The following is a 144,179-nucleotide window of genomic DNA, read 5'->3' on the forward strand; positions in this document are numbered from 1 at the left end:
CAATTTAGGCAAGAACTAGTTTATATGAAGAGCTCCAGCTCTGGTGCCTGTATGAGGAGGGGATAAAGTTGGGGCAGAAGGCAGTGACTATGAGGAAGGGGAGTCAGAGGATGAGGAGGGTGGGGTGGAGGTGATGTCCAAAGTATATATGGAGGAGTTGAAGGGGAGCCTGACCAGCTGGATCAAAGTTGAGGTTTTTGGGGGATTTGAGGGGCAGAAAGGAGAAAGAAGAAAGCTTTTGAGGAGGTTTTTGGTGTGAAAGAACAGGACTGATAGAGGGAGTGTTGGATACAAAGATGAGAGAAGGCCTGAGTGTAAGGAATCTCACAGGCCTGCCACTATGCTGGGTAAAGTTCTTTAAGTCTCAGAGAACCTGAGAACTAAAGTGCATTTTCTCGTCATTGACTTACATTGTCCAATTGGTATTGCAGCCACAGAGGTCAAACAGAAAATGAGATTTTTGGGTCTGATGTCTCCTTTTGGGTACAACATTTTAAGGTTTTGAAGGATAAAGCCCAGAGGCATGGCACTGGGGGTGCAAAATTGATTTCCCCATTTTAGGTGGCCTGGGTGAGAGTAAGGATCTCTAGGACAGAGGAGCTTGTGAGAAAGGCATCCTTGAATCAGTCAGATATCTCCAAGGAAACAGGAGACTGCACTTGGAATGTCTCCAGAGCCATGGGCCTCTTCCCATGATGATGCAGGCCTTTCATTTGCTATGGCCCTCAGGGAACACTCAGGATCCTGACCTAGCACGAGGTTTTTTCTCAGTGGGTTTTTCTGGACAATGGATAAAGGAGAGAGAGAGAGACAGCAGGATCCTCCAGTGGAGAAATTCTTAACTCACCCAGCTGAGATTCGATGTCTGGTGTTGGACAGGCATTCAACAGTGGCAGGTGGAAACCCAGGGCTCAGTTTTCAGCAACCAATGTTAAAGAAAAACAGTGCTCACTGGGAGACAGAGACTGAGGATTGCAGGAAGGCAGTAAGTTTATTGGGAAATTCTTCTAGTAGAGGGGATCTGAAGATCAGAGTTCAGACAGCTCATGAAATGATGGATATGACTTTATACAGTACAGCAATAGGCAGGGAAACACTAGTCCATGAGGAGGGGGTTAATAGGGGTTGTAAAAGTGAATTCTTCTCATGCATGATTCGGGGGTAGTGGGCCAGGAGGTGGGGTATTCTTGGAATGTGGGGGTCTGGTGACCTGGAAGGGATGAGGGTCCTTATCTGCTCCATTCCCACTGTGATATGGCTCATCCTTGGGGGGAAATATACTGTACTCTGCACATTGGCTTCTTGCTCCATCAATCTTAATGGAGTTACAGCCTTATGACCTGTTAATCATTGCAAACCTTTTTAGGGGGAAGGGCAAACTCTAACAATTACACTATTCGATTTTCTTGTGTTGAGCTATCCTTGCATACCTGGAATACAAAACATTTGATCATTTGTATAATTCTTGTAATGTGCTTTTGGATTCTGTTTGCAAGTATTTTGTTGAGGATTTTTGCCTATATTCATTGATATTGGTCTGTAATTTTGTGGGTTTTTTGGTACTATCTTTACCTGGTTTTGGCATTGTGGTGATGTTGGCATCCTAGAACGAGTTTGGTAGCATTCTTTCCTGTTCAATATTTGGAAGAGCTAGAGCAAGATTAGCATTAGATGTTCTTTAAATATTGATTGAATTCACCTGTGAAACCATCTAGTCTTGGGCTTTTAATCTTTGGGAGGTTTTTGATGACTGTTTCAATTTCTTCGCCTATGATTAGTTTGTTGAGGTCTTCTGTTTCATCTAGGGTCAATATAGGTGGTTCATATATTTATGAGTTTGTCCATTTCATCTACAATGTCTACCTTTTTGACATACAGTTGTTAACTGTATCCTTTTATGATCTCTCTTATTTCTGTGTTCAGTTGAAACATCCCCTCTTTCATTTCTTATTTTATTTATTTGTGGTTTTTCTTTCTTTGTCAGTCTAGCTAAGTGTTTGTCGATTTTATTTATCTTCTCAAAGAAAACAATTTTTGGTTTTGTTGAGTATCTATGGTTTTCTGTTCTCAATTGTATTTATTTCTGCTCTGATCTTTACTATTTCTTTACTTCAGTTTGCTTTGGGATTAGTTTACTGTTCTTTTTCTAGGTCTGCCAGGTGTGCAGTTAGATCTTCATGTTTATCTCTTTCTTCTTTTTTAAGGTAAGCATTGAGGGCTATAAATTTCCATCTCAGTACTGTCTTTGTGGAGTCCCATAGGTTTTGATATGTTGTGTTCTCATTTCATTTGTCTCAAGATATTATCTGGATTCTCATGCAATTTTTCTTTGGCCCACTGATTATTTAAGTGTGTGTTGTTTAATCACCATATATTTAAGACTTTCCCCTTTTCCATCCATGCTTGTGTTCCAGCTTCATTTTCTTATGATCAGATAAAGTATTTTGTGTAATTTCAAACTATTAAAATTTATGTGGACCTGTGTTTTGACCCAACATATAGTCTATATTGGAGAAGGATCCATGAGTGCTTGAAAAGAACGTATATCTTGTTCTTGTGGGATACAGTGCTTTATAGATATCTGTTAGGTCTAGTTGTTATTCATCTTCTCTATTTCTAGATGTTATTCATCTTCTCTATTTCTTTATATATCCTCTGTCCAGATATTCTATCCAATACTGAGTGTGGTATATTGAACTCTCCAAATATTATCATAAAGATAAATATTTCTTCCTTCAGTTTTCTCAGTGTTTGCATCATGTCTCTTAGGGAATTCAAGTTAGGTGCATAAATATTTAGTATAGTTATTTCTTCTTGGTGAATTGTCCCTTTTATAATATATAATAACCTTCATCCCTTATAACCATTTTACATTTGAAATCTATTTTGTCCATTAGTAGTGTAACTACTTTAGCACTTTTTGGTTGCTATTTGCATGGGATATCATTTTCCAAACTTTAACCTTTTTTTTTTTAGGTACCAGGGCCAATGATTGAACCCAAGACTTCTTATGTGGGAGAGTGGAAAGTTAGTGCTCAACCATTGACCACATAATCTCTCCAAACTTTTCACTTTTAACCTGTTTGTGACCTTATGAGATGGGTCTCTTGTAGACAACATACAGATGGCTCATAATTTTTTATCCATTATATCAGTCTATGTCTTTTGATGAGGGAGTTCAATCCATTAGTATTCAATGTTATTACAGTAAAAGTGCTTGTTCATCCATTTTGTCCTTTAGCCCTCTCTTGTAATACTATTCTATTGTCTGTTTTTTACCCTTTAATATACCTTTCCTAATAATACCCTTCTATACTCTTCTCCAAATCTCTCACCCTTTTTTTTCCTTCCTGTCTTTGGCAATCCCTTTAGAACCTCTTTAAATTCTTGTCTTTTGGTAATATATTGTGTCAGTATTTTTGTTTGTGAAGACTAAACTCACCCTCATATTTGAAGGCCAGTTTTGCCAGATACAAAATTCTTGACTACAGTTTTTCTCTTTCAGTACTTTAAATACATCATGCCACTTTCTTCCTGCCTCCATGGTTTCTGATGAGAGGTCAGCATTTAATCTTATTGAGTTTCCCTTGTATGTGATGTTTTACTTTACTCTTGTTGCTTTCAGAATCCCCTCTTTATCACTGATATTTGTCTTTCTGAATAGTGGTTGTATCAGGGTAGATATATTCAGATTTATTCTGTTTGTTGTGCATTGTCCTGCTTGGATATTGATGTTTATGTCTTTCATAAGGGTTGGGAAATTCTCAGTAATTATTTCTTAAAATATTCTTTCTGCCTCTTTTCCATTCTTTTATCTTTCTAGGGCACTGATCATGTACATGTTCATCTCATTCCCTGAGATTCTGCTCCATTTTGCCCATTCTCTTATTCTCTTTCAGTTCTTCTGTCTTTCCCAGTTCAGATGTTCCATCTTTAAAATCACTAATTCTGTCTTTGAGCAATTCATATCTGCTCTTATGTGCCTCTAATGTATTTTTAATCTCATCCATCATTTCTTTCATTCCCATAAGTTCTGTTACTTTTCTTTGCAGGCTTTCAAATTGTTCTTTAAGCTCATGCAGTATCTTCTTTTTTGAGGGGGATAAGAAAAAAATTATTTATTTTATCTTTAATTAACTTCTTAAAAAGTTAATAGATCACACAAAACATTACATTAAAAAACATAAGAGGTTCCCCATATAACCCAATCCCACCCCCCACCCCATCATTTTGAATTATATTTTTTGAAGATGCGTAGATCACAAAATTAAAAATATAAGAGGTTCCCATATACCTCCCAGCCCCTACCCCACTCCCCCCACATCAACAATCTCTTTCATCATTGTGGCACATTCATTTCATTTGGTGAATACATTTTGGAGCACTGCTGCACCACATAGATAACAGTTTACATGGTAGTTTACACTCTCCGCCAGTCCATTCAGTGGGTTATGGCAGGAAATATAATGTCCAGCATCTGTCCCTGCAATATCATTCAGGACAATGCCAAGTCCTGAAAATGCCCCCACATCACATCTCTTCTTCCCTCTTCCTGCCCTTAGTAACTACCATGGCCATTTTCTCCACATCAGTGCTACAGTTTCTTTCATTACTAGTCTTTACTCATATTTTCTTTAAATTATTTTAATTGACAGGAGAGTTGTGAGATTATCTCTGATTAATTGTCCTAAATCATGTATCTCTTCAGAATATTTAGTTTGATCCTTTCATGGGGCCATCTCTTTCTGTTTCCTACTATGACTTGTAAATTTTTGCTAATATCTAGGCATCTGAATATATTTGTTAATTTCTTTGTTGGTCAATTTCTCTCTCTTGCCTATTTTGTTTCACAGCAATTTTAAATATTTCATTCAACTTATTCTAAATCTTTATTGCCCAGTTTAAATGATCAAAATCAGTCCAGGCGCCCACTAATGGGGTTCAGGTTTTCCCTCAGGTGTTAGGATAGAGAGAGAACCAAAATTGGTTTTGTCCATGCATTTTCCAGACTAGTGAGCAAGTGTTGTTCATCAGTACATCTTTCCACAGAGCTGTTTCAGTCTGAGCTTTCCTGTGTTCCTTCGTTGAATCTCCAGAGCAGAGATTTAAAGCAGGCTCTGCTGGCCAAATTCACCAAAAGAAATCTTTCCAACTCCTCCTCCAGTTTCTCTTGAAACAGCCGACATGGAGGAAGATTTCTGTTCCCTCTCTGTCAGCTTCAGTGAGCCAGGGGTTTTACCCCAACTTAATATCTTGGGGGTGGGCAGGCAAACCCTCCCCAGCCTCTGCAGGGAGTTGGTAACCCATGTTTGGTGTTTTGAGTTTTTTTTCTCTGCCCCTCACCCTCCTGGGAGTTCTGTAGCACTGTTCTTTTCTGCTGACCCCCAAAGCTGTTCCCACAGGCATCTTTTGGATATTTCTCCATTGTTTTTGTGAGAGAATTTAGCCCTGCCTGCTAGTGCAGTACCATCTTCCCACAATCCCTAAAACTGCTTTTAAAAACATATGTGCTACAGCATGGATGAGCTTGAAGACATCATGCTGAGTGAAATAGCCAGATACAAAAAGAAAAATATTGCATGATTTTTTATATGAAATACATAGAATAAGCAAATTTGTAAAGGCTGCAAACAGATGAGTGGTAACAAGTTGGTGGTGGGTGAGGAGGATTTTGCTTAATGTGTGTTTCTGTTTGGGATAGTGAGTTTCTGGAAAAGAACAGTGATAAATATTATACAAAATTGTCAGTGTACTTAATGTCACATAATTATGAACTTATAAATGGTTAAAATAATTTTATATTATGTTTATTTTACCACAATTAAAACATTTCTAGAGAGAGAAATGTGAGGGCATGAGAACCCAGAAATTAGGGGTCACTGGAAGAGAAAAAAGTCATAGTCATGTGAAGGGAAAGCTTTGCTGCCTCCAGTGATACCACATGGCAGATTGACAGTGGGTGGGAAAGGAGGAGAGTGACACATGAGAACCAGAAGTCAAATCAGAGTGCCAGGAAGAACCTGTGCCCTGGTCTCTCTGAAGGGGTGGCATCCCTGCCACCATGTATCAGCAACTAGGGTGTGTTTTGACCATGTCATGGCCTCTCGGGTCTGGGGACACTGTGGCATACTTCAAACAGCAGGACCCAGGAAAAGTGACAGGATAAGGACCTCAAATACAAATCTGAGTCAATGTGGACCAAGATAGAACCTAAAAACAGTCATTCTTCACCATGATTTACAGTTCACCAGGTGGCAGGTGAGTGCTAAGAATTTGTGGCTATAAAAAAAGCACAATTTATAATAAATTACTTATTTCTTTCTTAAATAAGAGGAATTTATGCCAGACATCCAAGCTGCTGTGGTAGACTTCCAGTCTTGCTAGTGCTGACAATCCAAGTGCAAGTGCAGTGGCCACAAGGCACAAGGTGAGAAAGCCCAGCAGTGTCCATCTCCCTCTCAGGTAGACCAGAGGCTTAGGTCTCTACCCCCTGTCCCATGCAATCACCACAAGAGTTCCAAGGAAGCATGGCTCTCCTTGGCTTCCAACACACCAAGTCAGGAATTCAGGGTTTTGTGCCATCAGTCCTGCAGCACTACCCAACCCTGCCCAGCCCTGTTCAGTTTCTGGAAAGTGCCCCAATCCCATCGAAATACCATGCCCAGCCACATCAGCAGCCTATGCTGGTCCCTGCCTGGACCCAGGTTTCTTCAACTTCTCAACTGGAACTGCCTTCACCCCTGCCATCTCACCCAGCAGTGAGCTGCCCTGCCCTTTTGGGCCTTCCTTTGGGTGCTCTTTACCACCAAGCCTGGCCAGGGCCCCATCTACTCAACATGCTTGAACCAGCAGACAAGGGAGGAAGCCAGAGGCTTTATTTTCCATCCATACCTAGGAACTTCTATCCTCTAGTGAGCCTGATCTGGGCATCTAGAGAGCCCCAACTGGGTTTTACCCTAACCTACCCTCCCATCATGTTCACCCGTTCCACCCATCATCCTCCCACCAGTGTGGCTGTAGAATTCCTGCTATTGGTCACCCTTGATTGAGCACAACACCTGTGACTTGCCAGGCTCCATCCTAGGCCCTCAGAGACCAACTGGGAACCATCCAAGGCAAAAGCTGATATCTGCCCTGAGGACTGGGCCTGCAGGAGCTGTGGGCACCAAGGACCCACCTGGCCCAACTTTCTGCCTTCATGCAGGACACACTCACTGTCATTGAGAATCCCTCTCAACTCAGCAGTCAGAAACAAGTAGGGGCTCAGATTAGATATGCTATCATAGGAAACCCCAGCCAGAAGCCCGAATGGAGATTGGGAGACCATGGACTTGGAGACAAGCCATGTAAAGGCATCTTCACCTGGGAGGAGATTCCCTCTGAGATGGGAACTGTGAATATTCTTGTTCTTACAGATCACAGGGACTCTGGGATAAGGGGTGGGGCTCTGGAGACTCCCTGCAATTTCCCAAGTGGCTGAGGCCACCTGGGGCAAAGGAAAAATCTTCCAATTCCCTCCTCCTGATTCTTTGCCATTTGAAGGCAGTCTTCTTCTGTGGGCCATTGGGGCTTAGATGTAAGACCTTAATCACCCAAGTCCTACTTGTTAACCATGGCAATATCTTTAAATAAGGGAGGGAAGCATTGCCACAAAAAGCACTCCTGTCACAAATTACTGCAATACAATAGCACCTTTTACACCCCTGTTAATTGGAGATGCTCAAACCCAAAATCAACCTTGTCAAAAAGCAAACTTTTCACTGACCTTGTCTATCTGACTCTTTGAGAGTCAGACAGGAAAATACCACACATGGATAACAAGACACATGAGTATTCCAAGTCTTTCCTTTGGGGAAACCAGCATGGCTATGTGAGTTTTGGTGGTCTGAGTAACCAATCTCAGAACCCCCAACCTGTCTGTGATGTTGTGCATATGGGCCCTACTGTTTCAAATTCCTTGCAATCTTTGAGATGCACGCTAAACACAGGACATTTGGGTTTCTAGGAAGAGGCACCCTTCATGGTAAGTACAAATATCCCCACTTATACTGTAACTTCTGAGAATTGTGTGTATGACATGTAATGGGGCACCAGGCCAAAAGAATTTTTAGTTGGGAATACTAATCAAACATCATACCTTGCAGGTAGTGATCATGAGATCATGACAGAAACTTCATCAAGAATATTCAACTTCCTTTGCTCCAAATGCATGCTTACAGTGGGTTTAGAGCTGTCTTTTGGGCCTTTAAGTGGACTTGACACCAGGTAGTAATGACCTGAACATAAGAGAGACCTCCCTTCTTCACAGATGGAATTATCTGCACTTTGGTTTACAGGTCTATCTCTTAGGAGGTTGATTGAGCTGGGAACACTCCTCTAAATTTGATCTATTTGCGATAGTAAAGACAGATATATACAAACTTTTATTTTTTTAAAGTTTTATTTATTTATTTATTTAATTGCCCCCCTCCCCCAGTTGTCTGTTCTCTGTGTCTATTTGCTGCATCTTGTTTCTTTGTCTGCTTCTGTTGTCGTCAGCAGCATGGGAAGTGTGGGCAGCACCATTCCTGGGCAGGCTGCACTTTCTTTCACACTGGGCGGCTCTCCTTACGGGCACACTCCTTGTGCGTGGGGCTCCCCTATGCGGGGGACACCCCTGTGTGGCACAGCACTCCTTGCGCGCATCAGCACTGCGCATGGGCCAGCTCCACACGGGTCAAGGAGGCCTGGGGTTTGAACCACAGACCTCCCATGTGGTAGACAGATGCCCTAACTACTGGGCCAAGTCCATTTCCCTATACAAACTTTTAAACAAGTGATTGGCTTTTTTTTTCTGTTAAGGTCAGACAGAAAATAGTCTAGACTTTTTTGGTGTGAAAGTCTCTGTGTCATGCTTTCTTTCTTTTCATAGCAAGTCTTTAAAAATACATAAATAATTCTTAACTTGTGGTTTGTTAAAAAGAAAATAAAAAAGGATGATGGTAGGGAACTGTGATGCAGGGTGACACTTGGTGAGGCCCTGAAAGAGAAAATAAAAGGACCATTGTCTTCCTTTCTGTACTTCTCCCTAAAAGCTAAAGTGCACTCGTTCAAATCTCATGTTAAAAAGACAAGCTATGATGATCTAGAAAAGTCTGCATGAAAACCTGAAGCTGACCTGGTTGAGGTTGGCTCCCTCTGATAGCCTCTGCCTTCTCAGGATCAAAGACCACAGTGTCTCTATCTGAGTTAAGGCTCCTTTTCTTATCTTCTTATGAGGCAGCATCAAGGGAATGAGGGCCATGCAGCTGCTGGGTTCTCACCCCAGACTGGAAACAGCTAGGGATTTAAATACACCTGCCTCAGTTTCTAAGTGATAAAATGAAGTTGAGACAAAAATCCTCTTCCAGAGAATTTTCTTACTCCAGGTTTCTAATCTTACAAGTTATCTCATAAGGAGCTGGCCTAGAAAAGAAAATTAATAAACTCAGACTTGGAACAATTAACATTCTTGTTAACTTTTTGCTACATTCCAGGTTTTCCTATGGAAAAAGCAGGCCCATACTTGGGGTTCTCCTCAGTGGTGGCAGGGCCAACACACCAGGCCCCTGCTCTTTACTTTCACTTCTTCCTTTGTCTTCTCTGAATTTTTCTTCTTTTTCTTTTCTTTAGGCCTCTCTTACCCATGGTCTGACCTGCCATTGTAGTACCAGGAGTCATGGCCAGAGCCAGAGAGTTTAGTCACTTCACTCCCTCCAACACTGAGGACTTAATTCTAGGGCTTCTCCAAGGGCAGCTCTGCATAATCTGTATCAAATTCCAAGACACTGAATGTCACAGTTCTATTCCCAGGATGGAGCCTGGGAAGGTGGAGCTGACACCCAAGGCCTTGGTGACCCTGTCCTGGACTGCCAAGGACCTGCCAAGTGCTGCAGGACCCCAGGCTTCCTTGTCCCTAGTACTTCCCATTCCCATACCACCATCTCCCCAGGCCCAGACACCTACCTGCAAGGCCTGAGTCACCCTCAGGCATTCTGGAACCTCACCAAGGGAGGGGTTACTTGTATTCACCCAAGCCTCAACACCCAGATAACCTCAAGTAGCCTGATGAGAGCACATGAAGAATCTGACCCTGTGCACGGACCTAGGTACCATTTACACTGGGTCATGTGAGTTTGAATCCATGTAGCACCTAGTGTGAACTTCTGATTTAGGCCAAAAAGGGCATGGCCTCATTGGAGAAGAGGACCAGAAGTGCTAGTTCCATGATTGGGGCTCAACCCAAAGTGGGGGCAAAAGGAAGGGGCTGGAGACTTGGGTAGGGACATCAGGGTGTGCCCAACTTTGGCCAAGTCATCAGTCATCACAGGTCCAGGCCTGAGATCTGAGTCTCTGTTCACAAAAGCCACAAAGGGAGCAGGACAAGGAGAGGCAGGGGTTTGGCTCTGGCAAAGGGGTTCAGGTCAAGCTGAAGGATGGAGCCACCTGAACAGTCCACAAATGTTCCAGTGTCTGCCAATGGCAGCAAGAGCATGTGGTAAGTGTCAGGAGATGGGGACATCATGCATGGGCCCAGACAGAAGACAGGTCTGACTTGTGCAATTTGCCTAGTGCTCCCACAGCTTGACCAGACCCAGGGAGGCTGTGCCTTGCCCACCACACCACAGAAGCTCAAAGATTCCTGCCTCACTTCTGGCAAATAGTGACCACCCCCTCCAGTACCAGCAGGACCCTTTCCTGACTCCCATTCTGGCTTGGGTCCTTTATTCTTCCAGCCCATTGCACAGCCCATTGCACCCCTTCCTGACTCCCACTCTGGCTCAGGTCCTTTATTCTTCCAGCCCATTGCACAGTCTGACCTGTGCAATTTGCCTAGTGTTCTCACAGCTTGAACAGACCCAAGGAGGCTGTGCCTTGTCCACCACACCACAGAAGCTCAAAGATTCCTGCCCCACTTCTGACAAATAATGACAGCCCCCCCAGTACCAGCAGGACTCCTTTCTGACTCCCACTCTGGCTCAGGTCCTTTATTCTTCCAGCCCATTGTCACTTGCATGAAAAGCCACAGTCCTGAATGTTTCTTCAGATTGTCACTTTCCTTCTTTCTCAGGACACCTGCTCACCTCCAGACTCTCCTGCTCTAGGATGGGCATGGGGTCAGGTCATGTTCAGAGGGAGTGGGTGTATCTCCACTTTCAGCCTCAGCTAAAGTTGGAGAGGTGGCTGGAGATAGTAGTGTGCCTGCCCACTGGGCTGTGCTGGGGTTGGGACTGCAATGTTCTCCCGAGGGAAAATAAATCAAACAAATCCAGCTCCTTCATTCAGACCCCCTTCTCCTAAGAGGTTTCCTGGGACTTCTGAGAGGCACAGCTTCTAGGAGGAAGGGTGGGCCTTTAGGATGCTTCCAGGCCCCCGCTGTGGTTCAGTGGAGCTCATCCATGACCCCTCCACACACACACCTCCAACCCACACACAGAACTCCAGGCTTTACTCTTAACCTGGGACTCCATCTCTTCTCAGAAGTGTAGGCAGTACTTCTAGCCTGTGAGGGTGACCTCAGCTGAAAATGGCACACCAGCTATGAACAGGAGCCCTTCAAGACTGCCAGGAAGATGGAGGCTGAGCCTGAAGAGCAATGAGTGCTGGATGGGAAAAACCACCAGCTGATGTGGGCCACTGGGCCCCTTGGGGTATCTTAAATCCTACCTCATATCCATGCAAGTCTGTGCCTGCCCACCTTCAGTGCCCACCAAATATCCATGTTTTTCTAGATCTGCCCTCCTTCTTCTCAGCACTTTGCTTTCTACTTCCTCTCAAATTCAGGGAATATTTTACTTCTGTTAAGTTTCCTTTCACTAAAAAGTCTCCCACCCCAAACACTGGCAACTGTGAAGATTTTGAGTCAAGGAGATGAATGGGGGAAATAAACAAGGATTTTGATCCCTGAGGTCAAATTCCTCCATGGCTCACATTTATGTTTTATTTAGTTTGAAGCTTGGGCTGTGCTTGCTTTATGTTACATCTAGTAATAAGAACTGCTGTCATTTGGGAATTATTAATGATAAAATAATAAAATAATGAAAAACATTACTCATTATTGGGCCCTTATTGTATTATTAGCTAAATGTAGACTGTTTAGGCCATTTTTGAAAACACAAAAACTATTGGCATAAATGCAATGAGTTAAGCAATTGAAAAATTGCAGTGGGGGAATGAGCATCATCTCCCAATGCATAAATATGTCAGAAATATAGAGTCACTGGGATTCAAAGGCTGAGGAGTTGAATGGGGAGACTGGAATAACACTCACGAGACCATGAGAAAATCCTGTGCACATATTCCCTGAAGACCCAAGAACTAGAGTGGAATGGTCAGGTCATCCCATGTGAGTGGAAAGAGTCATGGGGTAAAGGGAGACCATGCCTATACTCAGGGCAGCTGGGTGCTCTGCTGGACACACCAGTTAAGGAATCCCCTGTCCTAGCATCAGGACTTACTCCATTCATAGAGAATAGTACTAGGTGTCTATGAACAAATTTTGGTTTTTACTTCTCAGTTGTGTTATTGCATAACAGGAGTCAGTTCAGGAACCACTTAATTACAAAACTCCCTGAAATTCAGGCATGAGGTTGTACTTAAGCTGACAAAGTTTATACATCATGGTGGAATTACATGTTAGCTTCTGGTGTAGGAATCAGTGGGTCCTTCATTCATGGACACCTGATCAATGAGCCCTGTGTCAGGGTGACCTTGATCCTCAGCTCTTGGTGCATTTAAGAGACCTGGAAGTCTAGAATTCAACATCTGGCTATTGACAACCTACTTCATATAGGGTCTACCCAAAGCTTTGCCCTGTGAAATGTACCCATTTACTTTCTGAAGGATGACTTTCCCAACAGACCTATCAGTGTTTCCAACTGCCCCAGATGCCTTCCTGCTCCTTCTGCTTCTGCTTCTCAGAGGGTCCTCTGCCTGGCTTTATTTTTTTTTTAGCAATTTTTTTATTTTCTTATTTTTTAAAGATACATTTATCACACAAAATGTTACATTAAAAAATATAAGACGTTCCTATATACTCCACTCCCCACCCAACCCCATTCTTCCCACATCAACAACTTCTTTCATCAGTGTGGTACATTCATTGCATTTGGTGAATACATTTTGGAGTACTGCTACACTACATAGATTATAGTTTAAATTTTAGTTTACACTCTCCCACATTCCATTCAGTGGCTTATGGTAGGATATATAATGTTCTGTATCTGTCCCTGTGATATCATTCAGGACAACTCCAAGTCCTGAAAATGCCCCCATATCACACATCTTCTTCCCTCTCCCTGACCTCAGCGACTCCTGTGGCTCTTTGAACACACTTTGTGCATTGGAAGGATGAAGCACATAGCAGACATCACACAGAGGAAGGTGCAGTTTGCTCAGAGGTTGAGTCCACAGACTACTGAGGGCCCCTCTGCTGACACTCTTCCCTGTACATGGCTGGCATCATTGTTTCCCTCCCACCTTGACACTGCCTGGTTATTTGAGACTGCTAAATCTTAGAGTCCAGCCTTGCCTTTCTGATTTTGACCCAATTCTCCACTTTTTCACTCCAAGGACAACCTGACCAAGAGGCAGAGGTAAGCTGTGGGTAGGAAGGATGGAGTTGCATTACAGACCAGAGGCTAGAGAAACAGAGAAAGGATTCACTGGGAGACATGGGAAAGGTATTCATGCCACAGGCACCCCTGAAAAAGCAGAGATATCCTTGAACAACTTCCAGAGTCTTGGGAAGAGAAGGAGGGTTGGAGAGCCTGGTTTGGAGTTAAGGTTCTGTGAGGAGAGGCTGCTGTTCAAATAGAAGCCTTAGCAGCCACTTCCCCAGAGTGGACCTTAGACCCAACCCTCTCAACCCCTTGGAACCTGCCTTGCAGCTGTACTTCTGCTTCTGTGTTTCCTGATATTCTTTTTTTTTTAAGTTTTATTTTTTATTCCTCTCTCCTTCCTCACCCCCCCCATTGTCTGCTTTCTGTGTCCCTTCACTGTGTGTTCTTCTTTGTCCATTTGCATTCTTGCCAGCAGCACTGAAAATGTGTCTTTTTTTGTTGTGTTGTCTTGCTGTGTCAGTTCTCTGTGTGCGTGTGGCACTGCTCCTGGGCAGGCTGTGCTTTTCTCATGTGGGGGTGGCTCTCCTGGAGGGGTGCACTCCTTGTGCATGGAGCTCCCCTATGTGGGGGACAACCCTGCATGGCAGAGCACTCCTTGTGCACATCAGCACTGCATGAGAACCAGCTCACCACATGGGTCAGGATGCCCTAGGTTTGAACCCTGGACCTCCTATGTGGTAGGTGGACACTCTATTGGTTGAGCCAAATCCACTTCCCTTCTGATATTCTTATTTCCAGGCATTTGTCCTTCCTGTAACTATTCTTGGGGTCCTTAGCAAACCCATCAAATTCTTACTCTGGTGCTTAAGGTCCATGGGAGCCATGAAAAGTATAGCCATGGTTCCAGGGAGTGGGTGGGGACTGGAACCTAAAGATGTTAGCTAACCAGGACACTCACATGTGGTGGGTGCACTGTGGGCCTCTTTGATATCTTTTGAAGGGTGCACTGCTGATTCATGGCTCACCTTGCCCTTGAAGTTTCACACTTTGACCACACCAGAGCTTCCTTTTTGAGTTTCCAACCCTGTTCCTGGGAGCAGGAAACTCTGCTTACTGAAAATTTCTTCACTTAAGCAACCCAAAAATTCTAATATACCAAATAAGTTAGTTTTCTATTCATCTATTTTTAGAAATTTTCTCTTTGTTCTTCATTCTCTGAAGGATATAAACCAAACCTTCTCAGTTTTGTTTACAGGACTAAGAAAATGTCTCAAAGGAAAGTCAGGCAGACTGATGTCAGGAGCATCTTATGACCCAGTAGATCTCTAACTTTTCTCAGAGACAAAAAGCTTGATATCCTTGAGAGGTTTTGCACAATATCTAAAGTGTATTTATTAGCTACTGAAACCAAGGAAAAGTTGAGCATGCTAGACACAATGTAGGACTGACAAATTGCATATACTCTCCTCACAAGATCCCTGGTATCAATTTTTTTTTTACTTGTAGAAGTACAAGGGGGTCTCCCCTACCCCTTTTCTCTTTTTTGCTTATAAATATGCTAGCTTCCATTTTCACTTTGAGCAGTTTAGGGAAGATTCTTCCAATTCCTTACTTGTGCAATCACAATAGGTCACTTTTTCACTGAGAGACATATTTCTTCTTCGTGGTGCTGGATCAGGTGGGCCCTTCTATTGTAAATGAGTGATGCTTATGAGAACAATTTGGTGAGTCAGCCAGGAGCCACACTAGTCTGTGGTGCAGGCCCTGGAGTAGCCTGATTCATGTGTTATCAATCATGGGGCTTCCCTAAATCCTCCATCTCTGTGCCTAAGAGCTGCTCAGGACTTCCTGGGAGGACTGAGGCTGGAGATTCTGAGTGAGGTTTCTGCCTGGACACTTGATGGGTGCTTTGTGTGAAGGTGATTCTAAAACTGATTTTTGCCCTGTGCTAGGTAAGTGTGTAAAATTCTCTCATCCTGATCTGCATTTACTTTCACTTTTTTCAGTCTGCTCATACCTAGGACCTCGTAAATCAGATTTAGGGTTTGCCTGTGGATTTCGTACTTTGAAGTTGGGAAAATTGTTGACTTTGAAGAGCTCCTGTTCTTCCTGTTCTATCATGTTCATTTCTGTCGGTATTGCCTAACCATGGGAAATTACAGAATGTGCCAGCTACATCTCCTGTGGGTTGTAAATTGGAAAATTGGTCTAAATCTAGAGGTGACCACCTTTTGAAAAGGAAAATGGTTTTTTTCAATGTTGCCTGGACACAGTATAAATTAGATGACAGTGAAAAGTAACCTAAAAATGAGTCTTGGCAATACGATCTTGAAATTAGTTTTGTTTTGTAAAGAAACCACAAATGGAATTTGTTTACCTACCAGAGAAGTGGAAAAACTTAGTAACATTAATGTTCTCTGTCTTGTTTCCATGTTAATCCTAATGGGATCTGAAGGTCACATTAAGGAAACTGGTGCAGGAGAATGTGTGTAGCTCAGTGGTTGAGTGCCTCCTTCATATATATGAGGTACTTTTAAACATAAAATAAAATATATAAAATAAAATAAAATAAAATAGGTGATGTTAAAGTTGTATAACTTTTGAACTGGGTGGCACTTTAAAAGAAAAAGAGAAAAAAATAGAAAAATGCTACCTGCTTTTTAAGCCTGCAGTTCAATCATGGTTTAACCATGAAAGCCTCCAGAGAACTGTTTCAGAAATGTGTTCTTGTAAATGTTTCATAATATAGTTCTCTGAAATACTGATAAAATAATAAACAAAAGAAAGTGTATATACCTGAAAACCATCCCTTATGAACTATCAATGTTACTATCAATAGTAAGTATTGCTTACTATTGTGTATTTGAAATGAAGAGAAATTATGTTGCATAAAACCAAATTAAATCATTATTCTCACAAATTTGTTTAATTTTGATGGTAATTGAATGTTGTAGGAAATTTGTTTGGAGACAATTTCCAAAATCATTTTGGTAACTTAAGCATGTTAGGTATATAGAACGTGTGTGTGTGTGTTTTCGCTATGGAAAAACAAAGTAATTTTGACCTATGAAAACGACTGGTTACTAAGAAGGAGGAAAATGTGGGACAAAATCTGAATGAATACAGAAAGTTCAGGAGGTTTACAGAAAAGGAATTTTTGTGGTAAAATTTGGATAAGATTTGATGGGTCTAGCTATAAAGTTTTAAAAGACTCAGTATCAGGAGGCAGGGCAAGATGGCATCTGAGTGAGTGCACCTCATAATCTCTCCTGCAAAGAAGTGGCAGAGTAGGGTTGGAGTCCTGCTGGACCATGCTGTTTCAGGTGCTTGCAAGACGGGAGGTGTCTGGACGTCGATTTGGTGAGACAGTGACAGAAGAGATTCTTGCAAGGTGTGGAATTTGTAGTTTCTGACATGGAGGTCAGAAGTTGTGGGTGAAACCCCTCCCCCTAGGGCTGCTGGCCTGGCCATGGTGATCCCTGAAATCTTTGTTGTGCTGCGGTGCTCACAAACCCCGTGTTTACCTGATGTGTGGTTCCCAGGTCTGTATCCCCTAAACCCTGGTAGACCACACTCCAGAGACTCACACACCTTGAGTCTGCAATATCATGGACTTCCCAATCCTGAATCCACCATGTCCTGAAGGCTGTCTGAGGTCCTTGATTACATAGCTCTCCGCATTTTGTGTTGTTTTTTTTTTTTCTTTCTTTCTCCCCAGCTGACTTGGGGAGAGTCTGGGAAGAAAGGAGAGGTGAATCTGCTGAAGAAGCCCAATTTACCTAAACATCCTGGGATAGGAAACTTGGTCTGGGAGATGGTGAAGTCAGAAAATCAAGTAGACCTCTCCTAGCACACCTAAGGGGGAGGAACTGTAGGAGGTGCTATTCAAGCTTCCAATAGCATATTTGGGGTTTCTGGTGAGGTGTAGGTGCTCTCATGCTGGGAATAAAGTCATAGTCTTTTGTGTTGAGTTGGTTCAACAAGGACCCACTTGAAACTCCTACCGGACCTCTCAGGCAGCTTTCCTGCTGCCCTGGGAGAGAGAGAAGTGAGGAAGGGAGAAAGGGGGAAGGTCAGATCCCTAAGCCTTTTATTTAACTGCAAAGAGCATTCCTAGGTTGAAACGATTATTCCTTTTTTTTTTTTTTTTTCCTTCTTTCATCATGGTTGCTAATATTGCATTGTCTCCTGGTCTTTTCTCCCTTTTTATCCCCCAAGGTCCTTTTTCATTTATTTAGTTTTTTTCTCTTTTTCTTTCTTTTGTTTGTTTCCCCCTCCCTTTTATTTGCCCCTTTTACTCTTCTCTCTCTTTCTCTTCTTTTTTTTATGTTATTTTCTTTATATAATAGGTGCTGCAGGGAGGACTTCACATTTGCTGTGCTTCCTCATCCTCCATTTCCCTTTTTCCTGTGTGCATTGATTTTAGCCACCTACACTATCACCTTTCCCCTACATCTTTCTATCCTCCATCATCTGCTGTTTCTTTTACATTCCACCTCCCTTTCTTTGGCCCCCAAATTGTCTGGCTTTTATTTCTAATACCTTTGTTCTGCTATTTGTCTTTTTTCCACTCTCAATATTATTGTCTTTCTTTTTTCTTCCCCTCTTTCATGAAAACCCTGGCTTTTTAATTCATACTATATTCCTCCTCATATTCAGTTGACTGTCTCATTATAGGTACTCTACTTCATGATATAACTCTACACAACTTACATGAGTCTAATATCCATTCTCCCAGATCTCACACTGTTGCTCTGTTAACATTTATTACCAATACTACTTTATACATTTTCTTTTCTTACTCATTTTGCTTTCCCTGGCCCTAATATTTTCCTTCAAAATGAACTTAGCCAGCAACAAGGAAATAGAGTAAGAAGAATAAAGTGACAAAAAGAAAACATAACACTTACACATGAACAACAACTAATTAATCCCCAAGACTAGACAAAGAAACTAAGGAACTGATCAAACCCATCAAGATAAAATGATCACCAGACAGCAATGAAAAACCATAAACCAAACCAATAATCAGGAAAACATAGCCAAATCCAATAAAAGCTGAAAACCAGGAAGAGGAGCAGAACATCAGAGATGTAATTTAAGATCTCAAAACATATATTAGACACCAACCCAATAAAGTAAAGGAAGAGGTTAAATATAAGAAGAAAACGCTTGGAGAGGAAATTGCAGACATACACAAAAAGATAACAGATATCATGGGAATGAACATCACAGTTCAAGATATCAAAAATACGCTCTCAGCAAATAGCAACAGATTAGAAGAGGCAGAGGAGAGAATTAGTGATGTGGAAGACAGTACATCTGAAATCAAACAGATAGTAGAACTGATTGACAAAAAGATAGAAAAAATCCAGCTGGGACTTAGGGATCTGAATGACAATGCAAAATGCACAAACATATGTATTATAGGCATCCCAGAAGGAGAAGAGAAGGGAAGGGGGCAGAGGGGAGTTGGAGGAAATAATGGCTGAAAACTTAAAAATCTACTGAAAGAGATGGGTGTACATGTCCTGGAAGCACAACACACCCCAAACACCATAAATCCCAACAGGCCTACCGAAAGAGAGATGCTTGACAAATTATCCAATGTTCAAGACAAAGAGAAAATTCTAAAAGCAGCAAGAGAAAAGAGAACCATCACATACAAGGGAGGCTCCATAAGATTAAGTGCTGATTTCTCATCTGAAACCATGGAAGCAAGAAGGCAGTGGTATGATATAGTCAAGGTACTAAAAGAAAAAAATTTCCAACCAAGAATACTCTATCCAGCTAAGCTAACATTCAAAAATGATGGAGAGTTCAAAATATTCACAAATAAACAGAAATTTTAAAAGTATGCCAACAAGAACCCTTCTCTTCAAGAAATACTAAAGGGAGTTCTGCAGGAAGAAAGAAAGAAACAGGAGTGGCAGAGTTGGAGGAGAGTGAAAGAGCAACAAAAAAGACAAAAAGAGAAGAAAATAGACAAACAAAATATGACAAACACAAGTCCAAACAAAACAGAGCTAACATGAATAATTCCTTGAAAGTTATAACACTGAATGTCAAAGGATTAAACTCACCTATCAAAAGATTCAGACTGGAAGATTGGATAAGGAATATGACCCATCTATATGCTGTCTATAAGAAACACATCTTAGACCCAGGGATTCAAGGAGAATGAAAGTGAAACAGTCTTACAGACAATCTTACAAACAGTCTTACAAACAACAGTCTTACAGTCTTACAAACAATCAAGAACCAAAAAAGGGCAGGAGTACCTATATTAATATTGGACAAAAGAGACTTTATATGCGAAAAGATTGTGAGAGACAAAGATGGATACTACATATTAGTGAAAGGGATGATCTTTCAAGAAGGATTAACAATCATAAATATTTATGCTCCTAACAAGGGTGCCTCCAAATATGTAAGGCAAATACTGGAATAACTAAGTGAAAGAATGGATGCCTCTACAATTATAGTGGGAGACTTTAATACACCACTATCAACTTTGGACAGAGCATCTCAAAAGTGAATCAATAAAGAATCAAAAACTTTGAAGAGCATATTAGAGGAGTTGGACTTAATAGACATATACAGATCATTACACCCAAATGCATCAGGATATACATTTTTCTCAAGTGCACATGGATTATTCTCCAAAACAGACCATATGCTAGGCCACAAAGAAAGGCTCAATGAATTCAGAAAGATTGAAATCATACAAAATACTATCTCTTACCACAGTGGAGTGAAATTGGAAATCTGCAAAGGCCAGAGGCCCAGATTTCACACCAAGATATGAAAATTAAACAGCACACTCTTAGATAAACAGTGGGTCAAAGAGGAAATCTCAAAAGAAATTAGTAACTACCTTGAAACTAATGAAAATGGTAACACAACATACCAAAACTTATGGGATGCAGCAAAAGCAGTATGGAGAGGGAAATTTATAGCCATAAATTCATACATCAAAAAAGAAGAAAGAGCAAAAATTGAAGAACTAACTGCAAATTTGGAGGAATTAGTAAAAAAACAACCAAGTAACAGGAAGAAGAAGGTAAGAAAGAACCAAGATAAGAGCAGAACTAAATGACAAAAAAAATAAAAAAGCACTTGAAAAGATAAGACCAAGAGCTGGTTCAGTGTGAAGATCAATAAAATTGACAAACCCTTAGCGAGACTAACAAAGAAAAAAAGAGAGAAGATGCAAATACACAAAATAAGAAATGAGAAAGGAGATATCACCACTGACCCCACAGAAATAAAGACTATCATAAGAGGATACTTTGAAAAACTATATTCCAACAAAAATGACAATTCAGAGGAAATGGACAAATTCCTAGAAATGCATAAGCAGACTATATTGATGAAAGAAGAAACTGATGATCTCAACAAACCAATCACAAGTAAAGAGATAGAATCGGTCATTAAAAACCTCCAAACTAAGAAGAGCCAAGGGCCAGATGACTTCACAGGTGAATTCTACAAAACATTCCAGAAAAACTAACGCCAATCTCCTGAAACTCTTCCAAAAAATCAAAACAGAAGGAACATTACCTAACTCAATCTATGATGCCAACATTACCCTAGTGCCAAAGTCAAACAAAGACACCACATAAAGGAAAATTAAAGCCCAATTTCTCTAATGAACCTAGATGCAAAAATCCTCAACAAAATACTTGCTAACCATATTCAACAACACATTAAATGAATTACACACCATGACCAAGTGAGATTCATTCTGGTTATGCAAGGATGGTTGAACATAAGAAATTCAATCAATGTAATACACCATATAAACAGATTGAGGGGGGAAAAATCATATAATTATATCTAGAGATTCAGAAAAAGTATTAGACAAAATACAGCACCCTTTCTTGATAAAAACACTGCAAAAGATTGGAATACAAGGAAATTTTCTGAACATGATAAAGAGTATATATGAAAAACCCACAGCCAACATAGTTTACAATGGGGAAATCCTAAAATCTTTCCCTCTAAGATCAGGAACAAGACAAGGATGTCCACTATCACCTCTTCTATTTAATATTGTCTTAGAAGTACTTGCTCGAGTACTGAGGCAAGAACCTGATATAAAAGGCATTCAAATTGGAAAGGAAGAAGTCAAAATTTCATTATTTGCAGATGACATGATTCTATACATAGAAAACCCTGAGAGGTCTACAACAAAGTTTCTAGAACTCATAAATGAGTTTAGTAAAGTCACAGTTATAAGATCAATGCAGGGAAGCACACTTGGCCCAGTGGTTAGGACATTCACCTCCCACATGGGAGGTCCATGGTTCAAACTCTGGGCTCCTTGAAATATGTGGAGCTGGCCCATGTGCAGTGCTGATGCAGGCAAGGAATGCCATGCCATGCAGGGGTGTAACTGCATAGAGGAGCCCCATGTGCAAGGAGTGTACCCCATAAGGAGAGCTGCCCAGCATGAAAGATAGTTCAGCCTGCCCAGGAATGGTGTCACACACATGGAGAGCTAACACAAGATGATGCAACAAAAAGAAACACAGATTATTGTGCAGCTCACAACAACAGAAGCAGACAAGTAAGATTACACAGCAAATAGACCAGAAAACAGACAACTGGGGTGGGGGGAGGGATGGGAAGAGAAATAATAAATAAATAAATAAATAAATAAATAAATAAATAAATAAATAAATCTTTTAAAAAAGATCAATGCGCAAAAATCAGTAGCATTTCTGTACACCAATAATGAGCAAGCTCAGGAGGAAATCAAGAAACAAATATCATTTACAATAGTAAATAAAAAAATCAAATACCTAGGAAGAAATTTAAAGATGTAAATAACATACACAGAAAATTGCACAACACTTCAAGGAAATCAAAGAAGACCTAAATATTCCTGTTCATGATAGGAAGACTAAATATTATTAAGATGTCTATCCTACCAAAACTGATCTACACATTCAATGGAATCCCCAAAAAAATCAACACAGCATTCTTTACAGAACTGGAAAAACAAGCTATAAAATTTATTTGGAAAGGAAAGAGGCCTTGAATAGCCAAAGACATATTGAGAAAGAAAAATGAAATTGGAAGAATCACATTACCTGACTTCAAAATATACTACAAAGCTACAGTAGTGAAAACAGCATGGTATTAGCACAAGGAGAGACACACACCAATAGAACCGAATTGAGAGTTCTGATATAGATCCTCATGTACATAGTCATATAATATTCAATAAAGCCACCAAACCCTCTCAACTGGGAGAGAAAGACCTATTCAACAAATGGTGCCTGGAGAACTGGATATCCATATGTAAAAGAATGAGAAAGGATTACCAACTCACACGTTATACAAAAATCAACACAAGATGGATCAAAGACCTAAATATAAGACTCAAGACCATAAAGACTTTGGAAAGCAGTGTAGGGAAGCATCTACAGGACCTTGTAATAGGAAACGTCTTCCTGAACTTCATACCAAAAGCACAAGCAGCAAAAGAAAAAAATAGATAAATGGGACTTCCTCAAAATTAAAGCCTTCTGCACCTCAAAGGAATTTGTCAGGAAAGTGAAAAGAGAATTTACACAACGGGAAAAAATATTTGGTAACCATATATCTGATAGGAGACTTATAACCTGCATATATAAAGAACACCTATACCTCGAAAATAAAAAGATGAACAACCCATTTAAAAAATGGGAAAAAGATTTAAACAGACACATCTCTAAAGAAGAAATATAAATGGCTAAAAAACACACGAAAAAGTGCTCCAAATCTCTAGCTATTAGGGAAATGAAAATCAAAACTACAATGAGATACCCTCTTACTCCCATAATACTGGTGGCTCTTAAAAATAAAGAAGACTAAAAGTGCTGGAGAGTATGTGGAGGAATGAGAACACTCATCCACTACTGGTGGGAATGCAGAAGGATCCAGCCATTCTGGAAGACAGCTTGGCATTTTCTCAAAAAACTAGCTATAGGTTTGCCATATGACCTTGCAATTCCACTGCTGGGTATATAATCAGTAGAACTGAAAACAAGGATACAAACAGATATATGTACATCAATGTTCATAGCAGCATTGTTCACTATTGCCAAAAGCTGGAATCAACCCAAATGCCCATCAACAGATGAATGGATAAACAAAATGTTGTAGATATATACAATGGAATACTACTCAGCTTTAAGAATGAATATGCTACAAACACACGTGATAACATGGATGAATCTTGAGAACTTTATGTTGAGTGAAGTCACCCAGGCATTGAAGGACAAATAATACATGACCTCAATTATATGAAATAAATAAACCAAGCTGCCTCAGAGAGCTAGAGACTGGATGATAGGCTTACAGGAAATTGGGGGGTAGAGGAAGGATGTAAGCTGACACCTACATGGGTGAAATCTATGATAAGCAGGATATAAGTATTTGTACAAGGAAGGGATAGAATGTGGGCATAGGGTTGGTTACCTTTGGTTGGGGTTTTGTGGGCTTGAGGGCACCTAGGGATGGGAGGATGGGTAATATTGCCCAAGAAATTGGGGGGAGGGTGGGGCAACACATCAACATAGGAAATTGTCAGGTATTTGGTTGAGATTATAATGCTGAGAAAACTTATTCAAAAATATAAGGAAGGTTACCTGTTTAAGATGCTTAAAGGGGATAATCTGATGCAGGACAGGCTCCTAGGGAAGGTGTGAGTGCTCATTTTGCCATAGTGGGTTATATCATTGGATAGAGACCCATATAATGAGAATGAAGGTATACTCACATCCTGCGGAAAACTGATGTTCTCAAATATAGGGAATTGTATATCTCAAGAGAAATGGCGGCTCCTAATGCATTAGGGCAGTTGAGCATGTCAAGCCCTAAACACTGTTGCAAGTTTCTCTGAAAATGGCCCTTCAAGCAATGAAGATTGACTATCAATGTGGGCCCTAAGGGGAGGGGGAGAGAGGTATTGAATAGATGGAATCAATGTAACTGTGTGTTCCACAGGATTATGCAAGGATGGACATAAGACATGTTAAATTACACCAAAAATATATATTGGGGCTGATAGGCGAAAATATAAATCATACTTTATAACATACGATAACTAAAAATTTAGAAAATTATAAAATATAAACCACATTGTAAACCCAAATGTTACCTTGCTTGAAAGCTATTGTCTCAATATCTGTACACCAGTTTCAGTAAATATAGTATGAATATGTAAAAAGATTAATGCTGTGGAAGGGAAAAGGGTTTATGTTGGATATGTGGGAGTACTGTATATTGGATATATGAATTACTGTGATCTAAAACTTTTGTGAAGATAAGCTTAATAACTAGGAAAAGAAAAAGAAAGGACGTAGACACTGAGAAAAAGATGAAAGGAGTTGCCTTGTCAATTTGCATACAGGGCAACACTTATTGCAGTGATGGAAGGCAAAACATCAAAAACAAAGCTTTTGCATTTTTTAAATTTTTTGATACCCCAATTTATTTTTACCTTAATTTATCTAAATTAATATATATTCTATATCTAACCTTTAATCTCATCACTATATTCCATTTTACTATTAATGGAGCCTGGCAATATATTGGGCTTTACTTATGAAGAAGTTTTGGATCACAGAGAGGTTCAACAATGGCAGGGGAGGAATACTGGTGTGGGATGTTATTGACAGGGGACACTTGGTTGGCAAGGATTTCTCCAGGGCATATATCCAGGGTACTTTAAAATGTTTGGATATTTTCATAGTGGTTACACTTAAAAACAACTGAGGGAGTGCTGACTTCCTAGCCAGGGGAGCTCTAACACAGTCTCTAAGGGAACAGCAACAATCCCGTAAGTGCAATAGCAAAGACCATAAAAGAAGGAATGTCCCACAATGAGCCCTTGATTCTAATGACTATACATGTAAGCCTGTGCACTTGAATTAAGAACAAGGCCTAGAGCTGCAGGGTGCCTAAGAGTTACCTCCTGAGAGCTTCCGTGTAGCTCAAATGTGGCCAGTCTTGAAGCCAAACTCAGCACGTAAATATGTTTCCTTCCCCCCAGCATGAGACATGACTCCTGGGGATGAGCCTCCCTGGTGCTGAGGGATTACTACCAAGTACCAGCTGATGATGTAACTAGAAAATGACCTTGAATTAAAGGGTCAACTCGGACCAGCAAAATATCTTAATCTACATATAATACCAGGAGTTAAAAATGCTTTTTGACCTGATGAAAAGGGGGAAATGGAAAGGACTGCGGCGGCTTGCTCGGTCGGTAGAGGTGGGGTCTGGCTGCGGACGAGGGGTCGGTCCAGCTCTGGACAAGGGGTCGGTCCCGCTTGGGACGAGGGGTAGTTCCGGCAGCAGACGAGGGATCGGTCTCACAAGGGGTTGCGCGGTTCGGCTGACGGGGTCGCCCGGCGAAGCCAGCGACGAAGGGGTCGCCCGGAGAAGCTGGCGACGAAGGGGTCGCCCGGAGAAGCAGGTGACGAACTGGGGACAAGGGAGGCCAGGCCCTTGTCGGGGGCTCTCAGGACTGGAGGGCGCACAGCAGAAGAACTACCGTGGAGACAAGGTAAACACGCAAGTCCACTTTATTGAGGGAGAGGCAACAGTTTTATAGGGGCTGGGTAAGGCTGATTGGTCGAAGTCATGCCCTGTTCTGATTGGTTGCCAGTGAAAGGTCAGTGGGCGGTACTGGATGGGGGAGGGGTGGTGGTTAGGGATTGGCTGTCGCTGTTGCTGGGGGAAGGGGCAGGGTTTAGGGATTGGTGGCTGCTGTTGCTGGGGTGGAGGGCAGACTGGAGTTTCCCGCCCATGCCTGGCTGTTGCTGCTGTCGGGGGAGGGGAAAAGGGCAGACTGGATTTCTCCGCCCACGCCTGGCTGTTGCTGCTGTCGGGGGAGGGGAAAAGGGCAGACTGGAATTTTCCGCCCTGCGCCTGCGCAGGGAGAAAGAAGGCATCGTGTGGCGCTATCTGGGAGGAGGGGCGGCCGCGGAAGCATGGCTGCCGAGAAGGGGAGACCCGAGGGCACTCTGCACCCATGCCGAGCTCCCTTCAGGGGTGGCGGTGAGTCCAACCAGCCACCCTATTATGGGGGCAGCGGCTTGGCCTGCCGCGGCTGCTCCCCCGCCAGGCCAGCAAACCACACTTCAGCCCGAGGGGTGACCGCAAAGGACAAATGAGTTTATATGGCTATGAGTCTCCAAGAAGTGCCTGGAGGTTATCAGAGGGGTTGCCCTTATGCACAACTGAGCAGAGTCCCAGAGACAGATAAAGTAGGTACAACCATAGGTATTGGTTCTTCTGAGGGCTATAGGTACCCACAGGTTCTATGGTCATGGCAGATGGAGTTCAGTGCCATGTCCATTGGCCCTAGTTTGGAGTTTGTGTTTCTGCATGATGGAGCTGGATTCAGATGTGATCTTTGTTCACAAGCCTCTCCTGTTACTTTTACCAGAACTGTAGTTGGTGCTGGGGTTTATTATATACCCAGGGTACCTGAATCTCTGGACTGACCATGTGATAGCCAGGCCCTGAGCCTCAAGAGACTTCAGCTCCTACACACTGGTTTATTTGACTTACCCCACTCAGCTAACATGGAGGTGAAGAAAGTCAACCACCACACCAGGGAGCCAAGAGTGCCTACAACTGAAAGCAGGAGAATTGCATCCATCATCCATGTGGAATCTAAGCCCCCTCTTGATACAAATATGGACTGGACACAACCATTCTAAGGTCCACAGGATGGAGGAATAGAGTATGGATTAGAGTGGACTTACTGATATTCTATTCATGAACTATTATGATTAGTAATCGAAGAAAATGTGGCATTGGTGTGGAGAAAATGGCCATGGTGGCTGCTGGTGGTTGGGACTGGGAGGAAGAGATGTGATGTGGGGGCATTTTTGCAGGTTGGAGTTGTCCTGGGTGGTGCTCCATGGACAGTTACTGGACATTGTATGTCCTCCCATGGCCCATTGTTTGTACTGTGGGAGAGTGTGTGCTATGGTGTGGACCATTGACCATGAGGTGCAGCAGTGCTCAGAGATGTATTCACCAAATGCATTGAATGTGTCATGATGATGGAGGAGAACATTGCTATGGGGGGAGTAGTGGGGTGAGGGTGTGGGGGATACATGGGGACCTCATATTTTTTGAATGTAATATTAAAAAATGAATTAAAAATAAATAAAAAATAATTAGTTTGTTTAATAAAAGGTTATAAAGAGTTTTCTCCTCAATAATCCATATACAAAGCAGAAAGTCTATTTTATCAAAATAGCTTCTTGTACTTTAACCTTATGTCATTTGTTGTTTTAGAGAAACAAGTCTTCTAACTTTCAAAATAACATAATGTTCAAACATAACATTTAAAATTTTGCTTTCTCAAATTAAAACCCTGAAAAGTATCTTTTAATTTCACATTATTGAAAAAAGATTGTACTAAAATAGTTAAGTTCATTTGATGTGTTATACATTGAAAGAGATGGTTTCAGTGTTGCCAAACTATCTTGTGCATTTAAACAAGGTCCCTATCGCTGTGCATGGTGCCTCTCTATTTGATAAATTGTCTATATTGGTCACTATGACTCTGAAAACAATAAAAGTATCTGCTACATCACCTACTCCTACTCCTGAAGTAGCTACAACTACGTTGTTGCTTCAGACACCTGCAGCTCTGTCAGCCAGAGATGGCTTGCTCTCTAGGACCAATAGTGGTGCATTATGCTGGCTGTGTGAGGAACATACTAAGTGGAGGAGTAGTTACCATAGTAATGTGAGTAAAACCTAAACAGGCACAATTTGCTTGATGGCCTGCTTCCATGGACAGACATGTATGAGATTGTAAACCAGGAGCATAGATAGATTAACTGCCTCAAAGAGAAACTTATGTGTTGCTTAGTGTTAAGTACTGTACCTGATGAATATAGTATCTTCTCTATCCTGGATCACAGTATTGAACATGTTAAAAGTTTTGGCAAACTTGACTCATTTTTTAAGTAGTAATGACCTTGTTTATGAGCTAAAAGAATGGCTTTCTTAAATGGTGGCTTTATTGTGCTTGTCATATGCATTTCTTTTTGTTGCCTATATTCTCGTTGTGAGTTTATGTGCAGAGCATCCTCCAAAGTGATATGAAATTTTCTTTACCCCTAAACAGCAGAAAATAACAACAGAAGATAAGACCATCACCCATTTTCCTTATATGAGGAATATTTACAAAATACATCTTAAGAATAAGAAAAGTGTAAAAAAGGGGGGATTTGATAGCTGGGAAAATGTGCTCACTAAAAATGTCTTCACTTATGAAACTGAAAATTCTAATACACTAAGCAAGTTTTCTATTAATCTAATTTTAGAAGTTTAACCTTTGTACTTAGTTTCTGAAGGATATTAGCAAGATTTTCTCATTTTTGTTTACAGAAATAAGATCATGTCTCAAAGTAAAACCAGACAGAATGGTGTCAGGTGCACCCAGGAAACTATAGCTTCTCTCAGGAACAAAAGGCTTGATATCCTTCAGCAATTGGCATAACAATATCTAAACTGTGTTTATTGGCCACTGAAATCAAGGATAATTGAACATGCATGAGACAATGCAGTACTGACAAATTGCATGTACCCTCCTCACAACACCACTGGCATCACAGCATCACTTTTTTTCCTTGTTGTTCTTTTCACCTACACCTTTTCTCTTTTTTTGCCTATAAAAATGCTAGCTACCATTTTCATTTTAACTGCTTTTGGGAAGATTCCCCCAATACTTTCTTGTGTACTTGCAATAAATCAATTTCTCATTGCAAGGCATATTTCTCCCTTGTAGCACCAGATCAGGCAGATCCTTCTTTTGGAAATGAGCTGTGCTTGTAGGAATACTCCTGCACAGCCTTTGCAGACAGATACCCTTTAAATGTAGTTAATTGTCTAGGATGTACCATCTTTGCTTTTCTGGGTGGATCACTGAGCCTGTTCACCTCCAGAGGCCTTGGCCCTCCAAGTTGGCTCTCTTTCCTGATAAACATTAATTCAAAGAGGACTAATGTCTAGGCAGTTCTTGCAGAGATCGTGTCCATTTCTCAAGTGACAGAAACAGAAACAGCATCTGGAACTTTAGCCTGGGCTCTGGCAGATTAGCAGTTTCCCTTTACCATGGGGTCTCATTAGGGACAATCCATGTCAAAAAATATAAGAGCAAGGCAGCAGAGAAAGTGAGAAAACAATGATGTCAGTAGATGTATGTACCACAAGATCCAAAGTGTGTGTTGGGGGCTCCTTGCAGGGGAAGTAAGCTCATGAGGCACCTCTCCTGGTGGTCTGGACTACCAGGCTGGCAAGGCAGGTGGGCAGTGTCTTACAGAGGACAGGAATGAGTATTAGCACACTATGTCCCAAAGTTCCAAAGAGTGTGAATATTTTTAATTCCATCCTGGTACTCCATATCTAGCTTCCTAAAAGTGTAAGTGCCAAGAAGGAGGAAGGGGGTGCTTTGCTGAACAGGTTAGCTTAGCATATAATCATCATGTTTCTGTATGTACCATGTGTGGGCTCAAATTGCCCTCTCTGTCTGGATCCCATGGATGTTAGGGAATGGTAACACAGGTACAGCATGTGTAATAGATGGGATCTTAGTCCATTGTTCCTGTGGAGGAAAGAAAAAGAACATTTCTTGCAAAAACTATAATGGTTTCAAATTTTTTTAGCTTACATGTAATCTTTATAAGGTTATAGAATACTAATAAAATAAATTAAAGGACTCGTCATTGGAGCATCCTTCTTCACTGATCTTTGCCCTTGTACATATAGATTGTTGCTGTTCCATTGGGGAATGTGACAGAGCTCCTCCGGCTAGGAATTCAGCACTCCCTCAGTTGGCATTTGTAACTGTAACTACTATGAAAATACTTAACATATATCTGAACATTTTTAGGTACCCAATATACATGCCCTGGAGATCTCCCTCCCAACCCATCAATAACATCCCACACTGGTGTTCCTCCCCTGCCATAGTTGAACCCCTTTGTGGTCCAACACTTCTTCAAAGATGAAGCCTAATATATTGCCAAGTTCAATTAATAGGAAAATGAAGTAGTTTATATGGTGAAGTGTCTTCAAAAAAGAGTCAGGTCATCAAAGAAGTCGTGCTTATGCACACCTCAGCAGGATCCCAGAGACAGCCAAAGTAGATACAACCCCAGGTAGTGGTGCTCCTGAGGGCTATAGAGACACACAGGTTCTACAGTCATGACCGTTGGCTCTGGATTTCAATGCTTTGCCAGTGGGCCCTACTTTGGAATTTGTATTCCTGAGTGTGATGGTGTTGGACTCAAACATGACCTTTCTACATGTGCCTCTTCTGTCACTTTTTCTGAACCCGTGGTTGGTGCTGGGGTTGGTGTATACCCAGGAGCCTTCAATCCCTGAGTCCCAAGGCTCAGAAGAGTTCACCCTAATCCATATTTTATTCCTCCATCGTGTGGACCCTGGGTAGGTGATGTCCACTCCACCTCTATATCAAGAGGGGGCTTAGATCCATATGGTTGATGGATGCAATTCTCCTGCTTGCAGTTCTAGGCACTCCAGGTTCCCTAGTGTGGTGGTTGATGACCTTCACTTCCCTATTAGCTGACATCGGTAAGTCCAACGAACTGGAGAGTGGGAGTTGCAACTCTGCTGAGGCTCAGGGTCCAGCTGGCACATGGACAGTCCAGAGATTCAAGTCTCCTGGATATACACCAACCCCAGCAGGTGCCTATATTGTCTTTATGAGCTTATGTCTAAGGCAGTGCCTCTCTTCACACCTCTCCTAGCACAGGTGGTTATCCAAGGCATAACTACCACCACAGGAACTGGGGTTGGGAATTTATACCAAACCCAGCAGGTCTACCACAATCTCTCTCTCGAGTTAAAAAAAAAAACTGCATAAAAGAACTCAAGGGCAAATGCTGTTTCTCATCCACCTCTGGAGGATGCAGCCTCTGAAGGCACCTGGCATTTCTCACACTTCTGGTCCAGTATGTGATGGCTGGTCCCTTTTTGGACCCACTTACCACCATCTTCTTTATCCTTTTAGTAGGACAGTGTAACTTAAAATCTAACTAAGTTTATTTCTTTCAGGATCAACACCCTCCAGGAAAAAATATTAGTTACGTGGGGATTTTATCGAGTTCCCACCTTGGTGCCAGACCTGTCTTCCCTCAACCTCAATAGAATAGTCAAAGGATTTTATACCCAGTCAGGCAGGGGCTACTCCCCCTAACAAGCAGGAGACAGCTACAGAAGAATGACCATTGTCCTTCTGCTCCTCCTTAACAACAAGGGTGTAAGTTCTCTGAGGGGGAGCTTGAGGCATGTTAGTATAGAAAAAGAGGGAAAGCAGCTGGGACCTGGCAGAGAACATGTCCATAGACACTGCCAAGAAACCCTCTTCTTCTGTAAAAAAAGCTGGAAAGATCCCAGCTAAACCCTTGCCATAAGGTTTAGGGTCAAGGAGAATCCCCAGGTAACTCAAATAACAGGTTTCTCCATTGGTCCCCTGAGAGCTAATGGGTGTGGCATCCAATCAGAACAGCAAACAGCTGGGACAACCCCCCAACATTAGGAAAAGGGAGGAGGAAAGTTTTTAAAAAAGCCTAACTTCACATCTCACCATGTAGCATGCCCACACCCATATCTCGGATTGTGTACTTATCTCATTTCTAGTTTTATTTCCCAATAAACTTTTTTTAAAAAAGATTTTAAAATTTATTTATCCCCCCTCCCTCCCCCCGCAGTTGTCTGCTCTCTGTGTCCATTTGCTGTGTGTTCTTCTGCCACCGCTTCTCTCCTTATCAGCAGCACCGGGAATCTGTGTTTCTTTTTGTTGCGTCATCTTGCTGTGTCAGCTCTCCGTGTGTGTGGTGCCATTCCTGGGCAGAGTGAACTTTCTTTTGTGCTGGGCAGCTCTCCTTACAGGGCTCACTCCTTGCACACAGGGCTTCCCTACGCGTGGGACACTCCTGCATGGCACAGCACTCCTTGCATGCATCAGCACGGCACATGGGCCAGCTCCACACAGGTCAAGGAGGCCCAGGGTTTGAACTGCAGATCTCCCATGTGGTAGGCAGACACCCTATCCCTTGGGCCAAGTCTGCTTCCCTTCTCAATAAACTCTTTACTCTCTTGCCTACCCTATGTCATGTCCTTAAGTTCTTTTAGATAACATAGCCAAGAACCTAGACACCCAGAGCCAGAGCATTCTACGAACATGGGGAGAGTGTGGGATGGGGTTCAGGGGCAAAGGGAAGTTGTGTGCCCTTGGCTTATCCCTATTGTTCCAGGGAAGACAGAGAAGGCCAAGGAGGGCACCTGGTGCCAAGAGGTAAGGGGCCTGTTGGCTGAAAAGGAATTTAGCAGGTGAGGGGTCTTGGGCTCAGAAGTCTGGGTCTCCACTCTCCTTGCCAGGCCTCAGCTTGTGCAGACTGGGAGATCTATGGAAGGGCTAGGATGCAACCACCTGTCTGTGCTGCAGGGTTAAGGTGGAGATGACCATGCAGGTGGGGGAAGGAACATGAAGTGCTGGCTAGAGAAGTCAATTCTCTGGGTGGTGGTGACCTAAAGAAGAGGGATAGAGTGAAATGCAGCTAACAAAAACACCTGACATTCCCAGATGGACTCCCATCTGAGTACTAATCAGGCCCAACCCAGCTTTGCATCAGAGATTAGAGACATCAGTCACGTTCAGGGTGGTAGTGCAGAAAACTGTGGTTTCCATGGCCTGGACCTTCAAGAGTCTGCACTGGACAGTGCTGTGAAGACTCACCCAGCATCAGGGACTGTGATCACCCAGTGCCTGTCCCCTGCTGGTTGCCAACAGCCACAGGGGCATCCTGGAGCAGCATTATACCTCCTACTCAGCTTGCACCCACATCCTCAGGTGACATGTTTGGGAAAGGGGCAAGCCAGGGTGTGAGACCACACTGGTAGTGTCTGACTACCCATTCAGAGTCCAAGGACAACCCAGGGTGATGGGCACTTCGCCAGGCTGGTTACAAAGAGGAGGTCCTCTGTTTTGCTTCTAAAATCCCACCAAGTCATACATCCTCAGGGGGTGTGCCCTTCCCTGCCCTGCCAGCCATCTTGGCTCAGTCCCTAGAAGGGCCTCCCAACCCCACCCAACATCCATACACACACTCTTTCCCAGGCCATGCATGCCCCATGTCCACCCTGTATTCCTCAACCATTCAACCAGAACTGCCAGCACTCCTGCTGACTCCCACAGCTGGCAGCCATCTAGCACTTGTGGCCTTTACTGCCAGGTCTAGCCAAGGGATTTGACTGAGTATACCAGGCCAGGGTGAACTGGAAGCCAAATGTCTTGTTTTCAGCCCAGCTCCCTGGAACATTTCTTCTCTAGCCAGGCCAGTCTGGGCTGTCCCCTTGCCTAAAATCTCACTGGGTGTATTCTTCCCACCTAGGATACAGTGGATGGGTCCACAACATTCCTGCTATTGGCTGGCTTTGGGTGAGCACAGCACCTGTCCCATACCTGGCTCAGTCTTTGGCCCTCGGATCTAAACTGGGAACTGCCTAACATTGAAAGTCAATGTTCCCTCAGCATATTGGGGATGTGAGAGTTACAAGCACCAAGGTCCTGCCTGATCCATCCATGCAACAGTCCGTAAACCCAGCAGTTGGAGACAAATCAGGTATCCAATCAGTTCTGGTGTAACTGGAAACCACAGCCAAGGGTCCAGATGGAGACTGACAGGTCCTGGGCTTGGAGGCAGGCTGTCTGGATGTATCACCACTTGTGAAGGAATGCCCTTGGACCTGGGAACTGGGATCAGCTCTTTGGACAAGCAGATTGAACTGGATGTGGGTAGAGGTGGGATTCCATAAGCTGGTGCTCAGGCAGAAGCACTTGGTACAATAGGCAGAGCCTCCACTCACACCTCCCAGGTCTTTGTTGTATGTGGATGGACTTCCTCCAAAAGGCCCTTGCAGCACTGAGCTAAGGTACCAGGGTTGGCAGTGGGGTTAGGGGCAGATGCTGACCCACCACACCACCCCCTGACAGGGTTCTCTTCTGACTTCCTTTTGTAAGAGTCCTGCAGGCCTATACTTGTTCCATTTTTCTTACAATCCTGCCTCAACATCCCCAGAGGTATTTACACAAATACAATAGGTAGTTTTGGCAATGTTGTTACCACAAGCAGAGCTATTTCCAATAGAAGAAATTTCCAATGCCAGATATGGTGGACAGAGGAGAAAGACATCTCTCAGAGAGAAGGTGATTTATTGCAAGTGCGCAAGCAAGGACCTGCAGAACTCTTCTCCAAACCAGTTCAGTGAGAATGGAAGCTAGAGTTTTAATAGGCAAAGTAAAAAGAAAATGGGGTAGGTGAGAAAAACACAAGTTAAAAAATTAAAAAATAAAGTGATGCTTCCAGGAGCTTTATAAGTATATGTATAGACTCACTACTGCATTGTCTCAAGCATATTAAACATGCCCTTCACCAGCTAAAAATCCACAGTTTAGATATTGATGTGCAGGTGCCTAGTCCAAGGTTTCTATGACTCCTTTCTCAGCCAACCATTAAAGAATATCAAGTAATTTTGGCCTCTGAGGATAGTTACCGATTTACTGGGTTCTTCTGACACCATTCTCCCTGGTTTTGCTTTGAGACATTATCTTTTTTTTTTTTATTGACTTTGTAATAATATTACATTAAAAATATATATGTGAGGTCCCATTCAACCCCACCCTCCCACCCCACCTCTCCCCCCCCCCCCCAGCAACACTCATTCCCATCATCATGACACATCCACTGGATTTGGGAAGTACATCTTTGGGCACCTCTGCACCTCATAGTCAATGGTCCACATCATGGCCCATACTCTCCTCCATTCCATCCAGTGGGCCCTGTGAGGATTTACAATGTCCGGTGATTGCCTCTGAAGCACCATCCAGGGCAGCTCCATGTCCCAAAGACGCCTCCACCTCTCATCTCTTCCTGCCTTTCCTCTTACCCATCAGCCACCATGTCCACTTTTCCCAATCCAATGCCACCTCTTCTATGTGGACATTGGATTGGTTGTGTCCATTGCACCTCTATGTCAAGGGGAGGCTCAGATTCCACATGGATGTTGGATGCAATCCTCCCACTTTCAGTTGTAATCACTCTAGGCTCCATGGTGTGGTGGTTGTCCTTCTTCAACTCCATCTTAGCTGAGTGTGGTAAGTCCAATAAATCAGATTGTAGGTGCTGGAGTCTGTTGAGGCTCAGGACCTGGCTATCACATTGTCAGTCCAGAGATTCAAATCCCCTAAATATATCTTAAACCCCAACATTAACTGCACCTCCAGCACATTAGCATGAAAGTCTTATGAAGGAAGAGCCCATCTGAGTCCAGATTCATCACACATAAACACCATTTCCAAAGAGGGGCCATCTGACCTGGTAGTTAACCCCATCGGCCATGACCATAACTCCCATGGGTCTCTTTAGCCCTCAAAGGAACCAATATCTGGGGGTTGCATCTGCTTTATCTGTCTCTCTGACTCTGCTCAGTTGTGCATGAGGGCAATCCTTCTGCCAGCCTCCAGACTCTTTTTTAGAAACTCGTAGCCATATAAACTCATTTCTCCTTTCCATTTCCCCCTTACTTTAGGTCAAACAGCATTTTAAAGTCATGTTATTTTATGTAGACAGGGATATTCTGCTGATCCGCATTGAACCTTCCGTTTAAGGTCATTTTCCAGTTGCACCATCAGTTGGTAGTTGATAGTGGTCCCTCGGTGCCAGGGAGGCTCATCCCCGGGTGTCATGTCCCACGCTGGGGGGAAGGCATTGCATTTACATGCTGAGTTTGGCTTCGAGACTGGCCACATTTGAGTAACATGAAGGCTGACAGGAGGAAATTCCCAGGCACAATGTTGCTCTAGGCCTTGTTCTTATTTTAGGCTTATCAGCTCACAAGCATAGTCATTAGCATCAGGGGCTCACTGTTGAACCCTCACTCCCTCCCGGTCCCTCTGCTGCACCTGGGAGACTGTCGCTGCTCCCCTAGGGACCACGACAGAGCACCACTGGCCAGGAACCCAGTACCCCCCCTGCTGTGGTTTTTAATTGTTGCCACTATGAGTATATCCAAACATTACCATGCACCCTGGACATATGTTCTGTACAGCTCCCTGTGAGACATTATCTTATTCCTGTAAACAAAATTGAGAATTTCTGTTTAATATCCTTTGGGGAACTAAGTGCAAAGAGTAAACTTCTAAAATTAGATTAATAGAAAACCAGATGAATTAGTGTATTAGAATTTTCTGAGCTGCTTAAGGGAAGAAATTTTTAGTAAGCATATTTTCCAGCTATCAATGTCAAAAACGAGTCCTTGTTCAGCTAATATATAATCAAGTTTGGCAATGCTATTTTCTAAAAGAAGTTTAGAGAATGAATCTGAAGACTGCTGTGGTACAGTTCTGGCCCTGGCAGTAGATTCAGTAAATTTTCCTAATATGATTGATAGATTTCTAATTATGTTTTCCCTATCTTAACTCAAGCCAAGATCACAACAATCTGTCAAAAGAGGCAAACCCAGGTCATGAATTCCCTGGATAAAATACTTTTTGCCTCGTAATATAGATTGTGGCAACTTGTCCAGTGAGAAATTTCAAAATCATTGTAAACTCCTAAAGGTGCAGTGAGGATAGCAAGTGCACATTACCCAGACATTCACTGGCTATTAAGAGCCCAGGCCAAAAAAAAAAAAAAAAAAAAGAGCCCAGGCAAATGCATTGTCAAGGCCCCTACAATTTTTACCAAAAGGTGAAATGGCTTTAAGAAACAAGAAATGATGCTAATGCAACCTTTTGGCGGGAAAGACACTTCTAACATCATGTCATCAGTAAGCATCAATGGAGAGCACTCTAGTTTTCCAAACAGTTTCCTAGGGATGGAATGAATTAGGAATTCAGTACAATCAACAAACTGTAATTTATTTAGGGATTAGAGTGAACTTACTGGTATTCTACTATAGAACTATTGTGACTAGTAATGGAAGAAACTGTAGCACTGATCTGGAGAAAGTGGCCATGGTATTGCTGAGGGGAGGGAGAGGGAAGAGGAGATGAGATGTGGGGCATTTTTGGAACTTGGAGTTGTCCTAAATGATATTGCAGGGACAGATGCTGGACATTATATAACCTGCCATAACCCCACTGAATGGACTGGGGGAGAGTGTAATCTACAATGTAACTATAATCTATGTGGTGCAGCAGTGCTTCAAAATATAGTCACTAAATGCAATGACTGTGCCACAATGATGAAAGAGGTTGTTAATGTGGGAGGAGTGGGGGTGTGTGGGGTGGGGTATGTGGCAACCTCTTATATTTTTTAATGTAACTTTTTTGTGATCTATGTATCTTTTAAGAGAGAGAATTGAATAAAAAATAAAATATTTAGGGATTAATGTTAATCCATCAAAAATCTCTAATAGTTTGAAATTAGGGAAAAATTAAACCAAATGAGAAACTCTAATGATTTCTTATAAAAAGACAATTGCGTAAACATCATTCACATACATAAACTTGAAAACACCTTGAATCACAAACTTGATTAGATGGCTCTGCAATTGAGGTGCTATAATAAAGCAAATCTCCATGTATGCAGAATAGTGTATATGAAACTAACATGGGCAAGATTTTTGTTGGATACTATCACTAGAGAATAGTCTAGGATTCATATGTAGGGACATGAAGACTTTCGTGTATGTGGATGAATATTTTGTAGTCTTTCATTTAATTCCCCAAAGTAGAGATCTTGCACCCATAATAATTCCTTTAAATGTCATTTGCATGATGATTCCACTTACAGATCCAGTGACTCGACATGCATTAATTAACATGAGAAACAAACCATATTTCAGCATACCACTTGGAAAATACTCAGTGACATAAGCAGAATCATATTAGAAGTAAATCGTATCAATGCCATTTAAGTGCTGTAGCCTTTATTGAAATCTCTGTTCACAAACAATACAATGAAACTCACTTTGGAGAGATACCATATGGTTGCCTTCTATGTGGGAAAGTTTTCATTAGATTTTTTCCCCTGAGACAACCAACGAGAAAACATGAAATAAGATAGAAAAATCTTTACTAGAAGGATGGAACTCCTTGGGGGTGACCCAGAAAATTCATAATGGAGAATGTTTTCAAAGGAAAATCATTTATTCAGTGATTAGGGATCTTATGTCTTGTTTCTATGAGGGCTATTGTTTGAGGAATTTGGGCAAGTGATCAGGTATCTCAGCACCGAGTTATGAAGGTCAGTGGTGGAAATGCTGTAAGTTTGGAAATAGAAGAATGTGTGAAATTTTTGATTTGGGGGTCTTCTAAAGTAAATGGATAAGGTGCCTTGAATGGGTCTACCTTGAATGGGTCAGAGATGGATATTTGGGTCAGTCACTAAATATCTGAAAAATAAGAATAGACATAGTTGTTTTGTTTCTGATCTTAGAGGAACAAGTACTTCATTTCAGTGACTAGATTCTGTATCAGTGTGTAAGGTGCTTCAGGGACAATCACCAGACATTGTAAATCCTCCCAGGGCCCACTGGATGGAATGTGAGAGAGTATGGGCTATGATGTGGACCATTGACCATGAGGTGCAGAGATGCCCAGAGATGTACTTACCAAATGCAATGGATGTGTCATGATGATGGGAGTGAGTGTTGCTGGTGGGGGAGTGGTGGGGTGGTGGTGGTGGGGTTGAATGGGACCTCATATTTTTTTAATGTAATATTTTTACAAAATGAATAAAATTAAAAATATATAAAAAAAGGGGAGAGGAATTTCCTTATTAATTTTTATTTATTATTCAAATAATGAAAATGTTCTAATGATGGTTGAGGTAATGAATACACAACTATGTGATTATACCAAATACCACTGGTTGTGCACTTTTTTTGGTTGTACACTTTAAATGAATTGTTGTTTTATTAATGTATACCAATAAAGTTGATTTGTTAAAAAAAAATTAAAAAAAAAGAGGGCCCGGGAGATAGCAATTCACTGAGCCAAGCAGAAGTCAGGAATGTTCCCCTTGCCCATTTCTAATGACCCAATAGGGAATATCAGTCTGAGCCCACTGCAGAAGCTCATCTTGTTCATAATAAAATAAGGAATAGATTCCCACAACTACAAGGCCCATAGGCAATGCCATTATGAGGGTCCAGATGTGGAAATCCATTCCCTGATCTTAATTTTGAAAAAGTATAATCTGGAGTTTCTCTCTAGGTACTTCACAGCTAGATACATAATTTTAAAAGACTGCCAAATGCTTCCCTCTTGAAATTGGGACTACTAGAGATATTTCTGTTTTCACCCCTGCACCTCATATTTTATTAAATATTGAGAGACAAGAATACTTTACCCTAAATAGAGACCAAGAAAAGGATGTCTTCTCTCATCACTTCAGTTATGTATCAATATAATGGTGGATTTAGTGTAATAGATCAAAGAGTGGAAAGAAAAATCAGAAAACTTGGAAAAGAAAACTTTTTTATTGCAGATGACATGATTGGGTATACAGAAACCACTAGCAAACATATTTAGAGGTAATTAGTAACTTTACTAAGGTCACAGTGTCCAGAGTTAAAATAAACTTCAATTTCTATATACTAGAAATTTAATGAGAGGGTACTCCATGTTCCTGGGGCTGTAATATCATGTTGTCAGCATTTTCATGTCTAGTTCATTGATGGATCCACCCAGCATCAGAAAGAGTCATGAGAAATTCAGTTATTTCATGGATGTCACTGAGGAAAAGTTCATTATTCTGATCCTACAGGGAGGAATTATCCTCAGACTCTCTCCTACCAGGATCTCCAGCCTCATTAGACGTGCAATGCATCTTGATGATCCTGCATTGGTTATGACATTCCATAGATGTCTATCATTATATATTCCATGTCCTTGACATCAACATGAGTAACATAGATTGTGCCTTTCCACAATGCCCGTTGTTTCCATAAGCCCCTTTGCCACACATGAGAACTTTTGATTCTCCAATCATGTTCTGCCCATGCTCCTGACATGATATTGTTTGATTACCACCATGAGGCAGTAAACAGATACATCGTGGGCTTGGGTTCTTGGGTCCAAGTGTTCTAGGATTATGCATCACTCATAGTTCAGCCCATGGGGTACTTTCTCCCATGCTATAAGTGGCTTATTGTCTTTCTGAGGCTATGTACACAGCAGCTGCTGCCAACGGGATGCCAAGGGCTTCAGCTTGGCTTATTCATCAGTGAAACAGCACCTGGTGGGCTTCCTTGAACTGGGGCCCTCTCTATTCCAGTGCGGGCAGTGGAGGGCCTTCATCTCATATTACAACAGGATCGCTGTTGAGGAATGCTTCTACCACCATTTCATGAAAGCATGTCATTCTTTGGAGGCCCAGGCAAGAACAGTCTTTAATTTACTACTTCCACTAATTGATTCCCTGTCATTGGGCACATCCTGGATAGTGTACTGATTACCCAGGACCCAGTATCTGATGAGGATTTCTAGACTCAGGAGGATCTGAGAGCTCTCTGTAATCCTTACCTTTTCCATTTCCATCAAGGCCCAATAGCATATCAGAAGTTTCCTTTTGAAGGACAAATTCTGGGTTTTGTCTGGGAACTTGATGGCATAAAAGCACTGTAGCTCTGCTTTCCCTATGACCCAATATAGAGGTGCCAGGAGGATGTGAAGATATGGAATATGCCAGCACCTATATACAAATAGCCTAATGAAACACTGGCTTCCTTTCTGGAAGTGGGTGACTTTAAGAACACTAATTACTCTTGAACTGCCTCAGGAACCCAGTGCTGCCTTGGGCTGATATAACACCAAAGAAATTCACCTGTTGAGCTGGAACTTGCATCTTGTTAGAATTTATGGCCAAACTAAATTGTCAATTCCCACTTAGCAATGCATACTGTGCCTGGGTAGTTTGTTCCTCACACTGGCCCACCAACATGAGATCATCAATATAACGGAGCACTTGGAGTTCTTCGGGCAGGTGTAGCTTACTCAAATCCTGTCCCACGCATTGATGGCAGATAGTGGTTGCGTTTAAATACCCATGTGGCTGTTCAATGAAGATCCACTGTAGGCCTTGCCATTGGAAAGAAAATTCATCTTATCTTCCTCTCAGAGTGGGAAGGCAAAATGTGTATTCACCAGATCAAAATTGCATATCAAACATCAGGGGAAGCCATGATGGTTTCCAAGAGTGTCACAATGTCTGGTACTGCAGGTGCCAAAGGCAATATTTCTGCAGTCAAATGCCAAAAGTCTTCCATTAGTTACCATGCTCCACTTGCTTTTTCCAATGGCCACAACAGGCTATTATAGGTGGAGATAGTGGAACAGAGGACAGCTGCAGAAGCAAGGTCTTTTATGAGTTCCCTTTCTCCACCAGGAAGGAGTAGTGCCACTGTTGGACAATGCAAAGATGTGGGAGCAATGGGAGATGTTGTGTCCAGCTCTCCCCCAACCATGATAACCAGAATTTGCTGGGATTGGGAAGCTTATACTTGTTGTCATGCCTGGGGTGTGCAGTGGAGCAGGATATCAATAGCTACAATGTATTCTGTGGCAGGAAGCATGACCACAGAGGTGGCCAGAAACCAAATGGACCAATGAACAGGGTGGCACTAACCTCACATTCACATATACTTGTGGAATGCCCAAGGTCTCCCCTCTTCATCTACTGGAATGATAGTGACTTGGATGTCTGTATCCAACAATGCTATAAAGCTTTGTTCACTGCCCCCAAATTGTATAAGCACTGGGGCATAAGACCTACAATCCTGGCGTATTATTGGGTTTCTTGGCCATAATTCTCAGCTATTTTCAATTCAGTCATGTCTTGGTTAAGAGAAACCTTCCAGGGGCCAGACTCTTCCCTCACATTTGAAGGTGGAGGCAAGATCTTTCCAACTTGCTCCTCCCCCATTACTCCCCATATTTGGCAATTGAGGGGAGGGGAACTGGAAGAGGAAGATTGTCCCTACTGAGCCTGTGGATCTTATTCTAGCTTATGTTTTTCCCAAAGTTCTCCACTGGAGTTCTCATCTACGTGTTCCAGGTAGTTGAAATCCCAATCTCATTGACCTCAGCGTGTCACTATCCAGCTAACTCCCTAGAATTCCTGGGTACATTTCTCAAAGTCCCATTTATTGCCACCCTTCCTCCATTGGATGGAAACAACATGTCTAGGTCCTCCACCTGTGGGCCATTATCTCTACCCATTCTGGTAGGGCAGGGGTGAAACTTCAGCTTAGCCCACAAGGACATCAGTTCTGTTTTGTCCAAAATGCTCTTTTAAAAAAGGAATGCAAGAGCAATGAAAAGAATGGCCAAAACAAACAAACAAAAAACACCCACTCCATTCTGTACTACCCCATGCACTCTGCTTGCAAGACTAAAACCTGTGGCGTAATTTGCTCTATGGTGCATAATGGGAAACAGGCTCAGGCCCAACTTTTAGTAAATGAACACTTTATTCCTTTCACAGAACAAAGTGTCCAAATTGTCCAAAACAGTAGGGCAAAAGATTCCAACATGACCAGTTTTCCAGGAAGGCCAACTTCTTATGCCAGTATTAGAAGTTGGCAATTCTGCATGCTTCTCCTTAGAGATGAGAGATTTATGCTGTTTGAATGTTCAATATTTATACACCACAGCACATGAGGATCTGGCAATGAAAGTTCTCTCCCTGATAAGCATCTGGGGCTAAGTATTTCCAGTTTCTGCATTTAAGGATGAGCAGACATTTCCATTAGACCTAACATATGCACCAGGCTGTGGAATGGAAACATACTGAGGCATGCATACACAATAGAATTGGGAGTAGACAAGCCTGGGAGATGGTCTCTAGGTGTGCTTGTGACTTCCCCAGCATATTAGATTCTCCAGTGTGCCCCCCTGTAAGTACCAGTTATTATATATTAGGCTATTCTGTCATGTCCTGAAATAATGTTTTTGCCCATTGTAACATTATGTTCAGGTGAGCTCAAAGGAAACAATCCTTAGAATCAAATCCCACCTTTTGTAACAGTAGTTATGTGGAACTTCTTCTGGGGATGGCCTGGTGACATTTAGGCTTTCAATACAAAGGAAGCATTTCTTCCCCAAGGTTGAGGCACTCTGTTTGGGAAGTCCTTGGGCTTCAAAAGATGTCTCCCATGGCCAGAGGACTCTATCCCTCTTATCTATAATGTAGTTTCCTTGAGACACTAGGCAAAATATCCAGTAAGCCAGTGTGGTCCACCATATTGACACTTCCACTGGAATGATGTGGAGTGATGGTTAAATGCTGACAGAGCTGACAAATTTTTCTTAGCTTGGTGATACCAGCAAAATTCCTTCCATTTGTACAAAGAACAAATTGCCCAGAAAACATTCAGGCAGGTGGGTAGGCAGACTGGCAAGCAGAGAGGGAGATAGACATATCCAAGGGCCCCAACCTACACAAGACAGCAGGATTCCAACATGAAGATGCCAAGATAGACTGCCAGCAGCAAAGGCAAATCCCCCAACCTCTGCTAATTCCTGGCCCAGAGACCACACCCCTGGGCCTCCTTCCCTCAGGTCAGAGGGCTCAAGCTGGCTGCAGGTTGACCTTGTGCTGGGATTTGTTCTCCAGGATGAGGTAAGAGAGGGCTGAGTGGCCTGACCTAATGGAGTGTAGAGTCAAGTGGGTGGAGACCACTGAGAAACAGAGCATGGATTCATTCTGGCCACCTGGAAGGTTTGCAGAGGGAGGGCTCCCTTGCTGGGGAGAATTCTAAAGTGTACCCCAAGAGAAAGCCCATTAGGAAAAGGAACCCCAAAGAGGCAGGAAGTACCTGATGCAATCCCGAGGTCTTGGAAACGGCATCAAATGTATTCCAGTCACCCTCAGAAGGATGGCCAAGAGCTCTGTGACCACCCAGGGCAGAATCCACTGTGGCAAGGAAGCATAGTTGGGTGGTGCCCATGGGGGTGTGGATGTTGTGGGTGAAGACTTTTGGGTGGGGTGGAGTGTTAGGGCAGCACCATGCCTAACTCAACTGCACCGCCAGGATCATAGCCATAAGCCTCAAGGGTCTAACAGTGCCTTTGGAGACTTCAGAGCCCCACCTCTATTTGCAGACCCTTTGAGATATGCCTATCCAAGACCATCCAGTTCCCAGCTCCAGGGGCATCTCCTCTCAGTCACTCATAGCTTCAGATGACCTGCCTCCAAGCCCAAGTCCACCAGTCTCTACCACCGTCGTAGTTGGGGTTTCCCACTGTAGTGGACTGCAACAGAGCCACAATTTGGCTCCAGCTGCTGAGTTGAACAGATGCCCCACTGCATAGTGAGTGCATGTGTTGCTTGAATTTGCACAGGAGGACCAGGTGGGATCTTGGTGCCAGTGGCTCCCCCAGCCCCAGCTCTCTGAATAGATGTCAGCTTTCCACTTTGAGCAATTCCAATTGGGTTCTGAAGACTGAGGACAGATCCTGGACCATAACAGGTGCAGTCATTTTATGGAGAACACTAGCAAGAGTGCTGTGGCCACAAGGGTGGGAGGACACCTTGTGGGATGGGTGCACCCTATGGAAAGATAGGCATGGGGACAGCTTAGCCTGGCCTCTCTAGAGGAGTGATGTCCCTGAGTTTTGGGTGGAAAATGAGGCCTTGGGAATCCTTCTGACACTAGCCTGGTGCATTCAGTCAAGTCTGCTGGGTTGGTGGAGCCTTCACCAGGTGGGCTGCCCAAGGACATTCTAGGAAGGGTCTGCAGTGCTGGGGAACTACCCGCTGGTCAGGTTGTCAGGGTACATTAGTGGTTCTAGTTGGACCCAGCAGGGATGTGTGTGGGGCACTTGAGGGCTGGGAATGGGGGTGTGTGGCTTTTGGATGGGCATGGGGGCTTTCCAGGAACTAAGCCAGGCTGGGCACACTGGAGCAGAAGAGGGTCCAAGGTCACACATCCTTAGGATCTCTGACTTGGTGAGATGTCAGAATCCAAGTGGAGACAAGCCTCTTTGGAAACTGCCTAGCAAAGGACCTGGAATCCCAGGGAGCTCTTGGCTTCTGGTTTGCTATATGGGTAGCTGGGCACTGTCAGAGCCATCTCAATGCCTGGCCTGCCTTCTAGCTGCCACCCAGGTCCTCAGGGTGTGAGTAAAACCCAAGATTGAGGTGTACCACAGTGGCCAGGGCACCCAGTTGCCTAGTGGCAGTTAGCAGATGCAGTGGCCCAGATCTGGGCTTCAGGGGTCCAAAGACCCTATAGCTGGACAAGTTTCAGCAGGACTGCACAGCACAGTTTCTTGAGGCTCCAGGCTGTGACAACCAGCATCTATGGCTATTATCACCCTGAACATGTCTGATATAGACTGATGTCTGATTTCTAAAGCTAATCTGAGTGAGGTCTGGTTAGTACTTGGAGACTGCTTGGGAATACCAGGTGTTGTAGGCTTTTGACAGCAGCATTTTCCCCATGCATGCATGCTTTCTCTCTCCCTCTTCTTTTGGTGGCACCTGCCCAGAGCATAGCTCCCTTAAGTAATGCTTCCTGTCCCTCTGCAATAGACCTGAACTAGTACCATCATCTCTACCACACTCCATGTCCATTGGGACACAGGTAGGTAACTGTCTCAACCACTCATTGGATCTCCCCAGTCAGCACAAGCCCAGGCGTGGTAGGGGCAGCAGAGATCCCAATTGTGGAAGCAAAGAACCCTCACATGCTAGACCTCTTCTTGGTCACTGGAGCCCTAAATCCCCTTGGCATCTACATGTAAATAGTGCCCAAAGGGAGCCCCCCTTGTCCTTTGTTGCCTTCACTGCTACAACAGTGATGAGATGAGGGAACTATCCCTTCCCTTTGCAACTGGGCCCCATTCTACACACTCCCATTGTTCTTCAGTCTCCAGAGTACAAGACCCATCACCCATGCCTCAGGCCACCTTAGACATGTTCATGGCCACTGATCTCTAGCAAACACGCATGGCATTCAACAACTCCAGAGGACCTCTGTGTAGATGGAGAAACAACACTCTTGGAAACAGGAATGCAAGCACACAGATAGACCAGTGGCCTATTGGTTCTCCTGCACAGACCGGCAGGATTCAGAAGGGAAGAAGCCATGAGAGATTACTGGTGGCAGCAGTGGCACATCCGGGGAATCAGCCTCACTGATTCCCAGCCCCAGGCCAGTGCCTTCCTCTATTGGTCCAGCCCAAGCATGAGCTCCTTGCTCAGCAGTCCCTCCCCATCCTGAGTTCTTCTCCTTGTCCACCACCCACTGGATCAGAGCTGAGGTCCAGGGCCTGCAGATCTGAGCTTCATTTCCTCCAGATCAGAGGGCCCAGGCTGGCTGCAGATCTGCCCTGTGCTGAGATCCATTCTCAAGAATGAGAGGAGAGCTGGCTGAGTGGCTTGCTTTCATGGAACTTAGAGTTGAGTGGGTGAAGACCAATGGGAGACAGAGTAGGGAGTCACTCTAGGGTAGGGTACGTTTACAGAAATTGAGCTCTTTTGCAGGGAAGAATGAAGTGCTTCTATGCCCAAGTAATAGCCCACTGAAAGAAAGATGACCTAAATGCCTGGAAGCACCTCAATCTAAGCTTTCCCAAAGTCTTCGAAATAGATACATTTCCTCTTCTCCCTTGGGCAGAACTTCAGGATCTCTGTCCCCACCTTAATCAGAATCCACTGTTGCACTAAGTCCTATCTGAAGTGGTGCTAGGTGGGGGTAGTGATGGGATTGGCATGAGCTTGCTGGGTGTGGGGTGTTGGGGCAGTATCAGCCCAAACCCTACTGCAAACCCCAGGGCCATAGATCTGAGCTGCAAAGCATTGTTTGTTTTTGGTTTTTATAAAGGGTATTTATTTGGGGTAGGAGGTTACAGATACCAGGCCATAAAGCATAAGTTACTTCCCTCACCAAAGTCTTTTCATGTGTTAGAGCAAGATGGCTGCCAGTGTCTGTGAGGGTTCAAGCTTCCTGGGTTCCTCTGGGCTCAGCTCCTCTGTTTTCTCCACAAGGTCAGCTGTAGACTATGAGGCACTCTAGGCTTCTGCAAAGCATTTTGAAAGCCAACTCACAGATAGCAAAGGTGCAAGAGGTGTAAAAGTCAGAGTCCAGGAAAGAGTGCTTATAGGATGCATGGAGGCTCAAGATGGCTGCTGAGCAAATGACTGTGGATTTAAAAAAGGATGAATATGGTTAGGCAGAAATGATCATTTTCCAAGTTTGGCAGTTCAAGGTGTCTCAGCTTTCTTCTTTTTTTAAAGATATATTTTATTTATTTATTTCCCTGCATCCCCTCATTGTTTGCACTTGCTGTGTCTCTTTCTCTTCACTGCTTCTTTAGGAAGCACTGGGAAACAAACCCTGGAACTCCGATGTGGGAGTGCCTAATCACTTGAGGCGCCTCCATTCCCTGCTTTGTTGTCTCTCATTGTTTTCCTTCTTTTGTCTCTTGTTGCATCATCTTCTTGTGTCAGCTTGCCACACCTACCCATCATACTAGATCACTGTCTTCTTTAGGAGGTACCAGGAGCCAAACCAGCAACCTCCTATGTGGTAGGTGGGAACTCAACTGCTTGAGTTTCATCATTTCCCTCTGCTTTTTCCTTTAACCTAGAGTTTGTAATTTTTTACATCATTCCTTCAGTTTTTGTGTTAGGTTTCTAAAGCTATCATTGTATTTTAACATTTTATTACTCCTTTTTAATATATTTGTATTGTTTGTAATAGTTTTCCAGTTTTTCCAAACATTTACTTATTCACTAACTCTAAGTACCTTAAATCCTTAGTATACTTTTCATACAAAGAGAAATGTCAGAATAAGACACAGGAGTTTATTCCATCTTGTGTGTAAACTGGTAACTAGGTAAATAGTATGGGTTGCTAGCTCTACAACCCAAAAGATATTTGTTATGTGTCAGAGCAATAATCTTGCATTTTCAAAGAAGAGTGGGTATCTATCAAATAGAGATGAAGACCTAAGGTTTGTTTCTTCCCACCATGTTACAAATATGAGACTAATTCAAAAATAGTCCACCTATCTCACAAACTATCAGTAAGTACAGTAATCTCCACTTTTGGCAAGATTATGTGGGGATATTGGTTTAAGTACCAGGCTTATGCACAAGGGCACAGGCGACTCTCACATAAGGTTATATACCATAAATTATACAAACTGTGGCCTCAAAAAGGATATCAATATTGCCCTGAGACATAGATTTTGAAATAGAAAATTAATTTTCCTACACTCAATCTCATCTATTTGGTTGCAACTTATCCTTATGATAAAGCCATTCTTTGCTCTTTATGAATCCCAGCCATTTAAGTGAAAAGTCCTAGATAGTGTCTTACCCTCAGCTTTTCCTCCTTATTATTTCTGGTTCTTCTGAATTCAGTAAGGGCTTCAATGATATTCAATTTTGTCCAAACCACGCCTACTAATGATTTGGGAATCTAATTTAAACCCATGGCACAAGTAACCAAAAGTGGTTGATAACCCAGGGCGGGCTGTGAGTAACATTTCTCCAATCCCTCAACTTCTGACCTTGTGCTACTATTTAGTCTTTTACCCCTTATCTTGTGCCAACTCAACTAACCTTCCCCAAAAGACCTACTCATTTTTAACTAAAAAGCTTACCTCCAGGACTTCTCTCTCCAAAACATGATCTTGAGCTGTAAAATTTAACCAATCATTTCAGCTCTCTAAGAAGACATCAAAGGCATACAATAATCTTAGTACTGTTTTTGCTTGTAAAAAGTCTGGAAGTCTGTGGCATCTGATCTGAGTTTGCTCCCATTCACTCACTCCAGCTTGGTCACTGTAGAAGTGCTATGAAGGCAGGATAGGCAATCAGACCAGGAGCACCTCTCACACAGTCAAAAAGGGCTCACTGGGTGCAGATGAAGTTCAGTGGCTGAGTAACTCCCTCCCATGTTTGAGGTCCCAGTTTTAACCCCTGGTAACTCCTAAAAAAGGGAGGAGTCTCATTAAATATGGAGTAGTAAGCATTCCTAGCAGCATAATCAGTTGACATGACAATCTCAGAAAGAGGAAATTGGGGAGGGTCTAGGGATGTGTTGTAGGGAAGCACAGGTTCAGATAGGGATTCATGCAGGAGAAGTAGAGGGCAGATAGGGCCCTGTAGCAGTTTGATCTAGTTATTAATTTCAAAAATAGATATTGGGCTATATTTGTAAACTGGTTTGTACTTGATTAAATTATGATTAGGACTTTGGGTTACATAAGTAGGATGTTGGTTCCCCACCTCTTGGTAGGTGGGGACTCACAGGTAAAAGACATAGTGCTCTAAAATATCTTCAACAAATGCAATGAATGTCCCATGATGATAATAGAGGTTGTTGATGTGGGAGGAGTGGGGTGAGGGGGTGGGGGTATATGGGGACCTCATATTTTTTTTAATGTAACATTTAAAAAAACTAAAGCGGGAAAAATCAAACACTGAAAAATATTTCTCTAATTTTCTTTTTTAAAAATACATAGATCACAAAAAATGTTACATTAAAAAATATGAGGTTCCTATATACCCCCCACACCACTCACTACTCCCACATCATCAACCTCTTTCATCATTGTGGCACATTCATTGCATTTGGTGAATACACTGAAGCACTGCTGTACTGCATGGATTATACTTTACATTGTAGTTTACACTCTCTCCCAGTATATTCAGTGGATTATGGCAGGATATATAATGTCTGGTATCTGTCCCTGCAGTATCATGTAGGACAATGCCAAGTCCCAAAAAAGCCCCCACATCACATCTCTTCTTCCCTCTTCATGCCCTCAGCAACTACTGTGGCCACTGTCTCCACATCAATGATACAATTTCTTCCACTGCTAGAGGCACAATAGATCTATAGCAGAATACCAACAAGTCCATTCTAATCCATATTTTATTCATCCTGGGCACCCTGTGATGGTGATGTCCACTCTACTTCTAAATCGAGATGGGACTTAGATCCCACATGGCTGATGGATGTGATTCTCTTGCTTGCAAGTGTAGGCACTCTAGGTTTCCTGGTGTGGTGGTTGACCATCTCCCCCTCCCTGTTAGCCAATCTGGGCAAGTCCAACGAACCCAAGAGTAGGTGTTGGAACTCTGCTGAGGCTCAGGGCCCAGGTGGCACATGGCCAGTACAGAGATTCAAGTCTTCTGATACACCAATCCCAGGGCCAACCACAGGTTCAATAAAAGTGACAGAAGAGGCATGTGTAGAAAGTTCATATCTGAGTCCAACACCATCACATGTAGAAGCATAAATTCCAAAGTAGGCCCACTGGCAAGACACCAAACTCCAGAGCCATCTACCATGACCATAGAACTTGTGTGTCCCTGTAGGCCTTAGAAGCACCAGTACCTGGGGTTGTATCTACTTTGGCTGTATCTGGGATCCTGCTGAGATGTGTGTAAGTATGACCCCTCTGATGACCTCCCAACTCATTTTGAAGTCTCTTAGACATATAAATTCATTTGTCTTCACCGTTTCTACCTTTTATTCAAGGTCTTTTTCTAGTTGCATCACCAGCTGGTGACTGGCAGTAATCCCTCAGTGCCAGGGAGGCTCATCCCCAGGAGTAATGTCCCATGCTAGAGGGAAGGTAATGCATTTACATGCTGAGTTTGGCTTAGAGACTGGCCACATTTGAGCAACATGGAGGCTCTCAGGAAGTAACTCTTAGGTACCCTGCAGCTCTAGGCCTAGTTGAAATTTTAGGCACATGGGCTCATAAGCATAGGTTTCCACAAGATCATGAAATGATGGCTTTAGGACATGTTAAATTTCACCAAAAATTTAGAGAAGTATATAGTCTAAAATGTAAACCATAATGTGACTAAAAATTTAGAAAGGTGTACAGTCTAAAATATAAACCATAATGTAAACCAAAATGGAACCATGTTTGGTAGCTATTTTCTTTTATATAGATATATATATTTTTTCATTTTGTTTTATTTTATTTTTTGGTAGCTATTTTCAATATTGGTACATCAGCTGTAGCAAATATAACATGACCGTGTAAAAAGATCATTGCTACAGAGGTAGTAAAAGGGTTTGATGTTGGATATATGGGAGTCCCCTATAGTGCATATGTGACGTTACTGTGATCTAAAACTTTTTTGAAGACAAAATTTAAAAATTTAAAAAGAGTTAGGGGTTTTGATGTTGGAGTTTTGATGTTGGAGTTTGATGCTGAAGTCTTAAGCTGGAGCTCCAGCAAGTAAGCACACACTGGAAAGAGAAGCATTCCCCAAGAAGAGAGGAATCCTGAGTACAGAGAGAAGTAGGCTCTAGGAAGAGAGGAACCCTGATGCTGGACAGAAGCAAGACCTGGGAAGAGAGGAACCCAGGAAGCCTGAACCCTGCAGATGTCAGCAGCCATCATGCTCAAACACATGAAAACAGACTGGTGAGGGACGTAAATTATGCTCTAAGGCCTAGTGCCTGTAAATTCCTACTCCAAATAAATACTCTTTTAAAAACCAACAGACTTCTGATATTTTGCATCAGCACCCCTTTGGATGACTAATACAGACCCTATTATCTATATAATCCTAGCTGATCCTGAGGCTATACACAAGCACTTAGGAGAACTGAAAGTGCACAGCAAAGGAAACATCACAGCAGATAGAAAATGTCAGGGAACTTTCCTTTTATTTTTTTTTTAACTAGGACATCTTTAAATAAGATTTAATCCACATTCAAATACTTCTTGCAAAGTAGTGTTAATGGGTGAACAAAATATTTTCAAATGTAAATATATTGCTTTAACATTACATTTTAATTTGAGATAACATTTGTCAGGACATAAAATGGGAATCGAAGTTCAAGAAGAAATGGGAACACACATTTCTGTTTGATTATGAAAAGTCAATTTGTATATTTTTAAACAAAGAGTGATATGAACTCAGTATATATTTAGATGATAGTGGATTCAGTTAAAAGAATGATATAGAAGTCTTATTTTAAAAACTGCAGTAAATGCAGTGTGTTAGATATATCATTTGGAGCTATGTAAATTTATGAGAAAAATGTTAAGAAGTCAAGTTAAAAATGTGCCAGGGTTATATAACTTTTAAAATGTCTTTTTTAAGCACAGAAGCAAAATTTTTGGAAATCATTTATATAGCTTATGAAGGATAATTGCCTCCAATTGTCTCCAAGATATAGTTTCTGGAACTATTCTAAACTTTTTATTCTGTTTCATAAAATTTCATGTCCTTGTACTTGCCTGAGTCAATGGGGGATGTAGAGTGACAGATATCATTCTAGACTCATCAGTACTATATTAGTTTTCCAGGGATGCCTTAAGACCATCATATCCTGGCTGGCTTAAGCAACAGGAATTTGCTATCTTAGTTTTGGAGGCTAGAGTACTAAACAAGGCCACCTTTCTTCCAAAATCTGCAGTGTTCTGGTGGTGGTTTGTTGGTAATAAATCTTTGCCTCAGTTACATGGTTTAATTACTTATGTCTCCTATTCTTTTTTTTTAAGATTTATTTTTTATTTATTTCTCTCCCCTTCCCCCCTCCCAGTTCTCTGTTCTCTGTGTCTATTTGCTGCATGTTCTTCTTTGTCTGCTTCTGTTGTCAGCGGCACAGGAATCTGTGTTTCTCTCTGTTGTGTCATCTTGTGTCAGCTCTCCATGCAGCACCATTCTTGGGCAGGCTGCACTTTCTTTTGTGCTGGGCGGCTCACCCTACAGGGCACACTCCTTGTGTGCATCAGCACTGCACATGGGCAAGCTCCACACGGGTCAAGGAGGCCCAGGGTTTGAACCGCAGAACTCCCATGTGGTAGATGGATGGCTTAACCACTGGGCCAAGTCCGCTTCCCTCTCCTATTCTTTCTAGTACTACTGTGTGGTACTATTAAGATCAAGAAGATAAAGACGATCGCTTTCAGTATCTGTTATAACTAACTCTAATAACAAAGAACTCTCTTTCCTGTATAACCTTTTCGTTCTTGGATTTCTTAGACTTCTTTTTTTTTCTTGGTTTTATTTTATTTTTTACACTTTTTTATTAAAGTTAATAGATCACAAAGAATTTACATTAAACAACATTAAAAAAACCTAAAAAACATGAGCTTCCCATATACCCCACTCTCCACCCTCCACCCCATCATTTATGTAAATTGTAATTTTTGAAGATATACACATCACAAAAACGTTACATTAAAAAATGAGGTTCCTGTATACAGCCCCCCCACCCCATTCCTCCCACACCAATAAACTCCTCATTCATTGTGGCACACTCTGCAATCAGTGAACACATTTTTGAGCACTGCTGCACAGCATGGATAATAGTATACCCTGTGGTTCACACTCTACCCCAGTACATTCAGTGGGTTATGGCAGAATATATAAAGTCCAGCATCTGACCCTGCAATATCACTTAGGACAACTCAGGGTCCCCAAAATGCCCCCACATCACATCTTTTCTTCCCTCTTCCTGCCCTCAGCAACTACTGTGGCCACTTTCTCCACCTCAATGCTACAATTTCTTCTATTACCAGTCACAATAGTTTTATAGTAGAATATCAGTGTGTCCACTCTAATCCATATTTTATTCCTCCATTCTGTGGATCCTGGGATGGTGATGTCCACTCCTTTAGATCAAGAGGGGGTTTAGATTCCGCATGGATGATGGATGCAATTCCTCTGCTTGCAGTAGTTGGCACTCTTGATTCCCTGGTGTTGTGGTTGACCGTCTTCACCTCCCTATTAGCAGACCTGGGTAAATCCAATGAACCAGAGAGTAGGAGCCACAACTCTGCTGAGGTTCAGGGCCCAGCTGGCACATGGGCAGTCCAGAGATTCAAGTTCCCTGAGTATGCACCACCCCTAGTGCCAACAACAGATTCAGTAGAAGTGACAGAAGAGGCATGTGTAGGAAGGTCACATCTGAGTCCAGCTCCATCACACTCAGGAGCACAAATTCCAAAGGAGGGCCCTCTGACATGCCTCAAAACTCCAAATCCATCTGCCATGACCATATACCCTGTGGCTCTCCAGAGCCTTCAGGAGAACCAGCACCTAGGGTTCTATCTACTTTGGTTCTCTCTGGGATCCTGCTGAGGTGTGCATAAGCGTGACCCCTCTGATGACTTCCTGACTCTTTCTGGAAGACTCTTAGCCATATAAACTAATTTGTCTTTGCTATTTCCCCCTTTTATTCAAGTCAAGAAGCAGCTTTTAATACTTGATTCAAGACGTAGGCTGAGATACTCTGCTGGTCTGAGTTGACCCTTTTATTCAAGTTCTCTTTCTAGTTGCATCACCAGTTAGAGATTGGTAGTAATTGCAGGGAACTTTCAATAATCTTCGCACGTAGACTGATGAGCAAAGGATTGAACCCTTACTGGTTCACAGTGGTTAAAAACACCCTCTGCACACTTATTAGTTGACAGTTAATTCACATAGAAAGAGGTGCAACCCACAGGGAGACAGCAAGAATTATGTAATACATGCTATATAAAATATATTACATATTTGTGTGTTTATGCATATATATGCACACACATATATCAAGAACAGGCATATATTGCTGTATAGTACAGGGGAGAGAGAAACTACAGATTTCGTCCAAGCAAGACCAAAATAAAAATATGAATAAAAATATTAGCAACATCAGCAGTGAGCACCATAACAATTAAAAATAAGAATCCAAACATGGTAAAATATTTTAAGTCACCCAGAATGATCAGTTTTCAGAAAAAAAGTGTTTCATACACAGGGGGAAATGCAGTGAAGAGGATTGTTCCATAACTATCTCCAGAAGTCTTTCAAATGAAGATATCAAACAATTATTATATGTGTTCCAAGAACTAAAAAAGATCATATTTAATGAATGAAAAGACAGTATGGCTACAATAAAGCAAGAAAAGGAATTTCTAAGAGGAGATAAAAATTATTTTTAAAAAATTTTAGTGTTGGTGAAACAGTAACTCATGAGAAATTCTGTAGAGCAATGCAACAGGTAATTCAAGATGGCAAAAGAATGAATCTTGAACTAATAAAACCCATTCTTCAGAACCCAACTAAAAATTACTGAGGGAAAATTAAGAGAATGTCAGTCATCTGTGAGAAACATCAAATACACCAACTTCCATGTAACTGGACTCCTAGAAGGAGAGAATGGGAAGAAAAATATTTGAAGAAATAAAGACCAATAATGACCTAGATTTAATGATAAACAATATTCATATCTAGGAAGTTAAAAACAAACCCTGCTAGAATGTATACGAAGAGATCCACACATCACAGAGAAACTATGAAAAATACAAGGACCCATACAAGGAACAAATGTCTAGAAGAGAGGTGTGAACTCTAAGTTTCAGTGTCCTCAGCTCAGCCTATATCAAGCCAACAATGGCTCATTTGAAAAGCAGGAATTAAAAATATTCTGTAAGGCATTTCACTTGTGGCTGCAGCCAGATAATCACAGCAAGGAAGAAATTATTTCTCAATTGCTCCTGGAACAGTTAATGATGAATGGATACTGCAAAAATGGGTCCACTTTGAGAGGGAATTGCAATTCAAGCAGAAGAATCCTGGAGAAACTCATGGAAGATCTGACCAATGATTACATGAGGTCACCTGATTTTGTTCATGTCCACATGCAGGGACAGGAAGCCCACTTCTCAGAGAATATGACCTTAAGTACTCATCTCATGGGAAAAAATGTCAGCAGGAATCCAAGAGGAGTATGAGGACACCCTTCCATGGCCCCCAAAAGATTCTCCTTCAAACAGAACAAGCAGAGGAATATCAACAGTTCTGTGATATTCCAATCAAGTAAATGACAGTATTACTAATTGAGTCAATCAATTACCTACCCTGGTTATTATTCAGGAAGATAATAGCCCTAAGCCTGAAGAGGGGTGTGGAACTTGGGAGAACCTGCATAACTCCAGAAGAGCAGAGCTTGGATCCTTTGTATCCCGGAAAGGATCCCTAAGAGGACCTTCTCAAGATGTCCTGATGGAGGTAGAACCACAGTTTCTTCCCAGGATAGATCTAGCCAGCTCTAAGCCTGTCCCTACCAACCAAAGCAATTATAAACATCCATACATTGAATAAATCAGGAAAGTGTCCATAGTTCCCCCAAATCATACAAGTGTGAGAACTGTCCCAGGATCTTTAGGTACCAGTTCAGCTAGACACCTACCAGAGAAGACACAGGAATGGGAGACCATTTGTTTGTGCTATGTATCAGAAAGGTTTCTTCCAGACATCAGACTTCAATGTGCACCAGAAGATTCACAAAGTGGAAAGCTCTTTGAGTGTGCACATGTGAAAAGCCCTTCAGCCAACAAACTTGTGAGCTCATGAGAGTATCAGAGAAGCTACTGCCAGTCTTCTACATATCACTGCCAAGTGAGGACCCACAAGAAAATTAATTTCAAAACAGATTCTGCCACATCAAAAGGCTCTCCTGCTACTATCTCCACACAAGATATATTTTTAAATTATACAGTTTGCCTAATCATTCCTGCAAAATGTTATTTAGTAGGTAGATCATTTAAATATTGGTTACTTGAGTAGAATTGTTCTGTCTTCTCCCTTCCTTTATTATGTGACACACTTACTCATAGTTTAATTCAGAAGAAAAAGAAAACTAAAATCAAGTATAATGAGAAAATTGTGAAAGCAACAAGAGAAAAATGATGCATTACATAAAGTGGAGTATCAATAAAATTAAAGGACAGTGGCCACAAAGCAGTGGAATGACATTGTCAAAGCACTGCAAGAAAAACACTGTCAAGTATGAATTCTATATCTAGCAAAATGAAAGTCAAATAAAGATAATCCAAGATAGACAAATACCAAATATTTAAGCTGTTTGGCCTAAATAACAAGAATTATTGACTCACAATTTCAGAAACTAGCCATCGAAAATGAAGGTGTCAGCAAGGCTGTGCTTTCTCAAGTCAATCATTCTGGTGATAGCAGAGCTTTATCACATTATGGTGCCTTATATCTATGCCTCTGACTTTCCCCTACTGGTGTTTGCCAAATTAACTCTGCTTATAAAAGATCCAGTAATAGGATTCTATTTACAATAGGTTCATACCCAAATTAATTGAGATTAAGAATAAGAACTTAGCATTTCTGGGGACAAATCATTTTAACTACCATACATGCCTTACAAGAAAACTGAAAGGAAGTACTCCAGACTGAAAAGAACTTATTCCATTGGGAAACAATGAAGAGCACAAGAAATGATAATATGTGGGTTAATATAAAAGCTTCTATAGGTATACATTTTGTTTTTTATTTTAATTTATGAAAAGGAAAATTGTATAAATCAGTAATTATTACATGGAGCATTTGTAACATATAAAAAATATATATCATAACAACCTAAAGAAAAGGGAAAAGAAATAGAGGTACATTGGAGAAAAGTGTCTGTATTTCTGGATTGATCTGAAGTAGAATGTATAAAATAAGCTGTATTCCAATCTTTCAATTAGAATCTAAAAGGAATAACTAAAGGAAATGTTAAAAGTAAACAAATCAATTTAAAGGGTACACTAATAAGTTATACAAAACAGAAGAACAAACAAGAGAGAAGACACAGAAAATAAGTAACTACTAATATAGATTTATAATTCCAGAAATGCCAACAACCCATTGAATGTGAATTGCCTAAACAGCCCAATATCACAGATCAGCTGGATGAATTTACAAGATCTAACTATGTACTGTCTACAAGAGACCCATCTTAGATTAAAGACACAAATAGAGTGAAAATAAAATGATGGGAAAAGACATATCATTCAAGCAGAAACCAATAGAGAACTGGAGTAATTATATTAGTATCAGATAAAATAGACTTTACAAGAAACATTACTAGAGACAATGATGGATATTTCATAACAAATGAACACATGAAGAAAATATAATTTTAGATATATGCATACTTAATATCTATGCCTCGAAATACCTAAAATAAAACCCTGACACCTACCTCAGAGATAGTAGAAGAAGGATGGGGCAAGGTTACTGTCTCATGATCTTCCCCAATTCAGTTCCTCATACTTTTTACTGCCAGTTCATAACATTCAGCCTGATTTTTAAAAGCATGTGTTCTAATTTGGCTTATGTGGATCATTTTCTCTCTCTGAATGTCCAACCTATACTAGTTTTAGTATATACAGTTGATGTACAATGAATGTTTTTGCACTAAAAAAGTAAATGAATGGATGGTATCCCACACAGAGATGGGGAAGCAAGGGAGCACAGCATATTCTAGGACCTGTTATAAGTTGTTCCAAATGCCCTCAGTAGCATTTTCTAAACTGAACTACTAAGGATGTTAATGCATTTTCAATGAAAAACAGGAGTTCAGTACTCAAAATTTACATTCTGTTCTTTTCCTGGCTATTCTTAATGCCCATTACTGTGTTTAAACCAATTTCCCCACTTTCACAAATTAAAATTATTTGTTCAGAATTTTATTAATAACTTGTGAATTTCTACTCAGAACCTTTTTAGAATATCCTGACCTCTAGTGTAGCATAACTCTGATGAGATGGTAGGGGTGAGCCTGGAGAGATGAACTGTGGCCAGACCATGAGATTTTTGATATGAAATGTTCAGGAATTTGGACTTTACTATGGAAACTACATAAACAAGTGAAAGATTTTTAATCGGGTTGTTATATTTTTAATAGCATCAATATAGAGGATGAATTGGAGAACGTTCCATCAAGAGGCAGAGGAACTAGCAGAAATCTTGTGATAGAGAGCCAGGATACAAGTAATGAACACTTGGGATAAGTCTATAGCAGGAAAAACAGGGAAGAGGAGGGAAATTAAGAAACTGTATTTAGGGAGTAGAGTTGGCACATCATCACTAAGTGCATTAATGAATGAGAGAGCAGGACATGTCAAGGAAATCTTCTATCTTCTGGCTTAGAGCATTGGTGGTGACTGCACCCTGACAGGGAAGAGGGGGAAGAACATTGTATGAAGAGCTTTAGTTTGAGGTGCCTATGAGAGTTCAACTGGAAATTCAGATGTGTGGCTGAGGAGACAGTTCTCACTGGATGTGAAGAGTTGGGTTCACTGTATTTTGATTCAGTTGAATCCATAATTTGGAAGTGGTCACTCCAAATTGTATTAGAGTGAGGGGTATATGGGCAGGAGTTTGAAATTTTGGGCATCAACAGGAAAGGGATAAATGGTGGGAGACTACACTGAGAAGGAAGAAACCCAAGGATAGGAAGGAAGTTGAAAAGGATGATACGGGTAAGCCAAGGTGGGAGTAGGGAAAAATATAATCAAACCTATAAATAATAAGAGAAATCAGGAAGAAATGACCAAGAAGATAAAGAGGAATGTACCCATTACAATTAAGGACTTGAATGTAAATGGCCCTTAGAAGAGCAGTTTCAGTGGAGTAGTTGGCTGAAGTGTGACAAGATCACAGCTAGTTGAATTGGAAATGAGTAGTGTCAAGTAGTGACATCTAAGAACCTTAGCTCTGAGAGGAGATTGAGGGAGCAGTACTTACAGTGGTGAAGGCCTTCAGCAGAGAAGATATTTCAGTTTTGGATGAGACATAAAGAGAGGGGAGAGCATGCTTATGTGCCAAGAGAAAGCCAGAGAGAGGGAGGGGAGACATCTGAAGGGACTGAGCAAGGTTGTTGGGGCAAGAGGAGAAGCAACATAGTTGAGGTCAACTGAAATAGGCCTATTAATATTTGCTTATCCAAGTATATTGTTCATCAATTGGCATATTTTGGATAGATTCACTAAGTTAAGCAGAAACATTTTCTTACCCATTTGACTATTCTTTACCTTAGTACGTTAGAAGAATTAAGGGTTAACTTGCCCAAAAACATGCCATGTTCCTCCTGTTGCTTCTACCCTGCTCCCACCACTCTCCATACAGATCCCAAAATCCCATGTGATCTGCTTTCTTCTCAGCTCTCCAATTGCATTCCCAACCAATTTTCCCCACTCTCTCTTCTGTTCCTTGAACTGTGGAACTTCTTTCCCCATTTAAAGCATTTGCTCTTCCAGTGACTGCTGCCATGAAAGCTCTTGCCTTAGCACTTTGAATGGCTGCCTCCTTCAAATTCTTCATAACTGAGCCTGACACTCACTTCATCTCCTCACATGAAAGGATATCTCTGTAACCACCTATACGTTATTAGTGATCATAGTAGTCATTTTTCTTTAGTGTGATAAGGTTTTAACTTTATATTTAGAGATGTGTAGATTCATATTTACAGAAAAATTACAATAACAATTTAGGGAATTCCCATACAACATCCTGGCACCCACACATGGTTACCACTACTACTGACATTGCAGATCAGTGTGGTCTATTTGTTAAAACTGATCAACCAATACTGAAGCATTGCTATTAATGAAAGTCTATAGACGATAATTCTTTTTAATTCCTTCAAATCATTGCATGAAACAATCGCTATCTTTTCTGGCATTTAATTAGGCCTGCTGTAAATAAAGCACCATCAAGGGACAGTGATTTACCATAATGTCAGTTTTTCAGTGTACATAAGTGCACGACATTCCAAATTGTGAAATGAGTAAGACCAAATGTATTAAGATTTATGGTCATCTTCCCTCTGAGTGTATAAATACTCAATACTGAAACAGTACAGAGTCACTCTCTCCTAGTGGAGCATGCAGAGCAGGCATCTACCAACTCTGGCCTGAGTAGCAGGCCTGCCTGGGAGACTGGCCATGATTGTATCTTTTGGCCATTTGTGCTAATAAGCTGTTCACTTACAAGATTTTTTGTGCCTGAGCCTGTGTTCCCAAGATGCACTACAAAGCAACTTGTTCCACTGATTTAGGGGGCTGCAAGCAGAGTAGCTTGCAAATTATGGGATGGAATTGGTTGACTTTTTGGCCATTATTTAAACTTTCTTTCATATCTTTTGTATGTATGGTGGTGTCTTGAGCAATACAGGACCAAAGCATTTGTGTAGTAAACAGTCTACAGCTGATCACTGATCAGTTTTTGATTACTGAGTTCAGATCACTGAGTAATGGCTCTGGGGGAAGTTATTACTTCAACCTTCTCTGCACAAAGTCGGTGGCAGCGAATGTTTCAACCTTGTCTACTATCCTGGGTAGAGGTAATGCCCCACATTTCAGGTACCTATGGCATGATGTCTACATCCTCTTGAGGAAGGGGATCAATAAATGGGACTTTAAGAATCCGCCATGAACACCAGGGAGCTGTCAAACTGGATTAATCCTGAGATAAATGCGGTTGGGGCTACCAGTGCCTGGCTCATGGTTTCTTATATCTCTTTTCATTCTGGAACCAGGATTAGTATCAGGCCTCCAAGAATAATATTGTTGTGAGTGTGAGGCCATTCACTGTTTAGGAGATTATGAGAATTGAAGATGGAGACCTGCAGGTGAAATCAAAATTATGAGACATTAGAAAGATAAGAGTAGGGAGTTCCAGTACTCAATCCTTTCACAACAACTATAAGACAGGCAGGGAACATCTGAAACACCTATTTCAAATGTCCAAGTCCAGTATAACACTGTACAACATCCATGGAAGAGTAGGAGGAAAAGGCCAATAAACTATCATAAAAAACTGTAATTACAATCTCTGAGTGGCAGCTGGTTCCCATCATATAATCTCACAAAAGGCCACCCCCATGGGGTACAGACACTGGCTAGCTGCCACTGGCAGAAAGGTATTTAAAAATCCTTTTCCCCAAGAACAGGACAGGCACACCTGATCATTGACCGCAGCTTTTTATTATTGAGTTAAGATCACTGGGTAATGGTAATGGAGGAAGTTATTGTTTCAAACTTCTCTGCACAAACATGGTGGCATTTACCAACCTTTACTGGACAGAGGCAGAGGCAGTGGTGATTTAAAGAAGCAGTACGTCCCAGGGTTGTGGGGGAGAGTAAACTGAAGTGCTGCATTTGTTGCCAGGCTAGAAAAGCTCAGCTTTAGGAAGGCATTCAAGTTTTGCTGTCCTTACTCTCCATCTCCACAGGACACATTGGAGCAAGCCTGCAACCCTTCATTAGTCCCTGGCTCTTTTTTGCCTAGGAAAGAACAACTTGGGAAATTCATCTCTGGGGTGACCTTCCTTCCAGAATTTACACTATACAAAAGCAGCATGAGGCAATGAAATAAGTATAAAAAACTATAGAAGTGGAACAGTTTGAGACAAAGGCCTGCAGCTTCAAATACTCAGGAGAGGGCTGTCTATATACTAGGAAAAGAGCAGAAAACCAAATTCCTGTAAATAGTGAAACTCCAAAACAACTAACAAACAAAGACACAGGACAAGATGGAGGCCCAGAAAGACAAGGAAAACCCTGCACAGTATATTTGCCTTGACAAGCCTTCCTGATAAGAGGGCTGAAGCCCAAGAAAATGTTTGTCTTCTCACCAGCTGTTTACAAAATGAAAACAACCCATCCCAGGCATAAATACAAGAATTGATATTTAAAATATTAACACATAGAATGTGCAAGAAAAACAACAAAATACAAAATGAGAAACAGGAAATGATCATCCATCCAAAGGGAAGCAGATAAAAATACAGAAAATGCCAATGAAGATAAGAATGTGGACATAATGAACAAAGTATTTTAAAGAGAGGTCTTAAAAACTCTAAAGAGGGTGAATGAAAGTCCAAGTAAAGAGCTAAAGTATATCAGAAAAACAATAAATGAGTAGTATAAAAGTTTAGGTAAAGAGAAAAATGTAAACAATTAAGTAGAAGTAACAAAATAATAGTACTGGATTTGAAGCCCACAATGCCTGGTATGAGAAATTTTCAGGAGGGTTTCAAGAGTACATTGGAGCTGGCAGTGATCTTGAATAAAAACATTTGAAGTGAGTGAGGCTGAGGAGGACAAAGAGAAAAGAAATATTGAAAGTGAAAATAGCCTAAAACACCTGCTTCATACCAATATATCCTGCTCTGCCAGATGGAGAAGATAAAAAGGGGCAGAAGGATATTAAAAAAAAAAGAGAGACATTCACAAACTTTTAAGAAGGTGTGATTATGCAAATACAAGAAGCTTGGTGATCACGAAATGGGATAACCATGAAAAAATATAGTCCACCATGTATTGATTACACTACCAAATGCAAAGGACAATGAGAGTTCTGAAAGCTCCAAAAGGAACATTTTACATACAATTAGATTGAGAAGTGATTGATTTCTCACCAGAACTCAATGAAGGCAAGAGGGCAGAAGGTTGAAATATTAAAAGTTCCAAAGGAAAACAAATGCCAGACAAGAATTTATATAGTTAGCTGCTCTTTCAAAAATGACCCATGTTTGATCCTTGGGGCTCCTGGTATAGGCATGCCCACATGGTGAGCCAGCCCCATGCGGCAAGCCAGTGACCATGCAGTGACCCAAGTGGTGTGTCAGTGCCTGCGTGGCAACTTATGCATTGAGCCAGTGCACAGTAAACCAGTGCCTGCATGGTGAGCCAGTGCCCATGTGGTGAGCAAGTGCCCACACAGTGAGCCATGCAGCAATATAATGATGCAACAAAAAAAGAGAGATGAAGGGGAGTCAAGGCAAGACAACAACAGAAACAAGGAACTGAGGAGGCACAAGTGACAGGGAAACTTTCTCCACATCAGAGTCTCCATGATCAAATCCCAGTGCATCCTAGGGGAGAAAATGAGAAGAAAAAAAAAAAAAAACAAAAAAAAACAAAAAAAAAAACAGACACAAAAGATCACACAGCAAATGGACACAGGCAGCAAAAAGAGCAGGGTGGAGGGGAGACAGGGGAGAAAAATATGAGGGAGAAATTAAGACATTCTCTCTTAAACAAAAGCTGAGTGAATTCATCACTACTAGACCTGCCACACAAGCAATGGTAATGGGAGTTTTTCAGACTGAAATGAAAAGACACTAGGTACTGAAATGAAAAGTACTACCTAGTGAGTACTTCAAAACACCCTAAAGAAACAATGATCTGTAGTACAGGAAACCATTTGGATAACTGTAAATGCCAGCATTATTGTATTGTACTGTTTGGTATGTAACTCCACATCTTGCTTCCTACAAGCACCTAAATGCAAATGTAAAAAAGGTAGTGATAAATAAAGTCTTTGGTACATTCAATGCACAAAAATATAAGTGATAAGTAAAAAATGGTGGTGGTTCACAGGCTCATAGTATACATGCAAGCTACTGAAGTAGTATGGATGACTACAGGAACTACTGAAGAAATTAAAAACAGTTTATTCACTATATGAGTTCTTTGGTATGTTTAAAGGTTAAATCTATGGCTGAAGTCTCTTTCATAACTAAAACTATTATACTGTGAGTTTTTACATTTAAAATAAGAATACTGACTGATGGCTTTCTCAAATTTTTGGCATTTACACGGATTCTCTCCAGTTTGAGTAATCTCCTGTTGTCCAAGTTTAGAATAATTAATGTTTCCTCATACATATATTATGGTTTCTGTCCAGCATGAATTCTCTCATGTCTCCTGAGAGCAGAATGAAAAGTGAAAGTTTTCCCACACAGACAACATTCATAGGGTTTCTCTCCAGTGTGAATTCTCATATGTTGAAGACTAGCATATTGACTGATGGCTTTCCCAGAAAGATGACATTCATAGGGGTTCTCTCCAGTGTGAGTTCTCTCATGTTGTTTAAGAGAGATATGTTGACTGAAAGCTTTCCCACATAGAAGACATTCATGGGGTTTCTCTCCAGTATGAGTTATTTCATGTTGTTTAAGGATAGATGATTTAGTGAAGGTTTTCCCACAGTGATGGCATTCATGGGGTTTCTCTCCAGTGTGAGTTCTTTCATGATATTTAAGGGAAGTATAATGACTATAGGTTTTCCCACACAGATGACATTCATACGGTTTTGCTCCAGTGTGACAGATCTCATGTTGTTTAAGGGAAGATAATGTAGTGAAGGCTTTCCCACAGAGATGGCATTCATGTGTTTTCCCTCCACTGTGAGTTCTCTCATGTTCTCGAAGATGGGAATGTTGACTGAAAGCTTTCTTGCATATATGACATTCATGGGGTTTCTCTCCAGTGTGAGTTCTTTTATGTCTTTTGAGGGCAGATGATTGAATGAAGGCTTTCCCACAGTGATGACATTCATGGGGTTTCTCTCCGGTGTGAGTTATCTCATGATATTTAAGGGAAGTATAATGACTATAGGTTTTCCCACACAGATGACATTTATATGGTTTTGCTCCAGTGTGACATCTCTCATGTTGTTTAAGGGAAGATAATATAGTGAAGGCTTCCCCACAGAGATGGCATTCATGGGTTTTCCCTCCAGTGTGAGTTCTTTCATGTTGTCGAAGATGGGAATGTTGACTGAAAGCTTTCTTGCATATATGGCATTCATGGGGTTTCTCTCCAGTGTGAGTTCTTTCATGTGTTTTGAGGGAAGATGACTGAATGAAGGTTTTCCCACAAAGATGACATTTATGGGGTTTCTCTCCAGTGTGAAATCTCTCGTGATATTTAAGGGAAGTATAATGACTATAGGTTTTCCCACACAGATGACATTCATATGGTTTTCCTCCAGTATGACAGATCTCATGTTGTTTAAGGAAAGATAATGTAGTGAAGGCTTCCCCACAGAGATGGCATTCATGGGTTTTCCCTCCTGTGTGAGTTCTCTCATGTTGTCGAAGATTGGAATGTTGACTGAAAGCTTTCTTGCATAGATGACATTCATGGGGTTTCTCTCCAGTGTGAGTTCTTTCATGTTTTTTGAGGGAAGATGACTGAATGAAGGCCTTCCCACAAAGATGACATTTATGGGGTTTCTCTCCAGTGTGAGTTCTCTCATGATATTTAAGAGAAGTATAATAACCATAGGTTTTCCCACATAGATGACATTCATATAGTTTTCCTCCAGTGTGACATCTCTCATGCTGTTTAAGGGAAGAAGATGTAGTGAAGGCTTTCCCACCTAGATGACATTCATGGGTTTTCTCTCCAATGGGAGTTACATTGTATTGCCTGAGGTCAGAGCATTGGATATAATTTTTATCACTTTGGTAGCATTCATATGATTTACTTGTATGGTGAAGATGCTTATGTTGTTTAACATATGAATAGTCACTGAGGACTGCTGGAGGTGGTTTCCTGAAATAGGATTTCTTTGTTAAGTGAATCAATGCGTATTGGTTCACTATGGATGTGTGAGAGGAATTTTCTTGCAAAGAATTACATTTAAAGGAATTCTTTTGGGTGTGAGATCTGTGCTGTGGGGAATTAGATGAGAGACTGTAAAACTTTTGTCCATTTAAATGAATTCCTACATTTCCATATACATGAAACCTAGACTAATCCACTAGTGGTAGTCTCCAATTAAAATATCTGCCATGTTGGTTTCATATAAAAGTATTCTAATCCATACACACAGATTTTCTCTATTATAACACTCTAATTGCAGAGGTATCTGATCAATTTTGAGTTTCATGATGTTTCAAAGATTACATTCATAAAACTTGCTTATACAATTTGATTTTTATGTGAACTCAGGTTAGAGTTTGTGTTTAGGTTTTTACTGAAAATTCAAACTATCACAAATTTTTGCTGGATTAGCACTTAATTCTAACATTAATTTTAACTTCATGATTTACTGAATTCCTAATTTATCCTATCCTTTGGTATCTATTTGGAACACTAGAGTATATAAAATTGAACTTACCAATGACATGGTTTTAGAAGTGTCTTTCTTACAGGTAGGTTGACTGAATATCATTTCTATCATTTCCCATGTTTTAAAGGCACACTGCCTCCCTGTAGTAATTGAAAAAAGGCAGAATAAATTGTTAGAATAGTTTCAGGGGAAGAAAAATTTAGAAAGTTCCAAATATCCCTTTCAGTATGTTTCCCACATTCACAATCAGCTGGGTAAGAATATCAAAGTCATAAATAAGAAAATTCTAAGACATAATAGTCAGAAAGGATTTTGAGACATGCAATGTGAGAATAAAATTGGGATGTTGGTGAGGTAAAAAAGAGGAAAAAAATCTTTCAAGAATAGGAACAGGACAAGGATTATTATGTGACAGTTTAATTATAATAACAAATGAATATTCCTTTCCCAATGCCAAAGACACTCAATAAAGCTTAAAAAATGTATGGAACAAACACATGACTAAAATTTCCCCAATATCTTCGTTACATTTTAGAAATCATAACTCATATGAAGAAAACTGAAGAAATCGTTACAGGCGGCAGACTTGGCCCAGTGGATAGGGCGTACGTCTGCCACATGGGAGGTCCATAGTTCACACCCCGGGCCTCCTTGACCCGTGTGCAGCAGGCCCATGTGAAGTGATGTGTGCAAGGATTGTCATGCCACGCAGGGGTGTCCCTTGAGAAGGGGAGCCCCACGTGCAAGGTCTGCACCCCATAAGGAGAGCTGCCCAGCATGAAAGAAAGTGCAGCCTGCCCAGGAATGGCGCTGCACACACAGAGAGCTGACACACGATGACTCAAGAAAAAGAAACACAGATTTCTGTGCCGCTGACAACAACAGAAGTGGACAAAGAAGATGAAGCAGCAAATAGATACAGATAATAGAGAACTGGGGTGGGGGTGGGAGAGAAATAAATAAATAAATCTTTATAAAAAAATACCTAATTAAAAAAGAAAAGAAACCATTACACACTTAAGGAATCCTGAAGTTAAAATATTCAAGCACATACTTCATCATGAGACCCCTCTTCTAATGCAGAGGTCTTTACAGTTCACCTGGATTCTGGTATTGAGGACAAACTACTCCTTCTCTCGACACTTCTTCCTGTTCCAATTGGGAAAGCACATCTCTTTTGCAGATTTGATATACTGTTTGTATGAAAAAAAGGTACCTGGATTTTGAGTTATGATAGTAACAAGTCATGATCATGATGTATATCATAAGGTACCAAAGAATAGGGTAAGCATTGAAAGTCAGCAACGCAACAATAACTTGAACTTAGATCACTGACAATATTTCAACAGAATCTGTAACTCTTGAACTTTTGCCCATTTCAGTGAGGATCACTGTTTGTTGTTACCCATGTACTAGTAAAAAGAGAAACTGCAGAACTGCCTACATTCTAAATGGTTTGAAATCTGTTTTCAAAGTGATTGAATATTATGTTTAAAAATAATCCAATTAACATAAATTCTAAAAAATGACCTAAATTCTAATAGGAAAAGGATACAAGCAATGTTTCTACTACTGTGTTCTGAAGCCTCAGCATAGCACTTGGAGGAGAATACTTATTTCAGCACAGCCCTGAGAGTTGGAAATTGAAATTCAAGAAAGACATTAAATTGTGGTCAAGGAGGCGGGGCAAGATGGCATCTGAGTGAGTGCACCTCATACTCTCTCCAGCAAAGAAGGGGCTGAGTAGGCTTCGAGTCCTGCTGGACTGGGCTATTTCGGGTGCTTACAGGACAGGAGGTGTCTGGACGTCGATTTAGTGGGATGGTGACAGAGGAGATTCTTGCAAGAGTGAACTTAGCCAGCAACAAGAAAATAGAGTTTGAAGAACAAAGTGACAAAGACAAGACATAACACTTACACACAAACAACAACTAATTAATCCCCAAGATTAAACAAAGAAGCTAAGGAACAGATTAAACCCAACAAGATAGAATGATGATGAGACAGGAACAAAAAACTACAAACGAAACCAATAATCGGGAAAAAAAGGCCAAATCCAATGAACAAACTAAAAACCAGGAATGGGAGCAGAACATCAGACAAGTAATTAAAGATCTCAAAACATATATTACAGACCAACTTAATGAAGTAAAGTAAGAGATTAACAATATGAAGAAAACACTTGGAGAGGAAATTGCAGACATATGCAAAACGAAAACATATATGACGGTGATGAACATCACAGTTCAAGAAATCAAAAATACACTCTCAGCAAATAGCAGGAGATTAGAAGAGACAGAGAAGAGAATTAACGACACAGAAGACATTACATCTGAAATCGAACAGATAGTAGAACTGATCGATAAAAAGAAAAAATCCAGCTAGGACACAGGGACCAGAACGACAATTCTAAATGCACAATCATACGTATTCGAGGCATCCCAGAAGGAGAAGAGAAGGGAAAGGGGACAGAAGGAGTGTTGGAGGAAATAATGGCTGAAAACTTCACAAAACTACTGAGAGAGATGGATATACATGTCCAGGAAGCACAACACACCCCAAACACCATATCCCAACAGGCCCACCCCAAAACATATACTTGTCAAATTATCCAATGCTCAAAACAAAGAGAAAATTCTAAAAGCAGTAAGAGAAAAGAAAACCATCACATACAAGGGAAGCTCCATAAGGTTAAGTGCTGATTTCTCATCTGAAACTACGGAGGCAAGAAGGCAATGGTTTGATATACTCAAGGTACTAAAAGAAAAATATTTCCAACCAAGAATACCCTACCCAGCTAAATTAGCATTACAAAATGATGGAGAGTTCAAAATATTCACAGATAAACAGAAATTAAAAGAGTATGCCAGGGAAACGGACTTTGGCCCAGTGGTTAGGGCGTCCGTCTACCACATGGGAGGTCCGTGGTTCAAGCCCCGGGCCTCCCTGACCCGTGTGGAGCTGGCCCATGCGCAGTGCTGATGCGCGCAAGGAGTGCCATGCCACACAGGGGTGTCCCCCGCGTAGGGGAGCCCCATGCGCAAGGAGTGCACCCTGTAAGGAGAGCCGCCCAGCGCGAAGGAGGGAGCGCCTGCCCAGGAATGGCGCCGCCCACACTTCCTGTGCCGCTGACGACAACAGAAGCGGACAAAGAAACAAGACACAGCAAAAAGACACAGAAAACAGACAACCGGGGGAGGGGAGGGGAATTAAATAAATAAAAATAAAATCTTTAAAAAAAAAAAAAAGAGTATGCCAACAAGAATCCTGCCGTTCAAAAAATACTAAAGTGAGTTCTGCAGTAAGAAAGAAAAAAACAAAAGTGGCAGAGTTGGAGGAGAGTGTAAGAGCAACAAAAAAGACAAAAAGAGAAGGAAAAAAAAATATGACAAACACAAGTCCAAACAAAATATGGCTAACATAAATAATTCCTTGAAAGTAATAACACTGAATGTCAATGGATTAAACTCACCTGTCAAAAGATTCAGACTGGAAGATTGGATAAGGAAATATGACCCATCTATATGCTGTCTACAAGAAACACATCTTAAACCCAGGGATTCGTGGATGTGGAAAGTGAATACCTGGAAAACAATCTTACAAGCAAACAATAACCAAAAAAAGGCAGGAATAGCTATATTAATATCAGACAAAATAGACTTTAAATGCAAAACAATTGTGAGAAAGAAGGATACTACATATTAGTGAAAGGGATAATCTTTCAAGAAGAACAAACAATCATAAATATTTATGCTCCTAACAAGGGTGCCTCCAAATACATGAGGCAAACATTGGAAAAACTAAGTGAAAGAACAGATGCCTCTACAATTATAGTGGGAGAATTTAATACAACACTATCAACTTTGGATAGAATATCTCAAAAGAGAATCAATAAAGAAGAAAAACTTTGAACAGTTTATTAGAGGAGCTGGATCTAATAGACATTTACAGATCATTACATACAAACAGAGCAGGATATACATTTTTCTCAACTGCACATGGACCATTCTCCAAGAGAGACCATATGCTAGGCCACAAAGAAAGGCTCAATGAATTCAGAAAGACTGCAATCATAAAAAATAGTATCTCTGACCACAGTGCAGTGAAACTGGAAATCTTCAAGGGCCAGATTTCACACGAAGATATGGAAATTAAACAGCACACTCTTAGAAAAACAGTAGGCCAAGGGGGAAATCTCAAAAGAAATTAATAACTACCTTGAAACTACTGAAAATGATAACACAACATACCAAAACTTATGGGATGCAGCAAAAGCAGTACTGAGAGGGAAATTTATAGCCATAAATTCATACATCAAAAAAGAAGAGCAAAAATTGAAGAACTAACTGCACATTTGGAGGAATTAGTAAAAAAAACAACAACAAAGTAACCCCACAGGAAGAAGAAAGAAAGAAATAACAAAGATAAGAGCAGAAGTAAATGAAATAGAAAATAAGAAAGCACTTGAAAAGATAAACAAGACCAAGCGCTGGTTCTTTGAGAAGATCAATAACATTGACAAACCCTTAGCTGGACTAACAAAGAAAAAAAGAGAGAAGATGCAAATACACAAAATAAGAAATGAGAAAGGAGATATCACCACTAACCCCACAGAAATAAAGACTATCATAAGAGGATACTTTGAAAAACTATATTCCAACAAAAATGACAATTCAGAGGAAATGGATAAATTCCTAGAAACACATAAGCAGCCTATATTGATGAAAGAAGAAATTGATGATCTCAACAAACCAATCACAAGAGATAGAATCAGTCATTAAAAACCTTCCAAATAAAAAGAGCCCAGGGCCAGATGGCTTCACAGGTGAATTCTAAAAAACATTCCAGAAAGAACTAACATCAATCCTGCTGAAACTCTTCCAAAAAGTCGAAACAGAAGGAACATTACCTAACTCATTCTATGATGCCAACATTATCCTGGTACCAAAGCCAAAGACACCACAAGAAAGGAAAATTACAGACCAATTTCTCTAATGAACCTAGACGCAAAAATCCTCAAAAAATGCTTGCAAACAGTATTCAACAACACATTAAACAAGTTATACACCATGACCAAGTGGGATTCATGCTGGGTAAACAAGGATGGTTCAACATAAGAAAATTAATCAATGTAATATACCATATAAACAGATTGAAGGGGAAAAAATCACATGATTACATCTATAGATGCAGAAAAAGCATTTGACAGAATACAGCACCCTTTCTTGATCAAAACACTGAAAAGATCAGAATACAAGGAAATTTTCTGAACATGATAAAGAGTACATATGAAAAACCCACTGCCAACATCATTTATAATGGTGAAATCCAAAAATCCTTCTCTCTAAGATCAGGAACAGGACAAGGATACCCACTATGACCTCTTCTATTTAATATTGTCTTAGAAGTACTTGCTCAGAAAAAAAAAAAAAGTACTTGCTAGAGCACTGAGGCAAGAACCAGATATAAAAGACATTCAAATTGGAAAGGAAGAAGTCAAAATTTCATTGTTTGCAGATGACATGATCCTATACATAGAAAACCCTGAGAGGTCTACAGCAAAGACTCTAGAATGCATAAAATGAGTTGAGTAAAGTCTCAGGTTATAAGATCAGTGCGCAAAAATCAGTAGCATTTCTGTACACGTATAATGAGCAAGCTCACCGAGGAAATCCAGAAACAAATACCATTTACAATAAATTAAAAAATGAAATACCTAGGAATAAATTTAACTAAAGATGTAAAAGACTTATACACTGAGAACTACACAGCACTGTTCAAGGAAATCAAAGAATACCTAAATAAATGGAAGAATATTCCTTGTTCATAGATAGGAAGACTAAATATTATTAAGACATCTATCCTACCAAAACTCATCTACACATTCAATGCAATCCCAATAAAAACACAGCATTCTTTAAGGAACTAGAAAAACTAGCAATGAAATTTATTTGGAAAGGAAAGAGGCCCTGAAATGCCAAAGACATATTGAAAAAGAAAAACGAAATTAGAGGAATCACACTACCTGACTTCAAAACATACTACAAAGCTACAGTAGTGAAAACAGCATGGTATTGGCACTAGGAGAGACACACATACCCATGGAACCTAACTGAGGATTCTGATATAGATCCTCATATATACAGTCATATAATATTTGATAAAGCCACCAGATCCTCTCAACTGGGAGAGAATGGCCTATTCAACAAATGGTGCCTGGAGAACTGGATATCCATATGTAAAAGGATGAAAGAGGATCACCATCTCATACCTTATACAAAAAACAACTCAAGATGGATTAAAGACCTAAATATAAGAGCCAAAGCCATAAAGACTATGGAAAGCACCATAGGGAAGCACATACAAGACCTTGTAATAGGAACAGGCTTCATGAACTTCACACCCAAAGCACGAGCAGAAAAAGAACAAATAGATAAATGGGACTTCCTCAAAATTAAAGGCTTCTGCATCTCAAAGGAGTTTCTCAAGAAAATAAAAAGAGAGCCCACACAATGGGAGAAGATATTTGGTAACCATATATCTGATAGGAGTCTTATAACCTGCATATATAAAGAACTTCTATATCTTGAAAATAAAAAGACAAACAACCCATTTTAAAAATGGGAAAAAGATTTAAACAGACACTTCTCCAAAGAAGAAATACAAATGGCTAAGAAGCACATGAAAAAAATGCTCCAAATCTCTAGCTATCAGGGAAATGCAAATCAAAACTATGCCAATTTGCATACAGGGCAACACTTATTGCAGTGATGGAAAGCAAAATATAAAAAACAAAGCTTTTGCATTTCTTAATTTTTTGATACCCCAATTTATTTTTACCTTAATTTTTCTAAATTACTATGTATTCTATATCTAACCTTTAAACTCATCACTATACTCCATTTTACTATTAATGGAACCTGGCAATATATTGGGCTTCACTTTTGAAGAAGTTTTGGACTATAGAGAGGTTCAACAATGGCAGGGAAGGAATACTGGTGTGGGATCTTATTGACAGGGGACACATGGGTGGCAGAGAGTTCTAAAGGGCATATATCTGGGGTACAAAAAAATGTTTGAATATTTCATAGTGGATACAATTAAAAACAACAACTGTGGGAGTGTTGCGTTCCTAGCCAGGGGAGATCTATCACAGTCCCTAAAGGAACAGCAACAATCCCCCAAGTGCAATGGCAAAGACCAAAACTGAATGAAGGTCCAACAATGAGCCCTTGATTCTAATGACTATGCATGTGAGTCTGTGCACTTGAAATAAGAACAAGGCTTAGAGCTGCAGGGTGCCTAGGAGTTACCTCCTGAGAGCCTCCATGTTGCTCAAATGTGGCCAGTCTCAAAGCCAATCTCAGCATGTATATGCATTGCCTTCCCCTCAGCATGGGACATGACTCCCCAGGATGAGCCTCCCTGGCGCCAAGGGAGTACTACCAAGTAACAGCTGATGATGTAACTAGAAAATGATCCTGAATAAAGGGTCAACTCGGACCAGCAGAATATCTCAATCTACATATAATACCAGAAGTTAAAAAATGCTTTTTCACCTGAATAAAAGGGGGAAATGGAAAGGACAAATGAGTTTATATGGCTATGACTCTCCAAAAAGAGCTGGGAGGTTATCAGAGGGGATGCCCTTATGCACACCCCAGCAGAGTTCCAGAGACAGATAAAGTAGATACTACCCCAGGTATTGGTTCTTCTGAGGGATACAGAGACCCACACGTTCTATGTTCATGGCAGATGCAGTTCAGTGCCATGTCAGTTGGCCCTACTTTGGAGTTTGTGTTACTGTGTAATGGAGCTGGACTCAGATGTGATCTTTGTTCACAAGCCTCTCCAGTTATATTTACCGGAACTGTAGTTGGTGCTGGGGTTTAATATATACCCAGGGGACCTGAATCTCTGGACTGACCATGTGATAGCCAGGCCCTGGGCCTCAACAAACATGCAGCTTCTGTACTCTGGTTTATTGGACTTACCCCACTCAGCTAAATGGAGGTAAAGAAGGTCAACCACCACACCAGGGAGCCAAGAGTGCCTACAACTGACAGCAGGAGGATTGCATCCAGCATCCATGTGGAATCTAAGGCCCCTCTTGATATAGATGTGAGTGGACACAACCATTCCAACATCCACAGGATGGACAGAGTATGGATTAGAGTGGACTTACTGATATTCTATTCATGAACTATTGTGATTAGTAATTGAAGAAAATGTGACATTGGTGGGGAGAAAGTGACCATGGTGGCTGCTGGGCGTAAGAAGTGGGAGGAAGCGATGAGATGTGGGGGCACTTTTGGGACCTGGAGTTGTCCTGAGTGGTGCTGCAGGGACAGTTATCGGACTTTGTATGTCCTCCCATGGCCCACTGGGTGGAATGTGGGCAAGTGTGAGCTATGATGTGGACCAATGACCATGAGGTGCAATGGTGCTCAGAGATGTATTCACCAAATGCAATGAATGTCTCATGATGATAGAGGAGATTGTTGTTATGGGGGGAGGAGTAGGAAGGGGGTAATATGGGGACCTCATATTTTTTTAATGTAATATTAAAAAAATAAAGAAACACAAAAAAAATTGTGGTCAAGAAGATTAAATTATATTGGGGTGAACTCGATGTAAATAAAAAATGAAGAAACAAATTCATTTAGGGATTGTTAGCACAATATAAATATATTAAAATTATAAAATATAAAAATATAACGTAAGAAAGATTATACAATGTGGAGAAGCTGATTTAGATATCTGAATTAAAAAATGGAAGATGATTTATGATGAATATATAGGTAGATTAGATTGATGTTAGATAGAAAAAAGATAGATATAGGTGGTAGATAAAGTCTGAGGGTCTCACCTACTGAGACCAGGTTACTGATATTCTCCAGCATCACATCTCTGAACAGATTTCTCTGGGTTGGGTCTAACAGGTTCCACTCTTCCTGGGTGAAGTCTACAGCCACATCCTTGAAGGTCACTAATGTCTAAAAAAACCACAGAAATCTGTGTTCACACAGGACTATCCTTACCAATGTCTTGAGTGAGATGTAGAAAATAACAGCACTAAAGAAGCAGAAACTGTGTATATAAAACTCAAAAGGTGTTGGGGTTCCAGTAACATCATCATCAATGCTGAACTTCCATCTGCCTTTCAGATGCACTCACAGGCACATACACAGTCTGAACCCACAATACCCCATTGTAAAAGAAAATCACATGACATAGGGTATGATATACATCTGGAAATAACCCACTAAATTTGTAATTATGCCTCTTTCTGCTAATTATTGTTTTCCTTTGAGCATTAATAATAAATCAGCATTTGTTTTAGTAAATTTTAAGCAAATATACAGATATAAAGTAAGCAATATCCATTATATACATATCATTTTGAAAAATGGGTATGTTTAGGTTACTCCCCTATATAAATGAGCTCACTTTCCTCTCATTTATAAAATCATTTAAGAATATGTTGTGCATTTTGGCAAATGTAAGTTCGTGTGTCAATTGCTTCCTATCTAAATTCAATTCACATGTCTATTATTCATTAAAATATCAGGGAACCTTGAAAACATAACCAGAATTCTGCAAAACTGAATAGGATTCAAATCAGTAAGTCCTGCTTTCCTCAGTGCTACATAGCTCAGGTATTTATTGTAATGCATAAATACAGATGGTTCAGTGTCACGAGCCAGGGACTCCTGAGAGAGTTGTACTGATACATGGCCTTAGACTGACCATTCCTGTGGTAGGACACCACCCAATCTCAACTTTTTCTGGAGTGTACAAAGACCAGTTTCATTGTCTCACTTTTATCTTCATCTCATTTGTCTGTGAAACATTAAAACAATCCTGTTCATTGCCTCTGGCCTTTACTAATCTTTAAAAATTTTCACTGAGACATAAATTTTATTCTACCTATTATACAGCTTCTGAAACCACAGACAAAATGAAGGAAAAAATAATTCCTCTACATAGCATCCACTTATAAAATTTGAATAAATTTGATTTAGAAAATTGAAGTGGGGAAAACTGATTTAAAAAATTATTTCAAGGAAAGTGTATGCGGCTCAAATAGTTGGATTCCTGCCTACCACATGGAAGGCCTTGTGTTTGGTTCCTGGTGTATCCCTAAAGAAAATGAATAAGACAGCAAGCTGTCATTATGGGCTGGCATTGTGTGCTGACACAAGATGATGCAATGAAGAGACAATGATGTAATGGCCTGGCATGGCAACCTGATGCAACAAGATGATGCAATGAAGAGACACAAATAGGAAACACAGTTAGAGACAGAACCAGCAGAAGGGGTGGCTCAAGTCATTGATTGTCTCCCTCCAACATGGGAGGTCCTGGGTTCAGTTCCTGGTTTCTTTTAAATAGAAGATGAGCACACAATGAAAAGACACAGAGAGTAGACAGTGAGTGCAAACAATGAGGAGGAGTTAATATATTTCTAAAATCTTTTTAAAAAGTATTTCAAAATGTAAAATATATTCCATCAAAACTTTATGAAAATTAAAATTGGAGGAAACAAATACATTATTCCTAATTTCACTTAATGTACAAAACTTCTCATGCACTTCTGACAAATATATCTACCCCTACACTCCAGTACCTGTAATGTTGGGCTGACTGCACGCACAGCTGAAAACTCAGCATCCCTTCTGACTGTAAACATCTCTTCTTACTCACCTCTGTCACCACTATTCATCATATGGCCAGGCCAATCTCAGGCACTAACATGATCCGTGATTTCATTATTCATTCAATGAGGCCATGGGATGGGTGAGAAAAAGAAAACTTCTAAAATCTTCTCAGAGAATATACACAGGTTTAATGGTAGCTTTAGCCAACTCTTGTAATTACCTTGGAAGATTACTCATTGATCTGTACCTAACGTAACATAATTAATAAAGAGTCCTACGTAAACTTAAGCTAAGATCCTTGAATAACTCCTGAATACACTTGGGATAGTCACACCAATAAGAGAAATCTTCCCATCTGCTGGCAACAGAGGTGCAAAGAAGAATTACCTACTCACATGGGATTGCATTGCCAAAACCTGAGCTGGCATCTATCTTCCTCTGGATTTTCACTCACAACCAGATAAGCAGAAGGACAGCAAAGCTGAGAATGGAGAAAGAAATCTTAAGGTTCAAATCTTGACCACAATTTTCTAGGCCCCCCCATCTTGAATGCCAAAACTTTCACCTAGGAGTATCCCCTTCCCAGGCAAAACAGAACACAAAGTATGCTCAAGAGAAATAAGAAGAACTCTCCTTTCCCAGGGTCAAGATGTTGGAGATCTTATCTTCTCTGGCTATTATAGATAAGATGATGAAAATCCATGAATTGCATTTATTAATTAGCCCATGATGTTCAGAGACTTTTTAAAAAATATGCCAGTTTTACTTTTTGTTTGTAATAGCTTTTTCTAAAGATACTTAGATCACATAAAATGTTACAGAAAAAATATAAGAGGTTCCCAAATACTCCCACTCCCCACCACCCCCACTCCTCCAACATCAACAAACTCTTTCATCAGTGTGAAACATCCATTGCATTTGATGAATATATTTTGGAACACGGCTACACAGCATGGGTTATAGTTTAATTGTGGTTTACACTCTCTGCCAGTCCATTCAGTGAGTTATGGCAGGATATATAATGTCCTGCATCTGTCCTTGCAATATCATTCAGGACAACTCCAAGTCTGGAAAATACCCCCTTATCACACCTCTTCTTCCTTCTCCCATGGCAACTCCCACAGTCACTGTCTCCCAATCAATGATACAATTTCTTCCATTGCTAGAGTCACAATTCTATAGTAGAATACCAGTAAGTGCACTTTAATCCATATTTTATTCATTCATTCTAAGGACCCTGGGATGGAGAAGTCTACTCCACCTCTAAATCAAGAGGGTGCTTAGTTCCTACATGGCTGTTGTATGGGATTCCTACTTGCAGTTGTAGACACTCTCAGTTCCCTGGTGTGCTGGTTGATAATCCTCACCTCCCTGTTAGCTGACCTGGATCCAATGAACCTGACAGCAGGTGTTACAACTCTGCTGAGGTCAAATTCAGCATGTAAATGCATTTCCTTCCCCCCAGCAAAGGGATTACTACCAAGTACCAGCTGGTGATGCAACTGGAAAAAGACCTGGATTAAAACAGGGAAATGGTAAAGACAAATGAGTTTATATGGTTAAGGGACTTTGGAATGAGTCAGAAGGTCATCAGAGGGATCACATTTATGCACATCTCAGCAGGATCTCAGAGAAAGCCAAAGTAGATACAACCCCAAATAGTGGTGCTCCTGAGACCTACAGAGACACCTAGGTCCTATGGTCATGACAGATGGTGCTCATTGTCTTGTCAGTGGGCTCTGCTTTGGAACTTGTGCTCCTGAATGTGATGGAGTTGGGCTCAGATGTGACCTCCCTACACATGCCTCTTCTGTCATTAATGAACCTGTGGTAGGTGCTGGGGTTGGTGTATGCTCAGGAGACTTGAATCTCTGGACTGTCCATGTGCCAGCTGGGCCCTGAGCCTCAGCAGTTGTAACACCTGCTCTCTGGTTCACTGGAGACTTTTAATTCATTGCTGATTCCAAAACATAGGTATCCCTAACCAAAATCACACCTGTAATTGGGTCCTCACCACAAGAGGAAGCATACTGGAATCTCTGTTATAAATATTACTGATTTTTCGCAATAGCACTGGCTCTCTGTTGGATTTGGACCCAAAGGTTATCGGGAATGAAAGAAAGAGAAAAAGAGAGTGAAAGAAAGAAAAAGAAAGAAAAATGAAGAGAGAGAGAGCTGGGATCAGGGGGTCTGCGAGTAGAGACTCATCAGACAAATTTATTGTTTACAAGGGGCTCTCTATATACCCCAGTCTACGTGACAAGCAGGAACACGTAGCCTGCGTAACAACAAGCAGCAACATGCATTAACTATCAGCATTACCCATAGTCTAAGGAATTTTAAAAAATTCTTTTCTCAAGGAACAAAGTCTAAGTGTTCTATTCACTACAAAAAGTATGTACTCATCTTTTCTTTCAGCCTTTAACAGCTTCATCCCATTTGCTGGGAACTCTTAATTACCACATTCCTTAGGTTGCAAGCATAGCCATGGAGACAGCACATCTCTCCTTGTGAGGCCACTGTGCCTCAGTTTCCAATCTCTCTCACATGCATTTCTGATTTCTGGATTCCCCCTTCCTGCTCTACCATGAACCTGACCTTCTGGATACATTTGTCCTAAAACATCTTTATTCTTCCATATGTACAATGCAGCCCACTCAACACTGAGTTATACATCCCACACAAATATATTTGGAAATCAACTAAGAAGCTTAAGAATATATATTATTAAAAGAAAAAAGAAAAAAAGAATATATATATTATTATGAGGCTGATCAGACCAAAGATTAGCTTAATCATTTGTACCTCAATTCCAGGAAGAAAATGATTATATTCAACATGTTTGCAGAATTATATATATATATTTAAAATTTAATCTTCTCAGTAACCCAACTGATAAAGTCTAATTTACTCATTTAACAAATGTCCTACATTAAGGCTCAGAGAGGTGAAGTTAAATGACAAATTTATATGGGCACTGAAAAACACAGATTGAGTTTGAATTGTTTCTTCCTGTATCCCAATTTCAAATATCTTAAGGGTTACATATCACACCTAGTTATTACATGGAAAGTCACCTCTCATTTCAATATTCAGATCCTCATCCTGTTGTCAAAAATTCCTCCTCATAGTTTGCCACTTATACCCATGAACAGCAAACCTGTTCAAGGAAATCTCCTTTTCATTGAACCTGTTGTCAGATTTTCTCTATGTACTTGGCTAAACTGTAAGAAATTAATTTTAAGAGCAAGTTGGTTTAGTTAGGCCAGTAACTTATTAGGGAATGATCAGAAGAGAAATGGGAGAAAATAACAGATCATGGGGCCCAAGAAAAGAGGAAGGGGCTGAAGAGTGGTAAAAAGCGTTGACAGACTACAATTCCAGATTACAGATCATAAATCCCCAGGTTTACTTGTGTATTGATCGAGCTGAGGGGTGAAAAAGGCCAGAAAGGGGGCAGAAGGCAAGAACAGGGGTCAAAAGGCAAGAGAGGGTCAGTTGGCCTTTGCATTTGCTTTTAGAACCATTAATTATAACACCCTTTGCTAATGACAGGAGGTAGTCCCAGCTTTTTGCTGTTTGGACTCCCCCACCAATCAATCCCCCAGGAGGGACCTATGATAAGGCCACTGGAGAACATCCAGGGCTTCTCCTAGCTTCCAGAGGAAATCTCATTCAGAATGGGATTCTTGCCAAGTTTCTCCAGCAGCTATCTTGGGAGTACCAATTTTCACATGTGCAAGGGTGGTGGTTTTTCTGCCAGGTTCCAGATCCAGCTATTGATTCCCTAACTTGCCTGCTTCAAATCTACTTCCCAAACATTACCTCCCAATTTATGTAGTATTTACTGCCAGATGTATTCCAAGTATGTATATTTCAGCATATGTTTCATGAGAATATTTTTTTTTACTTTTTAATTTTTTACTTTTTAATTTTTAAAAAGAAACTTGGATCATATAAATGTTACATAAAAAATGTAGGAGGGAAGCAGATTTGGCTCAACTGATAGAGCGTCCACCTACCACATGGGAAGTCCAGGGTTCAAATCTAGGGTCTCGTGACCCATGTGGTGAGCTGGCCCATGCACAGTGCTGCTATGCGCAAGGAGTGCCATGCCATGCAGGGGCGTCCCCTGTGAAGGGGAGCCCCATGCTCAAGGAGTGCACCCTGTAAGGAGAGCCATGCCACGTGAAAAAAAGTGCAGCTGCCCAGGAGTGGCACCGCACACATGGAGAGCTGACACAGCAAGATGATGCAACAAAAAGAGACAAAGATTCCAATTGCTGCTGACAATACAAGCAAACACAGAAGAACACACAGTGAAGAAACACAGAAAGCATACAATTGGGGGTGAGGGAATGGGAGAGAAATAAAATAAAAAATAAATCTTTTTAAAAAATGCAGAAGATTCCCATATGCTCCACTCCCTCCCCTCCCACACTTTCCCACATTAACAACATCCTTCATTAGTGTGGGACATTTGTTGCAATTGATGAACACATATTGGAGCATTGCCACTAAGTGTGGATTACAGTTTACATTATAGTTTAACCTCTTTCCCACACATTTTTGTAAGTTATCACAAGATATGTAATGGCCTGTAACATCACTTAGCACAATTCCAAAGTCCCCAAAATGCCACCATATTGCACTTTTTAAAAAAATGATATTTAGATTACATAAATGTTACATAAAAAATACAGGTGATTCCCATATGCCCTAATCCCCACACATCCCACATTTTTCCACATTAACAAAATCCTTCATTAATGTGGTACATTCATTGCAATTGAGGAACACATTTTGTAGCATTGCCAATAAACATGGATTAAAGTTGACATTGTAGTTTATTTACACTCTCTCCCACACAATTTTGTAGGTTATGGCAAGATAAGTAATAGCTTGTTCTGTCATTACAATGTCATTCAGGACAATTCCCAATTCCCAAAAATGCTCCTATATTACACCTGTTTTCCCTCTCCCATCCCTCAGAACCTCCAGTGGCCACTCTCTCCACATCAATGATGTAATTTCTTCCACTGCTAGGATCACAATAGGTCTATAGCAGAACACCAGTAATTCTATTTTAGTCCATAGTTCATTCCCCAATCCTGAGGATTCTGGGATGGTGATGTCCATTCCACTTCAAATTAAGAGAGGGCTGTGATCCATTAGGATTGATGAGTGGAAATTTCTTGCTTGCAGTTGTAGCCTTTCTGGTTCTTTGGTATGAAAATTGTCCATTCTCACCTTGTTAGTTATCCTGGGTGTGACCAATGAACTAGAGAGTAAATGTTGCAACTCCATTGAGATTCAGGGCCCAGATGGAACAGGACAGACCAAAGATTTAAGTCTCTTGGGTGTACACCTACCAACTCTAATACTAATTATATGTTCAAATAGAAGGACAGAAGAGCCATGTGTAGGGAAAACACAACTGAGTCCAACTCTATCACCTTGGGGAGTATAAGTTCCAAAATAGGGCACATTGGCAAGGCACCAAACTCCTGACCTATCTGACCTGACCATAGTGTCTGGATGTCTTCATCGACTTCAGGAGCCCTGCTATTTGGAAAAGTATCTACTTTGGCAGTTAATGAGATCCTGCTGAGACATGCATAATCATAACCTCTGGAATAAACTCCCAACCCACTTTGAAGTCTCTTGGCCATATAAACTCATTTGTCTTTTACATTTTCCCCCTTTTGGTCAAGGTCTTTTTCCAAGAACATTTCTGATGTCACTGTATTTGCCTGATGTGTCAATAGATAACTTACTATTTTCCATATCTGCCCACATAGGAGGTGACTTTCATTTTCTGTCACGTTTATTACTGCATGGGACACAGCACATTACTAACCTCTCCAACTAAATTGCAGGATTTCCTGTTTCTTTTTGAAGTCATTACCGGCAACTGCTCTCTCTTATCACACTCAATCACCTCATCATTTAACCTTATTGTTTCTCTTCTTTTATGAACCCAAATGCCCCTTGTGCCTATTTCATCTCTTGTGCCTGATCTCCTTTTCCTTCTTTCATAATCAATCTACATGAGCACTTTCATGCTTTACTCACAAACCTTAAAGGATGAGTTAGTAACATGACCGGCTTCCTCTTAAGTAAATCATGCTACCATCTCCAATAAACTCCCCATGAATAAATTCAATGTGTGTGCTTCAGTCTATAACTTGGAAGTAAAGAAGTGGACCTTTTGGGAACTTTCTTTTTCATAGACTTCTCTGATATCTCAGTCCCCTGAGTGTATTCCTTCTTCTTGTGTTCTGCATGGCCATACTCAAACAGTATTATTAGAACATCTCAAGGCTGAATTGTAATGTAGCCCCCCTTCTCTCCCACTTCTGTACACTATCATGACAATCATGTATCTATTCAATTACTTCAATTTACTCCAATTTGGCTCAAAACTGAGAGCGTACATCTCTATTTACCTAGGTAAAGGCAAGTAGTCCAACATAACTCAAGACAATACTACCACCATGAGCCCAGAAATTTAAAATAAATTATCTTTTTCTAGAGTTAACTCACTGATTAATCTAAATGTCAATCAAGATGAATATAATCAAGATATGCCACTTTAACAAAATATTTCCTTCAAATTAAGTAATTTTCAGTTAGGACTTCTCCAGGCATCCAAGGATTGAATAAGAATTCATTTCTCAGAAACACTCAAACATTCATATTAGCTATTATTTCAGCACTGAACACTATAACCACCCTTCATTTCTGTGGAAATCCCCTCAAAAAATTTCCCACATCATCCTCATGTTCTTTTAGTCTTTTTGTCATTTCCTCAGAGATCTCTTCACTGAACCCCAACCAAAAGTATCCTTTGCCTTTCCTATAGCCTGTATTAAAATTCTACTGTTCCTTCAGACCACTCATATCATTTTTCATTGTACAATTATTCATTTGTTTGTTCCTATTTTGACCTCTCCCCTGGTCTAAATGCACAAAGCCCTTCCTTGAGTGGTAATATATTAAACAAGTTTCCCTTTGGCAATGAGCCAATAATTATAAATCCAGAAATAGTATATATCCACAAAAATTTTACCTGACCTCAGACAGCCTTCATTCAACTGCCTGCCATCAAATTAAATGACACATTCTGATTAAAAAGTAAATCATTTACAAAATAAATGAGAACTCTCCCACCTGGTTAATATTCTCTCCCTTATTCATAAGAATCCAAATGGACTCAGAATGCAGGGAGCCCAAGTATTAATGAGGCTCCTTTCATTCCAAGTGGAGTTCAGAGCTTCTTTGTCTCTAGAAAAACACCATTCTGATGGTCAACTCTCTTTCAATGTAGTTGTAACAGCATCAGTCCTATAATTCAAAAGACACAATTAGATTAAGACAGATGTTAGTTAAGATAAATCTACTCGACACACCTTGTGTCATTCACGTCCTTCTAAAACTCTCAAAAACAACTTTTCTCATATCAGTATCCCTTCCCTGCCATTTTTAAAACTCTCTGTGATCCAAAACTCCTTCAAAAGCGAAGCCCAATATATTGACAGGGGAAACACGCTTAGCAGGGAGTTCTATGGGGTATATATCTGGGTACATAAAATTGTTTGGATATTTTCATAGTGGTTACACTTAATAAGAACAACTGAGGGAGTGCTGAGTTCCTAGACAGGGGAGTTCTATCACAATCCCTAAAGGAACAGCAATAATCCCCCAAGTGCAACGGCAAAGGCAAAAAAGAATGAAGGTCCAACAATAAGCCCTTGATACTAATGACTATGCTTGTGAGTCTGTGCACCTGAAATAAGAACAAGGCCTAGAGCTGCAGGGTGCCTAAGAGTTACCTCCTGAGAGTCTCCATGTTGCACAAAAGTGGCCAGTCTCGAAGCCAAACTCAGCATGTAAATGTGTTGCTTCCCCCCAGTGTGGGACATGACTCCCGGGGATGAGCCTCCCTGGCGCTGAGGGATTACTATCAAGTACCAGCTGATGATGTAATTAGGAAATGACCTTGAATAAAAGTGTCAACTGGGACCAGCAGAATATCTCAGTTTACATATAATACCAGGAGTTTAAAAAGCTTTTTGACCTGAATAAAAGGGGGAAATGGAAAGGATAAATGAGTTTATATGGCTATGAGTCTGCAAAATAGCCGGGAGGTTATCAGAGGGGTTGCCCTTATGCACATCTCAGCAGAGTCCCAGAGACAGATAAAGTAGATACAACCCCAGGTATTAGTTCCTCTAAGGGCTACAGTGACCCACAGGTTCTGTGATCATGGCAGATGGAGCTCAGTGCCATGTCAGTTAGCCTTACTTTGGAGTTTGTGTTTCTGTGTGATGAAGCTGGACTCAGATGTGATCTTGTCCACAAGTGTCTCCTGTTACTTTTACCGGAACTGAGGTTGGTGCTGCAGTTTAACGTGTACCCAGGGGACCTAAATCTCTGGACTGACCACGTCACAGCCAGGCCTTGAGCGTCAACAGACTTGCAACTCCTACACTCTGGTTTATTGGACTTACCCCACTCAGCTGATATGGAGTTGAAGAAGGTCAACCACCACACAAGGGAGCCAAGAGTGCTTACAACTGAAAGCAGGAGAATTGCATCCAGCATCCATGTGGAATCTAAGCCCCCTCTTGATATAGATGTGGAGTGGACACAACCATTGTAAGGTCCATAAGATGGAGAAATAGAGTATAGATTAGACTGGACTTACTGATATTCTATTCATGAACTATTGTGATTAGTAATCAAAGAAAATGTGGCCTTGGTGTGGAGAAAGTGGCCATGGTGGCTGCTGGGGGTAGGGAGTGGGAGGAAGAGATGTGATGTGGGGGCATTTTGGGGAACTGGAGTAGTCCTGGGTGGTGCTGCAGGGACAGTTACTGGACATAGTATGTCCTCACATGGCCCACTGGGTGGACTGTGGGAGAGTGTGGGCTATGATGTGGACCATTGACCATGAGGTGCAGCAGTGCTCAGAGATGTATTCACCAAATTCAATGAATGTCTCATGATGATGGAGGAGGATGTTGTTATGGGGGAAGTAGTGGGGTGGGGGGTATATGGGGACCTCATACTTTTTGAATGTAACATTAAAAAGATAAAGATAAAAAAAAAAAACCTTTCTGCTTTTTCAAAGATATGTCATACTTTTATGGATTTTGCTTGTCCTGGGCAACTACTCTAAAGCACCTATAGCAAAAAGTTTCTTACTAATCTGTATATCTAAGAGGAACTGAAGTCTACCAATATTTTGAGTCACCCATGTGACTATATAAGTAGAAATATTTGTGCTGAAGAAACAAGGAAAATTTTTATTGTTTTGGAGTGTGTATAGTTTACTATCAACCACATACTGACTCAATAAGACAGCCATCTACAATTTTCTTCTACCAAAAAGGATGAACTCTGTACTCTTACCCAACCCTGCCTTCCATCAGAAGGAAATTCAGTTACCAGTTATAACAGGGGTTCTTAGCCATTTTTGCTCCAAGGAATCCTTTGCCAGTCAGGTGAACACCATGGACCCCTACTCAGAATGCAGCAGCAGATAATTTTATGACACTCAACATCACCATGTCTTTAAATTAAAACTTTCAATTCAAACTCAAAGACCCCCTGAAAACCTGCCCCTGAAATCTCCACAGACCCTGGTTTAGAGCCCCTGATCTATAGTGATTTTCAGCCTGCTCTGGAAGCAAAGAGGGTTCTTCATATCTGGCATGCTAGTTGAAAATTGTGGACAAGTGAATTATCTCCTTTCTGCCATTTTATTCCCATCTACTGCTGCTATCATTAAGATAAAGGCTTACACAAAAAGGACTGAGTGTGAATATTTTAAAAATGCACTTGCATATTTTCATGCAAAAACAGACACTAGTAAAACAGGTATAATTATAAACTTAAATTTTGCTGTCTAAATTAACTGAAGAACCTAGCCTTTATAGGCCCAAAATTTTACCTTAGGCCCTCTGTTTATTCATGGCATTTATTTTAGGAAATTCAAATTCTCCCCATATGAAATTTTTGCTGGCAGACCTATCTCTGGGAATAAATTGGGAATACTGTCACACAATGACATGACCCAATTTGCAAATCCTTAATGCACTATGCCAAAGATTTCCTTCAACAAGTAAAGGACACTTTTCCTGTCTCAGGAAGGGAAGTAGGCAATGTCACAAAGCAGACTACTATTCCCAAGGTGACAGATAAAATCCTAGCATAGAGGCTAATATTCATAATGCATAAAGTCTTTATATTTCATTATGCTTTGCCCTTGTACTGGCTTAGAAAGACAATATCATTGTCTGTTTCTACAAGGACTTTTCAAAGGAATGTAACCTTACAGACTGTTTCAATTGTCACCATGAACCCTGATATATGCACATTGCAAGGGACCCCACAGTTCTACCCATAACAAATTTCTTTTTTATCCCAAATGGTTCACTCTCATCAGATCAAATGACACCATCTGTTTCATATCAGATATGAATACTAGACCCAAGCCTTCTTTATTCTGCTTTAAAATTTCTTGGACCTGGAACCTTGTAACCAAGAATTAAGAATTAGCTTAAGTTTATGATCGCTGAATCATTATACAGATTTTTTTTTCTCTTATTTTTTCACTATATTATAGAATAGTCTAAAGCTAATACCTGAAATTACTGAAACTGGCTAGGTCAACCTCGCCTTTCTTTATGGTTATTTCAAATGAGGCACACCCTTGTATACACATACTATTGTGATGGTTACTACAGTCTGATCTTACTTTTCTTTACGGTTATTTGAAAACTGGGCTTGTGTATATTTACTATTGTGACTATAACCACTCCCCCTCCCCTGTTTGAAACCATAAAAACCCCAAACTCCTCAAAATCAAGGGGGCAGATTTTTGGGTCCTTGCTAGAACAATGATCTCTTTGCTTGCCTAGCAAATAAACTTTCTCACTTGGAAACCCAGTGTCTCAGGAATTGGTCTTTAAAGTGTACTGGAAGGAAAGTACCTGTTTTCGCTCAGTGTAAACCACACAATAGACAAAACTGATTGAGAGAGTTATAAAGATATCATAGAAGAGTTTGGAAAACTTGCCATAATAGTTCACATACCTCCACAAACTACAAGTTACATTAACAATGCATGTCTACTTTCAAGTTTAGGTTACTGGATCTGCAAAATATTCACAATAGAAATAATTTTCGGTAAGCTTTTCATTTATAGTCTCAATAAGGCAGACCCTTGGATACTAAGGACAAATGATAGTATTCCTACTAATAAATCTATAAACAACATCACATTGACTGTATTTACATTGTTCTGCCAGGCAATAATTTTTAAAAATTTTTTCTAAGATTTATTTTATCTATTTCTTTCTCCCACACCCCATTGCCTTGCACTTACTGTCTGCTCTCTGTATGTTCTTCTATGTCTGCTTGTCTTCTCTTTAGGTGGTACTGGGAATTGATCCTGGGACCTTCCAGAGTAGGAGAGATGTGCTCAAACTCTTGTGCAACCTCAGCTCCCTGCCTGCTGCATCTCTTATTGTCTCTCCTCTGTGCCTCTTTCTGTTGCATCACCTTGCTGTGCCAGCTCTCTGCATGGGCCAGTTCTCAGCACTACACTCAGGCAAGCTCACCATTATGGCCAGCTTGCCTTTCAACAGGCAGCCCTGAGAATCAAACCCTGGACCTCCTATATGGTAGGTGGGAGCACAATCACTTGAGCCATATCCATTTCCCCAGGCAATATTTTTCTTTTGGAAATGATACAATTACAGTTGATAAAATGCCTGGGCAATGTGCATTTGGTCCCCTCACAGTCCTTTAGGAATTTATAATAAATCTGAAACTTCTCTTTGGATTACTCCCCTCAAGCTACAATCTCAGGGGAAAGAGAATTTACCCAGGGAGGTAATAATTCTGGGTTTGGGTCTTTGGGCAGATTGCTGCTACCTTGGCTTGGAGCAAACACAAATGAAAACAGGATTAGAATCACAATAGGAGACATTACTGAATCTACTGCTAAAACTATAGCTGCACAACTCATTAGATTTATTAGCTTAACTTGTTACTTATTAGCTGAACAAGGAGGCATTTTTATCATTGCCAACACCACCTGTTGTATTTGGGTACACACTTCTGTGGAAGTTAAGGTAAAATTAAATGAAATAATTAAATGCACTACATGACTAAAACAGGTAAGACCTTTCTTTTAATCACTTTGATTTCATTTGGGTCAAAACATGGGAACTGGGTTTAGGCATATACTATGAGGTGGGCATTTGGACCTTTTATCACTCATAGTATTCATTATAATCTCCCTGGTGGACTGTCTGTCCCAAAGATTTGAATGTGTGTCACCAACCACTTGTGACCCAGCAAATTATTTCTTTATGTCTGGGATGACCTAAAAATTATGATCATGTTAAAACTGACATCATGATCACCTATGAGCCCAACATGAAAACAACTAGCAAATATTATCACATTTTTTATCACAACTCTCAATTTTTATCACAACTCTCAATGGCTGACAGCCAGATCAAACTGGGGTAAGTTAAATAAATTAAGCAGACCCTAGATGGAGACCTTTAAGCTAAGCCCTACATCAGCAAACTGAAGCTTAACTTAATTCCTATCTCTTACAAGCCCTCCTTTCCCCAGTACAAGAAACATAACAGCCTGCCATAATTTGCCAGTTTCTCCCCTCTTCCGTCTTCAGGAATCTCGATCTGTTCTCTTTGTTTCTGTATGGAATTTTGTCCCCTGCTCCTAAGATTTGTTGACTCTTCCTCACTCAGTGCCCCACTTTCCTTACACTTTTCATTTCTGGAACTCTCCAGTCCAGCAGGAGTCCAGTTTAATCCTCCCTCTCCGTTTTCCTCTGTGAGGCTTTTCTGCCTAAAGTTTCTTCCCTGCTAGGTTAACCTGCCTCGGAGAGTCATTGCAGAAAGGCGGGACCCTCGGAAAGGTCCAGTCTGCATTTAGGGAATTCAACCGGCAGAAACTGGATGTGGTGACTGCGCCGCTCAGCCACAGCCAATCTGCTGAGATTTTATTCCTTACCCCCGCCCAAATGGGGGCCCTTTTGCTTCCAGCACCCCGCAGCAAATGGTTTTCAGCACTGGGTCTCTGTGCCTGGATACGCACGGGGCCCCAACTCACTGCTGTTAGTTCCTTGAAAACCTCTTTCCCGGGTGAGAGGGGTCCAGGCCGCTTGCTGCAGAGCCCAGAAGCTTCGCAGGGCCCCGCTGAGAGGGAAGCGAAGAGGACCAGGAGGTCCCGGGTAGAAGTTTCCTACCTGATACTTTCCTCTTTCTTCAATTCGGTATTCCTGGAGCCCCTCTCCAGCCTCTACCAACCTCCAGAGTCTCTGCGGAGGTGTTTCCCGGGTATCGCTTCCGTCGCTGGTTGATGACGTCACCCCGCCACCACTGTTTTTTTTTTTTTTTTTTTCAGGAGGTACCAGAGATTGAATTCAGGACCTCTTACGTGGGAAGCAAGATTGTCCCATGATGATGGAGGAGGTTGTAGTTATGGGCGGAGTGGGGTGAGGAGGTGGGGGGTATATGGGGACCTCATTTTCTTAAATGTAACATTAAAAAAAATAAAGACAAAAAAAAAAAAAAAGAATTCACCCACCGAGCTATGTCCACTCTCCAATGAGAGTTGGTTTATTTCACTTTTTTATTTTGTTTTTAAAAGGACCAGGGATTGAATCCAGGGCCTCCTACATGGGAAGCAGGAAATTAACCACTTGAGCTACATCTACTCCCTTATTGATTTTTTTCTAACTTTATCTCTACTTCAAAAAATAAAATAATATACAAAAGGTGGCTTGACAAATTATGAAAGCATTAATCTAAAAATTTCTGTCCGGTCACGTTTATCATATTTAATCCTAAAAGCAAACTCAATTATTTCTCCAGTGTTCAGAAAGATACATAAATGAGCAGAGATTGGTTAAATGACATGACCTACATCTCCTTTTTAATGAAGGAAATGAAGAAAAAAAATGTTTAATCATATTCACCTCTCATAAAACTAAACGCATTTTTTTTACCTTTAGCATTGATATAGGACCTCCTTTGCCTTTCCTACAAAAATATTATAATATAGTTGGTAATTATAGTCTATATTAGTTGTATTTTTCTTATTTATCAACAAATTCTTAATATCTTGTAGTTGAGGAACATTCTTGCATTTATATTATTAAACAGAATCCTCATCTGCCACCAAAATCACTATGTAGACTATCCTTTAGCTGTCTTTCAATTAACATTAACCTCCCTAGAATACATCTTTCAACTATAATCACAAGTTATAAATAAGTAGTATATGCAATAGCCATTACAATGTGCTACTTTCAACTCTCTCCACTGCAACATATTTACAACTGACTTTATTAAACATTTTACGTACATTCCATATACCTCCCCCTTTTTAGCCAGCATTTTATCTTCTACTCACCTGTACTCTATAGTGTAATTACATAAGCTTACTAATAGTATTTAGTCCATATCAGTGAGAACATACAATATTCATCCTTTTGTTTCTGCCTTCTTTCACTCAACATAGTATCCTCAAGGTTAATCCTTGTTGTCACATGCATCCTGATATCATTTCTTCTTACATGTGAAGAGTATTATCTTGCAAGTTTATGCCACATTTTGTTTATCCATTCATTGTTTGATGGGCATTTAAGCTGTTTCAGCAATCGTGAGTAATGTCACTATGAACATGGATGTGCAAATATCTGTTAGCATTCTTTCTTTCAGTCCTTCTGTATATATTCATAGTTATAGGATTGCTGGATCATAGAATAGTTCTATATTTAGCTTCCTGAGGAACCACCAAATCATCGTCCACAGAGGCAACACCATTTACATTCCCATCAACAGTGAAGGATTGTTCCTATTTCTCCACATCCTCTCAAACACTTGTAATTCTCTATCCTTTTAATAATGGCCATTCTGTATGGCTTGAAACATTATCACATTGCAGTTTTGATCATTTCCCTAATAGCTAGTGATGCTGTTCTTTTCATGTGCTCTTTTGGCCATCTGTATTTTCTCTTTGGAAAAAATGTCTATTCAATTCTTTTGCTCATTTTTAAATTTGGTTGTTTTATGGTCATTGACTTCTGTGATCTATTTATAAAACATGGAAATGAAAACCTTGTTGGTTTTTCTCCCATTGAATATGCTGCCTTTTAACCTTCTTGAAAATTGTTTAAAACACAAAAATGTTTAATTTTGAGGAAGTCGTAAGTCCTTTTAATCTATTTTTTATTTCATTGCTTGTGTTTTGGGTGTAAGGGCCAAGAAACCACCACTTAACACAAGATCTATAAGTTGTTTCCCTACATTTCTTCTAGGAGTTTTGTGGTTCCAGTTTTACATTTAGGTCCTTGACCTATTTTGAGTTAGTTTTTGTATTGGGTGTGAGATAGGGATCCTTTCCTTTCTTTGAGATACGAGTATCCATTTCCCAGCTCCATTTGTTGAACAGGCTGTTCTGACTCATCTGGGTTTGTTTCACAGCCTTGTCAAAAATCACTTGACCACAGATATGAGGGTCTATTTTGGAACTCTTGATTTGATCCCATCAATCTATCTTTATACTAGTACAGGCTGTTTTTTACCACTTTAGGTAAATAATATGCTTTAGAGTCAGAAAGTGAGAGTCCTGCAACTTCATTCTTCTAGTTTAAGATAGTTTTGGCTATTCAGGGTCCCATATCCTTCCAGATAAATTTGATAACTGGCCTTTCCAATTTTACGAAAAAGCCTTTTGAACTTGTATCAGCATTACATTAAATCTATAGTTCAGTTGGTGTAAAATTGACCTCTTAGTGATATTTAGTCTTCCAACACATGAACATGGAATGTTCTTCAATTTATTAAAGACTTCCTTGGTTTCTTTTGAAAATGTTTTGTAGTTCTTTGAATACAGGCCCTTTATATCTTTGGTTGGTTATTCCTTGAACATTTGATTCTTTTAGTCACTCTTGTAAATGGAATTTTTTCCTACCTTCCTCCTCAGTTTGCTCTTTAGTAGTGTATAGAAACTGTATTGACTTTTTGCATATTAATATTTATTCTGCAACTTTGCTGAAAATGTCTATTAGTCCTAGTAATATTGTGACTGATTTTTCAGGATATTCTAATATAGGACCATATCATTGGGGAATAGTGAACATTTTATTTCTTCCTTTCCTGTTTGGGTGACTTTTGTATGTTTTCTTGCATAATTGCTCTAGTTAGAACATCTAGCACAATACTGATTAACAGAAGAAATAGTGGACATCCTTGTTTTTTTCGCAATGAGATTGGGAAAAAAATGATCTTTCACCATTCGCTACCATGTTTGTCTTGGGTTTTATCACATATGGCCTTTATCCTATTGATAAAGATTCCTTCTACTGCTGTGTTTCAGAGAGTTTTTATCAAGAAATGATGTGTTTTGTGAAAAGTCTTTTCAACTCAATTGCGATAATCAAGTGCTTTTTATCTTCAATTTATTAATGAGGTGTAATACACTGATTTTCTTACACTGAACCATCCTTGCATACCTGCTATAAAACCCATATGATCAGGGAGTGGATGTTGGTCAAATGGTTGAGCCTCTGCTTCCCACATGTTTAGTTCCCAGTACCTCCTAAAATTAATACAAACAAGGAAACAAATGAAAAAAACTAACCAATGAAATTCAGTGGTTATTGCTGGTTTTCCATATACAGGGTCCTACATTCAATCACTGGCTCCAATACCTCACACACACACAAAAAACAACATATGTTCATGATGCATGATTTTAATGTGCTTTTTATCTTGGTCAGGAAGTATTTTTTTGAAGACTTTTGCATCTATATTCATTAGAAATATTTGCCTATAATTTTTTTCATAATAGCTCTATCTGGCTTTAGTATTGAGGTGATGGCTTCAGTGACAGAGTTTGGTAGTGTTCTTTCCTGCTCAACTTTTGGAAGAAGTTGAGAAAGATCAGTATAAGATCATCTTTGAATGATTAGCAGAATTCACTGTGAAACCAACTGGTCTTGGGCCTTTCATTTTGGGAGGGTTTCTGATGACTGTTACATTTGTTTTACTTGCGACTGGCTTGCTGAGTTCTTAGATTTCTTCTAGGGTCAGTGTGGGTTGTTCATGGATTTCTAGGAATTCATCCATTTCATGAACATTTGTCAGGTTTGTTTGCATACATTTAATATTATCTTTTTCTGATATTTTAATTTCTGCTCAAGTAGCATTAATGCCACCATCTCATTTCCAATTTTATTTATTTACATCGTCTTTCTTTTTTCCTTTGTTTAAACTAGCTAATCTTCTCCAAGAACCATCTTTTGATTCTGTTGATTCTCTCTTTTGTCTATTTTTATTAACCATTTTATTTACTCATGCTCTAATCTTATTGTTTCTTTTCTTCTATTGTTTTTGGGTTGGTTTGCAGCTCTTTTTCTAGTTACTCCAAATGTACAGGCATGTCTTTAATTTTAGCTCTTTCTTCTTTTTTAAAGCAAACATTGAAGAATATAAATTTCATTGTGAGCGCTGCCATAATTGTTTTAGGAGGTACAGGGGATTGAACTCAGGGCCTCGTACATGGGAAGCAGATACTCAAACAATTGGGCTGCATCTGCTCACCTATTATAAGGTTTTTTAAGATTTACTTTATTTATGTATTTCTTCCCACCCCCTTGTTGATTTTCACTTACTGTGCCTGCTCATTATCCTTGATTCTATAGGAGGCACTGGGAGGCAAATCCCTGACCTCTGCTGTGGGAGGGAGGTGCTTAATTGTTAGAGCCACCTCTGCTCCCTGCTTTGTTGTGTCTCTTAGTCTGCTTTTCCTCCCCACATTTCGTTTGCATCAGCTCACCATGCCTTCCCATCACATCAGCTCACTATCTTCTTTAGGAGTCCCCAGGAACCTCTGCTCATGCTTTTTCGCGTCTCTCAACATGTTTTTTCTTCTTGTGTCTGTTGTTATGTCAGCTGGCCATGCCCATCTATCATGCCAGGTCACTGTCTTCTTCAGGAGGCATGGGGATCTGAAACAATGACCTCCCATGTGGTAAGCAGGAGCCAAGTTGTACGAGCCACATCTGCTTCTCTATCATAAGTTTTTATATGCTATGTATCTGTTTTAACTCATCTTGAGATATTTACTGACTTTGCTTGCAATTTCTTCTTTGAATCACTGATTATTTAAGAGTATACTGTTTAATCTAAATGTATTAGTGAATTTTCCTTTTTTTCAACTTGTTATTAATTTCCAACTTAATTCCATTATGATCAGAGAGAGTCCTTTCTTTAATTTCTATCTTTTTAAATTTATTCAGATCTGATTCATGTTCCAACAGAAAGTCTGTCCTGGAGAAAGGTTAATGAGAACTTGAGAAGAATGTATATCATGTTGCTTTGGGCTGAGTGTAATGTTCTACAAATGTATGTTAGATTTATTTCATTTATGATATTGTTCAAGCTCTCTTTTTCCTTATTTATCCCCTGTCCAGGTGTTCTATTCAATTCTGAAAGTAGAAACACCAATTTCTCCTGCCAGGTTGGCCAGTGTTTGCCTCACGTACTTTGGGGAACTAAGTTGGTGCATAAATATTTATTATTGTTATTTCTTCTTGTTTACTTTTCCCATTTATTAATATATAGTTACCGTCTTCATCCATTATAATAGTTTTGCATTTAAAATCTATTTTGTCTGATATTAATGCCATTACTCCAGATCTTTTTTTATTACTACTCACATGGAATAGCTCTTTCCAACCTTTCACTTCCAGGCTGATTGTGTCCTTGCATCTAAAGTGAGTCTTTGGGGGAGTGGGTGTAGCTCAGTTGGTGAGTGCCTGTTTTCCATGTATGAGGTTCTGGGTTCAGTCCCCAGTACCTCATTAAAAAACTAAAAATAGAAGATGGCGGCTGAGTGAACTTCCCGGTTACTAGCTCCTGGGGGGAATAGGCTGGGAGGCATCGGAGACTCTTTGGGACCGGCTGTTTCGGGATTTTTCCTGGTCCGGAGGTGTCTGGACATCGATTTGGAGGGAAGGTAACAGAGAGGATCCATCTGTGAAATATACACGGAGATCCCAGCTACGTGTGGAGGATTCCCTCCTTGGGTAGGTGGAGCCGAGGCAGCTAGCACCGCGCGGAGCCCCAGCGGGTGGCGGCCAGGGTAGCCAAGTCCGGCCAAGCCCGGCTGAGCCGCGGCGGGCGGAGGGGCGGAGCCCAGCTGAGCTCGGCCGAGCCCAGCCGCGCCACGCCGGGCGGCGAGCGGGAGAGCCGAGCAACGCTGCGCCGCGCCAGGCGGCGGGCGGGAAAGCCGAGCCCGGCCGAGCCCAGCCGAGCCCAGCCGAGCCACGGCGGGCGGTGGGCGGGGGACCGGAGCCCGGCTGAGCCCAGCCGAGCCTGGTGGCGGGGTTTCTGTTCTTTGGTTTTTTTGTTTTGTTTTGTTTTTTTATTTTTTATTTTTTAATTTTTTGTTGTTGTTGTTGTTGTTGTTGTTCTTTTTTTTTTTTTTCAACCCTCTCTTTCTTGTCCCCAATATTCTTCTTATACTATTTTACCTTAACAATACAATAGGTCCTACAGGAAATACCTCACATTTGCTGGGTTTCCTCACCCTCCACTGCCTCATTTCTCTGTGAATAGATTTAGCCTATCTACACTATCCCCTTTCCCCTACAACTTGATATCCTCCACTATCTGCTATCTCTCCTATATTCCATCTCCCTTTCTTTGATCCACAAAGTGTCTAACTCTTAATTTCTAATACCTTTGTTTAGTTTTCCATCTGGTATTCGTCCCTGAAACTATTACCTTTCTTTTCTCTTTCCCTCTCTCACGAAAACAATAGCCTCTTAGTACGTACCACATTCCTCCCATATTCAGTCGTCTACCTCATTATAGGTACTTTCCTACTACTATAACTCTACACAATTTACATGATCTAACCTCCATCCTCCCAGAACTCATATTGTTGCTTTGTAAACATATATCACCAATACTACTTCTCACTTTCTCCTTCCTTACACAATTGGCTTTCCCCAGCACTAATACTTTCCTTTAAAGTGAGCTTAACTAGCAATAAGAAATTGGAATAAGAAGAACGAAGTGACAAAGAGAAGATATAACACTCACGCAAAAACAACAGCTAATTAATCTCCAAGACTAGACAAAGAAGCTAAGGAACTGATTAAACCCGTCAAAGAAAAAATGTTGACAAGACAGCAACAAAAATCTACAAACCAAACCAGTAATCAGGAAAACATGGCTGAATCCAATCAACAAACTGAAAATCAGGAAGGGGGGCAGGACTTCGCACAAGCAATGAAAGATCTCAGAACATTTATCACCGACAAATTTGATGAAGTAATGAAAGAGGTTAACAGCGTGAAGACAACACTTGGAGGGGAAATTGCAGACATGCGCAAAAAAATAACAGATATGATGGAAATGAACACCACAATTCAAGAAATCAAAAATACACTTGCAGCAAATATCAGCAGACTAGAAGAGGCAGAGCAGAGAATTAGTGATGTGGAAGACAGTGCATTGGAAATCAAACAGATAGTAGAAGTGGTCAATAAAAAGGTAGAAAAAATCCAGATAGGACTTAGGGACCTGAATGATAACACAAAACGCTCAAATATACGTATTATAGGCATTCCAGAAGGAGAAGAGAAGGGAAAGGGGTCAGAAGGAGTGTTGCAGGAAATAATGAATGAAAACTTCCCAAATCTACTGAAAGAGACAGATGTACATATCCAAGAAGCACAGCGCACTCCACTGGTCATAAACCCCAACAGGCCCACCCCAAGACATATACTTGTCAAATTATCCAATGCTCAAGACAAAGAAAGAATTCTAAAAGCAGCAAGAGAAAAGAAAACCATCACATACAAGGGAAACTCCATAAGATTAAGTGCTGATTTCTCATCTGAAACGATGGAGGCAAGAAGGCAGTGGTATGATATAGTCAAGGTACTAAAGGAAAAAAATTTCCAACCAAGAATACTCTATCCAGCTAAACTAGCATTCAAAAATGATGGAGAGTTCAAAATATTCACAGATAAACAGAAACTGAAAGAGTATATCAACAAGAAACCTCCCCTTCAAGAAATTCTTAAGGGAATTCTGCAGGAAGAAAGGAAAAAACAGGACAGTCAGAGATGGAGGAGAGTGTAAAAGCAACAAGAAAGACAAAAATAGAAGGGGAAAATAAAATAATACAAACAAAATATAACAAACACAAATCCAACCAAAATATGGCTACCATAAATAACTCTCTAAACGTAATAACACTGAATGTCAATGGATTAAACTCACCTATCAAAAGATTCAGACTGGGACACTGGATAAGGAAATACGACCCATCTATATGCTGCCTACAAGAGACACATCTTAGACCCAGAGACTCATGGAGGTTGAAAGTGAATGGCTGGAAAACAATCATACAAGCAAACAACAAACAAAAAAAGGCAGGAGTAGCTATATTAATATCAGACAAAATAGACTTTGAATGCGAAACAATTGTGAGAGACAAAGAAGGATACTATATTTTAGTGAAAGGGACAATTTGTCAAGAAGATCGAACAATCATAAATATTTATGCTCCTAACAAGGGCGCCTCTAAATATGTGAGGCAAACACTGGAAAAACTAAGTGAAAGAATAGATGCATCTACAATTATAGTGGGGGATGTTAATACACCACTATCAACTCTGGACAGAACATCTCAAAAGAGAGTCACTAAAGAAACAAAACATTTGAACAGTATATTAGAAGAGCTGGATCTAATAGACATATATAGATCATTACACCCAAACACAGCAGGATATACATTTTTCTCAAGCGCACATGGAACATTCTCCAAGATTGACCATATGCTAGGCCACAAAGAAAGGCTTAATGAATTCAGAAAGATCGAAATCATACAAAACAATATCTCTGACCACAGTGGAGTCAAGCTGGAAATTTGCAAGGGACAGAGACCCAGACTTCACACGACAATTTGGAAATTAAACAGCACACTCTTAGAAAAACAGTGGGTCAAAGAGGAAATCTCAAAAGAAATCAATGACTACCTTGAAACAAATGATAATGATAACACAACATACCAAAATTTATGGGATGCAGCAAAAGCGGTACTGAGAGGGAAATTTATAGCCATAAATTCATATATCAAAAAAGAAGAAAGAGCAGAAATTGAAGAATTAACTGCACATTTGAAGGAATTAGAAAAACAACAACAAAGTAACCCAACAGGAAGAAGAAGGAAGGAAATAACAAAGATAAGAGCAGAACTAAATGAAATAGAAAATAAGAAAGCACTTGAAAAAATAAACAAGACCAAGAGCTGGTTTTTTCAGAAGATCAACAAAATTGACAAACCTTTAGCGAGACTAACAAAGAAAAAAAGAGAAAAGATGCAAATACACAAAATAAGAAATGAGAAAGGTGATATCACCACTGACCCCACAGAAATAAAGACTATCATAAGAGGATACTTTGAAAAACTATATTCCAACAAAAATGACAATTTAGAGGAAATGGACAAATTCCTAGAAATACATAAGCAGCCCATACTGACGAAAGAAGAAATTGATGATCTTAACAAACCAATCACAAGCAAAGAGATAGAATCAGTCATTAAAAATCTCCCAACTAAGAAGAGCCCAGGGCCAGACGGCTTCACAGGGGAATTCTACAAAACATTCCGGAAAGAACTAACACCAATCCTGTTGAAACTATTCCAAAAAATCGAAACAGAAGGAACACTGCCTAATTCCTTCTATGATGCCAACATTACCCTAGTACCAAAGCCAAACAAAGACACCACAAGAAAGGAAAATTACAGACCAATTTCTCTAATGAACCTAGACGCAAAAATACTTAACAAAATACTTGCTAATCGTATTCAACAACACATTAAATGAATTATACACCATGACCAAGTGGGATTTATCCCAGGTATGCAAGGATGGTTCAACATAAGAAAATCAATCAATGTAATACACCATATAAACAGATTGAGAGAAAAAAACCACATGATTATATCTATAGATGCAGAAAAGGCATTTGACAAAATACAGCACCCCTTCCTGATAAAAACACTCCAAAAGATCGGAATACAAGGAAACTTTTTGAACATGATAAAGAGTATATATGAAAAACCTAAAGCCAACATTGTTTACAATGGCGAAGTCCTGAAATCCTTCCCTCTAAAATCAGGAACAAGACAAGGATGCCCATTGTCTCCGCTCCTATTTAACATTGTCTTGGAAGTACTGGCTCGAGCACTGAGACAAGAACCAGATATAAAAGGCATTCAAATTGGAAGGGAAGAAGTCAAAATTTCATTATTTGCAGATGACATGATCCTATATATAGAAAACCCTGAGAGATCTTCAACAAAGCTCCTAGAACTCATAAATGAGTTTAGCAAAGTCGCAGGTTATAAGATCAATGCGCAAAAATCAGTAGCATTTCTATACACCAATAATGAGCAAGATCAGGAGGAAATCAAGAAACAAATACCATTCACAATAGTAAATAAAAAAATCAAATACTTAGGAATAAATTTAACTAAAGAGGTAAAAAACATATACATCGAGAACTATACAAGATTGTTCAAGGAAATCAAAGAAGACCTAAATAAATGGAAGAATATTCCCTGTTCATGGATAGGAAGACTGAATATTATTAAGATGTCTATCCTACCAAAACTGATCTACACATTCAATGCAATCCCAATAAAAATCAACACAGCCTTCTTTAAGGAACTAGAAAAACTAACTATGAAATTTATTTGGAATAAAAAGAGGCCCCGAATAGCCAAAGACATATTGAAAAAGAAAAACGAAATAGGAGTAATCACACTTCCTGACTTCAAAACATACTACAAAGCTACAGTAGTGAAAACAGCATGGTACTGGCATAAGGAGAGACACACAGACCAATGGAATCGAATTGAAAGTTCAGATATAGAACCTCATGTATATAGCCATATAATATTCGATAAAGCCACCAAACCCTCTCAACTGGGAGAGAATGGCCTATTCAACAAATGGTGCCTGGAGAACTGGATAGCCATATGTAGAAGAATGAAAGAGGATTACCATCTCACACCTTATACAAAGATCAACTCTAGATGGATCAAAGACCTAAATATAAGAGCCAAGACCATAAAGACCTTAGAAAGCAGTGTAGGGAAACATCTACAGGACCTTGTAATAGGAAATGGCTTCATGAATATCACACCAAAAGCACGAGCAGCAAAAGAACAAATAGATAAATGGGACCTCCTCAAAATTAAAGCCTTCTGCACCTCAAAGGAGTTTGTCAAGAAAGTAAAAAGGGAACCCACACAATGGGAGAAAATATTTGGCAACCATATATCTGATAAGAGACTTATAACTTGCATATATAAAGAACTCATATATCTCGAAAACAAAAAGATAAACAACCCATTTAAAAAATGGGAAAAAGATTTAAACAGACACTTCTCCAAAGAAGAAATACAAATGGCTAAAAAGCACATGAAAAAATGCTCCAAATCCCTAGCTATCAGGGAAATGCAAACCAAAACTACAATGAGATACCATCTTATTCCCATAAGATTGGCAGCCATGAAAAAAACAGTAGAATACAAATGCTGGAGAGGATGTGAAGAAAGGGGAACACTCATCCATTGCTGGTGGGAATGCAGAAGGATCCAACCATTCTGGAGGACAGTTTGGCAGTTTCTCAAAAAATTATCCATAGATTTGCCATATGACCCAGCAATACCACTGCTGGGTATATACCCATCAGATCTGAAAACAAGGACACAAACCGATATATGTACACCAATGTTCATAGCAGCATTGTTCACCATCGCCAAAAGTTGGAATCAATCCAAAAGTCCATCAACAGATGAGTGGATCAATAAAATGTGGTATATACACACAATGGAATACTACTCAGCTGTAAGAACCAATACACTACAATCGCACATGATAACATGGATGAACCTTGAGAATCTTATGTTGAGTGAAGCAACCCAGGCATTGAAGGACAAATACTATATGACCTCAATGATATGAAATAAGTTAACTGCCTCAGAGAGCTAGAGTCTGGAAAAGTGGCTTACTGGAAATCGGGGGGTGAGGAAGGCTGTGAGTTAATGTCTGTAGGGGTGGAATCTGTGATGAGCTGGGGGTAAGTATGAGCACAAAGAAGGGACAAAATGGGGGCAAGGGGTTACCTTCGGGTGGGGTTTTCTGGGTTTGAGGGGGGCTGGGGATGGGAAGAGGGGTAATATGGTCCAAGAAATAGGTGGGAGGGAGGGGCAACATACAAACATGGGAGAGTGCCAGAAGTTCGTTGAGAACTAAATGTTGAGTAAAACGTATCAAAGTATAAGTAGGAGGGTTACCTGGTTAGGACACTCAGGGGGTATGGTCTGATGCGAGATGGACTCCGGAGGGAATAGCTGAAGGCTCATTTTGCCAAGGTGGGTTCTACCATTGGGTGGGGTGGACCCATATCCTGGGGAAGACTAATGCCGTCGAATAGAGAGAACTGTATCTCTCATGAGAAAGGACGGCTCCCAGGGCATTAGATTGGCAGGCGTTGTGGGCCCTAAGGGGAGGGGAAAATGGACGTGCAATGGATGGAACAAAGGTAAATAAGGGGGCAAAAGAGGAGTTATGTGAGAGTACACGAGGATGAATATAAAACAGCTAATATTACACCAAAAACATATAGGGGACGACAGACTAATAATGAAAACCATAAGACAAAACATAGGATAACTAAAAAATTTAGAAAACTGTACAACCTAAAGTATGGACCACATAGTAAGCACAAATGTTACCTTGTTTGAAAACTATAGTTTCGGAATCTGTACATCAGTTTCAGGAAATATGATATGAATAAGTTAAAAGATTATTGCTGTGGAAGGGAAAAGGTTTTATGGTGGATCTGGGGAAATACTGTATATTGTATATATGAATTTTGGTGATCTAAGACTCTTCTGAAGCTGGCATTATGTTGGGATTCACTTTACGGGAAATTTTGGATCACAGAGTGGTTCAACAATGGCAGCGGAGGAATACTGATATGGGGTGTTATTGACAGGATATATATGGTTGACAGGGAGTTATACAGGGCATATGCCCAGGGTATATGGTAATGTCTATATATACTCATAGTGGAAACAAAAACAACAGCTGGGGGGGTACTGGGCTCCTGGCCGGGGGGTCACTGTTGTGGGCCCTGGGAGAGCAGCGGCAATCCTCCAGGTGCAACGGCAAGAACCAGGAAGGAAGGAGGGCCCAACAGTGGGCTCTTGATACTAATGGCTACACTTTTGAGCCTATGCACCTGCAATAAGAACAAGGCCTAGAGTAGCATTGTGCCTGGGGGTTTCCTCCTGACAGCCTTCATGTTACTCAAATGTGGCCACTCTCACAGCCAAACTCAGCGTGTAGATGTGATGCATTCCCCCCAGCGTGGGACACGACACCCGGGGATGAGCCTCCCTGGCACCGAGGGATCACTACCACATACCAACTGAAGAAGCAACTAGAAAATGACCTTGAATCAAAGATTCAATGCGGAACAGCAAAATATACCTGTCTACATATAATAACATGACTTCGGGAAGCGGTTTGACCTAATGTAAGGGGGAAATGGAAAGGAGAAATGAGATTATAAGGCTGTGAGTCTCTAAAAAAGAGTCTGGAGGTTGTCAGAAGGAATACCCCTATGTACAACTGAACAGAGTCTAAGAGACAGATAAGGTAGATACAACCCCAGGTATTGGTTCTTTTGAGGGATAAAGAGACCCACGGGTTCTATGGTCATGGCAGAAGGGGTTCACTGCCATGACAGATGGCCCTTCTTTGGAGCTGGTGTTTCTGCGTGTTGGAAATGGACTCAGAGGGGATCTCTTTTCACAAGACTTGCATGCTACTTTATTGGAATTGTAGTTGGTGCTGGGTTTAAGATATATGTAGGGGATTTGAATCTCTGGACTGATAATATGACACCCAGGCCCAGAGCCTCAACAGACTTCAGCTCCTACACTTTGACTTATTGGACTTACTCCACTCAGCTAACATGGAGTTGAAGAAGGTCAACCACCACAACATGGAGCCTAGAGTGTCTACAACTAGAAGTGGGAAGAGTGCATCCAGTACCCATGTGGAATCTAAGCCCTCACTTGACATAGGTGTGCAATGGACACAACCAATCCAATGTCCACAGAGAAAATGTGGAATGGGTGTGGGAACGGTAGCCATGGGGGCTGCTGGGTGTGGGGAAAGGGAGGAAGAGATGAGATGTGGAGGCGTTTTCAGGATGTGGAGTTGTCCTGGATAGTGCTTCACGGACAATTACGGGACACTGTAGATCCCCCCAGGGCCCACTGGATGGAACGTGAGAGAGTCTGGGCTATGATGTGGACCATTGACTATGGGGTGCAGTGATGCTCAGAGATGAACTTACCAGGTGCAATGGATGTATCACGATGATGGGAGAGAGTGTTGCTGTGGGGGGAGTGGGGGGCGGGGGCGGTGGGGTTGAATGGGACCTCATATATATTTTTTAATGTAATTAAAAATAATAATAATAAATAAATATTTAAAAAAAAAACTAAAAATAATAAAATGAGCCTCTTGTAGTCAATGAACAGATGGCTCATATTTTTAATCCATTCTGTCATTCTATGCCTTTTGATTGAGGAGTTCAGTACATTAACATTCAATATCACTATAAAGCTTTTTTTATCTTGTCCATTTTATCCCTTGGATTTCTGTTGTCATATCTTACTATTTTCTGTCATTTAACCCTTCCAGTAATGCTTATTTATTATCTTCATTACTAAACTCTTCTCCAAGTCTCTCACCATTGTTGTTTCCTTTCAGCCTGTAACATACACTGTAGTATGTTTTGTAAAACCAGCCTCTTGGTGACATTCTCTCAGAATTTCTTTGTCTGTGAAGGCTTTAAATATTTCTTAAGGATAGTTTTGCTGGAGACAGAATTCTTGGCTGGAAATTTTTTCTATCAGTACCTTAAAAATATGGTGCCACTGTTTCCCTACCTCTATTGTTTCTGAGGCAACATCAGCACTTAGAATTTTTTTAAAATTTTATTTTATTTATTCATTTTTAAAAAAAATATTACATTCAAAAAATATGAGGTCCCCATTCACCCCAAACACCACCACCCCTCCACTACCCCCACAGTAACACTCTCCCCCATCATCATGACACATCCATTGCATCTGGTGAGAACATCTCTGGGCATCGCTGCACTCCATGGCCTGTGTTCCACACCAGAGCCCACACTCTCCCACATTCCATCCAGTGGGCCATGGGAGGACATACAATGTCCGGCAATTGTCCCTGCAGCACCACTCAGGACAACTCCAAGTACTGAAAATGCCTCCACATCTCATTTCTTCCTCCCATTCCCCACTCCCAGCAGCCACCATGGCCACTTTTTCCACACCAATGCCACATTTTCCTGATTATTAGCCACAATAGTTCATGAATAGAATATCATTAAGTCCAGTCTAATCCTTACAGTAATCTTCCTTCCTGTGGACCTTGGCTTGGTTGGGTCCATTCCACATCTTTGTCAAGAGGGGGCTTATTTTCCACATGGTACTGGATGCAATCCTCCTGCTTTCAGTTGTAGGCACTCTAGGCTCCATGGTGCAGTGGTTGACATTCTTCAACTCCATGTTAGCTGAGTGGGGTAAGTCCAATAAAGCAGACTGTAGGAGCTGAAGTCTGTTGAGGCTCAGGGCCTGGCTATCATATTGTCAGCCCAGAGATTCAAATCCCCTAGGTATATCTTAAACCCCAGCACCAACTACAATTCCAGTAAAGTAGCAAGAAAGGCTTGTGAAAAGAGATCATATCTGAGTCCAATTCCATCACTCAGAAACACCAGATCCAAAGAAGGGCCAACTGACATGGCAGTGAACTCCATCTGCCATGACCATAGAACCTGTGGGTCTCTTTAGCCCTCAAAAGAACCAATACCTGGGGTTGTATCTACTTTATTTGTCTCTGAGACTCTGCTCAGGTGTGCATAAGGGCAATCCTTCTGACAACCTCCAGACTCTTTTTTAGAGACTCATAGCCATTTGTCCTTTCCATTTCCCCCTTACTTTAGGTCAAACAGCATTTTTAACTCTTGTTATGATATGTAGACATTCTGCTGGTCCGCGTTGAACCTTTAATTCAAGGTCATTTTCTAGTTATGTCATCAGCTGATACTTGGTATGATCCCTCGGTGCCAGGCAGGCTCATCCCTGGGTGTCATGTCCTACACTGGGGGGAAAGCATTGCATTTACGTGCTGAGTTTGGCTTTGAGACTGGCCACATTTGAGTAACCCGGAGGCTGTCAGGAGGGAACTCTTAGACACAGTACTGCTCTAGGCCTTGTTCTTATTTCAAGTGTATAGGCTCACAAGCATAGTCATTAGTATCAGTGGCTCACTGTTAGACCCTCATTCCTTCCTGCTCCTTGCCATTGCACCTGGGGGACTGCTGCTGCTCCCCTAGGGACCACGACAGAGCACCCCCCGGCCATAAACCCAGTACCCCGCCTGCTTTTGTTTTTAATTGTTTCCACTATGAGTATATCCAAGCATTTCCATGTACCCTGGACACATGCCCTGTATAACTCCCTGTCAACCATATGTCCCCTGTAAATAACATCCCATACCAGTATTCCTCCGCTGCCATTGTTGAACCACTCTGTGATCCAAAACGTCCTGAAAAGCCAAGCCCAATATAATGTCAGGTTCGCTTAATAGTAAAATGGAAAATAGCAATGAGTTTAAAGGTTAGATATAGAATACATATTGATTTTGAAAGATTCTACATCCTATATTTTCCTTTTCTTTTTTCCCTAATTATTGAGCTTCTCTTCACAAGAGCCTTAGATCACAGTAATTCATATATACAATATACAGTACTCCCACATATCCATTATAAAACCTTTTCCCTTGAACAGCGATAATCTTTTAACTTATTCATATCATATTTACTGAAACTGATGTACAGATATTGAGACAATAGCTTTCAAACAAGGTAACATTTGTGTTTACATTGTGGTTTATACTTTAGGCTATACAGTTTTTTAAATTTTTTAGTTATCCTATGTTTTACATTATGGATTACGTTATTAGCCTGTCATCCCCTATATGTTTTTGGTGTAACATTGTATGTTTTATATCCATCCTTGTGAACTCTTGTGAAACACTTCTTTTGCCCTCACATTTACTTTGGTTCCATCTATTCAATATCTATTTCTCCTTCCCCTTGGGGCCCACAGTGACATTCAAACTTCATTTCTTGAGGAGCCATGTTCAGAGATACTTGCAACAGTGTTGAGGGCTTGACTTGCTCAACTGCCCTAATGCCCTGGGAGCCACCATTTCTCTTGAGAGATACAGTTCCCTCTATTTGATGGCATTAGTCCTCCCCAGGTTGGGGGTCTACCTTCACTCTCATTATATGGGTCTCTACCCAATGGTATAACCCACTCTGACAAAACGAGCATTCAGATATTCCCTAGGAGTCTGTCCTGCATCAGAAGATCCCCTTTGAGTATCTTAAACAGGTAACTTCCCTAACTATATTTTGAAAAGGTTTTCTCAGCATTATACTCTCAACCAACACATGACAATCCCCTATGTTCCTGTGTTGCCCCAGCCTGCCCCCCATTTCTTGGGCAATATTACACATCCACCCATCCCTAGCCCCCCTCAAACCCCCAAAGCCCCACCCAAATGTAACCATATGCCCCCATTTTATCCCTTCCTTGTACACATACTTACCTCCAGCTTATCAAAGATTTCACCCATGTAGATTTCAGCTAACATCCTTCCTCTACGCACGAATTTCCTGAAAGCCTATCTTCCAATCTCTAGCTCTCTGAGGCAGCTTGCTTATTTCATATCATTGAGGTCATGTAGTATTTGTCCTTCAATGCCTGGGTTGCTTCACTCAACATAAGGTTTTCAAGATTCATCCATGTTATCATATGTGTTTGTGGTGTATTTGTTCTTACAGCCGAGTAGTATTCCACTGTATGTATATACCACATTTTATTGATCCACTCATCTGTTAATGGGCATTTGGGTTGATTCCAACTTTTGGCGATAGTGAACAACGCTGCTATGAACATTGGTGTGCGTATATCAGTTTGTGTCTTTGTTTTCAGTTCTGCTGGGTATATACCCAGCAGTGGAATTGCTGGTCATATGGCAAATCTATGGTTAGTTTTTTGAGAAACTGCCAAACTGTCCTCCAGAATGGTGGACCCTTCTGCATTCCCACCAGCAGTGGATGAGTGTTCCCCTTTCTTCACATCCTCTCCAGCATTTGTATTCTTCTGATTTTTTCATAGCTGCCAATCTTATGGGAGTAAGATGATATCTCATTGTAGTTTTGATTTGCATTTCCCTGATAGCTAAAGATTTGGAGCATTTTTTCACGTGTTTTTTAGACATTTGTATTTCTTCTTTGGAGAAGTGTCTGTTTAAATCATTTTCCCATTTTTTAAATGGGTTGTTTATCTTTTTATTTTCAAGATATAGGAGTTCTTTATATATGCAAGTTATAAGTCTCTTATCAGATATATTATTGCCAAATATATTCTCCCATTGTGTAGGTTCCCTTTTTACTTTCTTGACAAACTCCTTTGAGGTGCAGAAGGCTTTAATTTTGAGGAAGTCCCATTTATCTATTAATTCTTTGGCTGCTTGTGCTTTTGGTGTGATGTTCATGAAGCCATTTCCTATTACAAGGTCTTTTAGATGTTTCCCTACACTGCTTTCCAAGGTCTTTATGGTCTTGGCTCTTATATTTAGGTCTTTGATCCATCTTGAGTTGATCTTTGTATAAGGTGTGAGAGGGTAATCCTCTTTCGTTCTTCTACATGTGGATATCCAGTTCTCCAGACACCATTTGTTGAATAGGCCATTCTCTCCCAGTTGAGGGAGTTTGGTGGCTTTATTGAATATTATATGGCTATATATATGAGGTTCTATATCAGAACTCTCAATTCAATTCCATTGATCTGTGTGTCTCTCCTTATGCCAATACCATGCTGTTTTCACTACTGTAGCTTTGTATTATGTTTTGAAGTCAGGAAGTGTGATTCCTCTAATTTCGTTTTTCTTTTTCAGTATGTCTTTGGCTATTCGGGGCCTCTTTCCCTTCCAAATAAATTTCATAGTTAGTTTTTCTAGTTCCTTAAAGAAGGCTGTGTTGATTTTTATTGGGATTGCCTTGAATGTGTAGGTCAGTTTTTGAAGGATAGACATCTTAACAGTATTTAGTCTTCCTATCCATGAACAGGGAATATTCTTCCATTTATTTAGGTCTTCTTTGATTTCCTTGAACAGTCTTGTATAGTTCTTGGTTTATAAGTTTATTACATCTTTAGTTAAATTTATTCCTAAATATTTGATTATTTCATTTACTATTGTGAATGGTATTTGTTTCTTGATTTCCTCCTGATTTTGCTCTTGTTGGTTTACGGAAATGCTACTGATTTTTGTGCATTGATCTTATAACCGCAACTTTACTACACTCATTTATGAGTTCTAGAAGCTTTGTTGTAGATATCTCAGGGTTTTCTATGTATAGGATCATGTCATCTGCAAATAATGAAATTTTGACTTCTTCCTTTCCAATTTGAATGCCTTTTATATCTGGTTCTTGCCTCAGTGCTCAAGCAAGTACTTCTAAGACAATGTTAAATAGAAGGGGAGACAGTGGGCATCCTTGTCTTGTTCCTGACATTAGAGGGAAGGATTTTAGGATTTGTCCATTGTAAACGATGTTGGCTGTGGGTTTTTCATATATACTCTTTATCATGTTCAAAAAATTTCCTTGTATTCTGATCTTTTCAGGGTTTTTATCAAGAAAGGGTGCTGTATTTTGTCAAATGCTTTTTCTGCATCTATAGATATAATCATGTGATTTTTTCCTTCAGTCTGTTTATATGGTGTATTACATTGATTGATTTTCTTATGTTGAACCTTCCTTGCATACCTGGAATGAATCCCACTTGGTCGTGGTGTATAATTTATTTAATGTGTTGTTGAATATGATTAGCAAGTATTTTGTTAAGTATTTTTGCATCTACATTATTAGAGAAATTGGTCTTTAATTTTCCTTTCTTGTGGTGTCTTTGTTTGGCTTTGGTACTAGGGCAATGTTGGCATTATTGAATGAGTTAGGCAATGTTCCTTCTGTTTCAATTTTTGGAAGAGTTTCAGCAGGATTGGTGTTAGTTCTTTCCAGAATATTTTGTAGAATTCACCTGTGAAGCCGTCTGGCCCTGGGCTCTTCTTAGTTGGGAGGTTTTTAATGACTGATTCTATCTCTTTACCTGTGATTGGTTTCTTGAGATCTTCAATTTCTTCTTTTGTCAATATGGGCTGCATATGTGTTTCTAGGAATTTGTCTATTTCCTCTGAATTGTCATTTTTGTTGGAATATAGTTTTTCAAAGTATCCTCTTATGATAGTCTTTATTTCTGTGGGGTCAGTGATGATATCTCCTTTCTCATTTCTTATTTTGTGTATTTGCATCTTCTCTCTCTTTTTCTTTGTTAGTCTCACTAAAGGTTTGTCAATTTTATTGATCTTCTCAAAAAACCAGCTCTTGGTCTTGTTTATCTTTTCAAGTGCTTTCTTATTTTCTATTTAATTTAGTTCAGCTCTTATCTTTGTTATTTCCTTCCTTCTTCTTCCCGTGCGATTACTTTGTTGTTTTTTTTCAATTCCTCCAAATGTGCAGTTAGTTCTTCAATTTTTGCTCTTTCTTCTTTTTTGATGTATGAATTTTTGGCTATAATTTCCCTCTCAGTACTCCTTTTGCTGCATCCCATAAATTTTGGTATGTTGTGTTATCATTATCATTTGTTTCAAGGTAGTCTTGATTTCTTTTGAGATTTCCTCTTTGACCCACTGTTTTTCTAAGAGTGTGCTGTTTAATTTCCATATCTTGGTGTGAAATCTGGGCCTCTGGCCCTTGCAGATTTCCAGCTTCACTCCACTGTGGTCAGAGATATTATTTTGTATGATTTCGATCTTTCTAAATTCATTAAGCCTTTCTTTGTGGCCTAGCATGTTGTCTATCTTGGAGAATGATCCATGTGCACTTGAGAAAAATGTATATCCTGCTGTCTTTGGGTTTAATGATCTATATATGTCTATTAGATCTAGCTCCTCTTATATACTGCTCAAATATTTCATTTCTTTAGTGATTCTCTTTTTAGATATTCTGTCCAGAGTTGATTGTGGTGTATTGAAATCCCCCTCTATAATTGTAGATGCATCTATTCTTTCACTTAGTTTTTCCAGCTTTTGCCTCATGTATTTAGAGGTGCCCTTGTTAGGAGCATAAATATTGATGATTGTTTGTTCTTCTTGAAAGATTGTCCCTTTCACTAATATGTAGTATCCTTCTTTGTCTCTCACAATTGTTTCACACTTAAAATCTATTTTGTCTGATATTAATATAGCTACTCCTGCCTTTTTTTGGTTATTGTTTGTTTGTAAGCATTTTTTCCAACCATTCAGTTTTAGGTTCCATGAATCTCTGGGTCTAAGACATGTCTCTTGTAGACAGCATATAGATGGGTCATATTTCCTTATCCAAAGTCCCAGTCTGAATCTTTTGATAGGTGAGTTTAATCCATTGACATTCAGTGTTATTACTTGCAAGGAATTATTTATGGTAGTCATATTTTGATTGGATTTGTGTTTGTCATATTTTGTTTGTTTGTTTTTTCTTCTCTTTTTGTCTTTTTTGTTCCTTTTACACTCTCCTCCATCTCTGCCTGTCCTGTTTTTTCCTTTCTTCCTGCAGAACTCCCTTTAGAATTTCTTGAAGGGGAGGTTTCTTGTTGGCATACTCCAATTTCTGTTTATTTGTGAATATTTTGAACTCTCTATCATTTTTGAATGCTAGTTTAGCTGGGTAGAGTATTCTTGGCTGGAAGTTTTTTTCTTTTAGTACCTTGACTATATCATACCACTGCCTTCTTGCCTCCATGGTTTCAGATGAGAAATCAGCACTTAATTTAATGGAGCTTTCCTTGTGTGTGATGGTTTTCTTTTCTCTTGCTGCTTTTAGAATTTTCTCTTTGTCTTGAGCGTTGGATAATTTGACAAGTATATGTCTTGGGGTGGGCCTGTTGGAGTTTATGATGTTTGGGGTGCATTGTGCTTCTTGGATATGTACATCCATCTCTTTCAGTAGATTTGGGAAGTTTTCAGCCATTATTTCCTGCAACACTCCTTCTGACCCCTTTCCCTTCTCTTCTCTTTCTGGTATGCCTATAATATGTATGTTTGTGTGTTTTGCATAGTCACTCAGGTCCCTAAGTCCTAGGTGGATTTTTCCTATCTTTTTATTGATCAATTCCACTATCTGTTTGATTTCTGATGTACTGTCTTCCACATCGCCAATTCTCTGCTCTGCCTCTTCTAATCTGCTGCTATTTGCTACAAGTGTATTTTAGATTTCTTGAACTGTTATCTTTTGGCGTATGTCTGCAATTTCCCCTCCAAGTGTTGTCTCCATATTGCTAACCTCTTCCTTTACTTCATTAAATTCGTCTGTGATATATGTTCTGAGATCTTTAATTACATGTGCGAAGCTCTGCTCCCCTTCCTGGTTTTTAATTCGTTCATTGGATTCAGCATATTTTTGTGATTACTGGTTTCATTTGTAGATTTTTGTTGCTGTTTGGTCATCATTTTATCTTGACGGGTTTAATCAGTTCCTTAGCTACTTTGTCTAGCCTTGGGGATTAATTAGCTGTTGTTTTTGCATAAGTGTTATATCTTCTCTTTGTTACTTTGTTCTTCTTATTCTAATTTCTTATCGCTGGCTGAGTTCACTTCGGAGGAAAGTATTAGGGCCAGAAAAAGGCAATTGTGTAAGAAAGGAAAATGTGTAAAGTAGTATTGGTAATAAATGTTAACTGGGCAACAATATGAGATCTGGGAGGATGGATATTAGATTCATGTAAGTTGTGTAGAGTTATAGCAGTAAGTAGAGTACCTATAATGAGGTAGTTGACTGAATATGGGACAAATATGATATGAATTAAAAAGCTAGTGTTTTTGTGAGAGAAGGAAAAAGAAAAGAAAGGCAATAGTTTCAAGAGTGAATAAAAGACATAAAACTAAACAAGGGTATTAAAAATTAAGAGTTGGACAATTTGGGGATCAAAGAAAGGGAGGTGCAATATAGGAGAGACAGTCGATGATGGAGGATATCAAGATGTGGGGGAAAGAGGATAGTGTAGGTAGCCAAAATCAATTCACATAGAAATGAGGCAATGGAGGATGAGGAAACCTAGCAAATGTGAGGTGCTCCCTGCAGCACCTATTGTATAGTTAAGATAAAATAAAATAAGAAGAAAATGAGGGACAAGAGAAAAGAGAGGAAAAAAGAGAGAAGAAAGAAAGAAAGAAAAAGGGGTTGGGTAAAGGGAGGGGAAAAAGTAAGGAAAAGAAAAGAAGATATAGAACACCAACAACAGCAACAACAATAAACCCCTAAATAAATGAAAAAAAAAGACCTTGGGGGATACAATGGGAGAAAAGACTAGGAAATAATGCAATATTAGCAACCTGGACAATAGAAAATAAAAAATTAAAATTAAAAAAAAAAACGCAAACGTTGAGGGCTAGGACAATTAAGGACCTCAGATGGGCCTCAGGGTGTGGTGGATTCAGGGATGGGATGGAAAGTCTGTGATATTGCAGACTCAAGAGGTGTGAGTCTCTGGGGTATGGGCCACCAAGGTTTAGGGGACACAGACCTGGCAATCTCAAATCCAGTTAACAAGGGGCCTGGGAGCACCACATCAAAAATTTCCCCACCTGGCAAAAAACCTCCGGTCTGTCTCACCAAATCTGTTTGCCAAGGCCTGCTGCCCTGTTAGCCCCTTAATAGCCTGCTCAGGGCTTATGAATTCCCCAGTACCACAGAGGCTCCAGGAATTGCCACCGTGGTGCTGGTGCCATGGTTCTGCCCACCCCAGGGGGGAGCGTCCTGCATGCAGCCTCTAAGTCTGTGTAAGAGAGCCTCAATTTTACCTTTTACATGAATTTTCTCTGTTATCTTCCCACAAAATCAAAGTCCAGACACCTCCTGCCCTCCAAAATCCTGAAACAGCCTGATCCTGAAGAATTTCTAACACTGCCCAGCCACTTCTTTGCAGGAGAGACTATCAGGTGCACTCACTCAACCACCATCTTGCCCCACCCCAGCACTTAGAATTAATGAGACTTCCATGTAAGTGATAAATTGCTTTTCTCTTGCTGCTCTAAGAAACGTCTTTATTTGTTGCATTTTAAATTCTAAAAAGAATATGTCTCAGATTAAATATATTCAGATTTATTCTGTTTAAGATATGTTGTAATTCTGGATTATTGATATTCATGTGAGGCATAAGGTTTGGAAAATTGTCAGCCATTATTTCCTTAAAAATTCTTTCTGCCCCTTTTCTGTTCTCTTCTTGGCATCCTATAATGCATTTGTTTGTGTGTTTCATGCTATCATACAATTCCTGGAAACCCTGTTAAATCTTTTCCATTCTTTTCACTTTTTATTCTTCTGTCTTTTAGTGAAGTCATCTACTTCACTAATTCTGTCCTGAACCAAATCAAATTAGCTATTATATGATAGTAATGCATTTTTAATCTATTCTATTGTATCTTTCATTTCTATAAGTTACATAATTTTCTTTACAGGCTTTTAGATTTTTCTTTACACTAATACAGTGTCATCTTTTTTTTTGGTTCAAAATTCCTTTAGTTTTTTCTTTTTTATAGTCTTTTTTTAAAGATACATATATCACACAAAATGTTACATTCAAAAATATGTTTTCTGTATACCTGCTTCCCCACCCCCCCTCCTCCCACATCAACAACCTCTTTCATCAGTGAGGCATATTCTTTGCATTTAATGAATACATTTTGGAGTACTGCTACACTACATAAATTATAGTTTACAAGGTAATTTATGCTTTCCCCCGTCCATTCGTGGGTTCTGGCAGGATATATAATGTCCTGCATCTGACCCTGCAATATCATTCAGGACAGCTCCAAGTCCCCAAAAATGCCCTCATATCACACCTCTTCTTCCCTCTCCCTGCCCCCAACAACTCCCATGGCCACTGTCTCCACATCAATGATGCAATTTCTTACATTGCTAGAGTCACAATAGTTCTATAGTAGAATACCAAGAAGTCCACTCTAATCCATATTTTCTTCCTCCATCCTGAGGACCCTGGGCTGGTGATGTCCACTCCATCTCTAAATCAAGAGGGGGCTTAGGTCCCATGTGACTGATGGATGTAACTCTCCTGCTTGCAGTTTTAATTCTCTTGGTTCCCTGGTATGGTGGTTGACCATCCTCACCTCCCTGTCAGCAAACCTGGTAAGTACATTGAGAAAGAGAGGTGTTGCAACTCTGCTGAGCCTCAGCGCCCAGCTGGCACATGCCCAGTCCAGAGATTCAAGTCTCCTGAGCATGCACCAACTCGAGTGACAACCACAAGTTCAGTAAATCTGACAGAAGAGGCATGTGCAGAGAAGTCTCATCTGAGTCCAAATCCTTCACACCCAGGAGCACAAATTCCAAAGTAGGGCCCACTGGCAAGGCACTGAACTCCAGAGCCTTCTGCCATGACTGTAGAACCTGTGTGTCTCTCTAGCCCTCAGGAGCAGCACTACCTTACATTGCATCTACTTTGGCTGTCTCTGGGATCCTGCTGAGACATAAATGTGGCCCCTCTGATGACCTCCTGACTCATTTTGAAGTCTCTTAGACAAATAAACTCATTTGTCTTTACCATTCACCCCTCTTACTCAAGGTCTTTTTCTCATTGCATTACCGGCTGGTGATTAGTAGTAATCCCTCAGTGCCAGGGAGGCTCATCCCTGGGAGTCATATCACATGCAGATGGGAAGGTAATGTATTTATACGCTGAGTTGGGCTTAAAAAGTGGCTACATTTGAGCTACATAGAGGCTTTCAGGAGGTAACTCATAGGCACACAGCAGCTCTAGGTCATGTAGAAATTTTAAGTACACAGGCTCATAAGAATAGGCTCATCAGTATCAAGGGACCATCATTGGACCATCCTTCTTCACTTCACTTTGTCCTTGTACTTGGGGGGTTGTTGCTCTTCTTTTGGGGAATGCAACAGAGCTTCCTCAGATGGGAACTCAACACTCCCTCACTTTTCTGTGTGTACTGATTTTGGCTACCAACTCTATCTCCTTTCCTTTACATCTTTCTATCTTCCATCTTCTGCTGTTGCTCTTACATTTCACCTCTTTGTTTAGCCACCAAATTTTCTGGCTTTTTATTTCTAACTCCTCTACTCTGTTTTCTATCTTTTATTCACTCTTTACTTTATTGTCCTTTCTTTTCTCTTTCCCTTTTTCCTGATCACTCTGGTCTTTTAATTCACACGGTATTCTTCTCCATATTCACTTTCCATTCTCATTGTAGGAACTCCACTTTTTATTCCTGTAACTCTACAGAGCTTACATGAGTTTAATATTCATTCACCGAGGTCTTATATGGTTCTTCTGCTAGTATTTATTATCAATGCTACAATTATACTTTTTCTTTTCTTATCTCTTTTGCTTTTCCTGGCCCTAATATTTTTCCTCCAGTCTAAGGAACTTAGACAACAATAAGGAAATAGAAAATTAAAAACAAAGTATCAAAAGGAAGATGTAACACATGCACAAAAACAGAACCTAAATAAAACCTGAGACTAGACAGAGAAGATAATCAACTGAACAAACCATCAACATAAAATGATAACCAGACAGCAACAAAAAAATACAAACCAAATCAATAATCAGACAGACATGACCCAATCCAATGAACAAGCTAAAAACCAGGAAGAGGAACAAAACATTGAACAACTGATCAAAGCTCTCCAAACAAATATCATTGTCCAACTTAATGAAATGAAGGAATAGATTAGGATATCAAAAAAAAAAAAAAAAAAAAAACAACCTAGAGAGCCTACTAAAGAAATTGTAAACATACACAAAAAGGTAACAGATATGACAGTGATGAATGGCACAATGAAAGAAATATAAAATACACTCCCTGCAAATAACATTAGATTTGAAGAGGCAGAGGAAAGAATTAGTGATGTGGAAAACTGTACATCTGAAATCAAACAAATAGTAGAATTAATAGATAAAAAGATAGAAAAAATACACGGGGGCTTAGAGATTTGAATGACAACACAAAATGCACAAACATACACATTTATAGGCATCCCAGAAGGAGAAGAGAAGGGAAAGGGGACAGAAGGGGTGATGGAGGAAATAATGGCTGAAAACTTCCCAAACCTATTGACGGAGACGGATGTACATGTCTAGGGTGCACAACACACCCCAAACAGCATAAATTCCAAAAGCACTATCCCAAGACATATGCTTGTCAAATTATCCAGTGCTCAAGGCAAAGAGAAAATACTGAAGGCAGCAAAAGAAAAGAGAACCACCATGTACAGGGGAAGCTCTATAAGATTAAGTGCTGATTTCTCTTCTGAGGCAAGAGGGCTGTTGTATGACATAATCAAGGTACTAAAAGAAAAAATTTTCAGCCAAGAATACTCTATCCATCAAAGCTCTCATTCAAAAATGTTGGAGAGTTCAAAATATTCACAGATAAATAGAAACTAATAGAGTAAGCCAGTTAGAAACCTGCCCTTCAAGAATTACTAAAGGAAGTTCTCCAGGAGGAAGGAATAAAACAGGAGAGACAGAGTTGGAGGTGAGTGTAAAAAAAAACAACTAAAAAGACAAAAAGAGAAATAAAAACAAAATATGACATACACAAATACAAAGAAAATATAATTAATGTAAGTAATTCCTTGGAAGTAATAACAATGAATGCCAATGGATTAAACTCACCTATCAAGAGATACAGATTGGCACAATGGATAAAGAAATATGACCCATCTTTATGCTGCCTACAAGAAACACACCTTAAACACAGGGATTCAAGGAGATTGAAGGTGAATGGCTGGAAAACAATCTTACAAACAATAACCAAAAAAAGGTTAATATCAGACAAAATAGACTTTAAATGCAAAACTATTGTGAGAGACAAAGATGGACCCTACATATTAGTAAAAGGGATAATCTTTCAAGAAGAAAGAACAATCATAAATATTTATGCACCTAACAGTGTCATCTTTTTTTTTTTTTAATTAATTTTTTTTTATTGACTTTGTAATAATGTTACATTAAAAATATATATGTGAGGTCCCATTCATCCCCACCCCCCCCACCCTCCCTCTCCCCCCCCAACAACACTCGTTTCCATCATCATGACACATCCATTGGATTTGGTAAGTACATCTTTGGGCACCTCTGCACCTTATAGACAATGGTCCACATCATGGCCCCCACTCTCCTCCATTCCATCCAGTGGGCCCTATGAGGATTTACAATGTCCGGTGATTACCTCTGAGGCACCATCCAGGGCAGCTCCATGTCCCAAAGACGCCTCCATCTCTCATCTCCTCCTGCCCTTCCCCATACCCATCGTCCACCATGTCCACTTTTCCCAATTCCATGCCACCTCTTCTATGTGGACATTGGATTGGTTGTGTCCATTGCACCTCTATGTCAAGAGGAGGCTCAGATTCCACATGGATGCTGGATGCAGTCCTCCCATTTTCAGTTGTAATCACTCTAGGCTCCACGGTGTGGTGATTGTCCTTCTTCAACTCCATCTTAGCTGAGTGTGGTAAGTCCAATAAATCAGATTGTAGGTGCTGGAGTCTGTTGAGGCTCAGGACCTGGCTATCACATTGTCGGTCCAGAGATTCAAATCCCCTAAATATATCTTAAACCCCAACGTTAACTGCACCTCCGGCACATTAGCATGAAAGACTTATGAAGGGAGATCCCATCTGAGTCCAGATTCATCACACATACACACCATTTCCAAAGAGGGGCCATCTGCCCTGATAGTTAACCCCATCGGCCATGACCATAACTCTCATGGGTCTCTTTAGCCTTCAAAGGAACCATTATCTGGGGGTTGTATCTGCTTTATCTGTCTCTCTGACTCTGCTCAGTTGTGCATGAGGGCAATCCTTCTGCCAGCCTCCAGACTCTTTTTTAGAAACTCGTAGCCATATAAACTCATTTCTCCTTTCCATTTCCCCCTTACTTTAGGTCAAACAGCATTTTAAAGTCATGGTATTTTATGTAGACATGGATATTCTGCTGATCCGCATTGAACCTTCCGTATAAGGTCCTTTTCCAGTTGCATCATCAGTTGGTATTTGATAGTGGTCCCTCGTTGCCAGGGAGGCTCATCCCCGGGTGTCATGTCCCACGCTGGAGGGAAGGCATTGCATTTACATGCTGAGTTTGGCTTCGAGACTGGCCACATTTGAGTAACATGAAGGCTGACAGGAGGAAATTCCCAGGCACAATGTTGCTCTAGGCCTTGTTCTTATTTTAGGTTTATCAGCTCACAAGCATAGTCATTAGCATCAGGGGCTCACCGTTGAACCCTCACTCCCTCCCGGTCCCCGCCGCTGTACCTGGGAGACTGTCGCTGCTCCCCTAGGGACCACGACAGAGCACCACTGGCCAGGAACCCAGTACCCCCCCTGCTGTGGTTTCCAATTGTTGCCACCATGAGTATATCCAATCATTACCATGCACCCTGGACATATGTTCTGTATAGCTCCCTGTCAGCCATATATCACCTGTCATTGGTATCCCATACCAGTATTCCTCCTTTGCCATTGTTGAAACACTCTGTGATCCAGAACTCCCCGAAATTTGAGGCCCAATATAATGTCATAACAGTGTCATCTTAATATCTTCATCTCAGTCATATCTTCCACCAAATTCTGGAATTGATTAAGATTTGTGTTAACATCACTGATTAGATAACTTTACTCCTGTGTCTCATCTGGATTCTTGGTTTGTTTCCTTGCTTGGCCATATATTCTTCTTTGTATGTTTTGTTATTTTATTGATTTTGTTGATATCTAGGCATCTAATCATGTTGGTGATCTTACTCTGTTCATCAATATGTTTCTCTTGCCCAGTGTTTTTTTTTTTTTTTCCCACAGCTCTTTCTTGATTTTTGGTTCAATTTTTTCTAAAACTTTAAATTTTCCCAATTTAAGTTATCAAAACAGGGTCAGGGATCTAATAATGTGGCACAGAATAGATCAAAGTGACTGGGAAAGAATCAGGAGCAGCAAAGCCTGTCTTTCTTCACTTTCCTGCCTAGCCATCAGATGGCGATCTTTGTTAAATCTTTCCACTGTGATGAATCCTTTGATTCCCTTTAACTTCTGAACCATAGACTCAAAACCAAATTATACTGGTAAAAACTCCCTTAACACAAACCACTGTCAGGTCTCTTCCACACTCTCCCTTTCCCTGGGAGAAATATGCCATTTTCCCTCTCTGTTGGCTACTTAGCTGCATGTTTTATGGAGCTTGTTCTCCTTGAGGGTGGGGGATGGGTGCCATTCCCAGCTGTGGTGTCAGCAGCTCATAGTTTTCCTTTTGGGCCCTTAATTTCTCCATCCCCAGTTCCCTTCAGTGATGAATGTGGCACTCTTCTTTCCTCCAGGTCCCCAAACTAGCTCTCTGGGATGATGTTTATGCTTTCTCCCTCTTTTTTATTTTTTATTTTTATGAGAGCTGCACCCTGTATGAGCTACTCTGGTGCCATTTTCCCAGAACTCTCACTATTGATTCTTCTTGCCTGGGTTTCACTTTTGCCCAAAATGTAATTTCTCTTAATTCTACACCTCTGCAAAGACTCACATGACTTAATAATTTTTACAAATATTTCCATGGCTCTTTTATATACTTAAAAGGGGCATGTCTCTTTTTCATGTTTATGAGGATCCTGTACACATGAGACCATTCCATATCTTTCCTCATGAAAATGGATTTTCTGTTTTATGTCTAACTCATCAGGACTGGAGGACACACTGAGACAGATCCTCTCCTGGGCCCATTACTGACAGATTATTTTACAGTCCAGGATCTATTATGGGACTATTTGTTAAAGGACTCATTTAAACCTAAATTCACACCACCTGGGAATGTTCCACTTTTTCAGCATATGTGAGATGGATGATCACTCTTTCCCTATGAATATACTTCAGTAAATTTAAATTAGTGCTCCAGGACTATTTACATAAAGTATGTGCCACCAAGAAAGGAGATTAGCAACTCCGCTTGATAAAAGATAATCATATTAGAAAATAATGTGGAGCAAAAACCCTCTCCCACCATGATGAAACCAGACAATATTAGCAATATTTTTTATTTGTAGTATTATTATTGGTAATAATTCATGCCAAGAAGGAAAGCAGGATAAACCAAGAAAAAGTCTATTGAATGGAGACCTACACAATTTTGTTGGCTTTTTTTTTGGTTATTGTTCTTGTTGCTTTCCTTGATTTGTAATCCAGAGGCTCAAACGCTCCAAATAAGCCATTCTTTCAAACAAAAATATCAAATGCTGAGAGCCGTATGCCATCAAATTTGGTTAATACAAGCCCTCTGGTACAAATACCTTGCTGGCTTGACTATCTCCAGTTGAACAAACATTGAGGAAAATAGCCCATAGGAATTGGACAAATTGGAGGAGTGACTACAGGCAACTTCTGGAGCTCCAATATCAGGCACAAATATTTTAATTATTAAACAAACTGACATGTTATTAACTCCATGCTCCCATATTTGGCCATATGATTTAAAACCATTTGCAACAGGGTCCTCTTCATCACATATCTGAACCAAACCTTGGGCTGTTGGGAGATTTTACATTCAGTTGCCATTAGTTGAGGCTTTAATTCTTCTAATTGGATTCTGGCTCTTTTGTCAAATTAGAGCAGTATCAAGTTTGCTAGCTCTGCACTACAAAGCCCCTGATTTAAAGATATTTGCATGTCAGAAACTTGGTGCAATGTTGCCTTCAAATTTTATAAGCAGTTATAGGTCCTGAGATACAGGTCACAGGCCCTGTGTGTGCAGTCTCTTGTGGTGGAGTGGTGGGCCCCTTCTGGTAGTGGGCCCCTGCACAATCATAGGCCTTCCCTGTACCCTGCTTCTTACTTAGGCAGTTGCTTCTTCACAACTGGCCTGTCAGTCTTCCCAGCCAGGCCCCAGGCAGGCCTAGGACTTCAGCACGTGGAGCCCAATGCCCAGAGGTGTCTGGAGGTATTGGGTGGCCCCAGTGGTGACACTGGTAATGCCAGATCCTAGAAGAATAGGTGGGGGTAGCACGTTCTCCTTCAAGCTGCCCAGACCCACATTCAGATCCTATGTTCTGCTACTGACCCAGGCTGATCATAAATTTAATTTGCAACCAAATATTAAAAAACTTAAGCCAGTTCTTTTACCAGGAGAGTTGTCATACATGAAGTCAATTTTGTACAAAAATGCATTGTAACAGATACAATTCAATATGGTTTGTGGGGAAAGCTGGTAGGCAGTAATTTTTAAATTTCCTTTATTAACACTTCATAAAAGAATATTCTTACACTATTAACCACAATCTTTATGCATCAACAAAATCACTACAGTATACAGTCCGTCATTATTCTCTACCTTCCTTTCAATTAAAATATTACATCCACAGACTACCCCTTTTGGTCACAATCACATTTATAAAAAAATAAAGTGTTAGTTATACTCACTGTTATGTAAATGTGTTTCCACAAATATATTCATTTCAACACATTTACAACAAACATTATTAAAAATTCTACATATATTAAAAATCAGGTCCCATTCTCAACCCATATTCTGTTTTCTGGGGTTAGAAGGGGTTATGAGATTTTTCTTTTTTGGGGTAAGGAAAATTGAGGTGATGACAGCACAATTCTGTGATGAATATGAGAGCCACTTAGTTTACAGTCTGAATGAATTTTAAAAATCATGGGATGGTATAACACAATGAATCATTTTTTGGAAGCTGGACTGTGTTTATCTGAACAAATATGAGAACATTCTCCTATGAACTATAACAACTTTATAATGCTAATACAGGGTGTCTGTAACCAGGTGGGTTGTGGTAAAAATACACCTAATGTAAGATACTGGCTATATATAGTAGTAATGTTTTGATGATGCTTTTCATCCTTTGTAACAATTGTTTCATAACAGTGCAAGGTGTTGGTGTTGGGGCAATATGGTGTGGGAATCCCTGAAGATTGTGTTGTGCTGCAGTGCTCCCAGGCCCACTGTTAACCAGTTGTGTGGTTCGCAGATCTATGTCCTCTAAACCCTGGTTGACCATGCTCCAGAGACTCATACACCTTGAGTCTGCAATATCACAGACTTCCCATCCCAGAATCCACTGCACCCTGAGGTCCATCTGAGATCATTGATTACCCTAGCCCTCAGCATTTGTGTGGGTTTCTTTTCTCTCTCTCTCTCCATGAACTTGGAGGAGTGTACCAGTTGTCGTGGGGAGAGTCTAGGAAGAAAGGAGAGGTGAATCTGCTGAGAAAGCCCAATTTACCCAAAAGTCCTGGGATAGGAAACTTGGTCTGGGAGAAGGTGGAGTCAGAAAATCACTTAGACCTCTTCTAGCACACCTAAGGGGGAGGGACTGTAAGAGGTGCTATCCAAGCTTCCAGTATCATATTTGGGGTTTCTGGTGAGGTGTAGGTGATCTCACGCTGGAAATAAAGAGCCATTGTCTTCTGTTTTGAGTTGGTTCAATGAGGACCTACTTGACTCTCCTACTGTACCTCTCAGGCAGCTTTCCTGCTGCCCTGGGAGAGAGAGAAGTGAGGAAAGTAGAAAGGGGGAAGGTCAGATTCCTAAGTGTATTATTTAACTGCAAAGATGATTACCAGCTTAAAACGTTGGTTCTTTTTTTTTTTTTTTTTTTTTTGTCTTGGTTGCTAATATTGATTGCATTGTTTCCTGGTTTTTTCTCCCATTTTATCCCCCAATGTCCTTTTTCATTTATTTAGTTTTTTTTCTCTTTATCTTTTTCTTGCTTGTTTCCCCCCCTTTTCTGTGCCCCCACTTTTTCTCTTCTCTTTTTTTTCTTTTCTCCTTTCTTCTTATTTTCTTTTCTTTTCTTTATGTAATAAGTCCTGCAGGGAGTGCTTCTCACTTGCTGTGTTTCCTCATCCTCCATCTCCTCTTTTCAGCATGTATTGATTTTGGCCACCTACACTATCCCCATTCCCCCACATCTTTCTATCCTCCATCATCTACTGATTTTCTTATGTTCCACCTCCCTTTCTTTGGCCCCCAAATTGTCTGACTTTTTATTTCTAATATCTTTGTTCTGTTTTCAGTCTTTTATCTACACTTTTTAAAAACTATTTTTTGTCTTTTTTTTAACATTACATTAAAAAAATATGAGGTCCCCATTTACCCCACCCCCCTCACCCCACTCCTCCCCCCCATGAACAACAATTTCCTCTATCATCATGAGACGTTCATTGCATTTGGTGAATACATCTCTGAGCATAGTTGTACCTCATGGTCAATGGTCCACATCATAGCCCACACTCTCCCACATTCCACTCAGTGGGCCATGTGAGAACACTGTATGTCCTCCCATTTTATCCACTCTTGATATTATTATCTTTCTTTTCTCTTTCCCTCTCTTATGAAAACACTGGCTTTTTAATTCATGCTATATCCCTCCCCATATTCAGTTGACTGTCTCCTTATAGGTACTCTACTTATTGCTATAACTCTGGCCTTTATATTTTCCTTCAAAGTGAACTTAGCCAGCAACAAGAAAATAGAGTAAGAAGAACAAAGTGACAAAGACAAGACATAACATTTATGCAAGAACAACTAATTAATCCCCAAGAATAGACAAAGAAGCTAAGGAACTGATTAAACCCGTCAAGATAAAATGATGATCAGACAGCAACAAAAAACTACAAACCAAACCAATAATCAGGGAAACTTGGCTAAATCCAATGAACAAACTAAAAACCAGGAAGGGGAACAGAACTTCGGACAAATAATTAAAGATCTCAGAACATATATTAGAAACCAACTTAATGAAGTAAAGGAAGAGATTAACATTATGAAGAAAACGCTTGGAGAGGAAATTGCAGACATACACAAAAAGGTAACAGATATGATGGGAATGAACATCACAGTTCAAGATATCAAAAATACACACGCAGCAAATAGCAGCAGATTAGAAGAGGTGGAGGAGAGAATTAGCAATGTGGAAGACAGTACATTGGAAATCAAACAGATAGTAGAATTGATCGATAAAAAGATAGACGAATTCCACCTAGGACTTAGGGACCTGAATGACAATGAAAAATGCACAAACATACATATTATAGGCATCTCAGAAGGAGAAGAGAAGGAAAAGGGGACAGAAGGGATGTTGGAGCAAATAAAGGCTGAAAACTTCCCAAATTTACTGAGAGAGATGGATGTACATGTCCAGGAAGCACAACACACCCCAAACACCATCAATCCCAACATGCCAACCCCAAAACATATGCATGTGAAATTATCCAATGCTCAAGACAAACAGAAAATTCTAAAAGCAGCAAGAGAAAAGAAAACCATCACATACAAGGGAGGCTCCATAAGATTAAATGCGGATTTCTCATCTGAAACCATGGAGGCAAGAAAGCGGTGGTGTGATACAGTCAAGGTACTGAAAGAAAAAAATTTCCAACCAAGAATACTCTACCCAGCTAAGCTGACATTCAAAATGATGGAGAGTTCAAAATATTCACAGATAAAGAGAAATTAAAAGAGCATGCCAACAGGAACCCTGCCCTTCAAGAAATCCTAAAGGGAGTTCTGCAGGAAGAAAGAAAAAAACAGGAGAGGCAGAGTTGGAGGAGAATGTAAGAGCAATAAAAAAAAAGACAAAAAAGAAGGAAATAAAACAAAAAAAAAATATGACAAATACAAGTCCAAACAAAATATGGCTAACATAAATAATTCCTTGAAAGTAATAACACTGAATGTCAATGGATTAAACTCATCTGTCAAAAGATTGAGACTGGGAGATTGGATAAGGAAATATATAAAGTTATATAATATTCAATAAAGACACCAAACTCTCTCAACTGGGAGAGAATGGCCTATTCAACAAATAGTGCCTGGAGAACTGGATATCCATAGGTAAAAGAATGAAAGAGGATTATCATCTCACACCTTATACAAAGATCAACTCAAGATGGATCAAAGACCTAAATATAAGTGCCAAGACCATAAAGACTTTGGAAAGCAGTGTAGGGAAGCATATACAAGACTTTGTAAAAGGAAATGGCTTCATGAGCTTCACACCAAAACACGGGTATCAAAAGAACAAATAGATAAATGGGACTTCCTCATAATTAAAGCCTTCTGCACCTCAAAGGAGTTTGTCAAGAAAGTGTCCCTACACAATGGGAAAAAATATTTGGTAACCATATATCTAATAGGAGATTATAACCTGCATATATAAAGAACTCCTATATCTTGAAAATAAAAATACAACCCATTTGAAAAATGGGAAAAAGATTTAAACAGACACTTCTCCAAAGAAGAAATACAAATTGCTAAAAAGCACATTTAAAAAAATGCTCCAAATCTCTAGCTATCAGGGAAATGCAAATCAAAACTACAATGAGATACCATCTTATTCCCATAAGATTGGCAGCTATGAAAAACAGAAAACTACAAATGCTGGAGAGGATGTGGAGGAATGGGAACACTCATCTTGTGCTGGTGGGAATACAGAAGGATCCACGAGTCTGGAGGACAGTTTGGTGGTTTGTCAAAAACTAGCCATAGATTTGCCATATGACCCAGCAATTCCACTGTTGGGTATATATCCAGTAGAACTGAAAACAAGGACACAAACCAATATATGCACACCAGTGTTCATAGTAGCATTGTTCACTATTGCCAAAAGTTGGAATCAACCCAAACGCCCATCAACAGATGAGTGGATCAATAAAATGTGGTATATACATACAAGGGAATACTACTTGGCTTTAAGAACAAATACACTACAAACACACGTGATAACATGGATGAATCTTGAGAACCTTATGTTGAGGGAAGCAACCCAGGCTGACCTCAATGATATGAAGTAAATAAACAAAGCTGCCTTAGAGAGCTGGAGACTGGATGATAGGCTTAAAGGAAATTGGGTGGTAAAGGAAGGATATAAGCTGTCACCTATGTTGGAGTGATGGACCCGAAGGGTATTGGGAATGAAAGACAAAGAGAGATTGGGATCAGGGGTTCTGAGAGCATTGATTTCTCAAGCTCATCAGACAAGTTTATTAATCTCAGGGGCTTCTTTATATACCCCAAGCAATTGTGAGAACCAGCAACTATTCTAGCTAACTATTCCCAATACCCCATTCTAAATAACACAGTGCACAGTGGATAAGATAGTTACCAAAGCTCATAATGTTCTATTATATTATTGAAACAAATATACTCATTAATCTTGTTGCCCAGGTTACTTGAAATATCAAGTCTGTGTTCTGCTGGAATGTTATGTTTCCCAGAGAGATTAGCCACCTGCACGTTTATATCTAGGGACAGCATGACCCAGTGGTCGGAAAGTAACTTGCTTCCATGGAAACAACATGCCTTTGTTTCCCACATAGCCCCCTTTTTGTTTTAGTCAGGGTGGCTGTGCCTGTCTTAGGTTGCCCTCCTCTGAGAGTCTTACCCATCATTGACTACCAGTCAATCACTCTGACCATGGGGAATTATATCAGGGTTTTAGCAAGTACCAAATTATTAGCTTGTCCCATCACATCGAAATGGTGCAGTCTTTGGCATACTTCTCGTCCCAGGCAAGTGACAACAATGAGCAACAAGATTAATACATAAAGTCCTATTTCTAATAACTGATAAAAAATGTTGAGACTTCCACCAATCTACTGGATTAAACTTATTAAAAGGAGATTTTAAATCATTAAAGATATCCTTATCTTCAGCTACTTAAATCTGATTATGATACATTTCTAATATCTTTTTCTGTAATTCTTCTATTTCTAATGACATATTACTTTTATGACCTATCAAATGATTTTTTAATCTTTTCCTAATCAAGTATAGAATTATTGTAAGCAAGTGGAATAATACAAAAGTTACTTTCATTCCAATCACATTTCAATCCCCTTAAGTTTAAATTATACAATTGATCTCCAATATGCAAAACAGCTGGTTCTAAATTATTAACTCTACTTTTAATTCTCCATCAATATATTCTTGACTATGCCATAAGTCACTAGCATTCTTATGCCATTCATGCATGTATTGTTGAGTCTGCACCATCTTATGCAAGGCCACGGTAGCTGTAGCAGCAGCTGCAATGACACCAATCAGTCCTAAGATGCCAGCTATTATCAGTCCCACAAATCACTTTGAGTGCTTCAGGATTTCTCAAGCCATATGGAACAGCAGTTGACTCTCAGGTAACGATTGCCAAATTCGGTTCAGTTGCACTGGGATCCACACTCCCTGCCACCTTTGAGCCATTGTAATGAAATCTCCATTCTGTAAAATGTTCTTAGACAAATAAGTATGCAAGGCCCCACTTTTATAAAATAGAGCATTCTTGGTTATAGTTAATTTTCCAACCACAAACCCATAAGGATCTCTTACACATGCCTGAAGATGATGAATTTGATTTAAATGAAGATATTGACATTCTTACTATTATTCTCAATCCATTCTATAGTAGGAGCTATTCCTAGAAAAACTTTCCACAAATTCTTTAGTTTATATATAGATGTAATGTTATACCATGGAGAAGGGATCCATTTCCTTTTATATTTTCAAACACTATTATTTTTAATAAAAATTATTTTTTCATCATGATTTAAGGATTCATGGAATGGATATTGCATATTACTAATTTGCTGTCCTTTACTATTTAGACCATACCAAATAAGTCTGTCATTATGTGGAGAGGAACTCCCCATAGGGGCATTCTCCCACACTATTTCATAGGAATCATTAAAAATGACAGATCCTCTTCCCATATGGCACTCTTGCCATCCTTCTTTATCCTTACTTTCTTTTTGCGGACAATCATAAGAAGGATTTTTGGTCATGATTAAATTGTAAGAGGGAAATAAAGTCACAATAAACTGAGCATTATTATTTTTGAAGATAGTTATGGCCTGATTTTTAACATACATACAGGAAGGATGGCTACAAATGCATAAGGGTTGATAATCAAATAGTAATATGAGATTATCGATTCTTTGTCCTTCTTCATAGGGTTTAATTGGCAATCGATCATCAGTTGGTCCAGAGAATATATGGGTTTTATTCAGATATATATGAAAGAATGGATCTTTTAAGGTTAACACTCTAAGTAATGGGGGATTAGGTATATAGGCCCAATAAGTGTAATTACCAGCAGCTTCCTCATTACTTATGATCACCATCATTAGAAGTTGCAGGAGACCCCATCTCTTCATTCCGGGGTTTGATCATTTTCACAGGTAGCAAATTTTTTCTCCATTTTCTGAAATGATAAGAGCATAGCTCTGCCCCCATACTTTAATCCTGCCTTTTTTCCATTCAGTGCTTAAAATATCTTTCCAGAATATTGGTTGATCTTCATTTCCTGCATCCACTGTAGATGTTTGACATTTTCCAAAGCGACATTCCACAGGTGTCACAGAATGATAAACATTAAGAAAATTTAAAGTAAATAAAGCTTTTGCCAATTGATCTTTTGGTGTTATAATACCATCATCTCCCCCTTTTTGTTTTAAAAGCATAGTTTTTAGGGTATGATGGCTGTGTTCAACTATGGCTTGACCTGTAGGATTATAAGGAATACCAGTAACATGCTCTATAGCATAGGTAGAACAAAAAGAAGCAAAAGACTTACTTATGTAAGAAGGACCATTATCAGTTTTAATTTTCAAGGGTCATCCCATTACAGCAAAAGCAGACCATAAATGGGAGCAAACCTGATGAAAATGTTCACCACTTTGTGCAGTAGCCCACAAAAAATGAGAGTAAGTATTAATGCAAACATGGACATATTGTAATTTACTAAATGATGGTATGTGAGTAACATCCATCTGCCACAGTTGATTAGGAGCCAGGCCTCTGGGATTAGTCGCAGCCTGAAAAGGCACTGTAGTTAAGGGTTCACAGGTGGGACAGATAACAAATAATTTCTTGAGCTTGATGTTTTGTTAATTGTGGAAATTTATGTCTAAGTCCTTTAGTGTTAATATGAGTGAATTCATGATATTTATTGGCATCCTACAAACATCCTACTAATAAATCAGCTCTTGCATTTTGTGTACCCAAAGGACCAGGAAGGGAAGAATGAGACTGGCTATGAGTAATATATATGGGCTGACTTCTTTGCTGAATGAGAGCTTGAAGGCCGGCAAAAAGTTGAGATAATTCATTAGTAATAAAAATATGAACTGTTTCAATATGAGTTACAGTTAAACACACATATTCAGAATCAGAGACAATATTCAAGGGTTTTTGAAATGTTTGTAAAACCTTAATGATGGCTGAAAGCTCTGTGCACTGAGCAGATGAATAAGGAGTTTGCCAAACCTGTTCTTTTTGAGAAATAATGTATGCTGCTTTTTTATTACTATTACTATCAGTAAATACTGTACAAGATGGTTGGGCTATGCACATAGCCCTGAAAAGCACTGCAAAAGTTTACTGTTGAGTTTTTTACAGATAGAGGAATGCAGCTGGCTTGATTTGTCTAAGAAGACACTAAAGAATGTCTTAGCAAGTTTTAAAACAAAGTGATAGCAATACAGCTGGACTTTAAATTTTTGCAACAAACTAGCAGTGTTTGGGATTGCTGCATACTACAGTGTTGTTACTTTAATCTATGATAAGAGGTTGTTTCTGTGACACACACTCTTTTATAATAATTAAAACCATAATTAACCACATTGTACTTTTCTTTAATATGCTGAAATATTGGTAACTTTATACACTCTTAAGCATTTATAGAAAACTTTTACTCATACAACTTTAATTAACAGAGGGTTAAAGGAAAGAAAAAGCTTGTTAATTTTATAACACTTTACAACACTTTTTATTCAACTTATAACATATTAAATGAACTTAACTATTTAATTTTTCTTTCAAGGTAAAAGAACAAATCTCTTATAATTAGTTTGGGATAAAAGGCTACTTTTCGGGGTTTGATTTTGGGAAAGCAGGCTTGAACGTTATGTTCCTTTAAAAGAGATAAGACTTTTCCTTCTTTGAACACTGAAGAAATGATAAGGTTAAAGCACAAGAAGCTATTTTGATAAAACAGACTTTCTTTGTATACTGATTATTCAGGACAAAAACCTCTACCAAAACAGACTAATGACTTAAGAGGCTTTGAGAAAGAACAAAATTTTAAGTTTACATTAGTATACTACTTGATACTAAACCTTTTAAAATTTTATAGATAGACCCATTAAATTTTATTTAACTTTAATCATAAAAATTTCTTTTCTACGAACCTTCTACATTTTTAGTATTCACCTAGGTTTTGTTCCACATTCTACTCTTTCCCAATAATCAATAATTTTATCTTAGGACAAAATTATTTCATTTCTTTAATAATAAAAACACATTCTATATATCTTACATACTAAGTTACCAGGCAAACTTCTTACAACACATACCATCAACACTAAACAAGCTTGTTAAAAGAATAAACTTTTCTTCACTTTAAAGACTTAGTAGCATGCAATATTGGAAACAGTTTCCTAGAAGCAAGTTGTCAAGGGAGGCTGGCTGCAGCCAAGCTTTCCTGTTATAAAATTACCTTTTATTATTATTATTAATTCAGGTTTGTTTAATAATGACCTTTTGGAATTAGCCACTTAAACACTTTAATTTAAACAATGCTTCATAAGACTTTTTATAATTATTTATAATCATATAGACTATAATTATATTATTTTAAGACAAATTTTACCTTCACAGAACATATTTGCTTACTTAAAGTTACCACAATACCTTTTACAACTTGCTACATGCATTTAAGTTCCAAGAGTTCATGAAAATTAGCCATCCTACTTTAGGACAAAACACACTTTTTAGAAAAAACTTATTAAATTTCAGTCAGCATTTCCACAAACTTTTAATCTTTAATATTCATTTAAGTTTTACATCCTTCATATTATCCTGTGAAGAAAAATAAGCTATTCATTTCAATCTAGGCAAGAACAACTTTTTATAAAAAGACTTATAGTAATTTTGTTAATCAAGACTTACAATCTTTATCATTGTAGAGATCTTATTAACATTTAAACTTAAGTATTAATATAAGTGCTTATTTAATTCTTGGCCATTTGAATAGAGCTCTTTTTTTAAAAATTTTTATTAATTTATATTACCATCCGGAGGTATCAAAATATACACTGACATTGAACGAACAGACAGACACAAAACAATTACAACACATTAACAGAAACATACAGTTTGTAATTAACTCATAATTCTTACTTTCTTGGTATAGCTGTTTTTAAGTTCTTATTAAGATTTCTTCTGGAATCCATGTTGCCTGTAACATGCAAGTTTGTGCTTGGAAACATTTTTATTAGTTACCAGCAATCAATTAAGGTAACTTGAGCAGCATAAATGTAGTTAAGCTCTAATTTAGCAGTTTAGACAGACTGTTAACACACATTTTTGGATTATTATTCTGTAATACTATACTGAGACTTGAAGTTCAGGAGTAAACTATTGATTTAAAACTGAAAATTCCTTTTTAAACCTTGATAAAATTTTTGTACTAATTTTAATATCTTGGTTAAATAAGCCCAATTAGAATTAGCATGGAAATAAAACAGAACACCAATGTTGCCATGTTTTTCTCTTTTTCCAGTGGCTTAACTCTATTAACCCCCACTAGCCCACAGCCACATTGTTATGTAGACAGCAGGGGGTTTGCAGAGTTGCTGTCAGAACAGTTTTCTTATCTTAGTTAACACTTTAACAGAGAGTTTTCTTACTAGCCTGATTTCACTAACAAGGACATTATTTGTGACGGCTTGCTCGGTCGGCAGAGGTGGGGTCTGGCTGCAGACGAGGGGTTGGTCCCGCTTGGGACGAGGGGTCGGTCCGGCAGCAGACGAGGGATCGGTCTCACAAGGGGTTGCGCGGTTCGGCTGATGGGGTCGCCCGGTGAAGCAGGCGACGAAGGGGTCGCCCGGAGAAGCAGGCGACGAAGGGGTTGCCCGGAGAAGCAGGCGACGAACTGGGGACAAGGGAGGCCAGGCCCTTGTCGGGGGCTCTCAGGACTGGAGGGCGCACGGCAGAAAAACTACCGTGGAGACAAGGTAAACACGCAAGTCCAACTTTATTGAGGGAGAGGCAACAGTTTTATAGGGGCTGGGGAAGGCTGATTGGTTGAAGCCACGCCCTGTTCTGATTGGTTGCCTGAGAAAGGTCAGTGGGCGGTACTGGATGGGGGAGGGGTGGTGGTTAGGGATTGGTTGTCACTGTTGCTGGGGGAAGGGGCAGGGTTTAGGGATTGGTGGCTGCTGTTGCTGGGGTGGAGGGCAGACTTGAGTTTCCCGCCCATGCCTGGCTGTTGCTGCTGTCGGGGGAGGGGAAAAGGGCAGACTGGAATTTTCCACCCTGCGCCTGTGCAGGGAGAAAGAAGAAGAAGGGTGCCGCCCTACAGGCATCGTGTGGCGCCATCCGGGAGGAGGGGCGGCCACGGAAGCATGGCTGCCGAGAAGGGGAGACCCGAGGGCACTCCGCGCCCATGCCAAGCTCCCCTCAGGGGTGGCGGTGAGTCCGACCAGCCACCCCATCATGGGGGCAGTGGAACTAGGCCTACCGCGCCTGCTCCCCTGCCAGGCCAGCAAACCACACTTCAGCCCGAGGGGCGACCGCAATTATTTAATATCTTTGCCCGTTTTAAATCTTTCAATAGTTTAAAAGTTTTTGTCTCAGAATGAAACTTGACTCCCCCTTGCAAATTCTTTGAATCTGGTGGTATCGCATATAACGTTATGGGGAAAGCAGATAATAATTGTTTAACATAAGGCAAAGCATTGGCAACATCTGAAAACATTTCTAATTTAGTCTTAGTAACAGAAAGCAATTTGGTAGGTGCAGGGGATTGTACTGGATACACAGAAGATATTTCATTAGGACACTTCACTGAGCTTTTATTGATGAAAGGGTTAATATCAGGATGAGGGAAAAAAACCTGATGGTTCCCCATTCACCTCAAGTTCCTGTTCTTGTTCCAATTTACTTTCTTTCATTTCAAATTTACTTATGGGCTTAGAAAATATAGTAATTTCATCTTTCTCTCCTTCTTTAGATTGTTAAGAATCTAAGGCTGCTGCAGTTTGTTGTCATAAAGCCCTCACAGACAGGGGTATAGTTTTTATTTTTTGGTATCCTTTAAGTGGTGCCTTCATTACTTGTTTCCACTGTTTAAGATTTAAAAGATTTTTTCCTTCTGGCTGAAACCAATAACAGTGTTTTTGTACTAGAGCAAAAAATTTAAGTAAATTAGCAGTTTTTACTGAAACTCTGACAGTATTTAAAAGAGATTTTAGTACCTGTGAATATTCTTCCATCCATCCTGGTTGATTACCCATACCCTGATGCTAGCAGAAAACAGGATTAATTAAAATTCTTACCACTGTGTGGTCAGACTTGAGCCACCTTTTGATGGACGCCTCAACCTTTCTGGAAGGTTTTCAGTTCTGCGTTCCTGATACTGTTGTGGAAGAATCTCTGCTGCAGTCACTACTTCAGGCCCCACGTTGGGCACCAAATGTTGGAGTGACAGACCCAAAGGGTATTGGGAATGAAAGACAAAGAGAGATTGGGATCAGGGGTTCTGAGAGCATTGATTTCTCAAGCTCATCAGACAAGTTTATTAATCTCAGGGGCTTCTTTATATACCCCAAGCAATTGTGAGAACCAGCAACTATTCTAGCTAACTATTCCCATTACCTCATTCTAAATAACAGAATGCACAGTGGATAAGATAGTTACCAAAGCTCATAATGTTCTATTATATTATTGAAACAAATATACTCATTAATCTTGTTGCCCAGGTTACTTGAAATATCAAGTCTGAGTTCTGCTGGAATGTTATGTTTCCCAGAGAGATTAGTCACCTTCACATTTATCTCTAAGGACAGCATGACCCAGTGGTCAGAAAGTAACTTGCTTCCATGGAAACAACATGCCTTTGTTTCCCATAACCTACATGGGTGAAATCTATGATAAGCTGGAGGTAAGTATTTGTACAAGGAAGGGATAAAATGGGGGCAAAGGGTTACTTTTGGGTGTGGCTTTGTGGGCTTGAGGGGGGCTAGGGATGGGAGGATGGGTAATATTGCCCAAGAAATTGGGGGGTGGATAGGGCAACAAATGAACATAGGAGATTGTCAGGTATTTGGTTGAGAGTATAATGCTGAAAAACTTTTTCAAAAATATAATAAAGAAGATGATTAAAGGAGATAATCTGATGCAGGTCAGGCTCCTAGGGAATATGTGAATGCTCATTTTGCATAGCGGGTTATATATTGGATAGAGACCCATATAATGAAAGTGAAGGTATACCCACATCCTGGGAAGGACTGATGCCCTCAAATGGAGGGAATTGTATCTCTCAAGAGAAAAGGTGGCTCCAGTGCATTAAGGCAGTTTAAGAATGTCAAGCCCTCAACACTGTTGCAAGTATCTCTGAACATGGCTCTCAAGCAGTGAAGATTGATTGTCACTGTGGGCCCTAAGGGGAAGGGGAAAGAGGTATTGAATAGATGGAACCAATGTAACTGTGTGGGCAATAGAAGTGTTCCACAAGAGTACGCAATCATGGATATAAGACATGTAAAACTACAGCACAAATATATAGGGGCTGATAGGCTAAAATGTAAATCATAATGTAAAACATAAGATAACTAAAAATTTAGAAAATTATATAGTCTAAAATATAAAGAACAATGTAAACACAAATGTTACCTTGTTTGAAAGCTATTGACTCAATATCTTTACATCAGTTTCAGTAAATAAGGTATGAATATGTAAAAAGATTATTGCTGTGGAAGGGAAAGGCTTTATGTTGTATATGTGGGAGCACTGTATATTGTATATATGAATGACTGTGATCTAAAACCTTTGTGAAGACAAGCTTAATAATTAGAAAAAAGAAATTAAAAAGATAGGACGTAGACACTGAGGAAAAGACGGAAGTAGTTGCCTTGCCAATTTGCATACAGGGCAACACTTATTGCAGTGAAGGAAGGCCAAACATCAAAAACAAAGCTTCTGCATTTTAAAATTTTTAGATACCCCAAATTATTTTACCTTAATTTTTCTAAATTAATATGTATTTTATATCTAACCTTTAAACTCATCACTATATTCCATTTTGTTATTAATGGAACCTGATAATATATTGGGCTTCACTTTTGAAGATGCTTTGGATCACAGGAAGGTTCAACAATGGCAGGGGAGGAATTCTGGTGTGGGATGTTATTGACAGGGGACACATGGTTGACAGCGAGTTCTCCAGGGCATACATTCAGGGTACATAAAAATGTTTAGATATTTTGATAGTGGAAACTATTAAAAACAACTGAGGGAGTGCAGAGTTCCTAGCCAGGGAAGCTCTATCACAGTCCCTAAAGGAACAGCATAAATCCCCCAAGTCCAATGGCAAAGATCAAAAAAGAAGGAAGGTCCAACAATGAGCCCTTGATACTAAAGACAATGCTTGTGAGCCTGTGCACCTGAAATAAGAACAAGGCCTAGAGCTGCAGGGTTCCTAAGAGTTCACTCCTGAGAGCCTCCATGTTGCTCAAATGTGGCCAGTCTCGAAGCCAAACTCAGCATGTAAATGCGTTGCCTTCCCCCCCAGCATGGGACATGACTCTGGGGATTACCCTTCCTGGCACCAAGGGATTACTACCAAGTACCAGCTGATGATGTAACTAGAAAATGACCTTGAATAAAAGGGTCTACTCAGACCAGCAGAATATCTCAATCTAATATAATACCAGGAGTTAAAAATGCTTTTGACCTGAATCAAAGGGGGAAATGTAAAGGACAAATGTTTTTATAAAGCTATGAGTCTCCAAAAAGAACCGGGTAGTTATCAGAGGGTTTGCCCTTATGCACACCTCAGCAGAGTCCCAGAGACAGATAAAGTTGATATAACCCCAGTTATTGTTTCTTGGGAGGGCTACAGAGACGCACAGGTTCTATGATCATGGCAGGTCGAGTTCAGTGCCATGTCCATTGGCCCTACTTTGGAGTTTGTGTTTCTGTGTGATGGAGCTGGACTCAGGTGTAATCTTTGTTCACAAGCCTCTCCTGTTACTTTTATTGGATCTGTAGTTGGTGCTGGGGTTTAATATATACCCAGGGGACCTGAATCTCTGGACTGACCATGTGAAAGCCAGACCCTGGGCCTCAATAGACTTCAGCTCCTACACTCTGGTTTATTGGACTTACTACTACTCAGCTAACATGGAGGTGAAGAAGATCAACCACCACACCAGGGAGCCAAGAGTGCCTACAACTGAAAGCAGAAGGATTGTATCCACCATCCATGTGGAATCTAAGGCCCCTCTTGATATAGATGTGGAGTGGACACAACCATTCCAAGGTCCACAGGATGGAGGAATAGAGTATGGAGTAGAGTGAACTTACTGATATTCTATTCATGAACTATTGTGATTAGTAACTGAAGAAAATGTGGCATTGATGTGGAGAAAGCAGCCATGGTGGCTGTTGGTGTTAGAGAATGGGAGGAAGAGATGAGATGTGAGGGCATTTTCAGGACTTGGAGATGTTCTGGATGTTGCTGCATGGACAGTTACCAGACATTGTATGTCCTCCCCTGGCCCACTAGGTGGAATGTGGGAGAGTGTGGGCTATGATGTGAACCATTTTCCAAGAGGTGCAGTGGTGCTCAGAGATGTATTCACCAAATGCAATGAATGTCTCATGATGATGGAGGAGATTGTTGTTATGGGGGGAGGAGTGGGGTTTTTTTTAATGTAATATTAAAAAAATAAAAAAAAGAATGAAAAAAAAGGTCAACTGCACTGTTAGAAATTATCCCTGACTTTCATTGTTTTCAAGGGAAAATGTCTAAATGCTGAAAGTCATCATAGCTTTCTATTATGTCACTAGTAAGATAGGAAAAGGGTTAAGTTTTTGTTTTATTTGAATCTCTCAAGAGAAATATTCTCCTTATACATACTCCAGCAGAGTTCCTTCCTTCCTGTGCATCTAAGCATACCAAGGGTTATGGAAAACCTTAAAAAATATATATACCCCTATTCTATACAACTAAGTCTAAATATGAGGGTCCATGAGTTATGTGGAAATATTCCCCCATTGATTCCCGAATTTAAGAATATCATCCAATCTGAAACTCTACTGTCATTTTCTTACACCAAAAAAAAGCTTAACAAGTTGTACCTTTTCCAAATCAGTAAATCTCTCCTGTAGTTGTCTTTTCTCCGTCTCTACTTTGGCTAATAAAATTTTGCCGTTCTTTACATCTTCTTCCAGGCCAGATATTCTACCTAAAAATTATGATATTTTCTTTTAAAAGCAGTGAACACACCAAGTATATACATTTTGCTGAGAGTAAAAATTTTGGAAGTTACCTCTTACTTTGGAGCTATTACTTATGAGCAGGAGTTTTATAATTACTGATACAGTGCTTACAGTTAAGTCAGCTGAAACCCATAATCTACCCTGAGATGTTAGATGCTTAAAATATTTACACTGTTTAAGAGTAAATCTTTCTTTCATAAAATTTTGACTCAATATGTTTCTAATATTTTCCCTTTATATAACAAGAAAGTACATTCAGAAATGTGTAACTCTAGCATATTATCCACCATCTAATGCTATTTCCAGAATACAAATCATCAAGATTAATCCAAGTGCAATCTCTCATTTAATACCTTGTAAATCACTTATTATCTCTGATCCATGAGTTCAGTCCCTCCTTTCAGATTCCAGAGCTGACTGAAGATTGATAAATTCCTTTTCAAGTTTTAATTTGGCTGTCTCCAGCAGGCAGTTTTATCTTGCAGATCTCTATTGTTAGATTCCAACTGCTGCATCTGTTTTGAATTTTCTGCCTGGGATTTCTTTAAACGGAATGCAGTATCAGACTCTGTTCACAAGAAAGCATTGCTTTCATCCAGCTGTTATTCCATTCAATAGCAAACAAACAACAACAAACAGACAAATACAGGTACACATAATGAAAATACTTCAATTTATTTTCCCATTATAAGTTAAAATAACTTAAAAATATTTTCATAAGGACTTCCCCCTAAAGTTTAAGGCAAAGGGCCTTTTTTATAATACTGCCAATTCAAACTAGTATATCAAACTGATATTCATAGCGGCATTATTAATGATTGCCAAAAGTTGGAAACCCCTGGGTGTTTCCATAATATTCCACACAATGGAATATTATGCAGCTGTAAGAAGAAATGAAGTTGTAAAGCATATGACAGACAAAATAGATGAACCTAGAGGACATTACGTTAAGTGAAGCAAGCCAGAGTATAAAAGGACAAATGTTGTATGATTACGTTACTATGAAGCAAACATATTGTGTAAGATTGTATGATTAAAAAAAAAAATTATGTATCCAGTACATTTAATTGAGAAATGTGTCAAATGTGTTTTCCTTTTATTTTTAAATTATTGTTTATATTTTCAATTATTAAATATACAAAATAAAGATTTTTTAAAAACTAGTAATAATAAGAAGTTATCCTGCAAGATATTTGGTTTGAGTGACTAGATATCTTTAACTGGTGTCTTCACTAATCTAGCAATACTGGAGGAAATGATCATGAATCTGGTCTTAAAAATATTGAGTCTGAGAAGCCACTATGTATCAAGGTTAAGATCCATTAGGTAGCTGGATACAAGGGTCTGAAGTTAAAGAGGAGTCCTGATTTTAGATAATAAATTATAGCTCAACACATGAGTGTTGGCCTCCGCTGCGGCACTGCAGGCGGGTCACTGCAGGCGAGTCACTGCCGGGGATCGGGCCTACGCCACGGCCTGACTGGGGCGGCAGCGGGCGGCTCAAGGCTTGGGGGACGCGCGGTTCGATGGAGGAAAAACCACGGAGACGAGGTCTATGCGCAGGTCTGATTTTATTCGGGAAGTACATGAGGTTTTATAGTGTCATGGAGGCGGGGAGGTTGTGGGAGGGGCATGTCCGCGGGGCAGCTGAGGATTGGCTGCAGAGGCAAGGGCGGACCTGCGGTTTATGATGTAAGCCATTGATGGCAGAGGGGGTTGTTTCCGAGGTTGTGCCGGGGCAGATACGGGATGAGGGCGGTTGAAATGAGGCGGGGAGAACAGCGATCGGCTGGGAGGGGGAAGATAACAGTGGCTGGGAGGAGGGGCGGAGGGAGGCAGCAGCACAAACTGCTGCTGAGAAGGGCCATAATACAGGGAGGTTACGAGGAACAGGCGGGCAAAGTATAAGGAAGCGAAAGGCAGGGTGGGAGCAGGGGACACATGAGCGTAGAAGAAGTTGACCTAAATTGGCATAGAGTGGAAGAGGTCTGTGGCTGTTTGATATTATTCATGAATTGCAAAAATAGTTATTGGATAGTGTTTGCAAAATGGTCTGTTCCTCTGCACGTATTAGATTGTATTAGATTCAGAGGTTTCACTTTTACCTGATTAAATTAAGATTGGGGCTTTGATTCAGTAGGACATTGAGTCCCCTCCCCTTTGATGTGGGGACACTCACACAGAACTAAATAAACGGAGAAACACAGAGAGCTTGGTTTTGGACACTGAGCCCTCGGGAGTCATTCCCCTGATAGTTTGCAGTTGAGATCAGAGCCCTTAGCAGCTGAGAAAGCTGAAAGAAATGAGCCCTGGTGGAGAAAGATAAGCCTTATGGTAACCTACAGCTGAGATCAGAAGGAGCTGGGACCACGAGCATTAGGAGGAAGAGGAAGGCTGAACCCTCACAGAAACCGGCAGCCACATTGCTCCAATATGTGGCAGCAAACTTTGGTAAGGGAAGCTTTATGGCCTTGTGATTATAAACTTCTACCCCAAATAAATATGCTTTATAAAAGCCAATAAATAAATAAATAAATAAATAAATAAATAAATAAATAAGACAGTCACAAATAAAATTTTATATACTTATTATAAATACAGATCAGCCATTTGTCTCTGTAGTTGATTCACTTTCTCTGGATATTTGAGAGTTTTGATTTCTTTTTTTCAAATCTCCAAGTTGATCTTTTAAGCTGTTAAATATGATAAAAAGCAATTCAGTAGAAAATTCCAACACACACATACAATTTTTTTCTTGATAAGCATTTACTATTCTGTACTGCAAACCATCATTTTCCAAATTTCGTTTCTTGTCAGCTTCATGATCAGCTTTACACTGTTATTCTGCATTTTTGTGTTGAAGAAGCACCTTTTCTCTTTCTAATTGTCTTAATGATGGTTCCACATTTTTCCTTAAGGTAATCTGAAATAATGCTTAAAATTATCATCAAAGAAAATATGTCTAAAAATAAAATAAAAACAAAAACTAGTTCTGTCATATCAAACATTTGCAAAAAGCCTTTTAAAAAGTCAGCTTTACCTGCATTTTTGTTAAAAACACAAATTTTAAATGTTTTTAAAAACACACCACTCTTGAACAATCAAGACCATGTTTTATTTCCTACTGAAAGTTGAACTTCCCATCACCAATGAAATATCATTATTTAGTTCTAACTATGGGTCTAAAATGTGAATGGTAATTTTAAAATAAATAAACAATGGTTACATTCTGTTCTTAAACTGTGTCATTATATTATGCAATAAAATTCAATGACTACAAAACAAATATAATTTTTTTACTTGAAATATCTACACATACATTAACTCATTTCCAAAAACATGACAGAATGAAGCCTAGTAACAAAAGGTTATCCTATGTCTTTACTCCTTTCCACCAATGCTACAAAGGGGTTTTACTATATATATCAAGACATATGTTATCATGATATTAAGAGAATTCCATATGTAAGTTAGACATCAAATGTTTTTATTAACAAAAATGTTAATAAAAGTATAGGGCAGCATAGTGCTTTACCTCTTCTTCAAGCTCCTTTGTTATTTTCTCTAGGTGAGTATTAATAGATCTAAAGAATTTCAAAAGAAACAGCAAATAAAATAACTTCTAATTTATATTAAAACATACATTGTAACTTGAAAAATAACTGTAATTACTTTACAGCTCTCCTTCTTTAATCAAAAATAAAATTTTTAAATTTTAATTTTAAAATATAATGTTTAGGGGGAGCGGATGTGGCTCAGGCAGTTGGGTGCCTGTCTCCTACATGGGAGGTCCTGGGTTCAGCTCCCAGTGCCTCCTAAAGAAGAAGCAAAGCAGACAATGAGCAAAAACAACAAGCAAATAGGCAAGGGAGCCATCTCAGGAGGCAAATTATATATAATGTTTATCTACACAATGTGCTCACTTGTACTTCTGCTCTACTTCCTCTTTGGTTGTATCTCATTGCTAAGGTGTTCTTCTAATGTGTATAGTTTTTTTCTGAATCTGTCAGAAAACAAGAAACTAATTACAAATTTTAGCCATATTTAAAGATAAAAGAGGCTTAAAGAAAACAATGATAATCTCTTCTCTTTCAATTTAATATAATCTCTGTAATGGTATAGCATTTGTACTTTATTAATATAACTTTTCTTTATAGAGGAAAAAGCTCCTCTATCTCTTGATTTCTTTATATCACATCACACATGGATATATTAACACATTTATATAAACATATGAATGAGAGGTTCGAACCATGGCAGAATTCTTCTGTGATACCTAGTTTCAAATTCATTATAAATAAAAGATACCATCTCTGGTATCTTCCATTGCTCTACAGAATATATATTTTTTAAATACATAATATATTTTTAAAAAATATGTTAGCGTTTATAAAGATAAAAGGTCTACATCTGAAACAAATATCTAGAATATGCTCAAAAATATTTTACTGTTCTTAAGCATAAGAATCTAAGTTCTTTCATATCTTTCTACACTGTGTCTTGACAGTACTTTGAAGAGATATAACTCTTGAATAAATGATGCCTAATTAAAAGTTATC

At 40.0% G+C, this 144,179-nt stretch overlaps 1 protein-coding gene across 3 annotated transcripts; it reads right to left on the reverse strand.

Annotated features, from left to right (window-relative positions):
• Nucleotides 1-27,756: 27,756 nt before the first annotated feature.
• LOC101444968 (putative zinc finger protein 705B) lies at nt 27,757-91,342 on the reverse strand. Of its 3 annotated transcripts, XM_023592216.3 has the most exons (7): nt 91,232-91,342; nt 85,111-85,284; nt 78,333-78,418; nt 76,146-76,272; nt 67,325-67,416; nt 49,252-49,286; nt 46,388-47,782 (listed from the first exon to the last, which is right to left on the reverse strand). In XM_023592216.3, exons 3-7 carry the CDS (start codon nt 78,363-78,365, stop codon nt 47,740-47,742), a joined length of 330 nt encoding a protein of 109 aa, XP_023447984.1. In that variant the 5' UTR covers nt 78,366-78,418; nt 85,111-85,284; nt 91,232-91,342; the 3' UTR covers nt 46,388-47,739. The 3 variants fall into 3 exon arrangements, with proteins under 3 accessions (XP_071065797.1, XP_023447984.1, XP_071065798.1); XM_071209696.1 differs by lacking the exons at nt 46,388-47,782; nt 49,252-49,286 and adding an exon at nt 27,757-30,207; XM_071209697.1 differs by lacking the exons at nt 46,388-47,782; nt 49,252-49,286 and adding an exon at nt 52,268-66,756.
• Between the last annotated feature and the right edge of the window lie 52,837 nt (nt 91,343-144,179).

Source organism: Dasypus novemcinctus, chromosome 19 (assembly GCF_030445035.2).
Source record: "Dasypus novemcinctus isolate mDasNov1 chromosome 19, mDasNov1.1.hap2, whole genome shotgun sequence".
Classification (NCBI taxonomy): domain Eukaryota; kingdom Metazoa; phylum Chordata; class Mammalia; order Cingulata; family Dasypodidae; genus Dasypus; species Dasypus novemcinctus.

Bases quoted from the DNA above. Each gene is read 5' to 3' on its own strand.
- LOC101444968 (XM_071209696.1), bottom strand. From the start codon at position 78,365: ATGCCAGCTCAGGTTTTGGCAATGCAATCCCAT. The intron at 76,273-78,332 runs GTGAGTAGGTAA...TGGTTTTTTTAG, and splicing joins TTTTGGCAATGCAATCCCAT to ACATTAGTGACCTTCAAGGA. The intron at 67,417-76,145 runs GTGAGACCCTCA...CAATTACTACAG, and splicing joins CAGTAACCTGGTCTCAGTAG to GGAGGCAGTGTGCCTTTAAA.